Genomic DNA, 131,396 nt, shown 5'->3' with positions numbered 1-131,396 from the left:
AAAGTGGCAGGCTCACCACCCACAACATGCAGGTTTTCAACAAAACTCAAGAAGAAACATCACTCACACTGCTCGCTGCCCTCACAGGCTTCTCAGAGCACCTGGGAAAACCCAGCAGAGCAGCAATGCAGCTATTTTGATCAAAAAACTCCACAATTTGGCCTCCTAAAAGAAAAATTTTAATTATTTCTCTTTGGATCTGACAAAGTCTAGTGTTTGCATGAATGTGATAGAAGTTCTATACTTTCACTGGCGTTTATGTAAAGCATTTCTTCACCTCCCTGCCTCACTCTCTGGTGTATTAATCTCTGTGAATCACTATCTCAGCTGCATCTACTATTCAATAGTCTTCAAACTGCCCAGCACCAAAAATACAGGTTTTTCTCCACAATCAACACTTCTTAAAATACCAGGAAGGCCACACTAGGGAGAACTTATCATGAAATAATTATGCCCTTTTGGGATATGAACACATGGCTGTGATTTATGGATTACAGCAACATCACACACGAATTACAGCAGAACATCTCCTGTTGTGCTTTTCTCTTAAAGACAGGAGGTTTCCTGACCTCCCCCCTCCCATATTTTAGAAGGTAGTTCAGGCACCTTATCTAAAATATGTCCATAAGAATTATAAGAGAATAAACAGCTGTGACTTTCTTACTCTACAGCCATCTGTGTTCATGTATTTTTAATGAATAATTTTGGCTATTTATTCACACAAAAGTTGTACCTGATTTGGTATTTGTAGTGTATCATCAGATAACCCTTTCACTGCTGAGAGAGAAGCTAACATGACAAAAGGTTTACTACATCAGGTTTGAACTGCATGTCACAGGTGAAGAAAAGCACCAGGACCATCTCCTGTAGGAAGAGGGACAAGCCTCCCACAGCTGCATTGTCCTTAAGGTCTCACCATTTCTTTTCACAGAGGCAAGTAATTCAAACTCCCAAGAGACTATCAAAATAGACTCAGAGACATTGTCAGCTGTATGTGACAAAGTAACATTCCAAATCCTCATCACTTGCACATGTCTTTACCCTATTAATCATTTCTAGGAGTACACATACACAATAATGCTTTATATATCTTATGTGTGCATATACAATTTAGTGCACCATTTATTGTTCATAATAAATCAAGGCTAGATACTATAGCACTTAAAGTACCATAGGAAAACTTACCTAAAGATTAGAAATGCTATACATTATTTAAAGATATTAAAACAGTCTCAGAGACAAGAGCTGTAAGGGTACTACTGTACGTTTTCAATGGTACAATGAAAGAGTCTGGGTGAGACAGGGTCAGATTTAGGGACTGAGGCCAATTCAAACTGGAGATTCAGTCACCAGTGCTGACACCCCTTGTCTGTGGGGAAGAGCAGCAAGACCACAGCTAATACTGAAGCACAGAAATTAAAGCCTTTCTCTCGGGGCCTGCTTTCTTAACACATACCCAGGGAGCTTCAACTGGGTGGCAGGAAGTCACCCCACCTCCAGAGAGAGCCACGAGGAAAAGGCTCCCACTGCAAAGGGCTGCCTGCTGGCTGTCTCAGTCCCTTCTCAGGAGGTCCCACTCAAAGTGCTGAGCTGTGGCGGAGCTGGGTACACCGACAAGCCCCCACGCAGCTCATCCCAGCCAGCTGAGGTCACCTACACCAGTCTCTGCACTTCAGTGCCAATAATACCACAAAGGATGTGACTCTTTCAAGGTTGGGTTTTTTTCCCCCCAATCAAAATGAGAAAAGGTTGCAGTGTCTGTAAGATTTTGGACACCCTCCCAAAATAACAGTCATCACCTGGTTTGGAAAACAGCCTAAACTGCAATACTGGGGACTTATTTACACATAAAGAGATAAATAAATTCAGGACAGAACCCACACCCATTGAACGAAGCAGACTAGCAGACACGGATGGACGAGGGACAGAGGGACGAGGGACACTTCAGTCCGCATGCCAGATAGAGGCTTTTGTGTGTCACAAATGCTCACTTTGGATCATTTTACACATGAGTAGGGTCCTAAAGGAGTGGTAAGCACAGACTGGAGACTGAAAGAGTGAAAGACCGAAAACAGGAGAAGACTGAAACACAGTAGGAGACCCACACCAGACTGAAGGATGAAAACACATGCAAACCAGAAGAGCAGGAAGGAAACCAAATGAAAAGGGGTGGGAGGCAAAGAGAGGAGTTGAGGCTGAAAAGGGCTGGGAAGCCAAAAAAAGGGGCAGGAGCTCAGAAAAAAGCGGGGCAGAAGTTAAAGCAGGGAGTTGAGACTTAAAATAGGTAGAAGGCTGGAAAAGGATGGTAGACCAAAAAAGCGTGCAAGGCCAAAAAGGTGGTGGGAGGCTGGAAACTAGCGAGTCAAAAGGAGGAGTTCAGGATGAAATGGGCCTGAAAGTGTTGGGAGGGGAAAAATGAGGGGACTTGAGGCCAAAAAAGGATGGAAGACCAAAAAATTAAGAGGCATACAAGGCATCCGAGGCCAAAATGGGAGTGGGAGGTCCAGGGAGAAGCTGAGGTCAGAATAAGGTGGTAGTGATTGAAGAGAGACTGAAAAGGGAACTGAATTGTGGTGGGAAGCCAAAGAAGAGGGAGTAGAGGGCAAAAAAGGAGTGGGAGGCAAAGGGATGAGTTGACACTGAAATAGGGCACAAACCCCAGGGGGAAGTTGAGGCCAAAATAGGCTGGGGGGCCAAGAAAGCGTGCAAAGCCCATGGTAAAGGGAGGCCAAATAAGGGGTAGCAGACCAAAGAGCCAGTCAAGGCAGAGAAAGGATGTGACGCTGAAATGGGGCAGGGTGCTGAAAAGGGTTGAAGTGAGGTCAAAAGCATGGGGAGGCAGAAGCAGGGTGGGAGATGAAACCAAAACATGATAGGAGACAAAAGGGGAAGCCAAGGATGAAAAATAAGGTGCTAGACCTAGGGGAGAGTTGAGACTGAAAGAAGAGTGGGAGATTGAAAAAGAGAGAAGCTACGGACAAGGTAGGGTTAGAAGGCCCAGTGGAGAGTTCAGGCCAAAAGAGGGGAAGGAAGCTGACACAGGAATGAGACCTGATTCGAGATTTGAGATTAGAGACCAAAACAGGGATGGCGGGCATAGAAAAGAGTTGAAGCTGAAAGGGGGGGAAGCCGGGGATGGGCAGACACACAGGAGGTGACATCAACACATGGAAAGACACAACAAAGGACAGGGAGGGAGGCTGGACATGACACCCAGGACGGAGTGGAGGCTGAAAACAAAAGGACAATCATACCTGCTTTAATCAAGCCAGCTTTTGTAGTCTACTATGAATTTTAAGTTTATGAACAACCCCCCATCTTAATCATGACTTCTGCTAAGAAAGGAGAGAAGAAAATGACAAATGCATCAATATGATATAACAAAACTTATCTTTGCTAGTGATATAACAGCCATGGGTTTATGAACCATTGGATAAAACAACCGGCAGAAAAATTAGATCATTTGGCTGTGGCTACTGGAATGTAATAGATGGCTCTTCGGCTGGGATAACTGAGCACATACTGCAGTGATTAATGTGAAAAACCGGGTGGTATATAAACTGTTTAACAGAAGAGAGCAATATGGCATGCAAACCAAACTAAAACAACCATAAATAATTTAGGCACCCTTGAAAAGATTTACAAAGATTTATTTCACATATAAATCCTCTTTGGTGTAATATCAGAAAGACAATGAGCATTTCTATGCTTATTTATATGGAAGAGAATGGAAATATCACTTCAGAGAGAAGAATGTTCCACTTCTTCTCCCCCCCCAAGACATAATCTAGCAGCATCTTGGCTAAAGGTCTCCTGAAAAATTCGACAGTAAAATCATGTTCATCAGCACTACATAATTATGTAGCAAATATTTATTTACAGAGTTGAAATTAATACAATAGTGGAGGATGAAGAACACAAAACTGGGTGTCACTCATCACTTCTCAGGGCAGTATTCTCTGGACACCGTCAACACCTAAAACCATGCCTACATTGCAGGTTAGCATGGGTTCACGTGTGCCAAGCCCTGAGCAGTACAAGGATTCTCACAGTCAAAAGAACACAGTCTAGCACATACAAGAGATGAATACAGAGACTTCCATGTCCCAACAAGCCCAATTTCAGGAACAGTCTTTGGTCAAGCAAGGAATTGTTATTTCTTCATTATTCAGACTGTATGCCAGAGCAGAACTTGTTTTGGGGTGTCTTTCACTAACATGACAATACCTGCTGTGGGCTATTCCCATCTAGTAACCAAATGGCACAGCTAAATGGGGAAGCACTGGGCCAAATCTTCCTGTCAATACTCCAGTGATTAAATCAAAGGCTGTGGAAATTCATCTAGCAGTTAAACACAATTGGATTTATCTTTCCAGCCTTACGTACCACTGCCAAACACCACGTATTCCTTAATGCGAGCTCAAATTGCAGTCTTCGGAATCCTAACATACACAAATCATTCCATGAGATCAAAAGCAGCAAGCATGTCATTGTTTTCCCTGGGTGCTCTGAGGTTGCTCTGTAAAAGTCAGGCCAAGTCTAAAATGAATCATCACAAAACAGAATGACTGGAGCTGAACCTTATGCCACCACATCTCCTGCAACACAGGGAGCCTACAGCTCTGGTGTAAGCAGGGGAATTGGGATGCTGTACATCACAAGATACAAAGCACAGCCCTCTCCCAGTTTAGTTGCACACTGAGGGCACATCCTCTGCACTGGGTTATACAAAAGCACTGGCGGCTCTAGACAAAGACATGTTCTTTAGCTGCTGCACATCAGAGTGCTGTAGTTAAAAACCACAAAGCAGCATTAAGACCATAGTTGGCCAGTGTCATAAGAGTTTGGAAGACAGATTAATATTTTTTTTTGATGTAATGATTTTAGACATTTGCCTCTATTCATCCACGTTGGGCATGTTCTGTATGGAGCTCATCAGAAACAGATAATCCCTTCAGCCTGAAGGCAGTGGTGTCCCAACGCTTACATATATTTATAAGACTTCCCAGTTGCTTCTGAAAAGCAGGAGATGCCCAAGTCTCATTTGAAGTCTGAAGGGTTGGTTCACAAGCAGAACAAAGCCTCAGGATCCTATCCTTTTTATTGCTTCAAATGCCAAGAAAAGTTTAAAATTAATAGCAACCAGCATAAAGTGGAATAAGAAATAAAAGAAACATTTACTGCCTTAGATACAAGGCCTGTGCCCCTGACATTTCCATATCAGGGCAGTATTCTCCCTGCTTTAGCAGCAGGCAAGCATAAAACTTGCTCTTACTGCAAACACCATGAATTTTTCCACCCTTTTAAACTTAGCTGTGGAAGGCTGCATACTATAAAAATAGAGAAAGAGAACGGAAGACTTTCATTGTACATAAGGCAATTACCAGGGCTGTCAGCAACAGCAAGATTTACTACATGGAAAGGGTAAAGAGAAAGGAATGTGCCAAGCAGTTCAGAAAAAATTAAAAGAGACATTTTGCCAATTTTTCAGAAAAAAATTGAAAGAGACAAGATATTTTGCCAATGCCAAATCTGGTGGAGGCCATATACCTGTAGAGCAACCTCCAAAACCCCAAATACCCCACAGGTCTTTATCTGTACAGGTGATCCAATCAAAAACAGAACAGCTACCTGTGGGGTGAGCAGCTCTTTAGAGGCTGCTTCTCTAACAAAAGAGACATGGGACCACAAAACCAGATTCCTGTGCAGTTTGGAGGTTATCCCAAATACTCTTCTGCAAAACTGTAAGCTATGATGGGAAGCTTTGCCAAGAAACACTTGACTTCTCAGTAAATTGTATTAACCCTCTAGATTTCCAGGAGATGAACCACAAGTTTCATGCAGCTGCTGCCACCACTGGAAGCTTTACCAGACGGTCCAGGCAAAGCAGATCATGAGCAGGAGGGAGGCCACTGCTCAAACTCAGCCTGAGCATCCTTGGGTTTGGGTGGTTGGAAAGAGTCTGCAACATCACAGCTCTACGATCTTAAAATAACCATTGACTACAATTGGTCAGTAACATTACTTACAAGCTAAGCTCTTTCTCTAAATACACGTTACTCTGCATCACAGGTCTCCATTTTTACCAGAGCGCTACTTAACCATCATCTCACCGAAATCTTGTTGTACTTGAAAACTCAGGTACTGGTAATAGTGATATGAAATAATGGTCATAGTCTGAAATATTCTTTATGCTTGTCAGACACATGGCTGGAGAAGGCATCTTCAACGGAGCTCCTTTGTTGGGTTACAGTGAGATAACCATACTGGAGAACAGCTGAGGTTCTATGCAATTAATAGTCTTTGACAACGTAAGACTCTCTAAGGATTGATTGCTGCCATTTTCTTCAAAATGGCAAGAGATTAAAAAAAAAAGATTTTTTTTCTAAAAAAATACTGGAACCGTACTACAGTTTTGACAGAAAAAGACACCAAACCAGCATTACAACTTGGAGAATGTGATACAAACTAAAGAATAAGCACAGAAACCTTTGCCAAACTCCCAAAGAAAGTAAATGTATTGTAAGTCTCAGCCAAACAAACTTCTCACTGGATTAAAAAAGGGAATAGCAAGGGATTTATTCCACATAGCATGTGTTGGTGGTTTTCACTGGCCGCCCCACCCCCCGAGGATCCTCACTCAGCCACAGTCAGGAGATACTGCGATGATTAAAGCTGTAAGACATTTTAACACTGAATTGTTAGTTATTGCTGTGTTTGCTGGTATCCATAACTGGATTCTCAGCTGACTACTGTCCCCTGTAGACACATTTCATCCTTAGCACAAAACATACCTGGTACCCATAAAGCCAAGTAAGAAAAGCAACCTTCTGAAGTGCAGTCAGAGAAAAGAGATAAGCTGAAATAACTTTTAAATTGCTAAGCCATTGTTATGAATGATTGTGCATAAATATTAACACCACTACTAAGCACTTGTATTTCATACTCCTGCTTGAAGCAAGTTTTTATTGCTGAGTTGTAACTGCCTGAAATTAACACCTTTTCCTGAAAAATGCTGACATATTCATTGTAGTAGTGCTACAAGGCACAGAACACAGCTATAACACTAATACCAGTCTATTTAAACCAGAAAGTAAAGCAAAATAGAGCTCGGGATGTTAACATTAGCCATCCAGCCCTAGAGCAACCCATCCTGCCTTCACAGCCCTGCAAACCTTCCCAGGAGGACCAGCTGCCAGTGGTTGAAAAATACCTGCCATGGCTTGGTATTGTTCCTTGGTGCCTGACCTGAAACACTGATCATGATGCTGGAGAAGGAGGGACAGTAGAAGGCCAGTATTCAACGGGATGCCAGAGATGAATCCATCTGCCAAGGACAATCTCACTTTGACTGTTTTTGTTTTTCAGGAAAGATATCAACATGAAGTGACAAGATCATCCTGACCTAGCACTGACTGATTAATTTGTAGGTGTTAATTTCTTTCTCGTTGATTTCATTCCACAAAAGCAGTCGACATAAGGCATCTCCCACCCCAAAATAAATGGAAGAATTGAAGGAGCTAAGGGAAAGAGATGATATTGGATGCTGAAGCAGTTTCACTCTCCTTATATCTTTCACCTTCCCTTTCTACAAAAGCACACTTGCAAGGAAATATTTACTACTTCTAATTTCAAAACTTTATAACATTTCTTTTCAAAAAATATGATAGCAGAAATGCTTGAAAAAACTGCAACTCCAAACACTACTTTGTATATATAAAACAATATACTTTAATATTTATTTTTCCCCACAAGACATTTCAAGCAAACAACTTTGTTGAAGTTACAGACACAGCTTTTACTTCCTCTGCAGCAAAATAACCCCAAAGCAATCCAAACCTTTCATATTGATCCCAAGTGAAACCCTCCTGCTGGTACACTGTTGCCAACCCCAAATTAAGTTAAGATTTGTGCATAAGAACCCTGGCCACACTTTTGACAAACTATGTTTATGTCTCACTTTAGCCCGTTTGGATGTGGCCCAAGCTGCAGTCCCAGGAGGATAACCCTTCTGCTCCATCCTTGACACCTCCCAGGCAGAGTTCCAACAGCTTTCACCTCACTGATCAGCGGGGAAAGAAGCTCACTCTTTCTCCTCATTTGCAGCAACAAAAGCAGCTCATAAAGCAGTTGGCTGCCTGATTCCTTGCCATGAACAACTCAACCTCACAGAAAACCACGACAGTGCACAGTGCTGCAGTGGTTTCCCCTGTTATAATATTGCTGGAGTTTCATTCTGTACTCCCAAGCTGACATTGGTTATTCGCTTCATTTTGGGGCTTAGAAGAGTCAGAATATAGGATGAAGCCCAGCTTTTCCACAATTTCTGGCCTTCTTTCCTTCAGCAGGTAAATTAGTCAAAAGGCCTGATAGCATATTTGCTCTGCTGCTTCCAGAGTCAGTTAAAATAACTTGCAAGTTACCTTGAAAACTTTGATGCATGCCTGAACTGGAACATTTTGTCTGCTCTGATGACTGAAGAGAATCTACCATCTCTTCTCATCAATGCTATCCCTTTACACATTATTGTGCCATACATTTCCAAGTAACCTGCCTCTCATACAGCACAATTCTTCTCTTTTCACGGGTTGGATAGAGACATGAAGAGTCCAGCAGCAAGGTTTTCAAAAGCCACTTAGCTTTGGCCTAACCCCAACCCCTTTCCATTTCAGCAGGAGCAGAGTTAAGTCAGTGCTGCGAGCTACTCTGATAATCGAGGCCTAAATTAACTCAGCAAGTAGTGGCAAACTCAGAAGGGTCTTTAATTCCATTAACCTGTGCAGCTTCTTTTAGTCACAAAGTATTAGCATGCAGAAGAGCTCTTTTATTCTGCACAGGTCATTCTGTATCAGATTTTGGAAAATGCTTGGATTACCCGTCCTCAGTTGCTCTAGTCTAATTGCATCCCAAAACACTGGGTCTTTATGTAACAAACAATCCTCTGTACACACTCATTTGTTTTACAAAGAACAGATTTCCTTATCAGCAATCAAAGTTGAATTTGTAGTTTTAACATAGTCCTTTGTAAAACACCTGAAGGAAAGAAGGAAAAAAAAAAAAAAAAAAGAGGGAAAAAAAAGCACATTGCTGAGCTGAGGTAGAGATTTTCAGCCTTACACTTCAAGATTTTAGTTTTAGGATTCACCTGATCTTTCCAGCTTCTGAAAGAAGAGAAGGGAGGAAGAGCTTAAAATTTCAATGAAATACATAATCCATCCTTTGCCTAAAATCCTCCAAGTCACAGCATGCTCACCACCTGCTTTACTTTTATGCATGCAGCCTGGGCTCAGCAGGGAACAGTCTGTTGCAGTGAGGATTTCAATACAATTGCAAGGGCAAATGCTACAACTCAATTTTAAAGTGAAGAGGGAGAATTATAAACAGAAATCTACTGAGAGTCAGGCTTGCAACAATTAACAGTGTGTTGCTTGTACATGTACCTATGCACTTAGACAGCAAGAGCACAGGGACTTGCCTTGTGACACTGGTTATAACAGAGGGGAACAAGCCTACTAGACACTGACACTTCAGCATATTTCTGCAACCAAAGTTAAAGAAGATTAAATATAATATATATATTATCAGAGAATACTCATTAGAGAGCTCAGAATAGCCTTTATCACAAAGGCTCAAATATATGGATAAATTATCCATTTATGCAGCTCAGCAATTTTGTGTATTTAGAAAATCCAAACAAAAAAACCACCTTTCCCTCCCTTCAAAGTTAAGAAGGTTTTTCTTTGCCTACTCATCTCCTAAACTGCCTTGCTGTTAGAGGTATGCAACACTGCCAAGCTGCCCAACATTTTGATAATATCCTGATGAAAAACTGTGTAATCACAAAACCAAAAAAGTAATCCATGAGGATCTGCAAAAGCCATTATTTACAGAGGAAAGGCTTGCCAGATGATGACCTTCCCTTGTGTTCTTTCCTAACCCAATGGCAGATAATCCACACTGTAGTTATTAACAAAGACAGTCCTATGAGTCTGATACAGTTAAATGATTTAGCACCTTCAGGTAAAACTTTCATACTGCATCTTAATTTACTACCCACCAGCGACTCTTCTTTTTTATCAGTCAGAACAGGATAGATTAGATCTTCCATGTAGATTTTATGTTTTGTCATCTAGGAGATTTACGATCTTAGTTGCACCTACTGCATTCAATGAGGCAAAGCTATGTAATAGTTGTCCCCTTGCAACGCATGGAACTGTAGAGCATTACATTTCTGAAAAGCATCAGCCAGGATACAGTTCAGGTTTGTACAAATTCAAAAGTCAAACCAGAGGCACATTGCAACAGGAAGGCTACCACACACCCTACCACTACCCTGAGAAGAGCTGGTCAGGAATTTTACCCAAAAATGTGCTGTGCTGGACAAGCAGAGAGTAAAAGGACAGTCTGCTTCCTAATAGCTTCTAGTTTATGTCTGAGTGACAGCACAATTGCAGATGCGTCTGAGATACGGAAACTGCAATGTAGAATTGCCTAGAACTAGAAAAATTATTTTCTTGCCACGTGACAGTTTCTGCAGCTTAGCTGGGAATAGTGGAAATAGGGTTTGGTTTTTCTGTTTGAGTTTTACTTTGGGTGGCGGTTTGTTTTTGTTGGTTTTTTTTTAATGTGGGTGGTATTTTTGTTTGTCTGTTTTTTTTAAAAAATAGTAATAAAAACCTCATGACACCCAACTATTACTGCTAGTTTGAGGCGAAGATTGAACCTGTTTCCTATGTCAGATAACTGCCTTAACCATAAGGCATACTTTCTCTTTACCAGTCACTTTTGCTGAAGCTGGTTTTGTACGCGCAAATAATCAGCTTGGTCACTGCAGAATGGTCTTAGCAGAGCTCCCCATACTCCTGTTCGGGTTTACCTACCCAGACACATACACACAAGACCTATATAGCACACACAGAACAATTGAGACACGCTGCCCAGGACCTGCAGGCATCTGCAAGAATACTGACAGAGCTTACAGATATCCACAAATCCCAGTCCATATAAAAATACAAATTTTCCAATTCCATCCAGAGAAAACTTCTAGATAGAGAAAGAGGATGCATCTGAGGAAGACTTGGTGTATTAGCTTTAGTCATAGTGCTTGTTTGGAAGAAAACACCTTATTAAGAATGGTCTTTGTGTTTCAAGCTGGCATGACTCAAAACATCTTTCAGTAAGAAAAAAAAAGTAATTTTGAGTTTAAATACCATTTGTATAAAAATCAATCATAGTACTCAGCCTTTCAACTGCAACAGGAACATTAGGTGCTGAAGTACCTCACATGTTTTGGTCCACAACAGCACTGGAAATGAAATGATGCAGAAACATTCTACTTGCAGGGACAAACCCCCAGATTTGTATATGAAAACCTCTATTGCCAACAATAAAAATAGTTGGGTTAAGGGGATACACTATGTGATTTTAAGTAGAAAATTGGAAAAAACACCACCAAAAAAACCCCCAACAAACCCAAAAACAGACTAATACAGACAATGATCTATTTCTATATAGTGACCATAACAACTTTATTAAACAATAAAGGACAAACCACATTAACTGTAATTTCCAGAGGTAAGTTACACACGCAAATGTATTATTTCCTCTGCGGCCTTATGTTCATGAAAATTTCCAGAGCTTAGTAGATCAGCTAGCTAGCACACCTTCCCCAAAAGGGTTAATGAAAGCACTAGAGCATGTGGGGGAGTGGGGAGTGTGGGGTGTCTGCATTGCAGTGCCAACATTTTCTCCATAAGGGATGAAAAACATGACAGCAGACAGTTGTAATGGGATGGACAGGTGTCTGATTACAGATAATACCCTCATTGTTTACTAAGTCACATCTGAGCTTCCTACAAAGAGGTAAAGAAAACAGCTAAGCAAGTTTAATTCATAAACACAGAACTTTGCTTAATGAGAAATCTTGACTCCACATTTCATCAAAATGAACTAGATTATGAGTAGGGCACTCTAGTATGGAATATGTGATATACATCAAATAAGTTCTGGGAAGTTACTACTTAAAAAAAAAGAAACAACCCAAAAATCATTATTCACCAGCATGTGTATCAGAAATTTAACCAAAATAAAGAGCAAGTATGTAGCTTAGAAATGTGTTACATGAAACATTAAGGTTAAGTACAGTATCTGAAGCATCAGCTATTGTATCATATTTTATGTATGTGTATATTAACAGCACATCTGTCAAGGACATAGATATGATATATCAAAGTGAAATTTTACACCTGCAAAGCAAAGGTAAATGAAACAAACCTCTTCTCTCACCCAGGTAAAACTGAGAGTACCTGAAGAGTCACCTCACTTACTACACAATTACTTTAAATCAGAAGCATAGCATTTCTATTTTATTTGGAAGTCCAGTACCATTCTAAGCAGGACCTCGTCATAATCTGATTTTAGAGATCTACTCTTGTTTTGATGGATATACTTCTTGAAATCATTATCAGCACCCCCAAATGCTGTAGAGAAGTAATGATTTTTACTTGGTTTCAGTCAGAAGTGAGACTTGTGTGTATAATTCCCCTGACTAGACAGAAATAAATTAACCTATTACAGTACTTGGGAGTCCATAAAACTAGCTTCTGTAAAACTGCTGATTCCTGATATAAACATTGGGTACGTCTATCCCAAAGAAAAGTGCATTATGGAAGCACCTGAGTCAGCTAGCTCTGCAACTAGCAGCAGTGCAATCGCATCAAAAAGTGCTGAAGCCAGAGGGGAGCACACAAAATGCAGATGTGCTGCTGCCAAGACTGTGCCACTCCAAGTCCAGCCTTGGGCTTCTTGGATCATCATTGCCAGTCCCTGCAGCCCACTCCAACCCACAGTACTGACAACACTCACCTCTCCATCAGTATCTCACACACGAGAGCTACAGTCACAGTCAAAAAAATTAATTGTTCTTAACTCATTATAAATACTGCTGCTTTGTGGCTGTTTTGTTTTATTGTGTCTTTTAAGTTAAATTTGCTTGTTCAAAAGCAAGTATCTTCATACCTCACCATCTCAAATCACTTTAAACCTTCAACCTGTAGCCTCAGACCATAGAATTTCTGCAGAAACCGATTCTCTGAGGAGGGAGAGGAGCTCTAACTCTAGAAGCATGAATTTCTTTGAAAAACAGAGGCCCTGGAAGACCTACATTTTCAAAATTCCACCTTATTAAACTGCTTCCTCTGCTTTAATCCTGCAACTGATCAAAACTCCCTTTATCCTCAGTTTTCATACAAGCTCTTGACTGCCAAGGAACCTTCTTGGTTCTTTCCACATAACTGAGGACTTGGGCTGTTAATGTGGACTAGAGCACATGCATCATCTTATCCATACAATTCCTCAGATAAGGCTAACTGTAATTCCCATTGACGGAAGACACACACATATATATATATATGTAGATGCAGACATAACTGCTAACAGTACTGCTCAAACCAGTGTCTTGTTATAACTGAGGGATCATTTTCAATAATGGTTCTAAGTCATAAAAACAGAAGCCTATCATATGAATTAAGTACAACCCTTGGAATCTATCCACCCCCTTTTGCTGTTTTCCATGATATTATCATAGTATAACACTGTACCTCACCACAAGCAACAGGTAGCAAACTATCCCTCAATAGTATCCCCAGTTACTCTAGCCTAGCTTTATTCTATTATTACATAGCTACCTGCTTATTAAAACCTAGTTCTGAAGAGAACTTAGTGATTGAATAAGATAAGCACCTTTTAAAAATTGAAATCCTTACAGCAATTCTGTATCTGTGCAATTGTAGTAACACATAAGATGCCAGTGGACGCACATCATCCTGTGGCACCTACCTGCTGAACCAGAAGGGCCGTGTCTGAAGTGTGAGAAACAGCTTAATATATCTTCATCGATTTTTTTGGCCTCCTCACAGAGACTCTCAACTCTGATGCTAGAGGTTATGCTGCTTTTTCTTCCATGATTATCTATTAAGGACCAAACTAAAGTCATTGGTTTATTGTATAAATATCATGGCAATGGTGCATTTTGGTTATTATTCACAAGGATCAGATCTCAAGTGAGGGAAAAAGCTCTAAATTTCTTTGCCAATTGCCAGAGATATCAAGGACCCTTTTCACACATTGATTTTTTGGTGTTATTTACTTTAGAGTAGTAGAAATATCCCTTTGCATGTTCCAGATATAAAAAAGCTAAAGAAGTAATCTATATGAGTGTAAGATAGGATATTGAACTAGATTCCCTGAAGCGGAAGTCACTGGCATAGAGGTAATATTTCAGAAGGATAGAATTGATTTCTAACCCAGTACTTCAGCATCCTGCATTCATGAAAGCTCATATTGGATGAAAACAAGTCGATACAAGAGGCATATGAGATTTAAAAGGCTATGAAGTACAGTAGGATAACAATGGTTAATTTACACATGATGCTTAATAAGCAACTGCAGAAAAGCTAGCCTTTTTTTTTTTTTTTTTTGCCTATGCCTAGTGTAATTTTTCTTTTTCTTTACAGTTACAAAGCAAACTTTATAGGCTGATCTTGTTAAACCTAAGCCAGGCCAGTAGCTCGTATTCATGCAAACCCTTCTGGTTTTAATGTGACAGTAGGCTACGCAGCAGGACAGTATTTCTTCTTGCAAGTGCATCTGATGAGCCAGTAACAGTAGCAACTAACAGGTACCCAAGTGAAAATTTGTAAAGCTTGCTTTTGCCCATTCACGCAGCACGGGTTAGTCTGACAGCTTCTTTCTCTGGGAGGAGCTGTATGTCCTTCGTTTGAAACAATCCCATTTACAGAGCGGACAACTTCCCCCTTGCTCAGCTGGAAAAATGGTTGGGATGCTCTGCACCGAGCTGATGTTTTCTTGAACTGAACAATGTGTTTTAGCATTAAAGAATACACACTGAAAAGGAACGTTGCTATAAGACCATTTTGTTACTTTCTGTGGTACTCAAGCCTGCTTCTATTTCTGGTTCTCCCTCAGTAAATCTTGATCAGTGGCAATCTTTTAAATTTTATCTCAGTCTCTCAGGATTTATATCAAAGGAAGGGAGCAGAATTTGGCCTTGCTCCAGTTTGTCAAAATAATCAAAATGTCTTTTCTCTCATAAAAATCTAAGTAATAGGGATGTTCTGAATAACTTTACTTAATATTCAGCACTAAAAGATTACTAGAAATCAAATACCCAGTCTTACATAAGAAAACCTTCTTTTTACCTCTTTAAGTAAACCTATATACTAACAATGCCAAGTATTGTCAGGTTAAAATATGAGACAAATTAACCCTCATTAACAAAATGCACCTGCAACACAGCCTACCAACTGTGAAAAAGCAACTGTTCACTAGATTTGCATTTGTATTGTCTTCATCCCTCATTAAACAGCCCTGCTGAATTTTGCTGATCAGTCACTGGCTGTTGTATGTTCAGCAAGAGGCGTCTCTTTAGAATTATGACAATTTTACAAAATCAAATTATTTACTCAAAAAGAAGTTAACAACCCTCTTAAAAATCATCACTCCTTCCCCACTCCCCCCAAAAAAAGAAAGCCTTGTAAGAAGTCTTGTTAGCTACAATGAATATTTTAAAGTTATAAGAATATCTCTTTAGATTTTTGTTAGGGTTTATTTTTGAGTCAGGAGAACTGAAAATACATAAGGTACTAGATGAAAGTACAATTATTACTTGACAGAAAGGGCTGTAAAAGTAAACAAGTCCAAAACCCCAAGACTTAATCCCAACAGAAGTATTTTCAAGCAACTTTCAAAGACCAATACCAAAGTTTTTGTTGAATTAAACATTGCTCTGTACAGCATTCATTTTCATCAGTTCCTAAAGGCACGAAAGTACAAATAAATTTTAAAAACCAAAAGGTGAAATAGTCTAGGCTTTGCTTCTTATTTAAACTGTGCAGTGAGCAGCATAACTAAGAGGATATTAGACCATTTAAATAACTATATAATATAAATGATATTAAGTTACCTGTAATACATTTAAACAAAACTAACTTGAAAAGATGTTGTATTTGGGTTTACTACATTTTTTGTAAATGTGGACCACTAAGTTTTAACTAACAGTTCAATAAACATAGAATCAGGACCAGACCTAGTAACCAACAAAAGGTATAAGATAACATGGCAACAGGAACCAAGATAAATTAGTTTAAAAAGTTCTATCAGCTTGTGACGCACCGTTCCTTTTACAGGGGCTTTTCCCACAGAAAAATAAATAAATATTTATGTCACAAAAGAGTCTCATCTTATTACATAAAGCTCTGGTCACACAGACGTACATGTTGCATGGTCAACTTGAAGCACAGGGCAGTTCCACAGACTTCAGTGAAGGTAGAAACAAAAAAAAGCATTTCACTTGGCTGTTCTTGGTTTCTGCAGTTTAGTTTTTCAACTTGTATTTAATTCAGAACTTTTAAACCACCATTTTTTGTGCATTCCTTCTCACCCCCAGCATGCTTTTCAACATGTGCTTCCAACTAAAATGTTTTCATCTGTTGAAGGGACTTCCCTGCATTACTCTTAAGTTTACACTCTTACAGCACAAAAAATGCTATTTGTTGAACAAATGGTCACCAATATTTGAAACACCAACAAAATCTTGCAGCTAGGCCTGGAGTTCTGAAGCCACACAGAGAATCCGTTTCAGAACAGGTGAAAGAGATGAGAGGAAGTAAATGGAAGCTTAGCTATGATGACCACTCCTCCAACAACCCCGTCTAAGTCAAAAAACTGGCACACAAAGTTCTGCAGATGGACAGCTATGCAGACCTGGCTCATAGCACTTCCATTCCATCTTTGCCAAATACTCGACCAAAAAATCAGCATCCTTCAGCCAAATTCACGCAGAGCGCACTGTCCAGTTGTACTAATTCTTCACAAGAGGCTCATCACATAAATCAAATCCATCTCAGGCTCATCACATAAATCAAAGCCATCCCGCTTAGCATATCAACCAAATCAGAGTCACTCAGCTTTTGTTTTTCTGGTCTTCTGTGTAACTGGCATTAGGCTATTAGCTGGAATGATTCTGGCACAGACCCTTAAAGAGGCATGGCTTGTAATCATCTCCATCACGTTCTTTGTTGGCTGCCCATCACAGAGGTTGCAGCTTCATATAACCCTGACTTCTGAAGCCACCTCTGGATCTAGCACCTCTCCTAACATTTGGAAGGTCTTCACTCAATCACAAGATTAGACCTTAGACAATGTTTGATTTAGGAAGAACAGAAGATTATCAGTTTTACAGAAGACAACAACAGTGTGTCAGGCAAGAATCCATTGAGACCAATGCCCTCTCTATCCATTAACAGACATTGAGGAAAATTAAAAATGTATGTCTGTGCAGTAACATTTCTGTTTGCCACTCACAGCTCAGATACACCTCACTCAAACTCTTTGTACTTCACAGCCTACAACAGATTATTATTCTATCCTTTCTACACATTATATGAAACACAAAGCTGGCTTTTATACAGACTGCTAAACATCTACACTCACTACGTGCATCTTCAACAGACACAACATAGGAGCCTCCTTCACTGACTACTACAGGAAAAATAATGCTGCACAGACCTCATCTGTTTTCTTTGTGTGCATCTTCCCCCCTCAACTCATAACATAATTGAACTGAAAGATTTAATACTCATGGATCATTGTTTAGAAGCTGGGCGCACGCACACATATGTGCATGCATAGAAATCATTGCTCTTTGATTTTCAACATACTCAACAACCCTGCTCACCATAAGTTCATCCATCAATTGAATGGTTAAGTCATATATTATCCAAGACAAAGGAAAATTCTTATGTAATTCTCCTTCAAGACGTGCTATGTCTCCTGTAGTCTTTAGGTATATCATTTACATACATCTCATACAGCAGAGCCACAAAGATAATGTACCAGCATGAAAAATATATCACTACATCTATGGTATACCCGTGCTGGAATCAGACGTGAACTGCTTTTATTTAAACACAGCATACTATACATAAATGCTTTATACCTCTCTAACTATATTGAGGTATTACATTCACATGGCCAAAACCCAATAGAACTGCTGTTGCCACGTGTTAGTCCACTCCAAAGATCTTCCAGCTGATCAACAGAACATAGTTTGGAAAAACTTCAGTCTTGATCTAAAAGCAACCACATCACCCCATTGTTTCAGTGTTTTAATTATCTGCGCTAGTATAAACATATGTTTCCCCACTACTGACCATTTGACAAACATACCAGTACGGACTAAAGAGAAGCCACCACATTTTTCCCAAAAGAAATGCACTCTTTTGGGTGAGATGCAAATGCATTTTCATGCTTCTAGGAGGCTGTAATTCACGTCATACATGCTTGCAGCTCTGTACTTTGCATTGCCAAGACACTGCCCTTTTTAGACCAGCAATCATCATATAATTTGCTCTCCACTTTGCTGTGGAACAGATATTTGCAAAATCAGGTGCCACCATGAATCTTAGCAGCTTGCACTTCAGACATGAGGTGAACTACCTTGGTACTTCTTACAACAGAAATACAGACTAGACCATACCTATGAAAGAGAAGAATGAGACTCATACTTTGCTTTAGTTCAGCCAGCTGTGCCACTCACCTTTATCAGTTCTCCTTAGACAAGGTCACATACTAATTCTACAAATACATTGATGTTGCTCATGTTACTTCAGGGCCTACCTGAGTCCCTTTGATCACTGTGCCTCCAGGGATAGCATCAGACTATGTCTATCTATCTAAGCTGTATGAATCTAAAGATTGTAAAAATAAAAATAATGTGCCAAAGAACAGAGTAACCTGTTTCCTTGAATTTGAGGCTGGATGTTTTTCTAAAATGTTGGGTTGTTTTTTTTCTTCAGAACCCAAACAGAAGTTATTGGCTTGATGTAAAGATTAACAGGCAAGGGTCCATTGGCTGTATTGCATAGGAAGCCAGAATAAGTGATTAGCAGTTCTTTCTAGTCTTCATAAAAACTCTGATTGAGGTATACCATTAAGACCTCACTGTTATATGAGGCAGAGAGGCTGTGGATAGCATGTGCCATCCATGCTAAGAATGCTGCAGTTAAAAAGCTATTATTTATAAAAAAAAAACAAAACAACACCACAAACTTTCCCTACCAATCCATGAAGAAAAACTAACAGCAGAAGTCATACATATAGTTCTCTGCCAAAATTAAGGTCCTGTGGAGGCTCCTAAAGAGCAAAAAGGTAAGAAACAAGACATTCAAAGACAGTGACAAAGACATGATCAGGTAAATGCATAGATCTGTGAACCGACACAAAAAGGCATCTATACAAGTTCTTAAAAAAAATAAATAAATAAATAAATTGAACTATCAAGAAAGCTAAATCAAAGGTCAACCAAGTACCTTGGTACAGAGAAATCTACAGCTAATGGAGGATAAGTACTGTGATGTTATGTCTCAAAGGACATCGATTAGTTGAAGTCTGACTTCTGTACAAGATCCTGAGGAGCTGTGTAAGCAGCGAAACACCAGCTAAAGCTAGGTACCTGCTGACGGGCAAGTAGACATGTCTCACTCCACACATTCTCTTTACAAAATGCTGTACTGAACATTTCATCTTTACTCTGTTTGGCAGCATCTTTGGCGAGCAGCGCAGCAAAAAGCGAGAAAGAACCGGGGAAAAAGTATTAACATAACAGAAAAACAGAACTATAAAACCATTCATCTCATTCTCCCAACTGATGTGGTGACCTGCGCTGCACAGTTTGCATGTTTCCATTTCCCAACTGGAAAACCCCAACAGAGAAAAGCTGTTCTTTTGCAGGAGCCCAAGTGTCTGGTGTAGTTTCTGTTGATTCTGAAACTAACATCCATGTTTGTTTTTCTAGTTGCTCTCCTTCTCCAGAGCTCCATGTGAACTTTTTTGCAATTCCACCTTTCTGGAACATCTCTGGATGCCATAAATTGAATAATTGTATTGTGTGATGCATGATCCCACAGAATTGGATTCACAGCACAAAACTATTCCGTAAGGAACACAAATTCTCCATTCTCCTGTTGAGATCGCAGATCAGCAGTTCACCTTGCATTTTCAGTAGTGCCAGAAATGGAACAGTATGCAGGTACCTAGTATGAAACCCAGTTCCAGAGCTGCCTACAGAAGCCAGCTGTTCCAGCCTCTCATGTACTGCTAGAACCCTAATTCCTGATAAATATCACCCTTTCATCTACTAAGCCTAACACAACTAGAAGGTTTCTCACTGTAACCTCAATCCAAATTATGTGGAGCATACTTCAGCACTCTTCAGTCCATGCACGGTCCTTTGAAGGAAGAGGATGAAGGTCTGCCAGTGCCATTTTAAGCAAGCAGAATCTTTGCTTGGTTTTCTTTTTCTTCATTTCACTTTTAAAGTTGCCACAGATTTCATTGTTTCTTTATTTTTGTTGACACAGTATGGGTCATTCTCTTATTCATTATTCTTATTTCTTTTTCTACATTTTTCATATCATAACAATTTTGATAGAGAGAAAAATGCAAATTACTTTTTTACACAGCTCTTTGTTTTGGCCCATCACAGCCTTTTCTAAACTAATCCACTGTTTATGTTGACTAAGAGTTTAAAAATCCTGTTACAAAATACAGCACTGCCAAAGGAATGATAGAACTTATCATTTTACCACTGCCAAGAACTAACCCTACTTGAGATTATATCGACAGTCTGGGAAGCTGTGCAAACACTGCAGTTTAAAAGTTAATAGCTTTTACATATGAAATGCATGCACGTGTGATCATCTGGACACAAATTTAGCATCAAATAATTTGTTTCCCCACACAAACTGTTCCTTCCTGACATCCAAGAAAGATTCATAGGTTGGGGGTTTGGTTTTTTTGGTTTATTTTAAGGTCTAGTTTCTTTTCTCTGAAGTGCTCCATCAGGCAAGAATCCTCCCCTAGAACCACAACCTAAATAGTCACCTCCCTGGTGCTGTGATCCACAAGGCCTCATCACAGCACTGTAATGAGCACTGCTAGGGGTGACCTAATAAGGCCATAATTATGAGTGCGTTGCACCTACAGACAAACCAGGTTTTAGATACCACCTATTCCAGAAATTAAGGCCATCAGTAGAACCACAATATGAATTTTTGTGATGCCTCAATTTTTGCACCTCTCAGAAAGACACCGACAATAATTTGTACATGAAGTTCTCAACATCTTGCCCCCACCCACCTTTGAATTTCACACTTCCAAAATTATTTTTTGATGGAGGAAATTACTTCAAATGTCATTGTATTTGTACATAGTGTAATTAGTGGGGCAAATGATGAAGAACTGGTTTGTTGAGCGATCTGTCTGAATGAATGTGTAACCTCAGAACAGATTGTGGCTAGAATCTGGAAAATCAACAAAAAGATTAAGTGTTTATTTCTTCTTTTTAACTTTAAAAAGTAAAACTATGAAGAGGAGAGCTGGATAGCGTAGTTCATGCTATCATTCCCAAAGAAAACACCCAAACATTACAATTTCTTTCTGTACACAGGCACAGAAGCTCCGCTGAGCTTGGTGTGAAGGTGCAGAGTTAGATGTTAGTGCCTTTTGGACCTTTGTGCCGTTTGAGGTACTGCCAACAAAGCAATCATCCATGGCATTCATCCTATAGCAACCACATCCAAAATAATAGACAAAGAGTTGATGCAGTTGTGAGAGACTTCCCAAGCTTTACCGATTAGCTTTTTGCAGAGAGCACAACAGAATTCTTCATTTCAAAGAGAAGCCACAATGATGAAATAAAGCTTGTAGGTTATAAGAGCTCTGAAGCAACTGTAGAGTCAGATTATTATTTAAGAAATGTAACATTGGAGATGCTTAATTACATTGGCTTCATTCCTACAGCCTACATTGCCAAAAGGCGAGTAAGTCACCTGAAAGGTATAAAACCACTATTAAAGACACAGAACCACTACTCCATAACTGAAACACAGACTTTTTTTTTAATCTCACCTCATTGTCAGTGACATTTCTACAAACAGGGACAATGTGACTAACTGAGGCAGTTTCTTCCACACCAATGTGTACTCAATGTGGCTGAATTTGTTAAATAACAACTGTGTTATCAATAGCATCACAGTAATTAGCTATAGATCATGTTTTCCCCAATACCTTACTGCTTACAGTACCCCTGAAATACAGTAGAGTGGAGATTTGATTATCTCAAGCACTTTTGAGAATATCAGTCTTCCTTCTGCCTGTATTCTTAACATGAACACAGAAGGGAAGAGATCTTCCCTGACAACGCTGTCCAGATTTCAAGTGTTCTACAGTATTTAATGAAGAGGTTTGAGTTTACATTCTTAAAATAACAAAATTACTTCAAAAATCTTCTCAGTAGCTTGGGAGTTTAAACTTTTTTTCAGAAGTTATTTGGCAATTAAAAGCCTAAATCTAATCAGTATAATGTAAGCACTATTGAATATTTCTTCCATAGGGTGGTAACATCCAAGTTTGTATTTGGAATGCAGTGAACTTTAGCTTTATACATGAAGACTTAAGATATTTAATAAGTAGATCTTCACTCAATACATTACTGAAATTAACAAAAATATACTGAAACATGGATTTAGATAAGGTGATCAGAAATAAAACTGGGCAAGTCTACAGGCACTATCCCAAAATAAAATTTCAGCATTCACATGAGCTTGTGCATTGCTCGTATGCTAATTGCCCTAGATCTCAGTATAAAGATTGCTTATAGTAATAGACGCTTTTAGCAAATTCCAAGGTACAATTTGCAGGAGTAATTGCATGACAGTAAATTGATAACAAAGAACAAATTAAGTAAAACATGCTAATAAGAAGTCTCTTGCAGAGTAAAGCTCTCCCCAGCATTAAATAATAGCAGCAAGAACTGTTATCACAAATGCCTGTAGGACGCCTTTATGTGTAATTACACATTCAGCAGCAGCGTGGCCAACAGAAAGCAGACCCTCAAAGCCTGCAAGTGCTACACAAAGTGTAGATGAAGCATTACCAATCTGCGTAAGCCTGCCACATATGACAGTCTGTCTCCCCCTATTTCCTCCTTTTTTTGTTCTTTTGTTTGGTTGGTTTTACCCACGACTAGTATTATGGCTCCCTATCATGCCTGACAGACCCTTAACAAACTCTCTTTATCTGATCTTAAGGAACGATTAACAGAATAATCATAAGAACGTAAAGCACTAAAAGAGTAGCAAATGCAGCCAGTGACAGCAACAGCAAAAAGGACAAGTACAGCCTGCTAGATGCAGACATGCTGTCACATCTGTGCATTTAGGGGTTGGCAGAGCAAAGCTACATGGCAAGGAATGCTCTCTGACTTTTGCTGTGATGGATTTTTTTTGTTGTTGTTCCTTCTTGCCCAAACCATTACACTGCTGCTCTAGCAGCCTTTGATGATAATAATTGACACAAATATCCAAATCTGTTTTCTCCTAGTTCCTACCCTTAGCATTACTTCGGTGCACAGGAGGTCTTTGTTCTGACCCAGGGTTTTCACTAAGCACAACCCCACATACGAAAGGCAGCAGAGAACCGCTGTGCATACCCTGCAAAACCCACGTCGTTTAAAGTGCAAGTTAGGAGTCAACACACGCTCAGGGGATACAGTCTGTCACAGAAACCCACAGCCCGGTAACACTAAATCTGACCGCAGTTTTCTGAACCTATTATCTGTACAGTGAATGGCAAGTATGCTTGCAGCATGAATGAGCATACCCGAGCTAGGCAGCTAGCTCACAGGCTGACAAACCCAGCACGGGTGCAGGCTCCAGCTGATCAAGTGTCCAGGGTGCTGAAAAGGCTTGTGAGGGGAAAGGAGAGACATTATCAGTGGCTCTGTAGAATGTTAAGTGAAATAAATCTAGAAAGAAAATATTTTTAATTGTGAATGAAAATTCGGATTGCATCACTTATGATTTTCTGTCAGTACTTTCCACTCCTCTTGGATACCCTTCCTCAACTATGATTTTATAGGTAAAAGCACAAGAAGAATCAAATACAACTGCTCTTTAGAAGCAGGAATAACACCACCAACATAAATGAAAAAAAATATTGAAGGTAGAACTCTATGTAAATAACCATTAAACTAAAACTGGGGAAGCTTCTAAACGGAGGAAAAATTTGTTTCAAGTTACGAAAATTTCTTCTTAGCAACATCATTACCATTTTCTTTACAGACTCAGATAAGAGTTTTCCAGCTAAACAGTTTCTGGTGTTTGGCCAGAAAAACACAGTTTGGCTGAGACATTTCTACTGAAAGCCTAATGATTTCAGTGGCACAAATCTTATCAGAAACACGATGAAACTTCTGATGCAAGGGTCATGCAAATGTGTGAGAAATTTTCATTAGTCCAGGGAGACTAACTTCAGATATAGAATACTTCAGTGGTTAACCAACAGCCAAATGACTATTCTTTTATGTCCCACTCAAACACTTCAAGGTTTCTCCCTCCTCAGCCCTGTTTTCTGAAAACTCATATTAAATACTAATCCGAGTAGGGACATGGAATTGGGGTCTTTCACTTAGTATGCAAGTGCTGTAATTCCTAGGCAAGTGCCTGTTAAGACCTGTCCTCTAGTTATCACTCTTCCATTCCAACACTAGAAGCCCACAATCATGCCATAGCAATGTGGTTATTAAAATCTCAAAGTTTACAGTTGCAAAGTAATACTTTCCTACTCACTGCAACCTGTAAAGGAGAAGTGAAAGTACTAAATTCTCTTTGCTTCCTGACAGACAGCTCCACAGATAGCTGGAAATTTCACATTCCAGCTTCCTCATAACAAGATCAAACGCTGGGCTCATCAGCACCTCCTAAGGCACACATTGCCAAGCAGCAGCAGACGCTCCAGAACCTCAGGCACTGCCACTGTTAGCTTTGCCAGGTACATCATTACACAGAATGGCACGTGAAATTCTCCACAGGTTTCTAGAGCATTAGAATAATTCAAATGGGTATTCTGTGGTACAATTTATATTATTATAGCTCCAACTGGATGCAGAATATTATTTGTTCTGGTAATTCACAACCCAAGTGTAGCAATTATGTCATTTAAGGGGGGAGGGGGGGGGCGCGGAAATAAACTATTCACACACCAGTTTATTCTAGCTTGCAGCAAAGCAGGTGGGTTTTGTTTTAATGTTTCCACAAAACTGCAACCTCTTCAGAAAACTCTTAAAAGCAGTTTATTTATTTATCTACTCTACTCAAGCAGTATCAGTGCTCAAGGTAGAGCTGAAATTTTTAGGACAACTATGCCTGATGTGGATTACAGAGTGCCATACAGACTACAGGGCTACACAGGTGCCACATACACTCCTTATAAAAAGGGCCCTATAAGTAAAGTTAACAATATGAAAGTATCCAAATACACATCAAGATAAATATTAACACTAGTGAAAGAACTGTGGGGATATTGAATAATTGCTAGTGTTAAGTAGCTCTTAACAGAAATAACCATAATCAATTTTGCAATTGTGATGCCTTTTTTTTTTTTTTTTGCAAGTTCACACTTGTGCACAAGCTTAAACTCATTGCTTCTTGGCAAAGCATTTAAATATTAAGCAGAGCTTGATGCGGCTTGTTATCCAAGTTGTCTCAACAGATAATTAACATTCTGGAATCTCGTTCACAACCCTGTCCCAATTCCACAAAATTTTTCAAAGTCCAGATTAATTTTCTAAGTCATCCCTATTTTAACTTACTGCCATTCAGAGAAAGAGATACAGTATACTATATAGTATATATTCATGTCCAAATGACAAGTACTTCCACTCATTGTATGTTTTTCAAAACCAGAGATCCAGCATAATCTCCCTACAAAAGAATCCAAATAACTGTATTTATGTACCTTAGGGGGAAAAAAAAAAACAAACCAAAACCAAAAAAAACCACACCACAGTTTGAGCTTCATTAGAAAAGGACTACAGCAATTTTATCTGCAAATCCCTGCCCTTCTTCGGGCAGTCTCCATTCTTCCCTTCCAAAATACAGCATTTAGTCAGCAATTTAATTAACATCAGATAAGGCTGATAAAAGAATCTAGTGTCTACCTAATACTGTAACCAAGAAAAATAATCCTACCATTAAGAAAAAATGGAAAAAAAAAAAAAAAGACCCTTTGGAAAATGACATGACATCATGAGATTGGCATTCTCTGTCTCGGGGGAGTTCAGGCAGACCATCCTGATGCATCTAGTCTTTATTTACTCCTGCCAGCAGTGCATTTGGGAACATCGAGATGCTACCTGCCCATTTGCCCAGTGGAAGGCTATGTACTGCCGAAGCAGTTGCTATGGGACAGAACTGGTTTCCACTACAGGAGCGTGGGGGAAAGGAAGGTCTGGGCAATGGGTGAAATGCTTCCTACCAGATCTGCTACAGTTCATTTGCAACTTTCTGTATCAAGAGTTTGAAGAGTGGTTAAGAGGCACCTCAGTTTTTGCAGGTGGTATTGAAGAAGCACCCATCCTACTTCTCTTGTTCTTCAATAGCTTCTTTAGAAGACCCAGTTGCTCTCCTTTTGCCATTTTTAAGGAAAGTCTGTCACGTACAAGGCTGTCACAAGAGGTGTGTGGATTTTGTAACTTGGTGGGGAAAAAAACTCCCAGGGCAAGATTTAAGAGATGTTGCAACGTGACGTGGTGGCTGCTGGACATTACAAAAGTGAACCTATGTTCTTTTGTATCCAATGAAACATACAGGTTATTTTCATTGTTTTACACGCAGGGAAATAAGTGTCATCCATTGTTTACTTTCAAAAACAAACATTTTTAGACTTTGGAATGGGTGAAACAACAGTGTTTTCTTTAGACTTAAGTTATTGCTCTTTAAAAAGAAATTCAATACAAGCACAGATACCCAATTACTTGTGAATCAGTCCTATATAAGTATTAGAACATAAATTAGACTGTTTGAAAGTAATTTCTCTGCTTCCTGAGGTCTACTGAAAAATAAATTATAATAAAATAGCACTGTGCCACAGCATAAAAACCTTCATATTTTACCAGAGCTGAGATAATGAAAGATTCAAATGCTTTAAATTCTCCTTGAGATTCAAAATCTTGGGAAATCCATATATAGACCCACATATAAAACTCCTTTATGTACTGGTAACAGTCCTGCTGCCTTCAGAGCACTATTTCACTGAGCTGAGTTTAGTACTCAAACGTTCCTAGAAGAGAACAGACCCTTATTCCCCAACTACTATTATTTTCAGGTGGATCCTAAACTTAGAAGCCAGAAGAGTTTTGATAAGTTCTTAAATGGTCAGAATAGATCCAGGCCCCTATTCTTTCAGATGCATCACTTAAGTGCTGAAGCATCAGTGACAGATGGAACAAGCTGCATCAAGAGAGTAGCAACTGAACTGCCAGTCTCCAGAGGGATATTTAGCTGCAGACAGGCACATATGTAGCAGAAGACTTCAAGTACCATTTGCACCACAGCATGAATCTTCGTCTTGTAATGGATCTTAACAGAACTGACACTTGGCATCATACCGTTCTCCAAAGACCTAGCTGTTCTCTCACACAAAGTGCTATAAATCTCCAGTAAGGAAAAGAACATACTTAATAATTAATCTCCACCGGGATTTTAACATTGGCCACTAGCAAACTCTGCAAAGCATTAGAGATTGATCAACGAAGCGCCTTGTTGACAGGTGGATTTGCCCTAGCGATAGCTCAAGTAAAGATGCCTGTGTAATTTGGCCTAAGATTCTTTAACAGCGAAACTTACTTCAGGCTTGGATGAGTTCTGCAGTGGTAACGGTCAAAAATACGCAGTTGCGCCTTTACCTCACCACCACTATCAATTAAACTGAAACAGATTGTTTCATTCCTTGTCCAGCACATATATGCAACTGTTCTGCCTTTCTTAAATGTAACCAGTACTTCATAGATACATCTATCACGTGTAGCGAGACCAAATGATGACTCGGCTCTGACCTCCAATATTGTCAAACGTTTCTCCGTAGCCTGGCACAAAGTGATACGACATTCTAAATAAAGCTCCTTCAGGGACAGCTTCTATGGCACTCATGACATCCAGCTGGTAGAAAGGTGCAAGTCTAGTCGCTACTGAACTTGTATATCCAGTATTCATACTGTTCGCATATGCTCATATCCTGAGTTTCCTTATAAGCACTGGGCAAGACCAGATGTTGAATCATCTGTGATGATCTGTAACTTATAACACAGATCAATATGTAGGATTATCCCCCCCATCAACTGTGCAGAGCTCCACTCATCTCAAATGCATTTCCTTTCTCTACACAAGAAAATAATCCTGTTCAAAGTTTAAAGATTCCTATGATGTCTTCTAACACCTTCATGAATATAAGGGGTGATCATCCTTCTTTAATTATACCTGAAAACTGCATACTTAAGTTATACTGATACTGAATTTGATCTAACAGTGTCCTGATAAAAGAACTAAAGGTTGAGAAGGTAGTTAAAATCACCCCTTTATAGCTCCTCATCAAACCACTGCCAGTTACTTTAATCACAGTTAATGATGTCTGATATCAGGAAATATTTTTTATAGCATGCTGTCACCAAGATTAGAAGTGTAGCAGCAATTTTATGTTCTTGTTTAGGCTATAGGGCAGAACAATATGAAAAAAAATTGTTAAAAAGGCCAGTTCAAATAATACCCAGCTTCAGAGAAAAGCATATCCATAACAAATACCCAAGAAAATTACTTTGTCCATCTCAATGAAAAATACCATTTCTAAATTAATTTAAATGTGTTCAGTACAAACAGCCTGGATGCTTCAATCCAATCACCTTGTTTTGGTATCATGGACATAACAGTTAGTCAGATGCAGCAGCATCTGTGTGCCTGCATTCTTAGTAAAACCATTGTCTTAGAGGAGAGAGAAGCTTTAATGCATTTTAGTACTTCATCTACATATTCTTAAAAAAACCTGCAGGCTGATGCATGTGAGAATTCCTGTATATTAAAAAGCTAAATATTCTCCCCATTATTATTTTTTTTTTTAAAAAGACCCCTTCCACCAGGCTACTGTTAGAAAACTACTGAATTGCCAATCAAGATTCCCCGGCAATAATCACTTCCACTGTGTTACCAAGTGCCAGTCACATCCTGCCATGCCACATTGAGACTAAAACTCAAAGCGATTAGGATACCTAGATGTGAAGGGAATACAGAGCATAACTTCTCAGATTCTGCTGTGACAAGGTACGTTATATGCTAACAACTGAACACGTTTACTAATAATCTGCCTTGCTTAAACAGCAGCAGCATTGGCCTTACAGCAACACCACCATGGCACTGAAGTACTCTTCAATCTGCTTGGTTCATGATTATGTTGAAATTGTATTTTATGACAATCTCACTAATTTTGAGCAAAATTACTCTCATTAATGAAGGTGAGAAGATGCAGGTATTTGCAGAATCTGGACAGTAGACTAAACTGATTTTTTTTAATTAAGTGTATGAACAGTGCAATGAAACCTCAATTAAGATCTCTAGAGGTTACAAACATCCAAGTAATAAAGTCACAATGGTGATGTAGCTTGCCATGTGCAGTTGGCACATCAGATCCCAGCACACCACTTAATAATTTTGATTTACAAGAATACACATGCTCACTATTACGAAGGGTCTTCAACTGCTCTTACTGCATGAATGCTAGTCTGTGCACTCTACAGACTGTGGCAATGTTCAAATCAAACTTCAGGTGAATTATCATACAGTAGCATTTTGGTTTGTTGTCCCCACCCCACCTTCTTCCACACTATTCTCCATTTACGAGAAGTTAACAAAGCTCTGTCTCTGGAGCAGACCTCTACTGTTCAAGCCTGAAATATGACCAGGCAAAATTTGCAATAAATTCTAGACAAGCATAATACATTTTCAATAGTCACAAACCTCACACACAAGCCATAATCTCTCTGGCTTACGAATTTTTGAGTAAACTATGGTCAAGTATCAAAGAAACCCAGATTAAAGCTGTCCTGAAATTGCAGTGCTAGGTAAGACTTCCAAGTGTTTTGGGTAGAAGGCACAGATCTAAACTGGAAACCATGCACTTTTTTGATCTAGCAATTTTCAGCAAGTTTTTGTTCATATAAAATCTTAAACCCAAAAATGGAAGTCTAGAACTATCTCACTGAAACCACAGATCATGCAGACATCTGACAACCCGCTTCCACAAAGCCCCATTAACCATATTAGGGTAGAAAATAACAGACCCTCACTGGGTAAATTGCTGCTGACAGTTGGAGCTTTTTCCAATGAAAATGTCTTATAAGCAACAGGGACATCTCAAATGAGAAGGATATTGGAAATCCTGCTCTGAAACAGCTGCTATTTCTCATGTTATCACCCCCTTGGGAACTCATGTCCTTGCACAAAACAGATTTTGCATGAGTAAGCCATGTAGCTGGGTCTGGAGCACTCAGAACTGCTTAAAGTGGCTCACAATCTAGGCTCAGATGTGCCCCATTTGGCTCCCCCCAGAAGAACTCATGCCAGCCAAGGCTTTGGCATAAAACTGCCTACAGCCTGGCATCAAATACATGGTAATGATTTATGATGAACCTGTAAAGGCCTAAGTTCCTCTGTTCCATCCCTCACTGTTGCTTTTGTGCACAATGGAATCACTAACAGGACAAATCACAGCAGCCTTCAGGAAGCAGACAGGATTTTATCCTTCCTCCGGAAGTAATCACTATGAATACTGGCATGTTCTTACTTCCATCATCCTGTAACCAGCTTTCCAACTGAAGTATGAAGTTTCCTCTAGCTGCTTGCATATTTTATATTTCGTCCTTTCTGTGACTGAGGTACTTTTTTCTCCTGCTTTCCTGGGTTAGTGGCCTAGGAAGCTGTATATTTGGCTTTTCTTATTACAGAGGCACAACAGAATGGAAGTCTCAATTCTGTTTCCCTCTCACCCACAGCTTAAACACAATTAACTTTTCATTTGATGCATTCTTCCTGTCTGCACTCATAATGCTCCCCCAGGAAACGAGAGCCAATAAGTCCCACACAAGAGTAGAAGAGCAGGGTACTGACCAAATATTGTATAAAGCTATATTATAGGCCTATGGGAAAAAAAGTTAATTAAAGACCACAGATATCCTTTGGGAAAATGTTTAATATATTAGCTCTTGCAGTAGAGCAACACAATATAAACAAACACCTCCTCTTTGGAAACTGAATATATCACACATTTGGGGGGAAAAAAACCCCAGCAAAATCCAACATTGTTTTTATTGGTCATTGGCTACAAATATATCTAATCAGGTACACAAAGAACACACTTAAAGAATATTAACTTCAACGAATGTGATCTCTGCTGTGGCCTATATATCACCTTCCTGAATTGGGAAAGACCTTTGTCTAGTTCAGGCACTGTCACAAGTTTTATAACAGCAATAACAATTGATAAGCATTTCTACATAGTTCCCAATGCTCAGCAAGCACCAGAAAAGGCTTAAAGACAGACCAAGGCTTCTGAACTCTCCCAGAGTAAGAGCCTTGGAAGCCTGAACAGTTGTATCCAGAGACTAATTTCAGAGGGTCTCTCTCTCTGCCTAAATCTCTCCAAAGGGATGTACAAGATTAATATTCTGCAAGGTATTAATCCAGAAGGTCAAAACCGAAATGCTCCAATAGCCACACATTTTATGCAGAAGAAAAGTGGAAGTTTATTGAATAGCTTACTCATTTGCATACATTTTCAAAGGAACCAACCCAGTCTCTAAGGTAATATTAAGCAAGCCTCCTGGCTAGTTTTACTTTACTTGTGTTAACAATTCCAGTGGAGCAGATACCAAATTTAAGCACCTGCAACAAGTTTACAAAATGCTAGCATATGCATTTGAGTAGGATGTTTGTTTATGCATTTTCTCTCTAACAAGCTCCAACAAAAGCCAAACTAAACTAATCCCATCTCTCAACTTCCACTGTCTTTGATGAGGCATAGGCACATTTGTATCCAGTCTCCTTGGATCTGTCCTACTACCATCAGCAGGAAGATGTGTTCAGGATTGCTCAGGAAGAGCCTGTGCTTGCTTTGCTCTGAACTGATTGATCACATGAGAGGAAGTCCCTAAGAATGTAGGCTGTGGCCAGCATATTTGATGACACAAGGGAAATTACTTAACCCAAACCACAAAACAAGGATAACATGATTTGCAGCAGGGTCTGAGACTCTGCCTAATGAGATGCCATCCCTCACTTGTCTCTGGAACCCTGCACAGTTCCAGAGAATCCCAGGTATCACTGCCCACTGGGCCGGTGGCTACGTCCAACACAGAGGCCCCAGTCTGAGGGGGGCAGAGGGGGGGGAAGATGCCTACACAATCAGAAGCTGGCAGCACAGCAGAGACCTGCAAGACTGGGATCTACAGCTACATGCTTATGTTCCTAGCCTTGAGAAGGCCATATGACACATATAAGAGTTCACAGTGTTTGCGTTTCACCTTAGCTTTCCAAATTCAAGGCAGAAACATTGATCTGGAAGCTGAACCCTGAAGCTGTTGTGTTCAGTGTAAGTGAAGAACGAGTACAGTCGGAAAATGGCTACGTATACACAGCTGAACCATAGGCTTTATTTTCAATTGACACTAACATTTTATATCTATTAACATGCAGCTTGCTGTTGTTCTTGCTTAACTAGGACACTGGCACATCTTGGGTCTTGCCATAAAAGTTATGTGTACAGCTTCCCACTCCACCCACCCACTCCCATGCTTGTTTTTATGAATATATCTTATAATACTTTATTTGTATAGGTATTCTAGAGGAGGAAGAAGGATGACATGGCCCATCAGGCTACTCCCAAAGCTGTCACGCCTGTCTAAATCTTAACTCTAGACTGTATCCTGCAGGTAATGTTGCCAGCCGCAACAAAGAGGTCAGCACTCTGAATGAGATACTCACGGGATTAACAGCAGCAATAGCCAGGTCAGCTCAAAGGAACGTCCTCCCTGCTGTTTTGGGACTTCTTTTAAAAAGCAAAACTACTCACACACAAATTCTTTATCATACATATGTTCTTTTTCTGCTTCTTAAAAAAAGTATACAACTGCAACCAGGCCACCCACAAACTGGAACAAGAGGCATTTGTCTAGCAGGGTTTCTTGATGGAATATGCAACAGGAAAAATACAGCCTCTGTGCTAAAAGTAAGTGTGCATGTTCACTATGTTTAAAATTTTAACTATAGGCTCCTCTCTGAATAGAGCTATTGTACCTATGATTTATCAGGTAACAAACAGCTATTTACTTTTGTAATTACAAGCACCTTTTCCAACAACACTTAAGTTATTGTTTTTTAAAAAATAACCTCACATGAAAGGAGTAATAAACACAAAATGATGTTTCATTAAGACCAAGAATTTTTATTAGCTGTTCCATCAGATTTAAGTAGCATCTTTAGTATATGCATGTGCATATGTATAATCTGTCAGATTCGTCAGTTTTTGATGGATGTTTTCACTCTCACTGTTATTATTACTCTTATATAGTAATGGTGGCAACAGGGACCTAGTTTATTATACCTTATGTTGCATCTGCCACAATGCCCCGAGGCTAGAGTATAGTCATCTATTCCAAACACTATTCCTTGCAATTACACTTGATTGTTAACTGTATATGTTCAGTACCACTTACATTTAACTGTTGTTGTTCCAAGGTTTTCTTCTGATCGGCCATGCTTGAGCTCCCAGTTAGTTAGTGGGGTTATATGCATCATTAGAACTGAAACACAAAGTAAAAATTACACTAATATAGCTAATAGTGGACTAAAATATCAGTCATAACTGAAAACAGTATGGCTTTGAAATCTTTTGGTCATATATTTTACAAGCAGCAGGTTAAAAATGAATTGGTACTGAAGATAGGGTCATAGAATCATTTAGATTGGAAGAGACCTTTAAGATCATCAAGTCTAACTGTAAACGTAACACTGCCAAGTCCCTGGCAGTCTGTTTCAATGCCTGACAACCCTTTTGGTGAAGAAATTTTTCCTAATGCCCAATCTAACCCTTCCCCAGTGCAACCTAAGGTCATTTCCTCTTGTTCTATCACTTGTTACCTGGGACAAGAGACTGACAGCCACCGCTCTGCAACCTCCTTTCAGTTGTAGAGAGCAGTAACGTCTCTCCTGAACCTCCTTTTCTCCAGGATAAACAGTCCCAGTTGCCTCAGCTGCTCCTCATAAGACTCATTTTTCATGTGCCAATACCACCCCAGTATGGTACTGCCAGACTAGCAGTCAAGCCACCCTCTGCCATCCAGCTCCTTAGTGCATTCAGGCTGCACATACTACACCATCCTTCCTGCAGCCAGAAGCATCCCCCTTCACCCTAAAAATTATCAAGTACCAGAGAAAAGCCTAATGAAACAAAGCCTGAGGTTTCCAGTAACATCACACATGGTGAATGCACATATGCTGAAATGCATGCACTTGATGAGCACAAACTGAAAAAGGAGGGAAGGGATCACATCTGCCATTCACCCCTGAAGTGACAAACCTCCAAGAGCATACCAGCTAAGAAAGAATACGTTGACTTTCTTGGCTGCTGCATCACTGTTTGAGCATATAAACGATAAAACCAACTTCTTCCAAGAGGAAACTTACGTGAGGTGTCCTTGGGACTCAAGAACAAGGAGCACAAAACTAGCTAAACATCAGCACAAGGCACAGCATGAAAGCTACACACCGACTGGTCCCACCAGAAATAAAGCAAGGCAAGAGCACCCACAGCTCCACAGAGCAGTTAACTTCAAACTGCAGCGTAAAGGTAACGGCCAAGAAGGGAAGTCAGCCCATCTGCAGTGTTTGAATGGAGGCTGCTAGGCTGCTTTGCAGCAGCAGTCAGAATGTGCCCACTCATCACCAAAGCTGGCAGCTCAGCCTGAAAGGGTGAGAGTAAGAACAGAGCTTTATATGAAAACCACTACTCTGAAATACTATGTATGTTTCTTTTACTTGCAGCAAAGTTCCTGCAAACTAAATGGCAAGAACAAGGAGGAGTGGAACTAAATTACAATATTTGCTTTCATCATGTCAAAAAGCTCTTCACCGTAAGCTAGGTAAGCCTATACCTCAGGTACAGCCATCAGCATAAGCCAGAGACATGAAAACAAGCATCTGCCACTATCAAATTATTTTGTCAAGTTATGCTTGAGGGTTGATTGATGCGCTTTTAACATCAAATAACATTAAGCTTGGAAGCTCCGAAATACAGCCATTCATCAGTCAAACTTAAAATTTCAAATCAACCAGTGTAAGATTAATTAATATAGAAGCTGTCAAGATGTCTTTATGTAATTATTGTTCTGCAGTGATTAGGAAGTAAGTTTATGTTATTTGCTAAAAGACAGACAATTGCTAAGCTTGTTACCAATAATAAATCAATTTCCCTCTTTAACTAATTGTTAATCTTTAATTGACACTAGCACAGACATTTTTATTCACATTTCTTTGAATATGCTTGTCTTATTGAACACAATGAGTTTCTATATATTGAACACAATGAGTTTGAGTTACTTCATACTCAGAAAAACAAAAAATGTACTTTGTAGTAGTATCAGAAGGATCACAGTGGCCTCCTAAAATAAATAGAATAATTAAATAATCATACCAACAGACAAGCAAAGATGGTCTAAAAAATATCAAGAGACTGAATTCATAAATCATGATTACAACCCATATAATCTTTGACCTACACACAAGCTACAAGGTTCAAAGGTGGCATTGCATTATGTATTTATTGCTTGCCTAAGCCATTATTCACTAGTCTTCCTTTTAAGAGGTAGGTATGATGGCAGCCTTGTACAGGGAAGAATACATCATAAAATCTTCCATGTGAAGGATGGTACAGCTAATTTATCTTGTGTTGCCTTCTTCTCAATTTATGGCATGGCAGCTTTCCACTAAATGAAGATTCACAACGCATTGCAAGAACAGAACAAAGTGCAACCATTCCCAGAGCAGCCCCTGCATGCTCCATAGTCCTCAGAAGATCTGCTCATCCTATTGACAAATGAAGTGAGACACACTATACCTTGAAGACTGCAGAGACATGAGCAACAAAGCACAACGCTATTCCAGTGCCAGTACGACACCATAAACTGGCATCTACAGTGTCATTAATACAAGACTGGAGCAACCAGCCTGCCCCTTTGGACATCAGGATCAGGTTGCCTACCACTGCCATTAGCACCTGCTGCTACATCAGAGAAAATACACCCCGAAACCACATCCCAGTTTTTAACCACAAGCATCTGCTTTATTTTGCCTTTTTTTTTTGCCTTTTTCTATTTATATTTAAATATAAATATTTATATTGCCTTTCCCCTGTGCATTTCTGACAGTACCCTGCTTTCAGTGAACAGAGACTCCAGCAAGGTTGATATTTCCTATATATTGACAGGGAATCCATCAGTACTACAGTGATTTTGACAGCCCTGTACTGGTTTTACTGTTTTTTCTACAGCTCCAAAGTTCTCAAAGACCTGTATAGGCCATCTCTGGGCCATGATGGAGAGGATACACCTTTGGAAGGCATAGGGAGCGCAATGCGAGGCCAAGAGTAGTTCACCGCACACATACAGACCTAGAAATACAGGAACTCTATTAGATCAAATGGACTCCAATAGGGAATCCTATTCTTGATTCATTTAAAAGAAGTAAATCCCTAATCAAAGGGTCACATTTGCTAAATGAAACTTGTCATGATGTTCCCCAAACAGAATTGCTTGCATTCTTGGAAACCAACAGCAGCGTGATGTTCAGCGCTTGCTAACTCATTGCAACGGCTAGCATCTTGGCTGGTGACACACTCACCCAGCCAAGAAGGGGTACAGTGTCTTAAGGAGCCTCTGAAATGCAAAGGCCAACTTTCCTCTTCTCTATTGATTACAAGAAACTTAAAAGCTGCTTCATATAGGAAGAACAAGGCAACTTGTTGGATTTTTTTTTTTTTTTTTACTATATCCCATGGAACACAGGGTTGGTTTAGCTGCCTAAAGCCAAGGAGTTGTGTATAACTAGGAAAAACTGGATCTTAACCCACTCCTTTGCCAATATTCAGCTCTTTCCAGTAACACAAGAAAACTCTATACCAGACACCTTATTGCAAAATGTTCACAAAGAGCGTAAAAAGATATTGCAACTTATGCACAGATGTGCATTTTGTTTCTTCTGCGTTCAAGTACAGAGGAAGCAATTTCTGTAAAAATGAGTTTTGCTGCATGGTTCCTGGCATAGTTATCTAACACGCCCTCAGGCGGTTATTTGTAGTATTTACATTTTTTACCAACTTACCAAGAGAAAATCCAATTGTTCCTTAATGACAGTCACACTGTGTGTCTCCCATTCTCATACATATAAGGAAGTGTTTATTACCCATTTGTAGTAATTAAGGCACTGATGTTATATGGATCCATAAACCAAACTTCATTAGGCCAACAAAAGCTTTTTCTTTTTCCCCTCCAAATTTACAACTGCAAAAATATTTACAAAAAAGCTTGGTTAGGACACATAGTATAGTTTGAAGAACAAAGCACTACAGACAAATCTAAAATATTCTTGGGGGGGGGGGGGGGGGGGGGGCGCATAAAACCACAGTCTGAAAACTACTTATTTTTCCAGCATTAGCTGGAAAGAAGCAAATTAATTACCTAGCTGTAAACATCCCAGAGACAGTGTTGGACAACACCTATCTTTATTTCAGCTCTTATAAAATAGTTCAGCAAACTGCTTTTTACAAGTTTGAGACCAAATATTACTTGGGGAGGAGAATCTTCCATACCCTCCCTTTCAAAGACTTCACATCATTTGTTTCTGATACATGAAACACAACATTGGACAACTGACCAGGAGCTGCTACCAAACACCACTGCTTTTACCAGGGACCTACTGAACAGTAATTCTATTGAACAAGCATCAGGTTAGCAACCAAATGACTCAACCAAGTTAAGCAATTTCTTTTAAAACCAGTAGAGAAACACACTAAACCAAAAAACCTGATGTGAAATACACGTGGGCTAGGTTTCATTACTGAGCTTCCAGTTTCTTTACCTCCAAAAAAAGAAATTCCATTGGTCATACAGCAATACATATTTCATGACGATTCTTGAACAATTTTGCTGTGCTTATACAACACTGCCTGTTGTTTTATTTTGGGACATGCAATGCTCTAGGAGCCTCATCAGCAAAATTTTTCACCAGTTCAGCCTATGGCAACAGAGCTCCAGTTGTCGTCCTCTCTAATTACAGCACTAGGCAAATTATCAGATTAAGGTGGAGAACAAGAACTAGGATGGGAATCAAGTACCTGCATAATTAAATCCACTGCAGCCAGCAAGACCAATTGAAAGCCAACATAGACACATCTAAGTTAACTATCAAGTCAGGAACTTAAACCCCCACAAATGGGATACACACATCTGCCACAACACGTCTGTCAGTACTTCAGAGGACTAACAGGATTCTAGCACATTATCATCACAAGATCCCCAGAGAGGCTAGGCAAAAATCCCAAAGCCAGCAAAGTCGATGGGAACACTTGCATTAAACTTTGGGTTCATTCTACATCTTCCTGATTCTCTGTAGAAGTACTGCACAACCACAGAACATGCAAGCATCAACTCCTGTGGAGGACCTCCAAAAGAAACACCGCTCTTCATTCCCTGAAATGCTATCTTGCTTTACGTCAAGTCCTACTGTCTTTTCTCTCTTGGCAGTGCTAGTTATCCACTGCAACACATGTGAAATCAGGGCTGAAATACTTTACAAGCCATGCAGTAAAACGAACTTTGTTCCCCTGCAAATCTCTCCTGTACGTGCACATACAGTTCCAAACACAGCGGTCACATTGATTTATTTTTTTTCCTGAAGAGCTGGAGAAAGGGGGAGATCAAGTCTTCTCTCAGTTTAATTGAGATGTTTGAAAGAGCTGGACCTGTACAAAGCTTTTGTTAAGGTGACCAAACCCTAGCAAGTTCGGATTTCAGTTAATATGTAAAACTTGGACTGCGTTTTCTGAAGTTTGCAAGCCTTGCAGGCAGGTTTGGGCTTTAGTTCAAACAGATCTGGACTGATTTATATTTTGTTTGAAATTATGCCCAGAACTACAATTAAGTAAGGCTTTCTCAAAAACTCTACTTTCAATTTAACTCAATGAAGTGGTCTCATTTTTTCTCGCAAGCAAGTCCTAATGCATTCGCTCTACAACAAGCGGCAGGCGTGAAGACTGCCTCTTCACAGTATGTTGAGATAACCAAAAAAACAGGGGATCCAAAAACAATGAAGTACAACACAGCACTCAAACCAAGTGTCAAGAAGTGACACAGTAGAACAGCTTTGCATACATTTCTCCTGATTAATATTCCAATTTAAGAGCAGCTCAAACTTCATCCTTCACATTTAAGCAAAGTACAGCAGGAGAAAGAAGTCTGGTACTGGGGAAGGCAATTTCACAGAAACATTCCTATTTTATTTTTCCCCTTTGGCATTTGAGGGTGCGAGGCACAGAAAACCAGGTGCTCAGCTGGAACAAGTCAATACAGCACTGAAGTGAACACTAACCTAACCCAACAAAGAACTATTGGGCAGGGGTTTACTCCTACTACAGAGGTGGTCTTGCATCTTATAATAGACTCCTAAGCCCTCAGTTAATGCCAGTCAATCAAACCTTAAGGAAAAGGAATATTGACGTTTCCATGTGAGGAATGTAAACAGTCTGGGACCCTGCAGGCTGAAAGGAACAGGGTAAGCATTACCATCTCCTGTGCAGATATTACTTTAGCAGCTTTGTAATACCTTATCTGTTAACCCCACCTTCAGCCTCATGAATCCAGATATCACATGGTACAGGGACAGAAATAAGTGTCATCCTGTTTTCATGTTTGAATTCGGCATGCAAGTTACAGCTGATCACATGTAAGAGCCTTCCAGCATATATATCAAAAGAGTTTGTTAAGACCAGGCAGTAAACTTTAGGAGTGATGGTATATATAACTTAGTTTTTAGGACTCACTCCAATCTTTATTAAAAAAAATTCTTCAGTATGAATGGGACTTTATGTTTTGGACTTGCCGTTTCTTCACTGTACTGCTTCATAATATGCTGCCTAAAGTCGTAGTCCGCAAGTGGTTTTTAAAATTCAAAATCTATTTAGCACTTTAAATTCATAATGCATGTTACACAGCAGAAGTTGAATTACTAACTATTTAATGTATATAACATTTTACTTCTATGAGAAAGGTTATTTGCATATATATCAAATACAATTTACACTTAAAATTGCATTAGAAGTTCTGTATTAACATTCTCTAACAAAGTTGAATTTTATATTTTCAATACATTGTGGAAAAAGAACCAAACCTAAGTTTCTGCAATAACTAAAATAACAGGCTCTTCAATCCTGACTGAAGTTGTAAATATATTAAATGCAGGTGAAATACAGTCACAAGACATTATTACTGTATTTCAGCTTCATATTTTCAAGTACTATGTCACATTAAGACTCTGCAGTAGACTAGGGATTAATTAGTTTAAGGCTTGTTCACAGAAGACAATCACTCCAAAGCAAGATGGACTATACAGAGGACAACTCTGTACTGACTCCCATTATGAATAATCAGACTCAATGTACATAACCATCAAACACCTGTAGGCATTGTACCAATAAGGCATACATCACTTCCCCAAGCACAGACAAATGACATTCATTACTCTCACACAAGAAACTAGGGAAGTTAGCCTCAGCAACCAAACCGACAGACAACAATGCACTTAAATACTCATGTAATCCATTTGATCCTGGACAAAGAGATGCACGTGCAGGAGACAGCCACACAGTGCAGAACTGCAACGAGATCAGCCTCCACAAAAAGTTTCTACATTCCTCTCTCTACAATATAAGGACTAAACCCATGGGGTACATGCTAGGAACTAAGTACCCAACAAAGTCATTTTCTGGATAGGAAGGTGGCTCAAGACTAACACCACCTCTAATTGCATCTCAAATTCAATACTAGAAGGAGTTGCAATTCCAGACAAGAATTTCTGCAGCACTTAGAATCATAAAATTTGGTCCCTCAGAAACACTCAGCATCTCTGCAGGTAAGCAAGGCTTACAGTACAAAATGGAACATGTCAGAACCAATATATTATCAAAGTCGTCTTGCTTCTACCCCCTCACATTTCTCAGCATGGACATCCCCCTTTGCAAAAGCCTTAAAAGTTAGCATTCATATTAACAGCATACTACCTCATAGTTATTACCTGTACCACCCACCTTGCTGACACCCTGGGCTGGGTGCACAGACCTGCTTCTCACAGGAAGAGAGAGGAGCTTCATATGTCACATTCTTTCTCCCTTTACAAACAGGCAGGTGATTTTTATTTTTTTTTTTTTTTAAAATCAACCTTCACTTGTATTTATGTACTGGGTCCTGATCAAGCCACATATTTAAGAATAAGAGTGTTTCTTTCCCTATTTATAAACCAAAGATAAAAATGACACCTGCTTTGCCTCAGATGCTTAGCACAGTATCACCAGTAACAGTACTTAGGAACTTAACTGCTCAAATTATTTGCTGTAATGGGGCCACACTATAGTTCCCGGTGGAATTGGAATTGCTGAATGCTACAGTCTCCACAAGGAAGGAAATGCTAGCGTGGTGCTTATGTGAAAATTCACTAGGTTTCTGCTCTCAAGGGAATAGTTTCCTCCTGTGATAATGCTAAACATAAAACACACTGAGTTTTAAGGCTGATGAAAATAAAATTGCTGTGAATAAATGATTATTTATATAAAAATGCACAGTCAGGGCATCTACTACATATGGAAGACCATAAAATTTAACTATCACACTTTGTTGCTATAGCATACTCATGAAAGCTATTGTCCATTTGTGGTCACACATATTTGTCCTAATCATCTACAAGGATCACTGCCTGAGCAGTGTATTTCATTATTTAATGGAAAATGAGATAGAACTACTTTAGGAGTAAGCTGTCACTTGTACTGCATGCAGCAAGAAGATCCACTTAGTTCATAGGAATGCTGTTTGTTTTCCCTTTGCATCTGAAGACTAAGTTTCCCAGTCATCATTTGCACTGTTACCAAGAATTTAGAACAAAGGAAACACGCTCTACCAGAAAAGGGCTTTAGCTTAGTTTGCACTGAGCAGCCTCCCATGCAAGTCATTGCCCCTCCTCTTCCTCACAATTGCTGCTCTAGCTGGAAATTCTTCAGAGGTAACAGTCATGCTAGAGATGATACAGATGTTATGAGGCAATCTACTTTGGAGACACAAGGTGATGCTTTTATAAGCATGCTAATGACACAAGCTGTTGCATTGATGTGATACAAGGGCTTAATATTTTTAATAAAGGTTCTGGTTTCTCATTATTTTCTAGGAAAACAGTATCAATTTAAAAGGCAGAACTGTAAAAACTAGTATGGCTTAACTTGTAGTCTACAACCGAAATACATTATAAGATCTTCCTTCAAATTGAGTCACTATTAGAAAAATATACTTTACACGGAAGTTTCTGGAAGGCTTAAGATTAGCATGACAGTTGCACGGATAGAGGTAAAATGCCTCTGACAAGTTTCTCTGCTAGAACTTGATTCAGCAAAGCACTTCAGCATATGCTCATGAGCTTTGCTGAATCAGAGCCCAGAAGTGACACCCCTTTTGACAGCTTCCTTATAACTGTTAGAAGTTAACCTTCCTGTGGGGACCTCCCCCCTCCCTCAGCCACTCACACATGTGATGGAACAGACATATGGCATGACGTACCCCTGCAGTGCTGTGGGACTGGCATCTTACTGGAGGGCAGCATCCATTTGCAAATGGCACAGAGCAGCAGATGCACACAGCTCTTCCCCTGTATTTCAAACAGCACATTCTGATCCAGCACAAACAGCTGAAAACTAACACAACTGTTACTGCTAAACAAGGACTATGGAGCTACTGTTAAAAAAAAAAACACTAAACAACTGCCTTGGAAGTAAAAGCTGTCTAATTCTTTCTTGATGGCATTTCAGTAACGCCATTATTGATGTGCCTATTCCACTGCACGCTGGCAGAACTAGTTATTTTGACAAGCATAAAGAGACACTTCAGCTAGCTGTGTAGTGGGTGCAAGTTATTTGTATTCTCCATTGTGTTATCTACTGCAAGTATAAACTGAAAGAGTTCATCTGGTGGAAGACTCCCAAGAATTTGTGGTGTACCACAGCCTTCAAATGAATCAGCCCTAGTATTGGAACTTTTCATTTAAAAAAAATCCGTTATTGAGACAAACGTTGCCTGTGAACCCTGTGCTGCTCATGCATGTAGAAAGAATGAAACTTTTCCCCATCTCTCCCCCCTCACTTCCGCCATCCCAATAGTGAACTCACCCCAGTAGGTTACTACCACAAAGGAAAACGGTTTGGTGCAACAAACACTCGCCTACAACACCCTGCTGTGCGCACAAGATGCAGTTCTTTGCTCCAAGCTGCATGCCACCCTCCTTCTTTCAGCTCAGCAGACTGGAAGGAAGACAGGGCCAGTTCAGTAGCTGATGTTCAGGTCAATAACATACACGTGACTGCTGACAGCTGCTTTGATCCTAGGCACCCAGCTCCACAAACATCCCATAACTGAATTTGCAGTTGTCCTGAAGGTATATCAAACAATATGCCCCAGATCAGCTACTCTACCTTTCAGCCAGGAGTTCACAGCTCCTCTGTACGAGCTTCCATCCCCAACAGACCCAGAGTCAGTGTGTATGACCAAATCACTGCTGCTCTGCACCCTTCCATGCAAGACACCCAATGTTCCCCGCCACGGCCCTGTTAAGGCTGTAGCAGCTTGGCTCCCAGCACCCTTCACCTGCAGTCATGATCCTAGGGTTGGGAATTTTTAGTCTAGACTCATTCAGCATTTCTAAGTCACAGAATTTATCTTAGAATCTGCTTCCTACAGAGAAAAAAATAAGGCTGTTGGAAGACGTTCTTTACAGTCCCCAAAGCAAGATTTAAAAAAAAAAAAAAACCTATTGATCAATAGTTAACCATCAAGTAATACATTTTACTGTCTAAAGGGGTGATTTATACAGAGATCTACAGAAACCATAAGAGGAAATAATACTATGACCTATTGTTTAACATTGGCAAGTCAACACACATAATACTTGTTTAAAGCCCCGTCTCATTCGATTCATGACAGTAGCCCTTATTGAGGGGCTGAAGCCCTCATGCACAGACCGGAGTCTCATTCCCCACCACTATCCCTTAATACCTGTCCAGATATAGCACTCTTTTTGTACTATCATTTTAATTGAATACTAAAAAATAATAGTTCACTGAATGCAAGATTTACTACAACACATAAAAATAAAATGACAATAAAGTCATACACATAAATTAAGCAAGAAGCCCTGTTATCTAGTCTGTATCAATGCTGTATTTTCTCTTATGTCAATGTTTCATTCTTCACCTTCTTTGAAGTACAATAAGTTACCATTATTGGTAAATATTTATATTCAGTTCTGCAGTGTCAAGATACTGATAGTTAATATAAGTCTTCCAAAAAATGTTCCCGTCTTTCCAAGACAACACAAATATTTATTATATATGTCCTTCTCAAGGCTTATGCCTTTTGGGGAATGAGTTTTAGGATTATCTTTATTCTTGTCTCAGCAACTTTTAGCTAAGAAAACTAGAACAAATTAGGACTCTGGTAGCCACATACACACTAGCTAAAATCAATAGCTTTAATTTTCACATTTAAACCTACAATTTTCATCTGACAGGCTCAGCAGGTTTTAATGCACACAACAATTTACTTTTACTGTTTTAATTGTTTTTAGTCAATCACTTTTATTGCTTCTCTGCATCTGACTAAACAAATTAATAGACCTATGTTCATAAATGATTACTTTGTGAAATGGCTTGATACATACATTTGCCAGTTTCACCTTCAATTACTGCCAGCATTAGTAATATTTATACCAAAAGGTACGTTTATCCAGCTTTTATAATTAAGTGAGCAACAGGAACAGAAATAGAACAAGGGGGAAAAAGAAAACAAACCACCCACAAACTTATTTCATGAGCACCATAGCATCAAGTATCATCTTTCTAACAGCGTTCTCCCTAGGCCAAATGGAAACCAGCAAGACCTGCCTGCATAGTTGGCTGAAAAAAACCTTTCTAGATCACAGAAAGACAGCCTATTCCTGCCTAGGTTCTTACACAGTCTTTTGGTTGAGGAAAAAACATACAAAAAATATAACTAAATTGTCAGAATGACATTGTCACAGGGCATGAGATACTGGGATCAAATTTCTTGTTTTGCCCCTTAGACAAGGGCAGTGAGAGGGTGAGAGTCCAAACTCCAGAAGAGACTTCAGGCTCCCTCCTTGTCCCCACACAACTCTGCTTCTTGGCCAGGTCAGAGGTGGCTGAGGTACAGGAATTCTAGCTTGGACACAATAGCAGCACCTGTTCCCTTCAGCAGAGGTATACATGGCTGGAGTTGGAAAGTATACTGATTTACCAATCAAAACACGATATAGTCACCACAGAACTGGAAATACCAGGAAAACTGACCTCTGTGAAAGCCATTAAGGGTCAGCCTTCACTGACACAGCCTTTCCCATGTTACGCACAGATCCCAGGATCCAAAATAAGAGATTATGAGCTTTTGTGATAGTTACTTCAGCTGTTGCTAAATCTAAACATAGGAATGCAGCTCTGCAGTTTGGCTTTTCCCCAGTTAAGGCATCAGGTAAGCTAAGACTACTGTGGAAATAGAATTAATTATGAGCAGAAGTTGCCTTCAGATACTGTTTCCACATACATCATTTAGGAGGCTTGACCTAAGAAGCGTTTTCCAAACAAACCAGACACATAACAGCAAGGCTCTTCTGCACAACATGAAGTGCACGTACTCACCGACATAAGAAATCCCAATTCACTGAGTGAAACTCAGGGTTAATCCGATGGATCTTCAGCTCTTCTGTCCAAATTACTAAAAAGAACACAGACTTTCCACACACAGGACACAAGTTGCCCTAGATACTTAGCTACAAGGACCTTTGCCGAAGGTGCTCCAAACCCTGGACTCTAGATCTTCTTCTTACATTCCTATTTTATCCTTTTATCTAATGGGAGAAAACACCATAAAAACAGAAGCCAAAATCAAAGCCTCTGTCATTACAGGCTTCAGAGTCAAGCTCCCTCTGGCAAGAAACACTTGAGCCTGCCACTTAAAACACACTGGAAAAAAGCATTCAAGACTATCACAGAGAAAGGCCTCCAACCAGTGCTCAAGTCTTTCACTAGCATTAAGACCAGTGTTTGGACACCTTTACAGCCGAGAAGAGAATTTTTCTTCTACTTTCTGGACATCTTAATTAATCTAACCATTAGAATAGCTCAAGTCTCACATGAGAAACACCCTCCCTAGAAAGGGGGAGGCTTTGCTTTTGATCCAGTCAGGCAGAGGAAGCCCATACCCAGTTCTTCCACCTCCTGGATAGAACCATCATTTTCACTCTTTCCTTCTCCCATTACAGAGTCACATTAAAGATCTCCCTCCTTCCACTGCACCGTGCTATAAGATATTTGACAACAAAGAGGAACAAGGTGCCCACCTTGGAGTAAGATGCTAGGCCACCAACACCAAGTGGTAGAGGATGCTTTCTCCTTCCTGAGTGCAAGACCTAGGGAAGAGGGGTACCATAGACTCCCTGGCCTCCATGTGGGTTATGTCACAACAGGGTGCTGCAGGGGCCACCACATTCAGCCTAATTCAACGTGCTTGGCTCTCCAGCCATACCCAGACACAATCCTCCAGTAGATCAGTAAGTGCTTCATCAACAGCTCCACCATGTTAGCATGCCAATGCTTCTTCCTACACCCCACCTATTTTATGTTTCATACATTATATTTCAAACATTATGTTTCTTAAATATCTTGCCTTGCAAGTGAGTAAATAGCTCTCCTCCTCCCCACCTTTACAGAGCATGTTCTTTTTTTCCAAGTAGTCACCGGAGTACTAAACCAGCTGCTGCTTTTGTACAAAAGCTAAAAATGATTCTATGCTCGTCAAAACTGCTGACATCAAACTAGTTTTTCATTTGAAATTCCTACATAATATCACTCACATTTGATTTAAACCTTCATTGAACACACACACTCAGATGCAGTCTGGGTCTTAAGCTGTTAGAAACTGATAAACTGCATAATGTGGTAGAAGGGCTTTTTACTATTCTTTTAGAAACCTGCATAATATCTTATATGAAAGAGTCTTGATCTCTGGCTGAAGCTGCTAGGTACTTCATGAATATAGACTGAATATATTAATCCTTTTGGTCCTTAAGCTACCTAGGCTACACTCTACTGCAACAAGAAAAATCATGAAAAGCTTGTATTAAAAAAAAAAAAGTGTCTTACTACATATGTAAACTACAAAGCCAAATCTGTTTACTTCCTGCAGTTCATCTAAAAATATAATTTGAAACTTTTTTATTATTTCCATATTCCTTGAATCAGTTCCCTAGTCTAAATACATATCATTTGTATTTTCAGTCACTTGGTATTAAACAGATACTTGATCCACCAGCAGTTCTCACAAAACAACCCCTTGCTCCCCTCCCTGGGGTGAGGGAACCCAGCTGTTCAATAATCCTCTTTTTATCTTCAGGCAGGACAGCACTCACCGACATGTCAAACTGAGAACAGCCACCTTGCTTGGATGACATACCCCAGAGCATGCCTGTTGTTCAGGACTCTTCAATGAAGAGCTAAATCTAAAAAAAAATTAAAAAAATATTTTTAAAAAAGGCTAAATCAACAAATTATCTATCACAGATTACCCGAGTTGCTGTTACTCAGGGCAGAGATTAGCAGGAAGAACAGTTGAAGCCAGAGGTGGCAACAGCATCCCCACCCACCAATACATTCATTTCAATCAAACAAAGCCAGTCCCCTCCCACCACTATCTTGAAACAGAGAGAAGCCATCAACCAAACTACAGTCACAACAAAGCCTGGCCACATCTGTATTCCAGTGGAAAAGGACTATAAAGATCATTTTAGCTCTTCGCCCTGTGGCAGCTCAGCAAGGCAGCAGCCTCAGCTCATTCTTGAACTTGCCTTGAAATGGTAACAAGCTGCAAACAAAGTCGTTTTCCTGCAGGCCAACACCCTGGGATGCTGGCGCACAGAACCCTTTGCAGAGTGATTAAAATGGCATCCAAGAATGACCGTGAATTACTTTGTACAAGACATACACGTATTGTTGAACCAACTCAGAATCTTTCACGTGGCCCAGCTACAGTGTATTTCATATTTCTATCAACTACTGACATAATCTCATGAACACTGGTGAAGAATTAGTGGTACAGTACCATCTGAAAGGCCAATTTGCAAATATGGGCAAGACAGCCCTTACTGGATTGAAATAGACAACATGAGACAGCTGATCAAGACAAGCTGGAAGTATTAAGTGACAGTATTTTGCTACACACACCCCAGAACATGCTGCTCTTAACTTTTGGAAAAGGTCTTTTACAAATCGGATTCCGCTTCATACGTACAGATAAGACCTGTTGAAAGACTGTACAAGATCACTTGTTCTACAATATCCAAAGAACACAAAGTCGAGGTGTTATTGTGTGAGCCACACCATGCAGAAAAAGCCAGTAGGTCCCAGTCTAAACAAACAGGACAAGCAGGAAGTGGGCAAATGAAAAAAAAAAACCAAACCCACGCCAAACAAACCAGCTTGCCCCAGGTCACGTAGAAAGTCTGCATCAGAACCAAGAAGCACACATAGCTCTCTTGATTCCCAGCATCTCACCTTCAAGACCATGCTTTTTCACTAAAAAAAACCCCAAACAAACCACACACAAAAATAAACAGACACAAACATCAAAACAAAACCTTAAAAAAGCACAAGGCATCAGCCTACAGCATTACTATCAAGAGTTATTCTACTTGTCCTTTCAGGAAGTAGAACTACACCAAGGATCAACCTGACCCATGTGCTTAAGGTGAGGCCAGAAATCAACACTAGAACTTAGTGAAGTTTATGAGAAGTTCACCATTTGACAAGATCCTTCCTTCCATCTCATCGGCCTAGAATGGAAAAGACTCAATACCAGCAGCATGCCGAGAGACCATGCCACCACAAACATTCGTAACACTTTTACAGAGATGCTACAGGGTGTATTCCCAACACATACATTAAAAAAAAATGTTAGGAACACACTGTTTAATTCCCTTCACTGAACTCTCTAGCATCACAACACATACGCATCACACAGTTCACTTTATAGCAGCCAAAAACAGATGAAAGAATCGCATCCAAGCTATAAATCGTATCAACCCATTGCAATTAAACACATTCAAATTCTAAATCCCAGAAAACAGACTTCATAATGATACAACTGCTGACTCATCTACCACATACTCTATTGCTGCCCTTCAAATGTACTTCCCATTTACAAGCACACAGAAGCTACTTTAGTGCCAGTTCCTCCACTGATGGCACATTTTATTGACAAAATACAACTGAGCCACCCAAAGCAAGTTCAGCTACAGAATAACCTTTCACACAAGAAGTTAACCAGCTCCTCCATCCATTTGCAGTAGATTTAGATTAGCAAACACCACACAGACACATTCAGATCCTCTGAACAGCCTTCACGCCAGTTGACAGCCAAGGACAGGGTAATGTTACAGCAGCATTTCATGCTTTGAGTTAGAAGCAAAGCCTTCCTTACTCAGGAGAGGTCTGGATTCCCACTCTGCCACACTCTGATCTACCTATACCTTTTCTCCCCCATCTTCAGTTTCTCCTTTCCCTTGTCCCACCCCTCTCCTGCATTACAATTAAATTACAAAAAAAAGATTGTCTCAGTTTAAATAATGCTGTTTGAAAAAAAATAGCTGCCCAGTCTTCCCACAAACTTAAGTGCCACCATATGCATACAAATCTATCTAGAGTGCAACCGCTGGCTCTGAAGTGGCCACTTGTAACAACCAGGCAGCCAAAGGAAGGATGTGCAGCCGCAATCCGACAAGTTCACCATCGAATACATACTTCCATTTGTAAAAACAGAAAACTCCAACATAAAATTACACTTCTTTTTTAAATGCAGATGTAAAAAACCTTTACTCTGTATTTCTTATGGAAGAAATCACAATCATAAAACATGCCAAGATTTGGAACTCCCCATTAAAGAAACTTGCTAGGAATAGAAAGTTTTATAAACTACTGTTATTGTCAGGCTTAATTCCGCAATTCTGTATTCCTGACAAGTTTGCCTGATCAAAGATCTTACAGTTGACCCCTCAGATTTTGTCCACAGATGTTTCAAAGTGCTAGTTTACTACCAGATGCTCCACACATCTGTCCAGCGCTAGCTGTCATACTCTCCAGTTTAGTCTGTCCTAAACTGTTCCAGGCACGGGTAGGAAAGAGGGAGAACATTCTCCCACAGACTCACATATAAAGCACACACCGTATCAGGCAGTCTGATGGAAGACGATAAATTCACCAACCTATCTGTACCATTGTAAGTCCCAGGCAGAGACTACTACAGCCAAAGTGCAGCCAAGTAGTGTTTGGAGTCAGACTGCAAGTTTCCAGAGAAACATTAGGCATCCACAAGTGCAAATACCTACCACATGAAAACAGACAAGGCTTTGCATTATCAGATCACACGGTTCAGCTCCATTCTCAGACTGAGAGCACGCACAGAAGAGGAGTGCCAGACACCACAGCCACTAATTGCAGAAGAACGACACAGCTGCAACAGAGATTTATCCCTGCAGAAGGTGCTACATAGGGAAATTGTTTTAGCCATGGGAGGTTGGCTGACTTTTCTCAGACTTTTTAATTAACCCCATGCATAAGAATTCAGCACTCCCATCTAAGACCCTTTTACGGTTCATAGATCAAATCCACTTTGTCAGGGTGCACACACAAGTTGAAGCTACTACCACCCCAGATGAACTTTTTCTACAGCTCAGTTGGAAAGATCAAAATCTGGTCATTTATTCCTGCAGGCTAGGAACTGACCAGAGTTGCAGTTAAAAAGAGCACTCAAAAGAAATCAAAGCCAGATACCACATTAAAAAGTAAGAATGAATACACCACTTTCCCTGGCCAGAAAACCACGAAGCAAGAGAGGTCCCTGGGCTTCCAGGGTAGCCGGCACCATCACAGCTGATAGCTGTGAGGCTTGTTCCCCCTCACCATGCAGCTGTCCTAGTTCACTTACAGCAAGCTCCGTTATTCCTTGCACTGCTGGTTTGGAAAGCACAGATAGGTCAGATGGCCTGGAAAAGAACTCATCTGTCCATCCCACCTATGACTTTTAGTTCACCTGCACAAAATCAAATTTTGGAGGGATTTTTTTACACTCTGTGGTAGCCATATGGTTTATACTTTTTTTTTTTTTTGTGCTTCACCTCCTCAACAAGATCACCTAATTAACAGCACAGTTCTGTGTTAGACCTGAGAAACCACTACAAAACTGCTTGCTAGTGTCTCATGAGAAAAAGATACTTCTGTTGGAAGAAGAGCGTATTATTAGTTGCTTTGCTCATCAACAAAAGATGATCAAAGCCATACTGATCCCTGAAGATACTGTACTCTATAAGCTACTACAGCTTTCTAAAAGATAAGGACTTCAGTCCAAACAGCTAATGCACAACAGACACCACAGGGCAGGGGAGTGTGGTCAGCCTCTGATCAGCCCAGAATTACTTAGCTCAAATTTAGCTGGATTCATTTTGGAGCTGAACTTCCTACCTCCTTCCCCTTTAAAGGATACACTCCCTCCACCACTACGGAGTGAACGCTCTTTGTTACACAGCGCTTCCATTCCCCCAGGGCACCACAATGCCAAAGACAGGTGGCCTAGGTTAAAAGTACCTGCATGCACACAGACACACACACAAAAAAAAGCCTCTTTCCTTCCAACGCTACATCTTTCATGTGATGGGTCGGTGCTCCAGCCATTTTATTAACACATCAGATCTCACCACATTACATAGCTTTCCTTCTGGTTAAAACAAACTTCATTGAATGAAAACCAGTTGCTTCAATTCTACTAAGAAAGATAGAGTCAAAGTTATCAGCCATCACCATCCTTACCTGCAGAAAAACAACAAAAGAACTAGCACCCACCAACCAAACCTGCAAGAAGCCCAGCCCCTTTTTAACCTACCCTGCTACTGTTAGACTGATGAGTTTGTATTGCTACCAGCTGACAGACATACTGCCGGCTGAAATAAATTAGATGTTAATAGCAAAGATCCCTCTGGCATACTCATGTGAAACACTGTTTTCTAAGTCCTCAATTTTTCATTGAGGAGCTGTTTTCCAGCTTTGAATTTTATTTGTTACTATAGAAAACTATGACTAGCCTATTTTATAAATATCTGAGAGTTTATTGCTATTCTGACACTCTTATGAAGATTTCTTACAAAAATGCAAAGATTTGGTTAACGTTTTTCATTAAGTTCCTAAACAGGAAATTTACTTTATTATTTAAAAATTATTTAAGGATATATACAGGTGAAATTCCCCCTACAAACATTTTAAATGGTTGGGAAGAAAATATTTATGTTTAACAGATGGTTATTTAGCAACTGCAGAGTAACTTGGCTCTAAAAGATCGTACCTCTCCATGTTCATATACAAGATATGTGCCTATAGAGAGTATTCACCCTGACTGAGAAAGCCTGCCTAAGTGTTCTGTGAACCAACAGAGTTCTGCAACAATGCCTTGGTATCCTGTGTTCAGAGAACAACCCCCTTTAAGATGATACAATCAAGACTTCTGTATCCTGTGGAGTATTTAGCAGCAGTACTGCCAGATCTCTCACCAGTGGCTCTGCACCTAGTTCTAGTCTTTGCCACACACAGGCCCCTTTGAAAACATATATTTAAACGAGATAGTCAAGACCTGCAGTCAGAAAGAGAGATCTGAAGAGGAAGGCCTTTGGTGCATGGAGCACAGCTCTGTGACTGAGTTGAAAGTCAAAGAGAATGCAGAAAGGAATAAATAATCAAAAGAACCAAAGCAGAAAGAAGCTGGTATGACTCCAAGAGGCAGGCACCTATTCTGATATTCCTAGAGCATCAAGAAAACCAGCCATTTATTTTGTTGTTTAAAGTAGATTTTGTTCTAAATTACACTTTTACATAGAAAGAAGTGCCTCATAATAACAGAAGTTTTTTATTGTGCCTGTGACTTTGATTTATCCCTTGTACAAGAGAAGAGTCAAAGTTGTATGGGTCCAGAGGAAAAAAACACCACAAAAACAGAGCAAGTTTGGGCATCACCTGATAGCTCAGTAATCAGAACAGTCACCTGGGCATGGAAAAGCATGTGTCAACATCCTGCCCCCAGGGCTGTTCAGGAATTTACATTAATCCCTCCCCCAATAAAATGTGGAGTGCAGACAGTCATTGACCAGAGACTGTTGTATAAGGATGTCCCAGCATCCTAACGTCCAAAGGCAAGATCCTGGGTGCAATAACTGCATGGAGAGAGGCCTGAGTAAACAGGGACAGTCACTCCTTGCTAAGATTCCCAGAGAGGTAAGTGATGCCAATGGAAAGTAAAAGTCTCTCTTTATCTCACATGTAAACAGTCTTTACCTGATGGACAACCCAGCATGTCTCCTTAGCTTCTTTACAAGTTGTTAATAAAATGCCACACAGGCCCAGGAGTTCAGAAAGGAGCACCTGAAGTCACAGGGACTCATTTGTAGGTAAAGATAAAGACTAAATATGAAATGCTCCAGAGGAGTGGCCCCAAAGGGAAAGGCTTGGCACTCAAAACTAAATGTATGATAGAAGAATTAGGATATCTTTTAAGTATATCTTGGGGAAAGGGGATGGAATAAAGAAAGTGTATGAGGAATATCAGGGAAAAAAAAAAACCCAATCCTGAAAAGCAAGTGCACTGGAGAGTAGAATTATCTTCAACACCTTAGGCAACTAAGCTTTGTCACATCTTTTCTGAAACTAGACTGTAAAAGTCTTTAGGTACTGAAAATAAGAAATAAAAAAGAAACTACCTGGAGAAGGAAAGAGAATACCAATTAATCTCTCTCATTTGCCATGTAATTCCTTGCAGGCAGCATCCTCGGCTTCCCAGATACTGCATCTGAGCCTCAGATCTGAGGTTCTGAATTTGATGTATTTTGTTTCCAAGGGCAGGGCAAATGGATAATTGCACACTTTTCTGCCACCAATGGGACTGAAACGGTTCAGTGAAACTTTAGCCCAATAAAACAGGAACCTTCCAGAAATGTTGAATTATAAGGAGGAAGGGATGAGATTAGAGGCAGAAATTGTCTGAAGAAGTCATCTAGTCCACCCCAAGCCATAGGGCTGGGCTCCATCAGAGGGAAGAAGGTGGGGAGGAGGGCTTTGAGAAAGCCGGGTGAGCTATTCCAGTGCATCGCTTACCTCTACAGCTACCCCAACACCTGGCCTCTTTCCCAATGGTCATCTAAATCCATGACTCCTTTTCCTAAGCACTAAGAGCGAAGAGAACAGTCATGCCTCTCCTCAGCACAGCACCTAGTGCCAGAAAGCTTTCTGTTACTCACACTGATTTCATGAGATCTCTTCCACTTCCACCACCTTGCTGCAATGGTTTGTGAGATCTGGGGGACTGCAGCGAGGAAGATCACGGTGGGGTTAGAGCCTGGGAAATCAGGCAGTGTGGTGCCCTGCATCCCTCCCCTCCACTCCCTGACAAGCTGGGCTAGCAGCACACTTGCCATGGAATCTGTGACAGGATCAGTCCTGCTCAAGGGAACAGGTATTTGACTTTCAGCCTGTTGTAACCTGCCGATACCATAACTTTGTTATTGTACTTTCCAACTCTGGACAGGGAAGGAGCAATAATTTTTGCAAGACTCATCTCTTAGGCTAATACTCTTAGGGCATCTCCCGAGCCCGTTTTACTGTATTGTAGCAATTGTTTGTTCTAAAGCTCCATCTCCTGGAGCCATGAAACTGACACAGAAAGGACCCGGCTTTCACTTGAAATACGGGTGCAAGTTAAGAGGAAAGTTTGCAAACATGTGAATCTTAAAGGGGCAAGATTTAAAATTATTAAAGCGTCCCTGATTTGTTAGTTTAAAAAAAGAAATATGCTTTAATGTGGAAGGTCATCTCCTGATCTAAGGGAAGCCAATTTAATGTCTCAGTACTGAAAAGCAGGGTTTTTGACGGGGTTGCTGCAGCACCGCTGTTTAATGTCTCATCAAAGCCCACTGAAGTGAAGATTTAGGGCTACTTCCCATGCAAATACAGAAACGCAATTAGGACAGTTTTCCCCCCTGTAACTCATCTCGCCTTTTCACGGCTTTGACCTTCCCACCACCGGCGCTTCACAGCGCACCTCAGCGCGTCCGCAGCGGTGCCCCGCTGGCTCCCCGCCGGCCAGCCCCCCACCGGGGGGGTACTCTCCTTCTCCTCCTTCCTCTCCTCCTTCCTCTCCTCCTCCTCCTCCTCCTCACGGGGCGGAGCTGCCGACCGCCGCTGCCCCACCCGGGCGCCCGCGCACCCACCGCCTCCGCCCGCCCTCAAAATGGCGCCGGCGCTGTCGCCGCGCGTTACCGAGGCTGGAGCGCCCCCTGCCGCCCGCGCCTCGCGCCCGCCCCCGTTCTCGCCGCCGCGCGGGAGCGGCCCGTTCCCCCCGGCGGGGCAGGGCCCGGCCCGGCGGCCCGCGGGGCGCAGCACCCACCCACCCACCCACGCACACGCACACCCACGCACACACACACCCGCGGCCCCCTCCGCGCCGGGAACGCCCGCCGGGGACTCCCGGGCTCGCTCCTCGCTGTGGCCGCGCCGCTCGGGAGGAGCGCGGAGCGCCCGCCAGGCCCCCGGCACTGCGCGGGGGGCGCTGCCGCCGCCACTGGCACCCCCGCAGCTGGCCGGCCGGGGTGCGCTGCTGCCGGGTGCCGAGCCGCCTGCCCAGCGCCTGCCGAGGGCCACACTCTGCCCGGGGCTTCGCCCCGTGTTCCAGCTCCGCCGCCCGCAGGTTTCTCCCTGTGGGAACCAGCCCGCACCGAGTGCTCTCTCTCTCCCGTGGCAGGACCCCGTCCCCCCGCCGCCGAGCCGAAGCGGGGCCGGGGTGAGGTGGGAGGCGGTGCAGGCTGGGCCGGGGTCCCCAGCGCAGGCGGCCCCCCGGCGCCTGGCGGAGACCCGCTCGCCCCTCAGCCCGCCTCTATGCACCTGATTTTGCCTCCCACCAGATTATAAAGCAGCTTGCAGAAGGGCAGCCTGCCAGCCCGCAGCAGAAAATGAGTTGCTCAGCTGCGCCGACAAACGCTCAGGGAAAGGCCTGTGCCCTGTCCTGCTGGGGAGCTCCGCTGCCTCCGTCCGCCTGTGACCTGTTCAGAGGGGTACGAACGCTGGGGAGTGGACCAGGAAGACCCTTTGGGACAGCCATGGAGCCCACGGCAAGACAGGCAGCTACTGAGAGCCGGGCGGCTTTCCCAGTTCATTTCCCAGCTCTGTCACCGGTGCATTGCGAAGGCCGGTTTCACAGGCGTTCACAGAGCTCCTGCAAGACAGCCCAGGGCGTCCGTCTACCGGATTATTGCAAGAGACTGTAGTGACAGTGAGAGGTGAATGGTGCTGAACCTGTCTGAGAACACGAGTATCACAGGGAGGGATGGGAGCAGGCTCAGCAGCAGGAGCTGAGCAGCTGCGGTTTGGAGCTGTTGCCTGCTACGTGTCACGAGAAACCCACAACGACGAGCTGTTTCTGTTACACTGGTACCAACATCCCTCGCTGAAGGCCCTAACACACGGCTATTGCACTTTTTGAGTAAATACAAACTAACAAAGCAAAGCTAGAACTGCATTGTCTTAAAGGTTGGGCCTTCTGCTTTCACTGGCCCAGCTCACTGTCCTCGTCCCCAGCACAGTTTAAGATCAGTTTAAACCCCACAAGTATCTGCTCTGGGTCCGGTTCTGTTCCAGACTGTTATTAACAAGACAGCACTGCAACATAAAGTGCCCCTGAGAGTGCCGGCAGAGCACAGCAAAGGGAGAAGCGCTTTTAAAGGCCTTATGAAACAAGATGAACATTCAAAGAAATCTAAAGAAAAAAACCCAGTATGGGTACAAAAGCTTGTGCGACATAGCTGGAAGGAGACAAGAGTGGAGCAGTACACTTCAGGCAAAATTAAATATATGCCACAGGACATCATGGTTCAGAAACAACTTGGGCAGAAAACGACTTGGAGATTACGGTGGACCACAAATTGGATGCAGTCAAACATCACTTTGAGACACACACACAGCACAGGGGAGGCATTACTCACCCTGTTCGGGAGGCCCCAGCTGGCATGCCGAGTCCTGATTTGGATACAGCAATTTGGGGGTGAGGGACACAAACGGGAGCAGAGCGATGGCTCAGAGCAACACACGCTGTTGGGGAAGGTTGGGAGAACGGGGTTTATTAAGTTTTGCAGGCAGAAAACTGGAGTGGCAGGAGAAACAAACTGGGTTTCCAACGCACTAGAGCATTGCTAGTGGGAAGTCAAGTCACCAGGCACGTTCTTGATAGGATGGAAGGGGAGAAGGTCAAGATGAGGAATGACAGCTTAATTTGCTGCTAAGATGATTAATCTTAAATATTTGGTGACACCCTCACCGACCTGTAGTCTGTCCCAGCCGTGGTCTCCCTGCGGGGCTGCAGGGGGCCTGTCGGTAGGAGCGTGTCCCCAGAGCCAGTGGGTGAGGGCAGGCAGCGCTCCTCCCGCGGCCCAGCCTCCCCGCGGGGACCCCCCCGCCGCCTCCCCCCGTTCTCTCCCTCGGTGAACTCCTCGTTTCCCACCCGCGGGGCTCGGGCACGGCCCCGCACGGGGGCTCGGGGCGCCCTCCCACAGGTGCCGCTGCCGGCCGCCAGGTGGCGCCATGGTGCCGGCGGGCGCAGCCCCGCGCCGCAGCCGAGCCGAGCGGGCACTGCCGGGACGCGGCCCCGTTACCGGGGGCACCGATCGCTCCGCAGCGGGGCTGAAGAGGCGGCCGGTGTTTACGCTGCTTCTCTGGCAAGCTGCAGCGAGCCGCCGGCGGGAACGCGGGTTAAGGGCCATTAAACACGCGAAGTTCCCTGTTGTACCGCCGCGGCCGAAAACGCGGACATCCCCTGCATCAAGTACTGCTCGCCCGAGCAGCTCTTACATTTGCGGTGTTCAGAACCCCGCAAAATTTCTCATCTCTTCACATGGTGACACGATCCAGCAATTACAAACTGGACCACAGAACGAGACAAGCCAGTCGGGAGTCGCTTACTCACGGTAACAATTTCCAAAGGCCAGAAGTAGTTCACAGTCTGTCTATGGTTTATCGCAATAAACGTGGATGGAGGAAATCAGCTTGCCCGAGTGACCACGAGGACAGAGGATCAACTTACAAATGAAAGGATGCAACAGCTTGCAGCAAACCTTGCAGATGAGTTGGTAAATAACATCCCGAAACTTGGGGAATGACTGCAAGTGCCTTTTTTACAGGCATCAAAAGATCATTCAGAACCTAAACATAATTGCCATTTCTCTCCACAGAACACAGAACGTTCCCTTTCAGCTAAAAAACAGGATTATTTCTTAACCTAAAATTTTAAGTCTGCAGGAGATCAGTTGTTGGCATGAATATTTTTTGACAGGCTCCAGGAATGCTGGAAATAAGGTGCCATGTGTCCCAGAAGCTGTTTACAAATACAGCAACCAAGACAAATACACCATAAACTCGTGATAACCATCAGTCTGTGGGAGAGGCCCTGCGGCAGAATGATTCACTGTACAGAGGCACAGAGCACAAATCCATGGGCATGTGGTACAGCCTATATATGCAAATTTCAGAGCTAACCCCTTTCAATTAAACCATGCAGAGACTAAAAGAATATTATACACAAAGAATTTGCTGATGTGAATGTCCTTGAGGCAAACGAGGATGAAGACTTGCTCTGATTTACAGCTTACTAGTTACAGGAGAGTGTGTCTCTCATTGGAAATGGCAGGGCTATAACTGGGATGCCTCTGGTAACCCTGACCTCTTACACACTTGTCTGACTGAAAAACATCAACCTCAGACACACTGAGATGCAAGTAAACTTTAAACTCTTCCTAGAAATGCACTATATGAATAAAAAAATGCCAACGGATTGCAGAAGGGTGCTTTATACAATTGTAGTCAATAGAAGGCATTCATTTGAGGGGAAAAAAAAAAAGTTTTTAATTGATCACTGAGTTGCCATTTAATGATTACAACGGAAAACTCATATAACTAAGATTCTATCAGGCTTCAGCTCTGTTGGTTTTTTTCTCCCACATACAATTAACAAAGAAGCTAAAAATAAAAGCTTAATTCTTTTGTACCAGACTCAGGACAATCTTGCTGGAGTTGTGATACAGCTTTTCAGTGAACTGGAGTAAAGAACAAGACACATACAAAATTTCTCACAGACTGAAGCAGCAGCAAAAGTATTTTTCAGCCCATTTCTCCATCCCCTAGGCTAAGCATAAACTGAAATGCAATTCCAATTTACTTCTCCAGGCACGAGTATTTCCTGCTGAATTTTTTTTTTTTAAAAAAAAAAAAGCAATACTCAGTGCTGCAGCCAGAGGTGCCTTAGCCATGAAAACCCTCAGAGGATGATTTAAAAAAAAAAAAAAGTTTACTTTGTTCAAGCCAGTAATAGATCCAAGAAGATTTTTTAAAAGAAATCAGTTTGTTCTGGACCTGTTTAGCAATAAAAAAAGAAGTGATGATCCTTGGCCCAGAACTTCATGCAGTCTCAGACAACTGTAGCAAGGGCACAAAGGAGAGGAGGTGTTACAGGGAGGTGGCTTTTGCTTGTTCTGAGCTCCGTTTGCGAGACAAGGGGACGCACACCTTTCCTACAGCGTGCCCCTTGCACTGGGAGCTCAGCCAAAGCTCCTCCGCGGTCACTGGGCAGCACCCAGCCAAAGCCTCCATAACCCCAAGTACACGCCATGCTGGAAGGGCACCCCTGCAGCAAGCATTAAAGTAGTTCCAAAGGTTTAAAAAAAAAAAAAAAAAAAAAAAAAAATCAAGGCTGACAAAGCATCTCAGATCCTACAAGGGAAGCAACTTTTCTAACTATTTTTTCAAGTACCAAGAGCACAATTAAGGGCTGACCTTCACCTTGTGCTCTGGAAGGTGAATGCCATTACATTTTCTATTTATATTCTGGCCCCACGTTAACAGCATTTTTTAATAGGAAATACACCCAGGAGCACTACAAAGCACGTGCTGCAGGTTTCCCGGGGTTTAACCACCCCCTTCCTTCGTGGATCCAAGCAAAACAACCGATTCTGTCTGAGCGGCTCTATGCAGAAATGTGCTCTGGGGTGTAAGTCACAGAATTTCAAGCATCCAGATTTAGAAAAGTACGAGGACAGATTCAACACTACACCTCCAGGCACTCAGAAAAGCAGCTGCCTGTGTCTCTGGGGGTGTGCAGGGCCACCAACAGGACACAGCTGCTTAGAAATGCAGTACTTTGGGTTTGCTCTTTTTAATTCACCTTAAAAAAAACACAGGATGGGGGATCTTCTCTCATTTAAAGTAAACGCAATCTTTAAATGTAGGCACGTTTAGTATTATGACACTCACTGTGACGTTAAAGCATGATTTCAATTTCCATTAGCCATTTCAAAAAAAAAAATAGTGCAGATATATAAATGAATCCATACCTCAAAGTTCTTCTGCAAGTCCTTGCAACAGTAGCACTACCGCTGCCAAAACAAACATATCCAAAGGTCACAGGTGCTTAAAGAACAAGTTTATTGACAATATCTTCACAAATAAACAGTCTAAAGAAAATTTCAGAAATCTCTAAACTTAGAAATTTTAAAATTTTCTCATTGGCAAAACATTTTAAAAAAACCCAAGAAGTGTTAAGATGTCACTATATTTTTAAGCTTTCCTAATTTCAACATTTTGCTTCAGTTCTTTAATTTCATAATACATATCCAACCCTCAAGCACAATGAAAATGAGTCAAGGTACAATTTTCCTTCTGCAAGGGGATCTCTATCAATAAGATTATTTTTTTTGGCAAGCATCTCCCTGAATCCTGTCTGCTTAGAACTTGGTAAGTAACATGAGCAAGTAGTAACTTTATAAATACTCCAACTGAGCCAAATTATTCTGGTATTAATCAAAACCTAGATTTCCCCAAAACAATATGAAGCATACCATGTAGTACGAGAAACTATTAGCATGCATTTTAGAGGTCAGTTTTGTACTTCAGGTATGAGAACTTAAAACCGAAGAGGGACAATTCTGATAAAAATGTACTCCGATATTTCATAATATTAATATTTATTGCTTTATATGAATACTGTATTGAAAGCCCAAGCATTCAGTTTACACACAGAAATTATACAATTATATACCGTTTCACAATGGCAGTGAGCACTCATTACAATCTACAAAAATCTACTTTACAGAAATTTAAAAATTCTAAATATCAAAAAGGTACAGTTGAAGAAACAGGTATAAATTTGGCAGCCAGTAATTGTGACTGGGAGGTTGCAGCTTGCATGTCTTTAAATATGGGAACTGGAAAATATCAAGAGTTTAAAGCAGTAGTTTGTGCTTTGAGCTGGTTTGAAAAAATGTAACACTGGCTGTCAAAGTAGCATGTTCAAAAATATTTAGTTCACTTCCAAAATGTTATACAAATCATGATGATTTCTATGCACCCCTAAACCTTTCAGGTGTTTAGCTCGGGTACATAACTACGGTCATGTAGTAATTCTTCCAATACAGTGGTGTGATCATACCGATGCCATCTGCATACCTTAGAATAAATTTGAGACTTCTCTACAATATTCACAATGCTCCAAGAAGCACTCAAAAAGGCAAAGTACCTGCTCATTTCTTCCAAGATATTTTCTTATCTCATTTTCAAACATTTCCTCTACAAAAGTTTAAGCTAATGTTTTGATTACAACGTTCTCAACATAAAGCACATTTTCTCATAAATAAATGAAATCCTTTCACTCAGGCACCTCAGAGGTATACAAAAGAGTTGTAATCCGAACAGTTCTCTTGGAATGTGTTTACTCTGGTGTTTTCAACAATGTTACTATTTCCAGGGTTTCATATGGGCCAGATTTCATTTGCTTTGTTTTCCAAAACAAAGTGCCTTGAGAGGTGAACTCAGTCTTTTCCTATAGAAAAAAGTATTTGCTGCATTTGTCTTTTATAGAAACAGAAAAATTTACCATTTCCCCCTTAGAACAGTGAGGGTACACATACGTGTGCATGCGTACATATATGTGTGTGTGTGAAATGTAACACATTTTAAACACACAACATAAGGTTTCATAGTGTGTATTCAAATAAAAATCTGGAAAACAGCATGAAACCCCATTATTTCACATGTCAAATGTTGAAACTGTAACCAAAATATGAAGTAACTGCTATAGCCGTCAGAAAAAGACAAGACAAAAAGCTTTCTTGCTTACATACAACTAGGTGTGGTAATCTCCAAAAAAGTTGTCAAAATTATAATTACCTTCCAGTTTAAAAACTTTTATTCTAAATAAAAAAAACTATACACAAACCACTGATTTGACCAAACGAAAGTTCAGCGGTAAGCAGGACCTGAAGGAGCTGGTATTCACAGTTCTTATCATGTACAACTCTTTCAAGGTTCAATCCATGGAGAAGTTTATTTTACAACCTGCTTCTTTTTGTAAAACTAAAGGTCCACTTTATTACATAAAATTATTTATACAGTGTAAAACCAGAGCCTTATGGAAAATACTGCATCTAAGTATTTAAATTAGTCTTGCTCCATAGGTTCATCTGCAACTTCTGTGGCTTCGTCACTGTTTTCCATAGGGGTCTCTGATGAAATTTCTGGAGTTTCACTAGCATAGGACCCTAACTCTTCAGTTTCACTGCAGTCGGCTCCACTACTGGCAGATCCACTAATTTCACTGTCATCCGAGTGTAAATCCTTCTCTGCTTGTGACTGATCAGACTCCTCCATCTGATTGTTCTCCTCAGAGGTCTCTTCATTCACAGTTGAGGATTCAGTGTCTTTTTCTTGATCTTTTCTGTCTGGACCAACATTTCTGGGAGACATGAAGGACTCTAGAAACAGTGAAAGCACAGTATTACTAAGACTTTTTTAAACATATCTTAATCCTGCTATCAATTCCCAGCTCTGCTGAGCCATACTTCCCAACACAGCCAAAAACAGGAAAAACTGACAACCCTCGATTTTATTAGAAGATGGCCCAACTCATAAATCATTTATTAGCCAGCTCCATCAGGACAGCCAAACTACCCTAATATACCACAAAGTCCAGTATTTTTATTAAATAGGTAGCTTCACTTAATTAAGCTTCAGTGGATAAAGACACAGTCTAAAAAGTAACTTTTCCTTGCTTCCTCACATGCCTTCATTTGCCTTCAGGACCAGTCTTTTGGAAATGTTGCAAACATTACTGTTTCAAGTATACATCCACCATCATCTGGAGGAACATTTTACAAATACCCAAGCCACTAAAAAATTGGTATTAAAAGGCAACTTTGGAGAATACGTAAAAAATAACTGCAGTTAAGAGACTGATCTATTTTTTTTTTTTTAATTAGGTACAGGGCCTGCCTTGGAGAGAGGCAATTTTCACTGTTCTAATAGGATCTAGAGAGACTGTTGTTCAGCCTCAGTGGAAGAACATAACTATATCCACATTTCAGTAATTTATATTATTAACAAAGACAGTCAAATGTAGATATGACATATCCACCTTCTGGAGAAGAGACAAGAACATCTGGTGATACCCTAAAGCTGGGATTCTCAAACTCTTGATACATCATTACCACCCCTGCATAATTTACAGTCTAGGAAGAATTTAAGTACCAGTTTATGTTTTTTTGAATAGCAATGTAGGACTAAAAAGAAGAAAGCAATAACAGAATTGCTAAATTACGCAAAACCCAAGTATGAACAAGCAGCTCATCTTTAAGTACAACTGGAGACATTCAATAATCCCAACAGCATTGGCCTCCGGCAAAGTAAATCTTAACTCCTTGGAAAAGGCACAGAGCAAAGAGAGTAAAATCTGAAATACCTTCCTCCTCTTCCTCTGTACAGTGCTGTCTGGCACAAGTAGCATCTTTTTCTTTATCCTGAGGTGCAGAGGATGTTTCTGACTCTTCCCCCATGCCTAAAGAAACTTCACTGGAGGCAGTTTGGTTAGATGCATCTCTGGCTTCCCCTTCCTTGTCAAATTTAAGTCTTTTTACCTCATGTCCTTCTGCCTCTGCAGGATCATCTTCAGAATGCTTATTTTTTACTGGGCTGCTCTGAGCACCTTCCGATTCAGATGCTGGTGATTCACTATAAACAACAAAAGCAGCTGTAGTTTTTATTGAAGAAAAACATTCTGTATCTTGACACACTTAAAGTAGCAGCTACTTGAAGTTAAATGCTCTACCAGACGAGATGTAACAGTAGAACTCGCTTATTACATAACAAAACATCAAAGCCATCACTCCTGATTGTCAGTGAAAACAACATGGTCAGGCTACTCTGGTGGGTCCAAATTACAGACAGGTCCTACTGTCAGAAGTGGTGGCAAATGTTTATGAAATATCTTATCTGGTTATAGCTTAACATCCTGACACAAATATGGCAACTATGGATTTCTGAACTCCTTTGCTGGCTCTTCATTTTTACTGTACATCCCCTACGCTTACAAGATGTGTTACTGCAACTGTGGAAACTTGAGCTAAGAAGTTAGCTAGACAGCCCAAACAGTAGTAAATACACCTATCAAATCCTGCTGCAGATATTCGTACGTTAAGACTTAATTTTGCACACCTTAGTCATTATGTTTTAAAAATATCTGTAAAGGGAAAAAACTGAGAATAATAAAACCTCAAAATACATCACTCCTCACAAACCTGTGTTTTTTGTCTTCTGTTTGCTGCAAGCTTGATTCTTTATGTTCCGTGCTGTCTGGCAAACCGTTTGTTGTCATAGGAGTTGACAAAGAAACCTTCGGTCGATTTACTGATCTGGGAGTTCCAGGACCATTTACATTAGATCTTTAAAAATAACAATAAAAAGTTAACCCACCGTTTTAGTAAAGCAATTTGTTACTAATAGGCAGAAAAAGGCTACAACCTTGTTCTACAAGGTAACAGAACAAGAAGATCAGGTAATTTGCTGTTTCATATTGAATAAAAAAATCCTTGCCTACATGTTTGTAGCATGCAAACTATGATAAAAACCTGAATTAAAAAAATCCTGAACAATGAGGTTACAAAAAGATCAAAAAACCCCAGAGTACATAGTGCATATATTTGTGCCTCCTCTACCTTCCTTCCCCAATATCCCATGTCACACACCATTTTTAAGGCTACCCATTTAGTACCAGGATAGGTAATGATACACGATCTGAAGCAGCTATTTTCAGAGCTACCTTGCTTTTATCCAGAAAAAGTTAACTCCCGAAACTCAACTTACCTGTCAGAGTACCCTGGTGAATTTCCTGGGAACATAACACCATTCATCCGATTTAAACTATTGGAATTATTTTTCCTAACAAAAAAACAATGTTATGAATAAAGGAACTTTACTGTAAGCTTGTTTACACAGAATCCCTCCCCGCAACTTAAATAGGCCCCCAGTGCCTGTCCTCGAGGAGTGACATATATTACACTAGGGAAACAGGCTACAATATGAATTTACAGCACACCTGTTATCGAGGGGTATCCATTTTTTTCCACCAGCAGCTATGGTACAAAGTAACGGCTTAGCGTTCAGAGATAATACTCAACTGTACCACATATCTGATTCCAAAGCAGTGTGTTCATTTCCAAACTGTTACCTGTAACACTTGCAGACTACCACTAGTATTGACCTAGCTATTGATAAGGGAAACCTGAACTCTGCAGGAATAACAGACACACACGCACACAATCTCCCCTCTACTAACAGAAATGTGAAGTTTCAAGAAAACAAAGGTGATACTTACTCTGAAGATGGATATACACAGCTGACAACCATGACATTCTGTAATAAACAACATATTAAGAGCTCAGAAACAGAAGCTTCAGCTCTTGACAAAATCCCAAAAATTAGAATTACAGGATTGTGGTTGTATCTGTTAAAGTATCTCTACAGAAAATTGGGTGGAACACTACAAACGCATGACAGATAGAGAAGAAGTATCTCTGCTCCCTCTTTACAAAGTCAGGCCATTAATTATAACAAAATATCAGTATTTTCTTAAGTGGGTTACTGTCATGACAAGACCAGCACATTAAGCCTCAGGCCCAAATGTTTCTGATTTCTAACCAAAATATCTCTGGAAAGCAAAGTACTCAGAAATGCTGAAAAACTTCTCAAATGCTTAAGAAAGCTCTATTTGTACACGAGCCCTGCAACTGAAAGTGTACAAGCATTATTAAACATTTTTGGCACAGCTGTATTTCAAATATTAAATTATTTTTGACCCACATGAACAAGGGGCAGAAACATTAATTAATTCAGCACATTTTGCTTAGCTACCTCTCCCTCTTCAATCCCATAGCAAACTACATCAGTTTTAACAACTAGAAACCTAGCTTAAAAATTCAGTTTCTCTCTTCAAATCAATACTCAGCCCAATTATACAGGGGGGCTTTTAACAGAGTGCCAGCTCAATTAACCCAGATGAACTTGAGGGAGGGCTCTCCATAAAACCTGAGCTGTGGTTTCACAGGTCTCATTGTTGGCTAAGAAATGGCATTGTGAAATCCCTCTGTCCATTTTATTCCTACCTTAATTTGCAAGAATACACCTGACTGCATCTGCTACAGCAGTGAAAACCAATCTGTTTACAAGTTAACCTTTCTTCCACCAAACTGTCTAAATAGGAACCTCCAGCCAATTTTGCCATCAAGAAAATCCTACGTGGAACTACATCTTGATAGTCTTATCTGTTTTTGAAAGATCCCATATTCTGACATAAGCTGTAAAATATCATTAAATGACATTTGTATGCTTTTACAAAAGCACAGTCCTCTACCCAGAATTATTCAAATACTGAAATAAAAGACACTGGCGGGGGTGGGGGGGGGTGGGGCCGGGGGAAGGGCCCTCCCTTCACCTACGGGATCTTATCTGAAGCCAAACATGGAATGACATACCTGGCTAAAAAAAATCAAATTATTTCAACTGATTATTTACTTCTAGCTTGGATTCAATCTACATAGTGACATTAGACCATCCACAAACTACAGTTTCAGTACTGCACAGTAATTAGGAAACACAACAGTTACAGCCCTGAGATTTATTCTTGTGTCTTAGGTTATTTTAAAATTGCTTTTTGATATTAAAAGGCATGAAACAAATTCATATGCTTAGAGTAGCTATTAGCTATACTATGGCTATGAGCCACAACGAAACCATCAGACCTCTGGGAGTAATTCAGAGGTTATTTAAGTGGTAGTTGTGACTGTTTAGCCATGTTCTCGCTCGGAAAAATACATACCTTTTCCACACCTCTTAGAAATTTGTCTGTTCCTGTGTAATTCCTCCTAGGATCTGTCAGCAACTCACAGAGTCGCTGAATAGTGAAGGGGATGCTGCAATGAAATAGATATATGACAATTTAATTTTATTTTAATTGGTATGACTGTTAGGAAGCAACAACTTTATTGGTTTCTCCCCCTTATCGAGAAGGCAGAAAGAAAACAGTACTGAAATTTGTTATCATCAGCAATATAGGGTAGTAACTCAAGCCCTTATTTTCCCCCACATCTCATACACTGAAGTAACAAAATCACTATCTTTTGTGCTCACCGCCACAAAATACTTGAAGTAGAATCCTAAATACATCATCTCACAACTCAAACAATTAAAACAATAAATAGGAAATCAGATCAACAGCAAAATAGTTTAGTAATGTATTTATTATTCAAATAACATAGAACAGAGATGGTAAGTGATTTAGAGCAAGTCTGAGTCATACACACTACAGCTAAAAAAAATTCAACTTGCGGTTTATTTCCCGTTTTACAAAATACATTTACAGAAAAAGCATTAAATGTTGGAAATAGTAGAGCCATTACATTTCAGGTGTTACAAATACTCTATTTTGCCACAACTGGACAGTATACTTAGCTATCAAGGAACAGCTCAGTAAAAATAATTAAAATTCAGAGGAAGATACATGAATCCATAAGCACCACATTCACACATTGTTTTCTGACAATTCTACACTCAGTTTCATCCCTGCTTAAATGAGAAACTGACCTTTCAGACAAGCAATGCTTTACATACATTTACCAGTTACCTGAGATGTCACACTTTCGTTGCAAATTCAGTGACACATTTTAACAAACTTCTGACAAAACAGTAAAATACTGCAAAAGTCACTTCAAAAAGGTAATAAAGAATCATGCATTTTTAAAGTTAACTATTTGAAGTTGAAACCACATAAACACATCAAAAATTCATCCAAGAAGAGTATTTGATACAATACTTAAGGCCATTTCTTGACTGGAAATACAACTGATAAACCAAAATCATATCATAAAATCATAGAATGGCTTGGGCTGAAAGGGATCTTCCACAGCGACATCAATACACACTTACATGCATGTGTGTGTGCCCATATGCCTATACTGTAAATCTTGATAAAAATTCAACTTCTATTATTTTCTGAGGAACTCTGTACACAGTATCATCAGCCTATTTCAGCAGTTAATACAGTATCTATCTCAAGCTCAGTTCATTGCTAAAAAGCCACATCTTAAAGATGCACAGATCTGCCACTGTTTCAGTGCGCAGGTCAGCATAGCTATGATGACTCATACTACATGACACTTCAACTAAAAGCAAGCAGTAATCAGAAAGAGTGACCAAGCAGAAACAATTTAATTACATTTTTCAGAACTGACTGTATATTATGTTATAGAGGAAGTTATAATCCTCAACTGGAGAACTGCACAGAGGTAGGCCACAATGCAGCCACCCTTGGCCCTAGTTCCAACACAGCTACCTTATAAAAAAAAAAAAAAAAACCACACACAGATTTATCACATTTACCCTGCTAGTTAATGCCTTCCCTTGCTATTCACCCTGAATTACACCACTCCAACTTATATTTACTTGACTTCTAAGAACAAAAAGATTGTGAAGTTGATCTCCATCAATCAGCTGTGCAGAGTTATAATACAGCTGATGAAGTATTTAATATATTAAACACTTGCAAAAAGTAACACTTTAAGATGATGGTATTTCTAAGAGATTTGTTTTCACATGTTATTGCTCAAAAGCAAGTAAAACGGCAGGGAGAGAGTGACTCAGTATCCAGGCAAAATACATTTCACCTCCCTATTTTGACCCAGAAGCATCTCCTCCCCCATCCCCAAAATTTGCTAAGTACAAACCAGCACAAACCAGGAACAAGTTTTCCTTAAAATTCTTTTTATTACACATAGAGTCTTAATAATGATGGCACCACTGTCCAGCTTAATTTCCCTAAAGCTTCCTTCATATCAATCACATAGTGCTGCTATTCAGCAGGTTTTGGTCAATCTGTAATCTTTCATGACACCCAAATTCTTCATGATGTTCAGCTCCTGTGTAGTGCCCTCTTTTAATGAGATTTCCAGCCCTAACTCACAAAGAATTTACTTGACCCATTAACTTTTCCACATAGGTACAGTACTAATTGTACCTGCTGTTTCCCCCATTGATGGCCATTTTGGTTTTGGGTTGAAAAGTGCATAATTAAAGAGACTTTGTAATTTTTTAATAGACTGTACATTCAAAACCAATTTATTTCTCAGAAACAAAAACAGGCAGAATGTAAATTATTTTTCATCAGCCAGATCTGTAAAACGTGCTGGAGAATCACTGTCTGGCTACTTTGTATTCAGCTGTACCTAACTGCACACCTGGAATACTAATACATGAAGTACTTTGTGAACATCAACACTGTTCTAGTTACTTGGGAAATCAGTACACTCAAAGTGTGTAGCCTGCAACTAGCTCCAGAAGTACAAGCTGTCTTCCTATTTGACTTTCAGCTATGAGGCTCAAACAAAAAGCAAACCTAGCCCATTTCCCTCCAAAATTTTCCACAGTAAACTACATTTACTGAGCAGCAGATGGCACCAAGTGTCACACTATCACCCTTTGCATGTAATCCGTTCAACATTTGCAAGTGTTTTTACTTGACAAAACCCGAAGTTCACTGCACCCTACAAATTCCTTTCCATAAAACTATTATTTTAAAATAGTCTAACAATGCGATTTTAAAATCGAAGTACTTTGAATTGGTGTAAATCTATACATGAACACCAATGTAAAACTTTGTGAGCAGTATGAGAATAGATCTTATATGCTTAGAAATTTAATTAGTTCAGTACATGAGCTGCATGAATAGTCCTAATCTGCCTACTTAACCTAACCACTTAAAATTCTATACAAACACACTCAAAACTGCACTTCCTAGCACTACAGTTCAGAAAGAATTACAAACTAAAAATTCATCATATGGACAGGATTCAAGAAGGATATGGGAAAGTTGCATATAAAAGCTATATTACATTATGGCAAAACAATACGCATGAATGGAAATCTGGATGATGATTATGTTTAGTTTATTCATGCTGTCAAGACTCCTGTCATCAGACATTCCCAGTAACTTACCTTGGAACTTTCTGCTTCACTAGCAAAGTATAAAGAAAATAGAAAGTCTTTTAGAAAGTCCCTACTCCAAAGCAATTCTAGACTACAGCATGAGAATCTGGCTCTGCAACGTGAAGTAAGATACAATAACATTAAAACAGCCAGTTTGTGCTTTCATTAAAAGGCACATCATCTATACAGATCCCAGAACAGAGGTCATTCTTAATTCGTTACTTTGACTTTTAAGTTTAAAAAAATGAGCTAGTTTTCATGAACTCTTTCCCTCACTCTTTTGAGCAAACACCAGTAAAAACATCCTATTAATGAAGTCACACTGACATCTACAACTCTAAATAAGAAGCCTTAATATACCCAATTGCACGAAATAAAACCTGCTGTTGTTACTTTTTGGACCACCTCCACACGTTTCAGCTTTCACAACCGTATCATCTCTGTAGGGATTGTAGGATGTATTAAATAAACTCTTCTACAGTCCTAGATTCTGAAACATCCTGATGTATTACTTTAAGGTAACTAACGCATGCAGTTTGCTTCCTCAAAAACTGGGTGGTTCACTTGGAAGTATGAGGAAGTTGAGCACTCTGAAGTGTTACAGCAATAGATGAAAATAGCCTGGCCACAGAGTAACCTCCCAACTTGGGTCACCCATGGGTTTGTTCAGTACACTTCGGTACAACAGAAGGTAACAGCAGCCCATTCATGAGCTGTCTCTGTGTGAGCAAGTTACAAATTTTGTGGGCAGTGAAGCATTAACAAAAAGCTGGGGGAGGCAGGAGACAGGCAGACTTGGGCATAAAGGATAGGTTTGTTTTTAAACTCCCTTAGTGAAGTAGCCCAATATAAATACTGGGAAGCTGAGAACAAGCTGAATTTCACATTCTTAGAAGTATCCTACATAAGAGGAATTGTGGCGAGTGGGGGAGGAAGTGAAACCTGACTTATGAGAGAGATTTAAACTGCAAATAGATTAAGCAGTATGGAACAATGACAATAAAAATTATTAATCTAGCATCAAAATATGATACTAAGAATGTGTTAGTAGCACCTGTAAATCTGAAAAAAACAAGGAGGTAAGCTTTGCAGTATGCCCATTTATTGACAAACTGAGAAAAATGCTGAAAGTCTCTCAAGCAAGCATTGAGACCCACAGGCAGGATGACTCAGCTTACGGTATGTAATCTAGTTTAAAAACAAGAAAAATACTATATGAGCTAATAAGAAAGGCACACCCAACGGAAGACCAACAAAAGTGTCAGGAGCTTTATTTTAAAGGAAACAAAACTTCCACAATTACAAATCCAGCAAAGGGCATACACTTTAGTCTAAGACACTGTCAGCAACAGATCGAATACCCCAAGTCTCAATTAGTAATTAACACTGGAACTATGAACTTGAATCCGGCCCAATTTAACAATTCAAACCCAGGAACACCTTGCCTCCTAGTCACACCATGTTTATCACGGCATTACTTCCCAAAAAGCTACTGAACTGCCCCCAAAGCAATTAAGAACTAAACACCAAAAGACTTCTTTCAGTTAGGCATTTCAAAATACACCAAAAGAAATCTGACTTTACTATTTCACCTGCTAAATGCAGATTGTAATGCCATGCTTCATTGAACTGTATTACTTAAAAACTAAATACATATTGAAAAAACTGAAGTGCCTGACATGTCACAGGATGTCATAATTCTCATTCAAAGACAGAATAATGAAGTTAAAGTTCTGAAACTACTGTAGAGAGTATTTCCAAGGTATGCATTTGCTTCTGCTTTTCTATTTCAGGAAGCAAAATGAACAGTCACAGATAGAGAGGACAAAATACTAAGTTAAAATTTGAGAAAGTATTTTTGTTATCCTGATTTCAGAGAAAAAACAATACATACCCATTAAATCCAGTGACAATTTTCAGGATTCTTTCTTTCATCTCTTCAAAGGGAATATATTCCACATTTGGATTGGGGGGCCCTCTTGGTTCAGGAGCTGAGGTTCTGAAATCATCCATTACTTTCTCCAGTTTGAAAATAAAATAGCCTTTAAACTGAGACCACTGAACCCTGCATAAAACACAAGAATGAAGACATATGCAAGTCAGCCCTAAAACCATAGAAAAACAGCATAACTTCGTGTTTGCGAAACAACATTCATGCTGGCTTGCCAGCCCTAAGATAAATGAGGCAAGTAATGCAGTATTTTTTCTTCCTGAACTTAAAACATGGCAATAATTTAAAAAAATTACAGTAAAACAGTATTACACAAGTCAATTGCCATTAACAACAGGGTAAGCCATTTCCTTAATTACAATTCTAACCTAAATGCGAAACATGCACGCATTCTATACAATTTACCAGGGAGCCTACACGCCACCTGAACTTTTCACTGAGCTCACAAGAGAAGCAGGGAAAAAATAAAAAGAAGAAAATGTGTTTCAAGTCTGGAAATCATACAGCAATTGTACACAGCATTACCTGTTTCCATTACAAAAAGCATTTCAGTAAGACTTTGAAACTAACTGCTCAGTATCCACACACCTTAAAAGCATTTAATAATACCTCTTTTTCTCAGAAAAACAAATACATTTTGTATCACTGATAAAACCCAATGATGAGTATTTGAGCAAAACAACTTTGACTCCTGAAAAATATTCCCACAACAGTAAGTAATGTGTTAAGATCTTTTCAAACAACCTTCTTGCCTTACAACTTAAAAGCTTTATCATTTATGGAATTCTTCATACTGATGCTTTCAAGAAAACAGGTCTTTCACTGCATACAACACACAAGGTGGGAAACTGCTGAGAAAGCCCTTTTACACCAATCACCCCAGGCAGCAGTCACAGTAGTAGCTCTGCGCCTCCCCTGGCTAGTGCATTTCTTAGCAGAATAAGGAGCCACTTGAAAGCAATCGATTTAGTTCAGTTACTATCAATTTTATTCTATTAACGTTGGCACAGGAGCTTTCACAGCTACAAGATGGAGATGCTAGCAAATAAAAAGAAGAAACAGGAAGAATAACAAACCAGCAATAGAGAAAATTATCTTTGACATTTATCTATAACATAGGTAATCTGGAATTAACTGGCTCAAATCAAACAAACATAAAATCGAAACCCCTGGACAGCCCTTCAGCTCCTGCTGAATGAAATGCTATTTAGCCACAAGTTGTATTTCTGCAGGCTGTGCTTGGTAGCAGTGCTAGTTTGAACAGCCCCTGACTATTTTCAACCCCATGTAACACCTGACCTTCTGTCAGGCTGATACAAACGTCATCTGGGGAGTCACTGCAGGTAGCTCACAGCAGCAGGAGTTGTATCCCACATGCTATTCCTGAGCACCAATACTACCAAATATGAAACCACAAGCCAACGAAGCCATATGAGCCCGCTTCCACCAGAAACACAGTGCCATGTTATCTTTGCCTTAGTTTTGTCCTTGGTGTTAAGAAAATAATTACAAGATGTAAAAGGGGAAAACCAGCTCAAGCTTATTTATAGAAATTCAAATACAAAACCCCATCTTATTAGGAGTGATAAATTGGCAAGAATGGGGGGAAATCCAAAGAGGAAAGCAAACCTCCCTTCTCCTTCACAGGAAAGCATTAGGCTCCTCACAACAGAGCAGAATGCAGGACTTGGTGAATAATAATAACAAAACCAGAAACAAAAATAGAAAGAAAGAAGAAACAAGGTTCCAAAAGGGAATGGCATAGATAGACTGAACAGTGTCATTGAGTCTTCACTGGATTATTGCTCCAATTAGCATTATACAGCCAAAGCAGAACACTATAATGTTTCAAATGTACAATGTTAGGCATTACTACTATAAAAGTTAAATTAAAAAGCTATCCAACTCTGCAGCGCTACCACCATGAGACCAAAGCTTTCAGAACAGGTCACAGATTTAACACATAAGCACATCACAAGACACAAACAGAAAAGACCCAGTAAATAGCCCCATGCCAGAATAGGATTACTCCCTACAGAGCATCCCAAGAGCTTTCCTTGCCTCATGACAGGGGATTCCACTATTATTCTAAACATTCTTTGACAACCCCATTTAATATTTTCCACACTTTAGAACTTGAGCTGTTCTTTTGTTTTCATTGTTATTTACTTCTTGCTAAATATTAACACTTATCTTTTCGTAGACTATTAAACCAGTGCTGTGTTGCTGAAATAAAGCAACATACAAAGTTTAAAATGGCAATATACTGCCTGAAAGCAGTACCTACCAGCTCCTCTTTACAATGCTGAAGCTACAGAAAACAATGTAACATTTGGCCCCTATATAGAAGTCCAGAAAACTGACACTTAAACCATATTATTTTTCGTTAGTATTTCTTCTGTTATAAAAAGGCTAGGAACTTGCATCTGCAATACACTGCACTACTGACATAAAAAGCATCTTTCACCCTGTATTTCAAAACACTTGATAAATGACTGCCAAGCAGGTGACACAGTCCAGCCTACAAACAGAAGCAGAGTTTAAGGGTAAACACAAGCCTGACTACAGATAACACAGATACAGCAACACCAGCACCAAATAAACTAAACAAGCTGTTGCTAAAAGCAGTGTAACCACAGCAGCAGGAGCTCAGGACAGGCTTGCCATTTAGGCATTTTTTCTGTTTCTCAAGTAGGTTTTTTTCAACATTGCAAAATTCTCTGCTGCTGTGGCTGCAGTACTAGCAGCATGAAAGCTAACAGGTTGAAAGCAAGTTAAAAACAACTTTGCTTCTGCAACTAGATGTAACTGCAGTATCTACCGTAAACAACTGCTTCGAAGTCAGAGATGTCTTGTGCCTCTCAAACATTATCTCCTGATCTCAGTGTTGTAATTTAAACATTAAAACATGCTACCATTTAGACAATGGTCTTTAAGCACTTGCAATCTATGTAACTGGTTTCTGATAAACAGTTTCATCCTGCTACCAGTAAGTTACACGGGAACTCCAGCCACTCAACAGCAAATATTTTTTTTTTTGCACCACAAAAGACTGAGTCAGTTCCCAACTCTTCAACTGTGTAAGCAAAATTCAGTCCTGCAGTAGCACCACAGTGGATTCCTGGAAGGCAGGAAGGAGGAGGAAGGTTTCTGGCAGCTACAACTCACGTCACTTGTTTCTTTTAGGCCCGACGCTTCTATCATTACCCCAAGATGAAGAATTCTAGCTTCTGCAGACCATCCATCCTTCAGTTACCTTCTTCCTGCTCTTCCTACCAACCTCATAAGCAGCAGTCCCTCTTCCCCTCTTTCTTACTTCATCTACTTACATCCTGTGCCTACCAGGATGCTAGGAAGGGAGCAGACCTACACACTATTCCTATAGGAGAAGGAAAATGCTTCAAAAGCAAGGGGGAGAGCTCTGGAATGCTAGTTTCTGCTCTTTCTGCTTTCATCCAGAACTGCAGTTGCCTCCTTTTCCCTCAAAGCCAGTCTCTTCAGCAGCAGCATCCACCACCCTGTAATCAGACGCTGACAGTCTACCTCCTAGCCAGCTGTGTACTATGCCTCCAGTTTAAGCTACTTCTGAACAAGTCCTCTGAAACCAAAAATAATACACAAGGTGGACTAATAAAGGATTTATATAAAAATAATTTTACTTCTAGCAACCTTAATTATGTGTATTTGTTAGAGAAACTTCTCTACATGTGTGAAAATATACTGCAAATTCTGAACACTTTTTAAACTGTTTATAAAAGATTGCACTCAAAGCAATCTACAAAACTGAAAATATTCTGGCTGTGTATTTCAAAGAAGAAATCATTAATATAATGAACTCACTTCTGCCAAAAAAAAAAAAAAATTCTTTCCTGCAAGGACAGTAAGATTTTCTTAGTTTTCATTAACTTCAGTGGAAGTGATCAAAAGTGAGTGTCAAAAGAGGAAAGTTACCTTTCCTGTTTTACCAGTCTATGAAAATGACATGTAGAAAGAAGTCTGTATCAGCTTCAAACTCACTTGCAAATCTATAGAGAAAACCAATTAGTTCATAAACAGATTAAAAATGGCATTTTCTCCTAATTATCAAAGCAAACAATATCCACCGTTCAGAAATTTTAAGTTACCAACATGCACTGAAAGAATGGTCGCTTCAAAAGCCAAACAGTAGTAGTGAGAAGAGATAAACAAATGGCAAATACCTGTTTTCCAGAAATGAAAACATGTATCTACATGTATCACAAGCTCCCCAAGAACAAACTAGCATTAGGATGCAAGCCCTTTATTAGCTGCTTAGTTACAAAATGGGAGATAGTGAAAAAGAGCGAAGTTTAGTCAATACCTTCTGTAGTTAAGCCAAGAGCCTAAATGAAGCAAAAGAAAACTCTTCTACACAGCTTTATGTACAAGCTCATTAAGTTTTTACACACTAGATAATAACTGACAAACACTTTAAGCTCTGCAAAGAAACTAAATTGAAGAAATTCCATGGAGAAAATACTATTCATGCTTTCTTCTGAGCAGGCCTGTTTATAAATACTTGCTCTTCCCACTCCACATTGTACATGATCAGCCTTTTCTAAATGCATGTTATGTCCTCCAAACATGCTTTTCCTGGCCGCTACACTAACTTGTGAATTTGTACCAGCAACTTTGAGCGCTCTTTAATAGCCACTCAAAGAAAAAAAATTCCTGCAAACATAGTACAATCTATAAAAATATCTTCAAAAAGAGTACTTCAAAACATTAGCTAATCCTAAAATGTTTTGGTTCAGCGTACTTTTTGTTCTAGAGAATGACAACTCCAAAATTATATACATTTTATATATATCTAAAGCATGTCTCACTACAGTATCCGGGTCAACCTGTGTAAATATACCTGTACAGAGACAGCTCCCCTGCGCTAATGAGCCTGTAGTTTAACAGATACTCCAAACCATCATCAGCTGGCCTTTTTGCCCTCTACTTCCACCAGCTCATCCACCATGTTTCAATTATATCAGCCTAAAAGGTTTTGCTCTAATATACAGAAAATTAGACAAAGAAACTGATTTAGGGGCAGGGGAAAGCAGCCAGCAAGGGAAAACTCAGAGGCAGTAATGACTGGCTAAAAAGGAGCAACCATAGCATGCTTCAGCACTACAGCTTGTAAAGATACATATGTCATAGCAGAACCACACACCTCAACCTCTCCCAGTACCAATGTGTATGTTAACAGTTTAACAATTTACTTTAAAAAAAAAAAAACAAAAAACCTTTGACAGATGAAAGCATGGAAGCCAACAGGGTCAAACAGTTCAGTCTTTGTACATTACTTTGTATCATGTACTTATATCCTAGATTTAATATATGCTGATAATTGTGCTTTAAGGTATAGAAAGATGTTTAACAGCATAATATTGTACCAGAATGCTGTCCCTGACCTTGAATTAGAAATGTAACAGAGAAACATGGATGGAAGAGACCTCAGTGTTTGAAAATACTCAGTTGTGTTTTACAGAGTTAAACAGAAAAGCAGACAGCACCTGACCAAACAGCCAGTAACATGAGAAACGTAAGCAAGTTTTGAGAATATTTACATCTAATTAGAGAGGCAGCATGAGAAAAGGCTAAAAAAAAAAAAAAAAGGTGGGGGAAAGACATAAGACACAGAATGAGCAAGCAGAGACTAAGTAACAGGCTAAGCAAGAAAACACCAATAAAAAAAATTAATCCCCCATACAAATACACAAAACCCCAGGACAGGGTCAGAATTACTAAGTGAAAACAAGAAAGCCCTATGAAGAAAGATACAAAGGCGAGCAAGAAAACTCTACAGTCACAACAGTACTACAACAATGTACTTATTCACTCAAAGTTGATGAGGCAGCAAAAATCTCCATTGCACAGGGAAGGAAGAATTAAAACAAAGATTAATTGAGACAAGGGACATAACCTAGCATTACCAGAGCTGAAACAAGGAAGAACACAATCTTCAGTAACTTTGTTCTCTAACAGAAGTAAACTAATTCACACCTGTACTTGAACTACATGATTTTCTGTTGGAACTAATCCGTTACTACAGATCAAAGTTTGCCAAGCAACATTAACCAAGTTTAGCAATCCACCAATTCTAGTTGATAAACAGCACTCTTCAACACAGGACAGAGGTCACCTTAGAAAGCAGTTCAAGTAATCTGATGCTACGCTTTGATTTAAAATAATTACTACCACAAAGTTGCTTGCAAGCTACGACTGCTTCTCTCCTAATACAATTGGCACAGAACTCATCTTTCCCAACACGCACATCAAAAACAAAATTGCATTCTATATGGAAACAATCTAATCCTATCACTCCCAGAGTACAAAAGACTTCCCCCCATTCCCTTACCTCCTGCTTACTCAAAATGTTTGTACTGACAAATGTGAGAAAGCAACTTTCTCCCTTACCACACTGCTTATTGTAAGAGAGAACCTTCTGTCAATAGCTTGCACTATCAAGATGGTTTCTGAATGTCAGAGAACTAACTGGCATTTTCTTCCAACCACTGGACAAGGTTTTGTATAGAGTCTTTTGCCACCCGGTATATTCACTTTGGGAGACCCAAAATTTCACCAAAAAAAAAAGAGAAACGCTAGAAACGTTTAACAAAGTTGTTTGGGCAAGATTTGACAAACATTAAAAAACAGAATTAAAAGTAACAGAATAATGAAAGGCAACTCAAGAACCTGAAATGAAGAGGGAAGTCTTGCAATCTGGAGAACAGAAAAACATTAACTGTCAGAGAACTAGAACAAGGCAAGGAGAAAATTTGTAATACCAATATTCCGACCTCCTTCATACACACACCGTGCTTCCCCTACTATTTTTAAGAAAAATGATCCATGTTGAATATGTGATACAATTCTCTCTCACATATTTAGTACTACACTGGAAGCCTTTACTACAACACAGGGATCCCCAACATTATTACTACCCAACCTGGACATCAAATGTCAACTGGACCACAAGTCTCCACAGGTGAAAAAGACAATTAATTAGGGCAAGTTATCTAGCTCCTTTTTAGCAACTGTATTAAAATATGAAACTTAACACTTAACTATACAGTTTAGACAAACTCTACAGGATTTTAAGTCTCAAACTTCAATAAAAGACATGGAAGGTAAGCAGGACAAAACCTAAAATTAACTGAAGAACAAGAGAAAGTATTCAGAGTGCCCAAAATAAGGCTACCTCCTGAAATTAAGGTACTGCAATTATTTCTTAAATCTTTCTGGAATTGCTTCACAGATTACAGGTTTAATTAAGAAAAACATTATATTGCAGGGATGTTAAGCTTCTCAAGACCTAGCTATGTACTTAAAACATGAAGAGTCCCAGGAGTCCTAGCGGGATGTCTGTCTTCAGATTTCACAGTGTTTAAGTTCATTACAAAATTACTTGGTTTAAATTTTAAGAGGATGCCATCTGTTTTGGAGAGATGCTCTATACCACAGAGAACATAAAATGAAAAGGAAAACAGAGTAGATCTATTGATTCAGTTCACTGAACAGGCCATAAAAGAAGCATCAGAACTTGGTGAAAAAAACGGACCGCTTCCCTCTCCACTCTTCTCTACTCTGACAAGCAAAAACAAACAAAAAAAAAAAAGTACAAAATAGCATGTTTAGGATGCAAGCACCTAACATTCCGCTAAACCAATTTTAGGGCAAAGTCCTCAGAACACAGGAGTACAGAACCAGAGGACAATCTCCGAGGGATTCGATTAAGGTGTAACAAGAGACAGAATCGCTTATATTAGCTCCCCCTTTCCCCCAATTATTGTTGGCTTAGATTACACTCCCACAGAGACTTCCTAGTAGGGAACAGGTGTTTTAAAGTGAAACAAGTTGCCAACTTTAATAACCATTTCTTCTCTTTTATGCCTTGCTCTAGCACTCGTGGAGATACACTCTTAGACACAGTAATTTCCCCAGGCTGTCAGAAGCAACATGGATTCATTCATAACAAGTTAATTCCTTTTCTATTCTGGTCTATCAATGGGATCCCCAGAACTACCTGAAAAGTCAAAAGGCACAGAAAACGAAGTGTGCCCAGCAATCAAATGCCCAATTCAAAGCCCCGTGCAAGGCGGCAAACTTTCCATCATGCTCTTCTGCAGCCTTGATGCGAGATGCACACCCAAACAGGCATATTGTGGACTAGACAGAACACGCCACTTCTCAAACCAAAGGCCCACCTCTGCCACGAGAATGCACAGCACTTGTCCCTAGGTACAAGAAGCCCCAGGGCAGTTCCATTCCCCCAGGCTACGGAAAGGGCAGCACCTGGGAGCCTGTGTCAGAAGCCTGCCCAGGACTGAGGGCCCCACTGCGACAGCAGCACAGCAACCAGAGCATGCATCGAAGAGGTCCTCTCCAGCAGAATCGACAGCTAAGGCTGTGCAGAGGAATAGATGGATTGCAGTCCTCTGGAGGGAAAGAGAGCAAGGCCACCCTTTTCTTCTCACTCATCTCCTTCCTCAGTTATCCCTGTGCTTTGGGATGGAAAGGCAGTAAATAGAGTCTACAAAATTTTTTTGGTTGTTGTTTGGTTTTGGGTTTTTTTTTTAATCTTCACCCTACTTAGCGCATTCCAATTTCAGACGCATTGATTGGGCATAAACAAGGATACCTGGCAGTACAGTCACATAAAAGGGGTTGTACAAGGTAAAAAACTTGTTAAGAACCACCTGTAAAACAGTCAACAGCATTTCTGTACAAAAAAAAAACCAAACCCATTGCCATTTGACATTTTCGGTTTTGTACAGGACTCACCATTTCGTTATTTATTATACAAATAATAAAGACTGCTTCCTAATGAGGAGTGCTCAATGGTAGAGAAATGGCTTTCGTTTTTTTCTGAGAAACTCTGGGGCTGAACGCTGGCAACACTGAACTCTCATTAACGGGGAAATGAGCTATGCTGTAGCTCAGCAGGGATTTCATCACAGTGCAGAGGAGGAGGGTGCTGTCCCACCAGGTGCTTCACCTTGTACCTGGTCTACACCAAAAGAGGCAAGCCTGCTCTGCTGCTCCCACACACCCCTGTGATCCCACACACAGGGAGGTGAAGCAGATAACTAATATAACCACAAAATTAATGCTCCAGATAAGGAAGAATAAGATGTATGATGTGACTAGTAGAAAGCAGAGCCATCCCTTTAAGCAGCTGTGCTCTGTACCAGAAAAAAGAACATACCTTACTTCATTCCACCCTTGCTTCAAATATTCTTGAAATTTTAAGCCTATTTCTACTTCCTGTGCTTTATTTTAATACTCACTATTTTCAATGCAATTAGTGTCCTCATTTTGCACACTTGTTACTTTCAACATCCACGCGCTGCAGATTACAAAGGGAAATTTCAAACAATGACAACATTTACACAGTAAAATCCCCCATGCATCAAAGCAGACTAGTTTCTTAAATGCTTCTGGCAAGCAGACAAACCCTTCAACTTCACATTAAATTAAAACCATAAGCAAGTGCTAGATTCTTTATCGGTGTTTCTGAATGAGCAATAAATTTTAAACTTTAGGCAACACAGCACAGCAAATTTACTGGAACAGTGTGTTTTGCTGTATACTCCTGTTAGGAAAACATGCTGGCAAGTGCTCTTCCTGGGGGAGCATCCTGTTCACTTTCACCTGATAACTCATGTAAAATTAAAAAGCTCTCACATTTTATCTTCAGTAGGATTTGACCTCATGTTACCTTTCACTTTAATTAAAAATATATTGAAGAGCTCAAAAGAGGAGAAACTGGTATTTCCCACAAGCACAGAAGGTATTTTTCCATTTTCACTCGCTGATTCTTGTCAGCCTAAATTAAGTCTTTGCCCGCCTTCTTGTGAGCGTGAGGAGCTCATTCCAGAACCACAGAAACTGTAATACATTAGAAGTAAATCTACTTCAGTAGTAGAAGTGTTCACCTCTCTACTACTTGCAAATTACTGCTGCTGTTGCCAGGAACAACAAAGATTAAGACTTAGTTATAGAAACAGACAGCTGATGAAGACATTAAAGTAGTATCTGTAATCATCAAGGGACTAATTCTGATCTCTGCTGATAAATACACAGCTGACCCCAACAGAATACAGCTGTTCTGTGGAACAGAAAAAAAAAAATCTGTACTAGGACTCAGAACTTTTCAAGAAAGTCCATTTTTTAATACAGCTATCTAAAAAACTCAAGTACATTTATTTTTCTTTTAAAGGCAAAAAATGACCACAGACAAAAAAAAAAAAGTAGAAGATTACAACAGGTTCTTCATCCAAGAATTAAATTCCTTACAACAAAGTGAAAAGCAATACGCACAAAGTAACTGAAAGCCTTCAACACTTCCACAAACTACCAGCAGTGGCTTATCTACAAAGGCAGAAGTAAAAGTAGATGGTATTTTTATTGAATTTCCCTATCCCCCTTGAAAATTCACCTGAAATTCCCTTTGGCTGATAAAAAGTAAACTGGTGTATTCACCGAACTATTCCACTTACTGTGCTGCTTCTACACGGTGTGCCAATACATAAATTCTTACCTTACTCTGATTTCTTATTCTTCACATAATTTCATTTATGCACATATTCAAATAACATGTCCTATAAATTTCAAGCTTTATTACAAGTAGAACGATCACACAAGATACTGACTTTCCTGTAAAGTGCACACCAACTACAATGGTCTCCAAGCCTTAACAACACTCTTAGATATGCATCAAATATCAACTAAGCCCACCCATCTGAGCAATATCAACTATACTTGTTTACAGTTTAGTTACCTTTCTTTTATCGTTATTCCTATGCAGAAAAATCACTAGTTCAGGGAACCACACTAAACTTATGCTACAATGTATGCAGACCTAGTATCCTCCTGCTGTCATATTATACGGGATACTTATTTCTCTAGTTACAGATGATTTTTTTTAACAATGTTCTGTGTAATTATTAATTTACCTTCATTAAAAAGTTAGCACCCTTTTTACTAGATTATCTTAAAATCACTTGAGTTTTGTGCACTTTTTAATCTGATTGACAATCTGTATTTCCTGCATAACTTAATTATAAACACACAGAATTGTTCAGAACTCTCAGTAACCACTTTGTGTACAGCAACTGTTTTCTCAGCCCACATTTGCCTCATCTCTGTAGAACGTATTTTCAAGACAAGGAGTAGATTACTACACATTTCTACAACGCTTAATGCAAAACTTTGATCCAGTTATTACTACATCAAACTATACTGGGAATAATTATTTGAAAGAGGCACAATTTCAGTGACTATATTCTTTAAATTTCATTTTTAGTCTTTAAACATCAGTTAAAAGACATTCCCATTAACCTCAGAATTATAAACAGTATCACTTAAGTAACCAGCACACAAAGTTCAGGAGTGAGGAAGGTATCAGACTTCTCTCACAAGTTACAATCACACCAGCCCTAGGAACATTTACATTACTCTGCTCTCCCAAAGATAAATGCAGCTGCATTTGAACTAGCCACACAGATCAATAGTAGACAGGCATTATCTTGCCAAAATACCTCCCAAAAACCACTTACACAGTTCAGATGTGCCTTCAACATGATTGGACATTTTGTTGAAATTTAGACAACCATGTTAATTTCAACTCTAAGAATCCTGTGGATTATTCTTAGATTTTACTTATTTCCAATGCAGATACAAATCTGACTGAACAGATCAGCGTTCACTAGGGCACGTTTCAAGAGTGCTACTGTGCACCCTTGTTACAGAGATTCTGCAGGAATTTCATAGCACAATTCAGAGTGCATCCCATTCAGTAGATACTGCACAGAAAAATAATAATTCTATAGTACTCTCGAGCTGATGCAGGCAGAATACAGAAACATCAAAGAGATGACACTTTCTCAATGAACCTGTATAGCAGAAGCCCAGGAGTCAAAATTTAAGAAAAACATTACACCATTCAAAAGTCTTCCTGGACTTGCAGGAAGTTAAAATTACTATCTCTATAGTAACTACCTATAGAAAAAAATCACTCTGAGTGATATAAAACTAATGTTTAGATAATTGCATATATAAATACATCACTTCCATATGCAAACTAAATTACACCTATCTATTAATACAGGACACTGAAGCAGTTTCAATTATCACCAGTTTGCACAGAATAACTAAATAAACAAAAGAAATTATGTAACTTACCTGGTAAGTGGAGTTATCACTGTTAAATGACAAGTGCACAGATACCCACTAGTTACCTCAGAAGAGCAGCAGACCATACTGAGATAATACTATTAAAACTTTACTATATTAAGCAATAAAGCTGGGAAACCAGATTAAGGAAAATGCACCCTGTGCAAGTACTTCTGGATCTGCATTTACTTTGCACTGTACTGTCACGCTTGCCAGGATTCATGCATTATCCCACAAACACACAGGCTGCACTCAGGTCTGAAAGCAGTACTACTAGGGTCAGGTAAATCACACCTCTATTACTAACTCCTTCCAAAACCAGAAACAAAAGCCACCCAGTTGGCTTCTACACAAGGCAGTTAAGCTGACATACACTAAGCTTGGGCTGACAAGGTGTACCCTGCCTCAGCAACCTAATACACAGGCATTAGGTGCTCCAGTGTCATTGCAGTTTCTGAGCAAAGCCTCATCAGATGTAGCCATCACGGAAGTATTGTAACTGTCTTCAAGTAGTATGATTTCCATAACTGAGACCTGGCAGAGACATACCAGCTTGGCAGAAAAGCAGCAGCATCTGGTTTATTCACAAACTGGATAAACCACTGCTCCCCAAGACAACCAGACTGCTTTGTAACCTCCCTTCCACATGCACCACTGCCTTGTTCCTTCCCCCCAAAACATGTGTCATCAAGCATGAACCTTCCCAAAACCTGTGGGCACAAAAAAGGAGCGAGGCTCACCAATTACTAGGTCAAAACAGAAAAACATCCTTGCTACTGTGAAGTGTAATATTGAGCAGAACAACACCCAAATGTCTGGGAAAGTACTTCAAATGAAATAGTAACAATCAAGAGGCCACCACAGAACAGGAGACTTGACATCCACTGGAAAAGAGAAGAAGTAATACTGAGGCAGCCACTGCAGTCATGAAGAAACATTACGAAGAGGTAAAGGTAAGAACTGACAGAAGCTGAAGATGAGAACAAATCCCATTAAACAGTGCAGGAGAAGGGAGCTCAGAGAGTAGAAGGATGCCAACAGATTACTGCTGAAGGTGATCATCAGAAGCACCCACAACTGTATCAACTGCTACAGAATAAATAGTCAGGTGGTTGTCTGGGGAAAGTAAATGACCTGTCTACATGACGACTATCAGGGAGCATGCTTACAAGAACAGACTGTATACAGCAACAGGGAAGAAAAATGCACTTACAGATCAAAGTCCACACACAGTTACATTTGCAGTTAAAATAGTCCAATTACTGAAAAATCAGCATGACTGTGAGGAGCTTGACTTTCGTCTTCCCTTACATGCGTATTGTAGAGAGACTCAAGTTTATTAGGATCAGTTCCTCATGCACATTTTATAATGGCAGTTAAAAGTTTGACCTTTACACCATAAATCCCACTCCCAACAGATACTAAGTGGCACCATTTAAACTAACATACTACAAAAGCATGCAATTCCTGCAGGAGCAAGTAATTTCAGAGGAATCAACTGTGATACAGATGAAGAACTATAACTGTACATTTAATACATACATAATTTTTTATAATACAGGTAAAAGACCAAGGAAGCTAAACTATCTTTGACAAAAATAAATCAGCAGGCTTTTCAACCAAGATTCCTGTCCTTCGGAGGCGTGCAGGGATTACGAGACAGAAAACAGCGTCAGTGGAATGGGAATTAGTGGGGAATAATTCCAGCCACTTAACTGGAATGGAGTTAGTGAAGAATAATAGTAGGAAACAACGCAAGGAAGTTTACTCACATCTCTTGCTTCACTATGAGCATGGAAATGGAAGAGGCCTATACAAACAAACACGCGCACACACTTCTTCCAGAAAGTATTTTTCTATTTATCATGGCGGCAACTTGAGAATTGTTTTATGATTATTTAATTAAATAAATTACATTCCCCCAATAATTCTCAAGATATTCAGATAAATATTCGCCTCCAAATCAGAACAAAATTTTCAAGCTAGTCAAAAAATACTAGCATACAGCTGTCAAGCAGCAAAACTCCTAGTTGAATAAAACCAGAGAACACACTTTATAGAAAGAGGTAGACTTAAATTTAAGCATGTGAAATAATATAAAGGACATAGGGCTACAAAAATATACATATCTGTAACATAAGAAAAGTAATTACTATACAAGAGTTCAGAATACATCATTAAAACACTGAAACTGGGAAGGGGAACTTACTCTTAGACATGTTCACTGCTACTGTATCTCCACTCACATCTTTTCTACAGCTGACAAACTGTTTTATTGCTGTAACAAAATAATATAAAAGCTAAAGTGCTCCAAAAAAGTGTTTGAAAAACATATTAAGAAAAAAGTTTCCTGCTACACAGAAAACACAAAACAGTATCAAAGGGTCAAAAATACTTTTTGTCATTATCTTTGGTAGAATTACAGTTATGTAACTTACATTTACAGTTATGTAATTTACCAACAGCACATCATCTCTGCGCTACCTGACCGTCAATGAGGGATGATCAGCGGGCACTGTTAATTCAGCCTCAGCAAGACTCACAGCAGTCTCCCACAGCACCTCTGTGGCTAAGCCAGATAGCTACAGACTCAGCGGACCATCAGGCCTACCCAGTTAGTGGTTGTGATTAGCAGGGTCCAAAGTCTATCCGCAACCAGTTACAAATGATGTTGCTCAGTCAATACTGGCACTAATACCTGTGCTAGTAGACGGAGCTGAACGCCTGCCAGCCTGCCCTTGCTGTGGCAAAGGCCGACTGCAAACTGGGTTATATCAGCAATATCACAGAAAGTGATTACACCCCTCTCCCTGGCACTTGTGACTCCACAACCACAATACTGTGTCCTGTTTGGGGACATGCTAGACTGAAGAGAGCAGAGAGTGCGAGATGACCAGAAGGCTACCAAGCTGGTTAAAGAGCTGCAGCGCACAACCTAGGCAGGCAGGTAGGGCAGCGTATCTTCCGAAAAAAAAAAAAAAAAAAGAAAAAAAAAAAAGACAGCTATGGTGGCAGAATCCAAGTGCTGCCTTTCACCACAGAAGGGGTAGCAAGACAGAAACAGATTCCCTTCAGGGGTGCACAAATGAGGGGCAAGTCAGAGGTCCCAGGTTGTTCCATGGGTAACTCCAAGTTGCTGCAAGGGGAACATTCTCCCCAGTGCACATGGTTAAGCAGTGAAATGGAGACAGAGGCTGTGGAATTGCCATCACCGGAGACTTTCAGAAATGCTGCACAATGCCCTACGCAACCTAAACTATTTTTGGAATTAGCTCCCTTTGAGTACAGGATCTGACTGGATGACCTCCAGAAGTCCCTTCCAACTTAGGCTATGCTATGATGATACTACAGATGCTCCTATTTGCTCTACAACCATAGGTTTTAAACTTGACTTGAGAAACTTTGCAGAAAAGCATTTTTGTTGGTCCTCAAGGTACGGGGGGTGGTGGTGGTGCGGTGGGGAAGAGGTTCTGTCTTCAGGCTTAGATGAGGTGCAAATTACTATTTCAGATCTTGCAGGGAAACTCTAAGGAAAGAACATGACTACACAAAGAAATAAAAACAGAACGTATTTTAATGGCTGTTTATACTGCATTCAGGGCAAGAACTGGTATAACTACATTACATCCTGGCCAAGCCAGTGTTCTCTGCTTAAGCCTAGAACTATTTTACAGTTAATCACTTCTGCCTAAATACCGTATTTCTCTGGATTTTGGTACTTCACTACTTATTTCTGGATTCCTTCATAGTCAGTAAACATCTGTATTATACTTTCCACTATAGTAAGCCATTAAAACTGCACTTTATAGGTTGCTTGCCCCAGGGCAGGATCAGGGGAAATGCAGAGAAAACTGACATGAAGTTTTTGACTGCTTTTGGTTTTTTATGTTTTACTTCACCCTTTAGAACAAAAAAAGCCTCTAGTTTTCCTTTCCAGTCTGACAAATTGGGATTTTCTTGTTGAAGTACCTAAATAAATGGTTTAGAAACATTTTTGCTATTGAAGGGGCAGAGTGATTTTTAAATCCAAGCAAATTTCCTAAGTAGTAAGAGAAAACATGTTTTAAATACAAGACACAAGATCACAATTGATAAATGATCTTTCTATCTACTCTCAAAGAATCCTTCAGGAGACAAAAACCATTTAACTTCTAATATTGCAGTGCTGTGATTTTTGTACCATCTCTTAAAGCCATTTCTACTTCAGGAAAAATAGGCAAGTGGATTATTTAAGCAAAAGACAAGCACAAAAACATAACCTGTTTTTAATGAGGTCTTTCAGATAAAAAATTTATCTTATACTTTATTGTATCTCTTCACTTTACTCCATGTTCACAAACTAGAAGAGGAGGTTATAATTATCTTTCCTGACTATACTTGGTCTCACTAAGTAAATCCCACGTTACTAACTTAGTAAAAAGTCAAGTCAATAAGGAGTACATCACTCCTCTGGAAAAATGGGGGGTGGGGTGAGTGGCTGAGGCTGGGGAGAGTCCTAAGACTCAACACAAGATAAAGAAAGGTTGAACCATAAACTTCCTATTTCACATAAGGATAAGTCTTACCATAGCAACCATTACAAAACAAAAATATTTCAAAGTAGCCAAACAAACTTGCTTCTGTTCACCTATAATAAAGGAAGTTTAGACTGGCTTTTGTAAATGCACGCCATAATCTTGCAAACAACGAAGTGAATGGTTAACTTTGCACAAGAAGATAGCTTAAACTTCAAATAGATGAAGTTAACACACATGATTGCATGATCAGGCTTTTACTGCAAGGTACTGATAACACAACTACATTCTAAGCTAGTAACACAACCAAATTTAGCAACATTTTTATTCCAGACCTTCCATGTAAATAAAAAAGGCGCTGAATTACAGTAAAGACACACTCTGAGGAGCCTTATCATAGTTGCACTGCTGGCTTATACAACTCTCACCCTTTGTTCTTCCCCATACCACCACCTCTGCAGTTGTACTGGAATTTGACATACCAGTTAACAGGGACAAAACCTGGATCAACAAACTGAACCTTGTTAGAAACAATGCTCCCAAAAAGAAAGGTAGTTACAACTGCGAGCAGTTTTCTGCTCTAGGATACCATGCAGCTACGTAAACAGTTGAACAAGCACACAAGCACAAGTGAAACAGTACCATGAGGGCTGCGTTAGCCCAGGTTACTGCCAAGAGAAATAGTAGTAAAATTACAGCCTAACATAAACCTGCACCTACCTGTTCATAATTCACCCAGATGAACAAGCACATTGAAACAAACAGGGGCAGGGAGATACCCGACAGCCTTACATAAGCCCATGTTTTCAATCTGTTAAGCAAGCTACGGATGACACCACCAGGCTTTGATGAGAACCTTAAAAGTCATTTTAACTTACTGCATTAGCACCCTTTCAAACTAAGTTTACTAATTGGTTACAAGATCTGCTGCAACCATGTCCTGAAGAGGTATTGGGTGTGGGCAGTGAGAACACCCTACATTTAACCCAGGATGTAGACTGCAGTGTATCATCTGAAAAATCAGCATTCATCACAGAGTAAGTTAAAAAGCTGAGAGAATCCCCATGAACACTATATAACGCTCCTACAAACAACAATAACTGAAGGCAAAGATACTTCACATTTCACTTATCCTTATTTGCCTTGGTCCTCACTTACATGGTTACTTCTTGTTTGTTACTTTAGGAACAGGCTGTGACTGAGTAAGATCCATTGTTTTTCAATAATTGTCTGCAAACCATTTGTGTGATTACCCTGACTTAACCATTTTTTTTTTTTGAACTGAGCTTCCAAACTTAAAAAAAAATCTTAATAAATGTCACTACAAGCTATTATTTTAGATTTCATCATCTCATTCCCAGGCAATCTATTTATTACTGCTTTGGATTTCTATTAAATAAAGCTACTTGTGTGTAACTGGAAATAAGAGAAGATTCAGCTCACTTTGAATTAACATGTATTTGGTAGGTTTGTGTATTCCAAAACACTTTTACAGTGGTAAAGCTGTGCTAGCTTAAAAATACATTAAGTTCTTATAATGCATATTACCAATCTTTACAAGAATGTTTACCATGAGATTTTAATTTTGGCTATTTCTTCCCTTTACTTTAATATATAACACATCAGTAAAAATAGAAGTATACCCGATGAAGAAATACAGACTTCAGTAGATAATGGGAAGCAAATTAGACATTATGGAACAGTATTTTTATGTCTGTCTCCAGATTGTATTAGATATCTCAGATGTTCACATCAGAAGTTTTAAAAAAAAAAAAAAAAGAAAAAGTAATGCAACAGAAAGGTTCAAGAATGCTGAAGAGAGCTACAGATCCAAAAAAGCCTGAGAAAACCCTGGAAAAATAAAAGGCTGCATGAAGTTCCAGATGATAGATTTAAGCAATAGTTTGTAATAATCGAGTAATAATTTAAAAAAAAATCTAGAATTCCCAAATGGAAATAAAAGTCAGGAGTTTATTCATTCTCCAAGTTTCAGATAGGAAAGAATTTTCCCAAGAGTTTGCCCCTATACAATCACTCTTTAAAGTTACTTTGGAATATATATAATAGTGTCAGAAACAATAAAAACAGCCTGAAGAAATATTTCATAACAGGGAAAATATTTTAAACATATCGCTACAGCTGTGTATTTCTGCTAAGCCAAAGCCTCCTATTCAAGGAGCAAATTACATTTCAGAACTTGTTTTTCTTTCAAAATGATTAATTCAAGCAGTACTAGCAAGCTACCAAAAAAAGAAAAACCCGAACAAAACACACAAACATGAAAACCTCCAAACCCTTTACAAGTCAGAGGGATTCTAGAAATCCTAACAAAGCCCCTGCGATCACTGCTTGCTGACAAAACACTGGTAAAAGGACCTATCTCTTGCTGAAGCCTGTAGTCTGGCACTAGGCCTCAAAAACAAGGAGACAGCCCGGGAGCCAGAAAGTGAGCAAGTCTATAGCAACGCACCCAGGGAAGCCTTTCCCCTTCCTGCCAAATAGTGATCCAGCAAGGAAGTCACCCAGCACAGCACCAGCGCTCATCCTTGACGAGGAGCGCGTAGCTCGGCTCCTTCCAGCTACATCCCCCGTTCGGATGGAGACCCGCGACGGGGAGCTGTGGAAGGGAGCCCAGGAAAAGCGAAACTCCTGCGCGAGCTGAAAAACAAGCGACTACAGAAATTCAGAGTAGTTCCCATACGTCTCCTCTGCAGAAAGCACCTACTGTTCCCATACGTCTCCTCTGCAGAAAGCACCTACCGATTCTCCCCTCTCCATCAAAAGCACTTAGCCGCAATCAGCACACAGCACCGTATACAAAGCCTAGAAAAAAACCCCTCTGAGCCATTCATCTCTTTATGTGAATAATACTATCAGATACTGTGTACAACAGACACTACAGCACTATACAACAGACATTACAACAGTGAGCTAAACTTTCCATTTAACAAAAATGAATGTCACGGGAAATGTAGAAAGAGCAACAGGTTTACTGTACTGAGCAGGAACAGCGAGACACGACAGATAGCCCTGAGGAAACCCTATCTAAGTCTCCCCATTAGATAAAACTAATGAGCAACAAACAAAACTTAACGCATCCAAAATTAAATGGGAGGCAAGGGAAGCTTATTTAGCTCACAGAAGCAATCTACAGAGTAAGATAGAGCCAGGTAGCACCTCATTAACTTAAAATGCAGAAATGTCTTAAGCCACAACTGCAGATCACCAAAAAAGTCCCACTTACATCGTCTCTCCAGTCTTAGCAACATGACAAAGAAACTGATCCAGTATTGGACACACTTCCTTCTTCCCTCTCTTCTCAAAATCTGTTGGTACGAGAATGACACAGAAAAAATGGTAAAAGAAGATAGGACAGAACAAAAATTCATAATAATTAGCTATCTGTTTGCTTTAACGATCAGCACAGCTCCCACAAAAACATATTCACGCTTCCACAATGCTTCAGCTGTTCCCAAGAGCTCCACCAGCTTCCCAGCCCTGTAAAACACTTAATATTTTCGTGCGGAGAAACTACACGCATCCGAGTAACAAAAGTTGATTTGCAACTTCTTCTGAGCAGCTGCTACAGCAGAGGCGGCGGCAGATCTCTGGGCTGCGGCCGGCCAGGCAGGGCAGCACCGCGGCGGGCCGGGCCGGGGGCAGGGGGCGCGGGGAGCCCCGGCCTGCGGGAGAAGGGGAGCCGGGGGGGGGCACCAGCCTTCCCCCCCGCCCCCCCCCCCCCGCTCCGCCTCACGCTGCTCGCCGCCAGCCGAGGGTGGCCGGGGCGGCGGGGACTCGAGGCTCACCCTGCCCCGTGGGGAGCCCCCGGGCCTCTGCCCCCTCGGCGGGACCCCCCCTCCCCACCCACGCGGGCAGCCCCGTCCCCGCAGCGCGGCCCCCCGACCCTCGTCCCCGGCGGAGGGAGCCGCTGCCCTCAGCCAAGGACGCTCCCCCCCCTCGGGAGGGTCTCGGCTGCGGGGGACACCCCTGTCTCCCCCTCAGCGCGGGGACACGGCTGCCCCCACCCCACCGCTCCCCGCCGCAAGCCCCGGCACCACCTTTCAGAGCCTCCTGCAGCCTCTCGACATCCATGATCCGCCTGGGCGTCGCCCCCCCCCCCCGCTGCGCGCTGCTCCCCTCCTCCAGCCCCCCCGCCCCGCGCAGGAAACGGGCTGCAGCCGCCGCGCACACACGGAGACCCCGGGCTCAGCAACCCTCCAACATGGCGCCCGGGCCGTCCCCGTGCGCGGCCCCGACAGCCCGCCCTCCTCCTCCTCCCCCCTCCCGCCGGGGGGCGGTGGCGCGCGGGGGGCGGGGCGGCGCAGCCCTGAGGGAGGCGGCGGGCGGGGCGGCGAGGGGCGGCGGGCAGGGCTGTGAGGGGCGCTCCCCGCTCCCGCCGGGCCGGGCCGGGCGCTGCCGCCGTCCTCGCCACGCAGAGCCTCGGGGGAGGGAAGCGGGCGGCTCACAGGATCGTCCAGGTCGGAAACGACCTATAAGATCAGAGGTGGGAACGCCGAACTCCCGCCTGACTGGCGGGGCCTGCCCGCCCCGCAGGGGGCCTGTGCGCCTTCCTCCCTTAGGCTGAGGCCGCTGCTCGTCCCCCGCCCTCAGCCTGATAGCTGTGCCCGCGGAGATACGCCCGTCTCCCTTTTATTCTCGAGAAGATGCTATCTTCTCTCCTTTTTATTCTCCAGAAGGAGCTGTCTTGTCTCCCTTTTGCACTCTGTCCACCTCTCACACTCTCCTGTGTGGGCCTTCGTGCCCAGCGGTGGCCCTCACCCCCGCACGCAGCAGACACTCCCTGCCTTCCTGGGGATGATGCCTTTGCTCCCACCCTGCGCTGTGGCTGCAGCTCTGACAAGAGGAGGTGAAGTGCAGGCAGCCCCTCGTCACTCCTTCCCGGACAAAGTCCCTGGGTGCGGCGGGAGGGGAGCCTGGCACAGGGCAGGTGAGCCCGGAGCAGAGGCTGGGGCTCCAGCCCCACAGCCAGCACGTACAAGCTCACCCGCCCCAACACCTCGGTAGGACTGAGGGACATGCAGTGGCTGTTCCTGGAAGTCAAATGCTAATTTCACACACACACAAGTTGTAAATAAAGCATTTAAAGATTGATGTCGACTGTTATTCTAGGCCAGAGTGGCACATCTGCAGTTGTTTACTATTAGGTAAAATCCTGATACAGACCCGGATCGCATCCCAGTCTCCTCCTGAGGCCTGTACTTGTGGGCAGCTATGTGCCCAGAGGTGTCCATCCTCCCCTGCCAGCCCATCCCTGGCTGCTCTCATGGCCAGGGCTGGCCCGGCACAGCACGAGACTGATGGCAAGTAACTGATCAGCTGTCTACAGAGGAAACACAGACTCTGCAGTACCATTTTGGAGTCCCTAAATAGAACGTAATGCCAGTGGCTGTCCTAGCTTATCCACTCTCCCAGATGCCAGCCTGACAACAAAAAAAGTCTCTGGCATGGCTACATTTCTTAGAAATGCTGCTTGATGTCACAGCAAAGTGACACGTTTTGTGGACCATCACAAACAGCTAAGAGATGAACTTGGCACCCACAGCAAGCGTTCCCATGCTGCAAGCTGTCTTCTCTGACCCCTTGTGTTGATTTTCTCATGCAGGAAACGATCCACAGGGTGTACAAATAATGGTCTCTGCTAGCAACTGCATCATACAGAAACCCCAACTTTTATTTAAAAAAAATAAATAAATCGCTTATAAAGTCAAAAGCCTTTCAAGCCTTTCTCTGTTGGAGGACTACACGATACTAGTAGGGATATTCAAAGTTTCACACTTCCAGATGTGGCGTACGAAATCCTTGTTTCACTAAGCAGACCTGAGAAATTTCTGGGTTTTTGTGAAGGCTGTGGTCAGGCAGAGGGGAGCTAATGAACCTCTGTGAGCCTCTCCACCTAGTCAACAGAAGGAAGAAAAAGTGGCAGCATGACTTAACAAACTGACCTTACGGGACAGGCCTTGCTGTTCAAGGCACCTGGCAGTGCCAAACACCGATTTTAACGGTCGGAATCCTGCAACTCGCATGTGGGACGGGGGGGGCTGAGTCACCTCGCTAGCCTGCGCGGAGAGCTGAGCCGTGGTTGTGGCTATGAGCATGAGGAGAGCGGAGCTGCTGCACTCCTATGCCATGGCATGACAGGGAGCTTGGGAAAAGAATCTCTTACAAACTGCAAAAATGGTTTAGAGCAGGTAAAGATACCTCAAGATTTAATATTTTGGGACTCTTGCTGACCAAATAAGAGTAGCTGGAAGCTTTCTTAAGTGCAGCTTTAAAGTGCTGCTGCTTCTGAGTGTTTTACAGGGGAATTGTCTGAGTTTTGTGCCACCAACTGATTCTCAGCTTCTTAAAAGGAAAATGGTATTCCCCACTGGATATCAGTTACACAAAAAATCTCAACAATACCTAGGACTGGGCACTTCTTTACATGTCTCCTGCATTACATGTTCCCTTGCAGCCAGCCAGCATCATTAACCAAACAAATGACCAGAGAGACAAAACAGAGCTTGCCCAAACCTCTAAGGAAAAAAAAAATAAATAAATCAAACCCAACAAACCCCAATGCATGAGATTGCATTAAAGCCATGGTGAATTTACCTCTTCATTTTCTTCTGACCACTTTGTTCATCATGAAGACAGGAACACCGCTAACAATTTTCATTACTGGCCATCTTGCCCTTGCAGCTCTGCTGCCACAACCCTCCCTGCCTGAAGACCCCTGTAGCACGTGCACCTTCCTAGCACTAGACGTCTCTATCAACCGAAACTGTTAGTTTGCTTTTATAATTAGACAATAACACACTTTCTACAGCATTCATGATATCCTCCCCCAAAACATCAGTGGGAATTCCACACAGGGAGCAAGTGAAGAATCTCTGCAACACAGGAAGAACTGTGTTGTGAAAAGAGCTGGCAGAGGACAGGGGAAAGTCTCAAAGCAAGCGGTGGCTGCTGGGCTGAAGCCAGCCCCAGCAAAGCCTGCACGCAGACTCACCAATAATAGAAAAGGGCAACACAATTCAGACTACAGACTAACCTACGTCCTTTTCTTCAAGGGTCACTTTATGATTTCAAAAGAGGTATCAAAGTCCAGTTAAAGTTACAAAAATACTAACTTACCTTCAGCAAAACAGGGAAGTGGAGACCAGACCTTACCTAGAGCATAGCTTCTCTTTAACTTCTATACCCCAGATGATTGCGTTTCCCCTCCAGATACCCCATTAGCTCACATCCCCAGCACAGCTTGCTCTTTGTAGTAATTCTCAGAGCTGGTCAGATGCTCTCAATTTTCAGCTTTTCCTGAGGATTTCAGCATTTCCCAGCATGATTGCTCTTAAAGAATCCCACCAGCCAAAACAAGCCTAGAAGGTCTAAACATGCATATTGAAGTCTAGCGCAGCTACACGACCTACTTTAAAAACCCTAGGAGGGCAAATTCAATCATCTTAACATCCCGTTCCCTTTACAGGTATCACCAAACCCAGCAAAATAAAGCCCATAATTGCTGATTTGAAAAGCTGAGATGCTAACCTGTTCTTTTAAAACTGAAAAAAAAAAAAAAGTTATTCTTAAAATACCTAGAATTACTATTCAAAACTGGGAGAACAGAGCTTTTCTTCACTAAAAAAGCAAGTTGCAGGAAAAAAAATTGCTTTTTGTAAATTCTTGGACTAGATTCTGTACCGAAATATAAACTAGCAGTTTGTTGTAGACTAAAACAAATTCAGCCATTTTATTAAGCACTTTAACGCCACTTCTTTGCACTCAGAAAGCAACAGGTGAGGTTTGATTGCAATGCTGCATGATGCAGTTGGTGAGCCTGCAGCCCTGCAACCTTCTGCCCCTTTGCTATTTGCAAGTTACAAGTTTCTTTGGCACTGCTCAGTAACACAGACCCTGCTCTGAGGATGGGTGAAGCCACTGGGGCCGCTGCTTTCATGTCTTGCCTCTAAAAGTGTGATACAAGCTAAGAGGATAGTTTCTGCAGGATTTACCTGATAGGGAAAACAGCCTCTGGTTTCATACTGATCCTTGTCTTTCTTATTTTGAAAAAAGGTGGTATTTTATTTTCTGAAGTGTAGCATTTATCACATACCTGCAGCACGTTGGGGATGACACTGAAGGAAGATCTTTGTTTCATATTGTAGAATCCACAAGTGAACCAGCTGTATGTTAACATTGAATTTTCACTGTTGAACAGCTTTTCTAATTCTTTCCATTTGGTCAGACTAGATGGCAATTCTGTTCTAAATCTAAAAAATGACAGCACTGTGTAGTTTACACAGGTATATAGGTGGTGCATGACAAACAGCACAATGGTGTTAAGTCTGCCACTTAGCCAGTAAGGCATCCAGTGAGCCTAATGGGGTCACTGCCCTTGGTGGGCTCATGCCTGCTTCCCTATCCTTAGCCAGACAAAGCCAAAATGTTGGGAAGAGAGACAGAATGTTTTCAGAATGAGACAGAATGCTGGGTACAAATATCTTTGCACTGAAAGAGGTTTTAATTCAAATGACAAAATACAGACAATCATAGAAAACAAGACAATATGACTCTGTTTTGAAGACGGTAGTAGACTGTGGATGCTTATGATCTGGAAAAACTCACATCTAATTCATGGAGAAGTTTCAGTGTTACAGTTTGGTGTGTCTTCAAATCCCGGCATGCCCTGCCACACCTGAAATTGTCTAACTTCTTTCTCTTTCTTGAAGTCCTTTTTTTGATACCGTTCATTGATAAAGAATGTGTACATAAATCTACCAGCCCAACTATAAAAACTCTCTATGTGCACTGAAAAAGTCTTTCAGAGAGACAGAAATCTTTAATTTTTCAAGATGTCATCCCCCAGCTTACAAGAAATAAATAATAAAGTCACATTCCCTCTCTTTCCTCCTCCTCCTGCCCTCCTACCACAGGAGGAGTGGTAAGAGAAAACGCTTCCCATTTTTCAGCCCCCACCTCTCTCTCCCTCCCCCTGTAAGAGGAAAAAAGACCAGACTTTCAACTAATGTACTCCCAAAACCTTTTGGGTTTCTACAGGAAAGATATTTTAAATTGAATTAGTGGGGCGGGGGGACACACAAACATTGAACATCAAGAGGTCCTGGAAATTCAATGACATGTAGGTGTAATGAAAACTCGTGTTGTGTTTTGGTTTGGTTTGGTTTGGTTTGTTTAAGGGAGAATGTTTAAAGATATGCAAATAATATCTACCTGTTTCTGAGGCAACTAGAACCATATCCCCTGGAACAGGAATAAAATAAAAACCACAATTATTTCTATGGAAATAAAGCAAAGAAAGTGCACAAATGACTTGTATGTTTGTGTGGTAACAAAGATTATTTCAAATCTACCTTTAGGATGAAGCTCAGTGTTGGGGAGGTTTGCATATTTTGAAACCCACATCCCCTCAACTAACTGAAAAATATTTCAATTCACAGCAAATTCTATTTTCCTTTCATTTTCAAAGAAGAAACATTTAAATATAAGCCTAGAATACAAAAAAGCCTGTAGGCAGTTTCATCATTGATTTGTTGTGCGATGCCAAGCAAATGAGTTAGGCTGTCATACCTGCGTTTCTTCATTAATGAAACAAATTATAATTAGTCTTCTTTGTAAGGTGTTTGGCACACCTTGTAATACGAACATACAGAGTGAGTATGATTTCATTTTGTGTCATTTCCCAATGCTGCTTGTAGAGTATTTACCGAGAATCAACAATGAAAAAAAATCACCTTGTTAGGAAAGGAGACGTGGTGGTTTTAAAAATTTAACTAAGGAATTATGAGAAATTGTTTTACAATCCAGGTTGTTTGTTTCTTGCACTAAACTTACACAAAGCTTTGTTCAGATTGGCATTTTAGGTTTCTTTTAGGCTTCTGCAAATCATATTTTTTGAGTTTCCAAAGAGAGCAAACCAGGTCCTGCCTACAATCTGAGTCCAGTTCGGCATGATGCAATTGGACAAATCTCTATTTTCCTACTTGATCTTATACTTGAGGAACTCAGATCAAGCACTGTTTGGATAAGACTTAGGCTCACATTCGTCAGTACTGAAGGAAGATACAGAAGTAACATCTAGGTTGCATGGCATAATTATGTACTTCCACATTCTCCTGTTCCTGAAATACCAACAGAAATTAGAACAAACTAGAAACCAAGTGACAGCACCGTAATCATGTCACATTCTTCGCAAAAAAAACCCCACAAAACAAACCAAAAAAGAGGGCAGAAAATACATTGCTGATTCTGATGGCTCTTTAAGAGATTGATGTGCGCTATCCCAAAAAATGCAGTTCTGCGTTTCCTGGCTATTATTTTTGTAAAGGTAGTTCTCAACACCATCAGTGGCTCTCCTGCGACAGCACGGCCAGGACAGCTAATGCCAGGCAAAAAGCAGCAGCACATGGGGAAAGCAGAGGAACAGAGGGTGCCTGTCTCGGCCAGCGGCGGGGGCTCAGCTGGGCGAGTTAATCTCACTGCCCTGGGAGGTCTTTAACTCCACAACAAACTACCAAACCTGATTCTCGAGGTTTAGGACCGTAAGACTTGTGGAAGTTTCTGCAGAATTATAGACTGCCCAACACCCGGGCACGGATCAATAGGCCCAATGCTGATTAAAATGATGTAGGGCCTAGGAGCAGCTTTCAGTAATGAAGCTTAGATTAGGTATCTAGAGATCCCTGACCTAACCTGACTTAATTTCATTCATTGATGTGTGACAGCAATTCAGTTTGAACCAAAATTGATTAGCGTGCTTTGAAAGAATCTACAATATCAAGCAAGAGAAGAGAGATGCAGCAGAATCTGAACAGTGAGAACAATAAGAAAATAAGAACAATCCTGTGTTTCAAGACCCACTTAGGTCTTCATATAACATTGTACATCGATACACATGGAAGGATTTACAAAAGGAGGTTAGGGCTTTTCTGTGTGTGGTTTGTTTTTTAGTTTATTGCTGCAGAAACTCAAGTATGGTACAATAAAACAAAGCTAAAAATGTGTGTCCCTGAACCGTTCGGAAAGGAAGGTTTTTGTTTTTTCTTTGAAGCATGTCATAGCCACTTGGACACAAATTCTCTCCCTCCTCTGAGAGAATGACTAAAAATCTTTAATAGGCTTTTAATAGATCTGGGAGACTTGGGCATAACAAAAGATCAGAATAGCTCTCGTGTGGTGCCTTAAATCCAGAAAAGGCTTGAAAACAGAAAGATGGGAGTTGGTTTTTATTTTGAAAAAGTACTCACACTGAGATTTAAAAAAAAAAAAAAAAAGAAGAATGCTTAGATGTGATAAATATTCTAGGCTTTACCTAGGTTAGCCACTAACCCCTACTCTGACACACATCACATCCCCACATATTTTCTCATATTAACCCAAGAGCCCACGGCAAACCAGTGCCGGTGCAGTTTTCTTTCCAAGCTGCTTTCTCACACCTTCCTCCCGGTATATTCCTAGGACAGAAAGCTTCTTGTAGACTGCCCTACAAACTACAAAATCATTCAGATTAAAACCAGACTTGTTTTTCACCCGGAGCCTCAGGTGTGAGGAAGGCAGTATTCAAAACAAGTTGCCCTTTAGAAGCACTGAGCAGAAGAAGAAGGAGACATTTCTGCAAAGGTGTGTGCCCTGAGAAGGCACCTGCTTTGCACAGTTCTGATCACCACAGCAGGGAATAACCGGTTTCAGAAGGATTCAGGAAAGACGTTTCTGCCAGAACAGGTCAACTGATGCCACTTTTTTCTTTAAAATAAGAGGCATGTCATTTCAGCATCATTATTTCAGTGTGACGAAAATGTTTTAGTTCTAAGACACTGTTATACTTTTTGGGGCTATACTGTAGTTTTTGCAAAATGACATGAGCAGTTATGGCACGTTTATAGAAATGGAAAAGTCAAACCAAAATATTTTACCTTAAAAGAAAACATTAACAAAGCGCTTTGTTATTCTTAAATGCCGATACTCATTTTGGTGTTTTGTCTCAATTTTCATTTCAAAGGAAGTGTTGACAGATTGTTTTTAATTTTGATCTAAAATGAAAGCAAAATTTCCAAATGTTGCTATTCCTTTTGAAGCACAAATAGCAACTCCTTATCTCGTGCCAGCAGGAGGCTGCAGCCTGCATGGATCCTGGCGTCGATAGCCCTTGCCTTGAGAGCACAGTGGGGGCATGTGTCCAGCCTCTGTGGGAGACAACCCACGTACCTGTGCCATCCCCTCTCTGGGTGGGTACTTAGTGTCTCTTTAGTAGCATCGTATTTGACTATATCTGATGGAGCAAAACATTCTCTGAAAGGTGGCCCCTTTATGGTTACAGGTACCTGATTTTTAGGAGAGGAATCTATTCTTGAAGCAGTGGGAAGGAAATAATTTGAAGTTAAATCACAGAATCCAAGAATCGTGTGGGTTGGAAAGAACCTTCAAAATCCTCTAGTTCCATCCCCCTGCCGTGGGCAGGGACACCTTCCACCAGCCCAGACTGCTCCCAGCCCCGTCCAGCCTGGCCTTGGACACTGCCGGGGATGGGGCACCCACAGCTGCTCCGGGCAGCCTGGGACAGCGCCTCGCCACCCTCACAGGGAATTTCTTCCTAGTCTCCAATCTAAGTCCACCCTCTTCCAGTATAAAGCCATTCCCCCTTGTCCTGTCACTATCTGCCCTCATAAAAAGTCCCCCTCCAGCCTTCTTGTGCCCCCTTTAGGTACCGGTTAATCATCAACAGTTCGTGCTAAAGTTGATAATGTGTCAAGATTTATCCTGGTATTAGTGTCACTTTTTTCTTTTCAATTAGTTGTTCTTAATTCCCAGCTCTAGATGTCACAGAACAGGCAGAGAAGTTGGCTCTACTAGGAGCGTACGTATGAGGACGAGAGAGAAACGATAGCTGAGCTCCAGTGAGACAGTGCTCCATGACAGCCCCCGCAGCCCGAGCCCTGGGTACCGATGTGCGCGCAGCGGGGAGGGCAGGGGAGCGCGAGGCCACTGCAGTACCCCGGCCCCTCAGCTGCGGGTAACCGAGTGCCAAGGCCTCGCTTCAGTCAACCGACAGTTTATTTTTCCCAAACAGGAGAGCTGCAGCTGAGACTCAGACAGATGTCACGGGTCCAGCAGCAGGGACATGGGAAATGAAGATCAAGTCCCTTCCTGTGATTCACCAGCAAGTGGTAAATGCCCACCAGTGCCCGTTCCATCTGCTATTGTGCCCGCATTACCTCTGCCTACCCTGCACCTTGGGAAAAACAGTGTCTTCTCCCCACAGCAATACTGACCAAAGCCGCGTTTGGGAGTGAAAAATCTTGGATCAGGACATTGCCAACCAGTTTGATTATGGAGCACGTAACCGAACACCACACAGGCCAGAGCTGAAGCAGCGCCGTACAGAGCACTATTGTTTTACAACTGGCCATACTTTTTCTCATGAATATCAATGGGAGTTTTATTCTTGACTTCAAAGAGAGCGTGACTGAGCCCAACATACCATACAGTTGAGCAAGCGAGAAAACAATTTCATCACCAGGCAGACAACTGGTTTGGCTGAACAGACGACTCACAAGCTTCTGTCACACAGGGATGTCACAGCACAACCAAGGATGTTGCAGCAGCAACTGTACAAGAGTGTCAATAAAATAAAATTAAATACAAGAAGGAAAAGGAAATTATGCTAAATGACCAAATCCTCTAAGGAGCAAAAGATAACGGAGAAACACAAGTAAGAGTAGAAGTTCAGTTTCCTTAGTTGACAGTTCTGATAGTTCTGATCTATGGTCACTGTAACACAGCTGGGGTTGCTCCATAACATGGGAGCACTTTGAGTAAAGTTAAATACATGTATTTGTCCCTTTCAGAAACATATCCCATATAATACTGTCCACTACGGTGCACGTAAAATTGTTAAAGAGGGACATTTTTCTCTGCTTGATGCAGAGATACATGTATACATACACTGTAACATCACTAACACAAAACTCCATCCCAGCCAGATCCAGTACACACACACAGAATCTTGTATTTAAAAGAAATCTATCATAACACAGAGCGTGCTTAAAACTTCATTTATTTGTACTGTAAGCCAAAGGATCTTAACACAGAAATGCACTGCTAGGCCTCCTTGGGAGCTATAAACAATTGGTGCACTTGTCAAGTAAAAATACACAAGCAATTAAATGACTGAGAAAAGGTACAGAATTCTTTACACACACGCGCTCATGTTGTGTACACACACACACACAGACGCACAGAGCAGTTTCCAGTTTCCACCTGTAAGCAAAATGATAGCAGGGCTATCTAAGCCTGCTTTGTAATAGGCAGGCAAATAGCCTAGAAAAACTCTCACATTATATAAATGATGCAACAAAATGCTTCCCACTCGGGCAGTTCTTTGTTGTACAACGCGCACTGGTAGCCTGACACTTTATTAAATGGCTTTGGGCTAAATGGAGGTGCTCAGCAGCTCTTAATATAAAGCCCCTATTTATCTATCTTTAGCAAGTTCAAGTATAATGTAGCAAATTTAAAACCCGAATATTTGACGCTGATACAGCAAGGACTTGGTTACATGCTGAACTTTATGCATTGCATAGAAGCTTACTGACTACACAGGCAAAATTCAGAGTATCAAACGTTTGCTGGGTTAGGGCTTGTGTTCAGACAACCCCCACGCAGTTGTCTGGGCCATACCCTGCTGTTCCTTTCTCAGTGTGAAAGGTGATTCTTTCCCTTTGTTATCCATACATTCCGCATGCTGGAGCTTCTGTTCATTTAAAGAAAACTATTTTCGTTTCCCCCCTGTGTTGTGCTGCTGCTGCTCAAGGTGTTACATTAGCAAAGGTGTTTTGGTTACATAATACCATTGGAAGTAACTAAAATACATGACAGGAAGGGGAAATGAGGGTATAAAGTCTATATAAATATTTACACATCCCATTATTAAAATAAATGAAGGCTAATTAGCAAGGAATTAGCCACAAGTATAAAATACAAAATGAATTAAAACTGATTCCTAAATAAGACTAATATTAGAATCAACTACTGTTAAAACCAAAATATAACATGGTTTTAGAAGCTGGAATATAAATTAATAATTCTAACAGCAACAACAAAAAAAAGAAGTTACATAATTGTTTTAAAACACTTTGGAGTACTTACATTATAGCTTTTTTCCTCAGAAAAAAAAGCACAGCAGGGGGGAACCTCCCCCATTCTTCCTGCAAGTTGATATCGCGTTAACAAAAATGTTCATGTTAAAGCATATACTTCATATATTTTAACAGCTGTTGAGAACATAACACAGTTCTTTCTAAGCATAATTTAGCACCTCTTGTAAACATAAAAAGCACTGTTTTAATCTCTAATCATTTTATATGCAGTAATGCCTTTGTTTTCTAATGAATTCCATTCCTTCATTTTAATGTGCCCATAGTTGCAGGGTTCTGCTGAATCATAGCTTACACAATCGCAGCCTCCTAAACTTCAGAGACTCAGCAGAGTTGCAGAGTTGCAACTGTCTGGGCAACAAGACTTTTGCTCTGCAACTCTGTGTGGCTTGTAGATACCACAGAAATGAGGAATTTGAGTGCCCAGCATGCATCTCATTGAGCCTCATTTGACCTACAATCAAGCTTCACCCTGATATTTGAAAATACAGACCAAAAGCAAGCTAATATTTTTTCTAAGTTCTCAGCATTGCTAGTCTAAAAGGTCTACCTATCACATGTTAGGCTTACATTATCTTAATCTTTTTAAAAGAACATGCTTAATTTTCCTTCATTGCCTTCTGAAGTCTTCAATGTTCATTTGGGTTACATTTTCAAACTTTTCTCTGTAGCTAGAAGCATACTGTTCTTTTTAAGTGGCAACTAAAACTTCAGCTGAAATAGAAAATACTTAGGCAAGTTGGAGAGGCAGCAAGATCTACACTGAAGTTTAAATGCCTTTCTGGGTCTTGGGCTTTCAATCAAAATAAACACAGAGCTGCCTCTATCCTTTGCATGTCAATTTATGCTTATGTGGCAAACACTGTCAGATAACCGAGCTGAGTCACAAACACGAACGAATTAGAATTTGCAGCACGCAGAGGCGCAAACAACAGACATTTCTGTCTGTCCTGCCTGTGAGGACTAGCACAGACCAGCAGTGAAGTTGCTAGGACCAGGATGACATGGCCTGTGTTCCAAGCCTCTATCTCTTCACACCTCCTCTGCTCAGATGACTCTGTAGCAATGCTGTTTGCCATGCTGTGTCGTTCACCCAGCATGCTTACGGATGTGTCACAGACATTTTCACACTTCAGTGTTTGGGAAAAGTTTGTCAGCACCTCATCCTCTGTACAGGCTGTTTATCTGGCAGCCTGAGACGCCAGCAAGACCTGCGTTTTCCCTCCTCTCATGAGCTGCCACACAAGGAGAGAGGAAAGTTCAAGCTAAAAGGACTTCCTTTTGGAGTCTGTTTTCTTATGAAGCTGCGTACCGGTCCTGACTGGAGAGGGTAGAAACCCCCAAAACTGCAATTCTTCAGAAATCCTACTTTTTAACTTAGGAAATACATGCTTTCCCTCATCCACACACCCCAAATATTTCTCTCTCATAAACGTACAGGATATATGATCTGTATCGGTTTTCCTTCCATTAATCATGTATCTCACCCTTCGCACCCCTCTCCTACTTTGCCTATTAAATGTAAAAGTGATTAGTTCCAAGTAATGGCTGATTTTTTTTGCTGAACAGACTTGAAATGCAAGATCATTCTCTCTGCTGTTTTCTTCAAGTGCTTACCTACACACACCCCTCAGGCTCACACTTAGAAAATGCCCTCTGGGAGTCCGCTCAGGTATCACTGCTCTTTAAGAGGGTCCTCACCTTCAGTTCCCCAGTGACTTGTCCCAAGACCTTTCAGCTTCTGCAAGTTTTAATAAGCTCTTGTCTGTGCATATCATAAGATGATCATCATACTTGCGAAATCTAAACTAAATGAAGTATTTTAAATAAACATCAAAGCCATCTTGTATCCTCTTTCACTTTGAGGTTATTCATTATGATCCTAGCATAAAACTCAGCTTCCAGGAACAAAAGAGCCAGGCAGAAATAGATTTCTGTGCCGCCAGCTTCTGGTGAAGCAGAAAAGAGGAGTCAGAGGCAGCATTTGCAGTCTCCCAACACAGGGATGGAAGAATGGTTGTCAGTGGCATATCACTGTTACTGTGGTGTAAATAGCAATTAAAGAGACTTAATTAAAGAGGAAAACAGATCAACAGTACCTGTTTTCGTACTCTTCATTCACAACCTTCTTGGACTGTGTCTGATGTAATTAGCATTACCAAGATAGGGAATACTTTCTTAAAACTGTAAGAGACTGGAGGGGAAGACCACAACTGTATTCCATGGAAGAAAGGAGCCTCTTGCTCCATTAGCTGTGCAGGTGCCACAGCTTCCACTGCATCCCCCTCCCATTACTTGTACATAGTTTTGCTATTTATGCTGTAATTGTTTTCCTTCTAATTCCTGCATGAGAAGCCCTCATAAAACTACTGAGGAGCAAACGGGAAAAATGACAGTCACTAGGCAGAAAGTGCTGTAAAATACAAAGTGAAGAGGCACTTCTAATCCCCTAATCTTTTTAAGTAAGAGAAATCTTCGGTCCTACATGTGAAGAATAGCAGGAAATAAACCTTCAGACAGAAGTGCAAGTTTAAGGAAGTCCTTTCCCTTTACTGTAGTAGATTTTAACTCATCCTATCGTGAGTGATCTTTTCTGTAATTCAGTATTCTCATGGTAGTCAAGAATTTATGCCCTACCATCTCAAGTTACATACCCTACATTACGTAGCTCAAACCGTAACTTCTCTGTCAAGCCTAAGGTCAGTACAAGCTTTTGCAGAACTTCAAAAATAGTTACAGTGAATACAGCTGTACTTAAAGAAATAAACTAAACTCATCAAAGTGAGACTCATCACCTCTCCCTGCTGCAACTAAGAGTAAACAAACACAGGAAGAGAACAGAAGACCTAATAAAGGACAGTTCAGGTAGACTTTGAGAATTTCCTCTGGTTTGGTAATTTCAGGGGTTATTAGGAAATCAGATAAGGAAAATACTTTAATTCTGAGTTTCAGTAAAGAAGTTCATACTCTTCCTTTATATGCTTCACAAGATGGGATGCAAGAATTAAAAACTCTGTAAAAATATAGCTACATTTAGTATCTGTGGTTGGCCCCCAAGTAGACAATGACACGATTTTCATACACCTTCTTCATAGTTTTCTCAATTTGCTTCAAAAATACTTGTGGAATTCTCCCACATAAAGTGTGCACTGTATCCAGAAATTTAGACTGCAGAGGGTAGTACAAAGACTGGAAGAGATTGTCTTCAAATGGGAACTAAAGAAAAGAAAAAAAAAAAGATTAGTTTTCACTAGCTATAAAATGGCATTTCAAAAGTTTCTGTAAGATAAAACCTTATATAGGTTGGCAATGACTTGGCCCTCACCTTCCCAAAGCATCATCAAAGCCTATCAACTTAAAACACTGGTCTGCTTGACAGTGCTTGCTTTCAGAAAAGTGTGTCAGAGTGTATTACCCAAAACAGCCAACCTCTCAGAAACCGTACTTCTAGAGTCTGTATTTAAAGAAAGTTTACTAACACAGGGGTACTGTTATGAAACGGATATTATTAGAGCGTGGACTTGTACACGTACAACATTCAAAGTGGATATATGGATTGTGCCTGTACACAGGCTTCTGCCTTCCACATGCCCAGAGGCTCCAGGTGCTCAGGGAGGACAAGCTTTCATTGGGTATTTATGGACCAGAGTTGCAGTACCACCAGGAAGAACTCCATTCAGACACTTTTCTTCTGCCTCCAGTACCACAGAAAAGCAATTTATCAGCCTTTTTGATTAGAAGTTTACTATAAAGTGAAGGAAGATCATTTAAACTACCTCAAATACACGCATGCAGTCAAACAGGAGAGGTGAAAGCAACCTTGTCATTTTGTGTCTGATGGATATACATAAAGCGCAACTATGCTCAGCCTGATCTGCTGGAAGAGCAATCTGAGTGACCCAGTTAAAGTGGTAATCTACATTGAAATAAAACAATTGCCTCTGTTGAGCTAGAAGACTTACATCACGTATCACTTCATAGAGTGCCTTGAATGTAGGCTGTTTGTCATCGTGGTAGACACCTCTATTGCCATGCAGAATAGAGACACCTTCTTCTTCTGCACCTTTACAGTTGCTTCCGTACATACAGTGATCAGGCCGGTAGTTCCACTGACATGGGAACACATAGAGACACTCTGACAATGTCAGTCAGGGGAGAGAAAAAAAAGACACATCAAACAAGAGTTACAACAAATTAAACTGTGTTTCTATAAAAAAGCTGGGACTGATGATCAGAAACAATTCAGTTACTTCTTTTGCAAATATCCCAGCTAGATGGAGAAACTTCTTTTCCTCAGAGGATGACTATACAAAGCTCGGCACTGACCTGAACTAACAGAAAGAGAGGGCAACACAACTGGGTTCAAACATAAACCAAGCAAGGATTTTACAAAGCTAAAAATGCCAGAATTAAACCCAGAGAGTATGCACCAGGTGGCACTATCTAGGGTCCTCTGCCCTAGCAAGAAGTTTCTGGAGCTACAGAAATGAGAAGGGAAGCACACATAGCGGTGAGGGTTATGCAAAATCCTGAATCCTGCTGGAGACAGCATGGGAAAATTTGCAAAGCGTACACAGTGCTTGCTGCTGGAGCTTTCACTGAGGTTATGATAATCTGTTATACTGACAGCAGAGCATAAGAGGTTGTGTATTTTATCCACAGTCCTTCTAAGGGTTGTCATCCATTAATTTCACAGGTCTACGTTATTTAAAGATGAGCCTAATTTCTCAAATGGGCTTGTAACTTCCTGTCTCCTACTGATATTTTTTTTTAAACTTTCTCTGTGCACCCACAGCATTTGCAATATGCTTAAAATAAATCATGCCAGTCCCTGTGACCTTTTTGCTTCAGAAATGGAGTACAGTGTATCATTGCACGGTGCTGGCAGGTCACATCAGGAGCACCGAAGATTGAATTCTTCACTTGGCCTTTCCTAGCTTCCCAGGAAGTCTGCAGCTGGTCCTGTGTGGTTCTTGAAGAAGTAGGAGAAAAAGTTTCTGAAATGTTTCCTCCCTTAAGGCCTCTCTATCAGGAGACTTCTCCAGAAAGGGTAGATTTTAAGGGGTTTCCATTCAGTCTGACCTGTCACACACCTGGAATTGCTCCCCAGTGTTGCTAAAACGACAGGAAGAACAGTAATGCCTGATCCAAACCCTGTTACAGTTAATGAGGATCCTTTCAGTAACCCTGAATAGATGTTTGCAAGTACAGCTCGTCAGCAGGTCACTGTGGGGCGAGGATGTCATCAGGTGCTTACTGGGTTTCATACATGTCACCTGAGTATTCTTGGTTGTCTCCCCACTGTGATGTTTCTGTGCATTTTTGCTGTCACAGCTGGAGTCAAACCCTAGCTGCTCTGTGAGCCTTCAGATCCATTAATCATCAGAACAGTCTTCGGAGATGGGAGGAAAGGGGGCCTCTCTTGAGGCCCCAGGTAACACAGTTCCATGTATTTTTAAGCCAACACACTGCATCTATAAAAAGCCACCTGCAGCAGTCTTGACTGATTCCTTCCCAGGCCAGTCTCAACAACCCAGCAGTTTAAAACCTCGGGAAAGACTAGTTTTGTGTTTTAATTGTATCCAGTTCTTTTGTTGCCTTTTCTTGTGCAGTCTGATGTTACTTAATTTGTAAACAATTATTTACCAGTTACAAGCAAGAGACAGACTATGGTGCAGAAAGAAAGTCTCAACATGTGGATTTCAGAGAGAATACTCTCATCACAGAATTAAATTATTTTTGCAATCTTTGGGTTTTTTCCTCTGCACTGAAGTTAGCAGCTTGAGTTTGACTTCACAACTGATCTGATTTCATCATTTTCTTCCTTTGGTAGACCCTATTCCCATAATATTAATTTTGTTTTGGAAATTAATTTATCATTTCATAATGAAGATTTCTTCCACTTTATTTTCCCTAGGCTCGAGGGCAATAACATGGTGTACCAGGGACACTGATGTCTGACATCTGTCTGCAGTAAACAGATGTTAGCTTATTGCTTTGCTTTTGCTCTCTCCTTTCATTTGCCTGGATTTGGGTATATCCAATTACATACCCTATGACTCCTTAGAGAAAAAGAAAAGGGAACAGAATAAATAAAGATAAATCTAAACTTATTCCGTTAAGATCACTTGAGGGAATACAAGGTCACATAGGAAACAAAGTAAAGCAAATAAGAATGAATACTTAACATCCATTTAGAAGCACGAATAAGGTTCTCAACTTCTTTGGGAAGCACATACTATGCTACAACTTTGAAATCCTCACATTTCTCAGATGTTACTGTTTTCAGAAGTGCCTGAAGTCATTTCTGTGTGATCAGTGCAAAATACTTACAAGGGGCTGAATTTCCAGAAACTGTCTCAGCACTTGTGGAAAAAGGCACACCCTTCTAAAATAAAGATACCTAAACTTGCCAGTTCCTTGGAAGCACACACTTATGTGAATACAACTCCAATTCAAGAGGAAACAAAGGACAAGTCAAGAATATTACACGTTGTTTACAGAGACATTGTGCAAGAGTGATAGACAAGAATCAAATACGATGTTTTGCTGGGCTGACAAGGACGTACAACATTGGTCATAACCTGGTCCACACTAGGATGGGTGGGTTATGCCATCTCTTCCTTGAGAACAAGGTTTTGAGAGACTTGAAGTCCTCCACAGCTCCTCACACAGAATACAGAAGAGTAGAAAACACACAAATCTAAGCAGCAGAATAGATGACATTATCCTATTGCCTGCTGAGGCTGGATCATTCAGCTGAGAGGCTGGATCGTTCAGCTGAGAGGCTGGATGCATCCTTCTCAAAAAGTAACATTGAGTAAAGGAGAAAAAGTAGGAAGGGAAACAGTTTTAGCAGAGAGATTCCAATGGCTATGTCTATTTTCTGTTTATATTAGCTTTGTTACTCATTTGCATCAATTCAGCTGGATTTCCGAAAAATAGAGCACAGCTTTTCAGAAAGTTTTCCAATTTCACATTCCTATAAATACCTGAAACAAAAACATTTTTTCAGCTAGGCCGTGGTGCAGTGGCACTCTTAAGCACGCACACACCTTAAACTTCATTCCTGCATTTCATCATTGATGTTATACTGCCTTATTTTCTAAGAATCTCCAGAAAAAAGATTTACTTATTCCATGGAACCAAGTCTGAGTTCCACTACCTGCACCATTTTCAGAAGTATTTTCATAGGTTGTAAATCCTAGGTGTACTTACATTAATATCATGCCAGAGTACATTATGCATATTATAAATAACAAATAGCACTTTTAAAAAATTTCAAGTTCAAGAGATTTTCTTAACACAGATAATCATGACTCAAGAATCATTACTTACCTGGGTTAAAGTAAAAAATTATATTTAGTAAATCCTGGTCTCCCCATGTAATATAGTTTTTGTACTTTTGATATAATGGATATAACATTTCCTCCCAAGTCAAACCACTTGGTATCATGCTGTTCTGCAGAGCAGAAAAACAGAAGCAATGGGTTAATACTGTGAACAGTGATGTCATAAAAGACTCAGAGTGCGACACCCACATATTAGGAAGTCTGCTAAGCTATGTCAGATACCTAAGTGAAAAATGAAAAACTTCCAGGAAATGTTAGACCTGGACAGGGCTGGAACAGCAGAGCTGACTGTGCTCCTGTTTATCTAAACAGGAAAGGACGGTCTCCTGGGTCTAGCTCTGATGTCAGCTCCTGCTATTCACAATCTTCCTATTCTGAGCAACAGGAGGGAGAAAAACTGGTAAAGTGGAAAAATGCAGTGACAAGGTGAAAACTGAGATACAGAAGTGAGGAAAAAAGCAGACTAAAAATTACCTTCCGTGTGAATTATGATATTAAGAGCAAGGGCTTTTGTTACTCAAACCATTCCTATAGCAATATAGGAAACCCCTGGCCTTGACTAAGAAACAAGACCACTTGGGGTAAATGAAGTTTTTAAAGAGATTAGAGAATATGTGCTTAATGAAACAAATAAAGATTTTACAAGTCATGCCTTTCACAAAAGAGGGGAGATGTCAGATGTCAATGAAAATGTTTCCTTCTGATTTATATCAATTCATGGAATCACTTGATCTGCAGCAGGATACAAATTTCTCTAGTTAATTAAATCAAGCTTTCCAATTTTAAAAACAACACAGTGACTGCACCGAAGATCCCCGAGTTTATTCTTTCATGTATCTTTCAAGGGAAGATGAAATGTGGAAAAAGCCATTTTCATTACTGCTAACAGACTGCTTCATCTGGCAAGTTCTCAGTCCTCCAGCCTCCTGAGGAAGTTTTACTTGTTTTAATAATAATTTTCACTGTAATTGCATTTAGTACCCAATTACATACATCTTAAATTTTTCATATTCTTTATATTACAAACTTTATGTAATTTTATACTAAGATGTGAAAAACACATAAAACATTAGTTTCTGCAACAGCTGTATTTCTTCTCACCTTGAACTGAGTGTTGCGTATCCGTGTTAAATTCATTAGCATCACTCCAGAATTGACTCCTGTTGTCCCATAATAAGGGTGACGCGCAAATCGACTATACCAGCCAATCTTTGGTATTTCGTGTTCTGGGGCCATAGCAGCTAGCTGTGTTGAGTTGAACTCTTTCAGGATGTGCCAGATGTCATCGATGGGCCTCAGAAAGAGAACATCAGTGTCCACATAAAGGAGAGAATCCACATCCTTTAAAATGACCTTTTGGGTTTGCACAGTAAGAAAAGAAAGAGATGAAAAAGAAATAACAAACAGGAAGATTATTGGCAAAATTTTAAACTGGTAGATTGAAAGAGGTTATTGATTTATCAGCTAAATGTAATTACACATAAGAACAACAGTTATCAGGTTATTGGCTTGTTGTTTGTTTTGTTTGGGTTGGTTTGTTGTTGTTGTTTGGTTATTGTTTGGGTTTTTTCCAAACTACACAGCAAAACAGCTACCAAATTACAGAAGCTGGATTCTAAACTTCATACAACAGTAATCCACTGAGCTCTCAAAAATACCTGCAAGGACTATTCAGTATCAGTTCAGAAATAGAATGCAAAGAATATATATTTACATAGCTTTGTCAGTTCTTTTCAAGATGCCTAAGTGGTGAAACATATAGCTTCTTCCATAGTCAGCAAGCGTAAGTTAGTATAACAGAATACTTTTCATCTCCATTTAGTATCATGTTTCCTTATAAGTTTCTAATGACTGTTTTTCCTACTACAACCTTGTGGTCCTAGGAGACTTATATTCAGTATTAATATATACAAATATTTCACATTAATTAAGAAAACTATTGATCACAAAAACGTATATGCATCCTGCTGAAGACCAAAATTTACTTGGTAAATACAAATGTCGTATTAAAACTTATCAGGTCAGATTCTGATCTCTGCTGTCAGACTCTGTATCAAGAATAACCACAGTAAAGCTAGTCAAGTCAGAAGGGTGTAAACTGTAAGTTAGATCCAAGATATTTAATCTGTTCTTGTGGACAATGTTCCCCCTTGTGGCTATCCAAATCCTTACATGCTCATTCATTAATTTTTGTACGGCAAATCATATATATTTTATCAACAGTCCAAGAAAACTCCCTTGATGTTTGCACCAGCTATTTCTAAGGCTGTTTTTTAAGGAATAAATATCATTAGCTAAAGCTGACCATCAGTTTCAACTGTGGTTTTATTGCTGCTCTTCATTATTTCCTAGAACTGTCCAAAAATTCCTGATGGACTAGAATTTTCTTACTTTGGTCTCAGCCAAAAGCCCTATTTCTCTCCTTTCTCTGAAAAGCAAATCCAAAAGGCTACTGATTTTCACCATGTTACAGAACAGAACAATCACTCTGTTATCCATTTGCAATGATACTAATGACAAACTCTCCTATTTATGCGGGTAACAACAAATTCCAATAAAGAACTTGAATTTTACATAAATTGAAATGTATTGTGACTGAAGATTACCTATGAAATAGATTGAACAACATTAAGATTTTGAACAAGGTGGTGGTAGTGAAATTACATTTAAGCACGTTCAACAGGCAACACAGAGATGCTAAACCCATGAGTACTGACCTAAATGAGATTTTTCACCTGAATGAACACTTTGGGATTCAGACTGACATTTAACCAAGTTTAACAAATCCCTGAGCTATATTTCTGACATGATAATTACATGTTCTTCCTAACAGCAATACAAGCAGGAGAAGGCAAGTGCCTCTATATTTTAAACAAAAGTTCTGTTTACAAGAAACTAAGTAAACAAGTCCAACACAATCCAGATCACGCTGCTGGATGGAAGGTTATAACAATACCTCATTTTTCCACAAAAAGTACAAAACAGCATGTGGAGATATCAATAAATCAGTGATACAAATAATTCAATAACACATAAAGAGCTCAGAGGTAAATATTTGCACATATTAGATATCCTAGAGTCCACTACTTAAAAACAAACAAACAACAAACCAACCACAAAAAAAACACAACCAAGTAAAAAAGACAGCTACTTTAAGAGTAAAACAGCAGAAGACAGAGAGCTGAAAAGAAGAAAGGGGCTTTCAGCTTAAGGATATCCTGGATATTGTATATTATTCTGCAGCACCTAGGAGCCCTAATTCATACAGGCCTACTATATGACATCATATAAAATCAAAATATATTGGGAGGGAGAAAATATTCACCCCAAAATTTAGTTGGAGACAGGAGATGACACATGACTACAAAGAGAGCAGAAGCTGCTAGACTTTGCCCGAGGCATCCACAGCACACTGTACACCACGTAATATTTTTTCTAAGGCTGCCCTGTTCAGGCGTTTGCCAATAGAGAGTTAAGGGGGAGGTTTAATGGGCTCATACAGGCACTCCTCCCAAGCGTAAGTGACAGCCTGGGCACTGCTTCTTCCAGCAGAAAACTGTTCTTTCAGCAAACTTAAATATACACAATTTACTGTAACGTTATTTTTGCATTTTTATTTTAATTGTAATCCACTTACAATGGACTGTAATAATTTCCCTATATATAACAGGATTCAGGCAGGTATTTCAGTTCTTTGTGAAGTGGGTGCCTACCAGCATTTGACCCCACGCTTTCCATCTTGTATTCCTCCACTCAGGCTTCACACGCTCTTCCTTTCTCGTTTGTCGTAAGATTCTCCCCTCTCCTGTGTCTGAGGTGTTGCCCCACAGTGACACTTAACAGGCTAAAAGAAAAGCTGTGGTACTTGCTTTAAGCCCTTTCACATGTGAAGAGTTAAGACTTATTTTAAGCCTACACAGGCCAGTTTGAATTGATCACATCCCCTTCTGGCAATGCATTTAACTTCACCTTGGGTAGGAGAATTTAATTTCAGAAACTGTGTCTGCAAGAGTTCTGTGCATAACTCCCAGGATTTCAATGGAGTTACACACTGGGGATAAACTTCATTTAAATAACTCCGGCATTCCCAGTGTCCCATAGCTTTCAGGTAGCTCTGTTCCTAAACTAAATAAAAGTTTTCAAAATAATACATTTGACTTTACGCAGCCCTTAAAACAATATTTAGCTTTTACTTATTCAAAAGCATACAAGAAGAGACAATGAATTTTTGACTCTGCTGATTTTCAATGTCAAAACCAGGTGAGCATGGGCGCAAGGCAAGCTTGTGGTCCAAGGGACCTTGCTCCAGCTTGCTCTGCCTGAACCAGATGCTGCACAGCTCATTCTGGGAGTGCACCGAGCCCGCCAGCAGGGCTAACCATAGGGACATGACTGCCGGTTAAAAATGACATGCATCTGACCTGGAGCATAAGCAATGCAAGACTGTGTCTGGTAGTCCGAGTTCATGCTTACTAGCACAAACCATGTAGACATACCTGACAGACTGTGATTTTTTAAAAGAATGGTCAGGAATATGGCTTGTCTGTACTTGTGTTCCTCCTCCCTCGACAGGCGCTTACAGCTAGAAGTGTGATCTTTTTTTTGCAGCTACATAAAGTATTCTTAGCAAATCTGTCAAAAAGTTCTGCACAGAACTGACTATATTTAGCCTGACACTTCACTTAAATACTCAATTATCTATAATTTGATTTCACAACTTCTGTCTCCATAGATTCTCCCTGTGTTAGCAAGGTTGGCAAGTAATAACACACTATTGTGTAAACACATATTGGTGTATTGTGAAGCTGTGCTACCTAATGGTTTGTAACGGCTAGCGTGGCAGTTTATCAGAGCTTTATCCAAAATCAGTGACAAATCACAAATCTTGATGCTAACGTAGCAGTACCAAGAAGTCAAATTACTAAAGTCAATTGTAGCAAGCAATTAACTCAATTTACAACAGAGATGGAGACTTTTATCTAGATAAGGTCCTGGCATCTATTCCCAGTGCTGCCACTGATCCACTGGGTTGGATACTTCAGTGTACTCCAGAGGACAGCTATAATACAGGGATATTGCTAATCTACCTTAAAAGCTCTTCAGTAGATTAAGTGTTTTGAGAAGGGCTCTATATGTTAGTTACTATTAGAACTAAAATAATCCAAAAATCCCTTAAGCATTTCATATAGCTCCAAAACAGCAATATAGAGACAGCTGCAAGCCAGCTCTCTGGTATGCAACATTCGTGAGAACAGAAGAGTTTTTCACCTGGTGTCTTAACAACCATGTTAGTGTTACAGAACAGTTTCAAGGGATTGCTGAGAGCATTACCTTCCTACTTTATTTTTAAAGTTTCATTTTGTGCTCATGTTGAGATCCACATCTCTCTTATTATGTCTTTGCAAATCCCATTGATGGTTTTATCATAGTAGACTGCAGCAAGAGGTTTAGACTTGTGAGATTACATGGAGGCTCAATGTACTTTCCCTGCATATAAGTGGCAAACACGATCAGATGTCACTGAATGCCTCTACAAAATGCAGGATGCCACATGATCTGTCCTTAATATTTTAGCAACCCAAATAGATTGATCAAACTGGGAATGTGTACATCAACCTGTTACCCAGGACAAAACAGAACCCTACTACAAGCTGCAGGATCACATCCCAGAGCTAAGCTTTATCAGTGAGTAAAACCATCAAAAGATTCTTCAGTTTTCCCTTAACACATTCCTCATACCCTCCTGTCCACTTTCACATGCCTGCTGGTGCTGCAGAAGACAGATTTCTTTGGCAGGAGAGGCACTTGTGAATCAAAGACTCGCATTCCACTCAGGCTTAGCATTATCAGGAGCAAGACAATTTGCACAACTGAGAGCTAAACAGCTGATAAACTCAACTACTGCTCTCCTGGGGTCCTCCCCATATCCAGTCACACTTTATGCCACGGTAAGGGAAAATGCTTAGTACAGGGAAGGATAAGAAAAAAAGGATAGATATCCTGCTGGTATTTATTTAAAATAAAAGTCAAAATAGTTCTCTAAACAGTTAACACTAGAAATCCTCTGCTCCCACTGTGTGTGGACCAGATTTCTACAGCATTGTCTCGTTCAAATGGGATATCAAATCCTAGTTATTAAGCACTGAGAAAAATAATGGTGGCTGAAATCACCCAGAAACAGCCCATGGTTCTGTCAGCCTTCAAACTTGAGTACCAAAGTCCAACTGGACACTTGCCACTTCAGCCATTACTACAACTTGTTTACTTATCCACATCACATTAGTGTCAGCTGCAACTGCTCTCAGACAACCACTCCTACTCGAAGCCATAAACCTCAGCCTGACCACACACAACATTTTGCAACTGCCCCAAGAGAAACAAACATTTACAGTTCAGGCTGCCTCCTAGTTTTGCTAAGACAACATGCAGCAGTCTAATATTCTTTACAAGAAGTAACTGGAGAACTGTCATGGCAACGTGCAAGTGACAAAAAAGGAAGCAAAAAAGCACTGCCCAGCCTAAAGGAATCAGCATGAATACATAACCATTTTCTGTCATCAGAAGGGTGCTGACAAATAAAAGTGAAACTGTTTCTGTGAATGACAGTCTACCAAAATGACAAAAAATACTACCGAAATACGAACAGAGAATTGTGTTTACCCAGTGAAAACAAGCCCATCTGAGTACATACTTACAAACAATCTGTACTGAACAAGCTAATGCTTAGAGATTATTTTCCAGGTGATACAAATATTTACTCAGGGAAGAGAGGGTCCCTGCTGAAGCTGGAGTTACTTTCAGCCCATCTGGCCTCTGTGCATTTGATAGTCTAACCCTAAAAGGCAGATAAACAGAACTGCTGACAGCACATATTTTCTCACATATGTATTCATAGTCTACGTATCTGGATGTGCAGCTGTCTCCTGATTGTTTCCATCTGAGAAAGTAAAGATTTCTTTGTGTGTCCCCCCATTTCTCATAAGACAGCAATGAAGAAATCTGGATCATGTGAAGAGCATGTCACTTTATTGGAGCCACCCCCAATCAACAGCAACACACAAGATATTTTTGATAGATGATCTCAATTCCACAGAAATCGCTTTATGCAAAAGTTCATTCAATTTCTGATATTTCTGCATATGCAACATTGTTATCAACACCTTCCTTCTCTCCAGCAACCTTAAATATCTTCCAAGTTTATGACACTAAGTATTATACAGCAAAGAATACAACTTTTCAGTGAATCTGAAGATCCCATCACACACGGGGCTCTTGTATGAAATCTGACTTGGAGCACATTGGAATTCTCACCTTAAGGGCAAATCTGACAGTGTTGGAGAAAGAAATAAAACTCAAGGAAAAGGGACTGCTGAAAGCATCAGTCTAAGGGCTAACATATGGAAAGGGAGATACCAGGTACAGACAATATGATGACTGCACACCGAGAGGAATGTTATTTATGGAAGGCATGCAGCATCTACCCTGAAAAGAGTTCTCGCACCGACTCTTAGGAGTCCAAGAGGCTAATGGAACTAGAGACAAATAAGAAACACACATCCTTTGTTAGCAGGAGAAAAAAGCAAGGCTGGATTTCTGTTTTTGTTTGGTTGGGGTTTTTTTAAGTGGCTAAAGCACAGACTAAATTATCTTTAAGCAGATGTTTCAGCCTGAAAATAGTTTTAATGTTATACCAGTAAAGTTTCCTTTCTGTGGAATTAACCTTTTCTTGAAGCAACGTACTCAGAAATCCAGGTGCCTTACCGGAAGAAAAAGGCGCTGGGCAGCACATGGTTTGAATAACTTTTTCCATTCCTGAGCATTTCCTACAGAGAAGGTTATTGGGTAAATGTTGTGTTGAAACTTCTTTGTATATGAGGAAGGCCATTCCTTTAACTGAAAGACATGGGGGAAGGAATTAGACACTACATGTTATATAGCTTTTTCTAGGGAAAAAAAACATGCATAGGGAATTTACAAACAATGTGCAGCAGAAAAAGTGCTTAAGTTGCTACTTGTTGACATCAATGTAATTTTTCTCAGAGATTTGTGACTTACAACTCATTCATTTAGCAAATGACAATGAAACTCACCTTCTTCTCAAATTCAGGCTTAAGGGAGTCCTCAGAAAAAATGTGAAAACAGAGCCTCCTGTTGCTAAAGAGAACTGCTGATTTCAGCATGATTAGCGTCTCTTCCAGCCGGTCCCCACATGCCACCACTGCCAGATGCATGCATTGCAAAGATGAAGGCTCTTTTGAATGTTTCTGGTCTCCAGGCTTCCTGAAAATTCATCAACAGGCATATAAAAAATACTGAGGTAGACATTAAGAGAATCCTGCATTAGCAGATTCCATGGCTTTTTTCTTCCCCTTCATTTTCTAAGGGTTCAAAAGTTTTTTTCTGACTAGGTATCCACAGAACATGCAAGTGGCATGCCAATTTTTGTCAATGATACAAATCAGGAGCGTTAAAATTACAACACAATGAAATATGCCATTTTCAGAAGTTTTCTGGTTACTCCTATGTTTTTGGATTTGCATAAATCACTGCACTACATACACAGATGAAACTAATTCAATAGCACCTCAAACCAGACAGCAGCTTTCTCTGTGCAAATGACAAGCTTTTTTTTCCAGCTTAGAGGTTATGAAGCCAGAACGGACTTATTACAACCTAGCCAACTTTCTAACACAATGCAGATCACAGAACTACATCCAGTAACTTCATTACTAGGCTCCTAATGGTTAGGCGGGAAGAAGACATCCATACCTTAAAAAAAATATCTATTCCATCCATATGTAAATTATTCTAACAGTTAATTAATTTTGCTATTAAAAGTGCATGCCTTAATCCTGGCCTGAAGGTGTTGGCATAGTTTCAAAGGACTGCTCTCCATTTCACTTGATGGAATCCCTGAGATTTTCCTAAAACAGAGATTTTTAAAACCAAACATATTCACATGTCCCAGACGGATCAGACTGGCCCTTGTCTGCTTGTGGAATATAAACTCTAACTTTTTCACTTAGCACCCATCTGTGCGGGCTTTAAATAAATTCCAGCTAGACTACAAGGGAATCTGCATGTAAAAGGCACACTGAAGCTACTTGCTTGCCAGAAAAATCAGGGTTCTCTTGGGGAGTTGAAAACATTTTGAAAATATGGCCTTTTGGGTTTGTGTGTGTGTCCCCATCAGTATGGGGGTAAAAATCACAACCTCCAGGAATGCTTCCTCCGTATTGCATTGACATTCCAACACAAATAACATTTCTACTCCATTACATGGATGTGTGCTGTCAAAGCAACTAAAAGTACAAGCATCATAATCAGTATTGGAGAGTTCAAAGGGCTAATCATAGATCACTACCAGTTCTTGACATATCACTGAACAGAGGACATCAATCCTTGCCTCTTCTCAATTCACAGTGCACACAATTACACACATACAATTACTCAGTAAAGTTAATACTAGAAACAAAAGTTCTAAATAGAGAGAAAAATGAGTTATAAAGCTGCCATCTTTTTTCCAGACATTAAAATGCTGCTCTGTGTAACAGCAGCATTCTATACTACGGAGTAACCCACCTCTGTATTAAGGAATACCAGCCAATGATACTTTACTAACTATAAAACGCAACATGTTTCATTAAGGGTTTAAAGTCTTAGGCTTTAGCCTTAATTAAACTCCAATTTCATCGGTGTATAAATAATGGAATACTACATCTATGTGAAATGGTATTTACTTTCCAACCTATTAGTGTAAAAACCACTGAATTATTGAAGTGAATAATTAGCTGCTCACACAGATCCCCTTTCCCCCCTTCTCCCTATCTGTTTAATGTTTCCTCTTAATTGAGTCTCTAAATCAAGCCATATGCAGGATGAGAACTGCTTTGATACAGCTTGTGGCAATGGAATTCACTGGGAGAGGGACTAAACTCTAAGCTTTTATTGAAACACTTCAAAACTCAACACCAAAGCACTAAGCTTTTCTTTGCAATTTTAGCTACAGTGAACTCTCCATTATGCAGCTATTTTGTAGTGAAAAATCCAGTATATGCAGACAACCACTACCAACGAACAGCCTTAGCGGAAGCAAATGTCCATGAAAGCAGAATGCCCTGCAAGCCCATGACAGCTACAGATGAACAAGAGACATGCTGTCTGCCAACACAGACACACACACCCCCAGCCCCAGAGTGTGGAGGAGAAAGCTGAGCCTTGGAGATAAAGAATTATGAGTTGTGAAGGCCTAGGCTGAAACGAGTTCAGGAGCCTGCAATGCCCTAAGTAGGAATAAGAAATTCTGAGGAAAGGAGCATGAGGTGTATTTGAACTACCTCAGTAGTAGTCCAGGACACTGAAGGCAAGTTAGTGAGGGAAGCAGCAATGAGGTACAGAAGAATGTTGGGACACAATATTTGGCATTTTTTTTTAAGTAGGAAAACTAAAGGGCTGTGAAAACAAAGGCAAGCTGGAAAGGGAGATAAAAGTGTGCCACAGCAGGATACATTTCACAGCTATTTCAGTTAGCTTTTACAAGATCACTACTATTATCCAGAAGTCTGAAAAGTGGTAGGTGTAAAGGCAACGGCAAACTGCTAGGAAGGCAAACGAGCAGATTACAGCAAAGAACATCACAACTCCCCTTCCCTCCTCTGCTAATACATGCTGGTACATACAGTGCAAAGAAGAATGGAAGGGACTGGGAGAAATAACATTGGGATGAAAGGTTATTCCTTAAAGATCTGCAGCATCCAACCAAAACAGTTCCAATTTGACCAACACCATCTAGGATGCTTCACCCTCACACAGAATACATGGCTATGCTGGCTTATCCGGATCCCCTCTTGAAAATAAGAGGGCCTCCACCACGTGTCATCAGAGACAAAGTGGAGGTTAGAACTTGGCTTATACCTGTGAAGCAGCTACTTCATTTCTACTGGAGTAGGTCGGGCTGGGCACCAGGACCCTTCTCATTCAAACAAACTTGCAGCTAATGAAAGGCCTTCTTTAACCTGAGGTTTCAGATAAAGTTAAGGTACACACTGAACTATGCATCGATACAATGTATCTCCTCTAATAGTAAACGTTTGTTTATCCTGCCGTTACCAGTGGCTGAGCAAGCATACTGGGAAACTAGGACTTCTCTGAAACACTGCCTGCTCAGATGTTCCTAGACAATACAAAAGGAAGATGAAAGGTGTGTACTTTGTTTTTAAAGGTTCATACTTTGTTTTAAAGGCTGGAGTACATTAATAACTGGTAAACTGTACAAAGGATACAATTTGTAACATAGAATAAAAAACAGCTGGCAAGCAAGAAAGAAGATACTGCTAGGTTATCAACCTAAAATATCGATAGGCTTTTGACATAGAAAAGATTTCAGGCAGTAGTTGAAAGGCGGGTGAGCACCATTTTTGGCTCTATTTCAGCAAGTCAGCCCCTGAAAAGCTTTGGGTGAGTCAGTAATTCTTTATGCTTTAGTTGTCCTACCTGTAAAATGGAAACAGCTGTTACAGTAGTAATAGTTACCTACCTCAAGAGACTTCCAAGCACATTAAAAAGTACATAGGTCCACACAGTGTACTACAATCATTAATAGTAACCTGTTCTTGCTAACATTCATATGTGCATGCACTCATTTATAGTTCAACTTATTGGTTATGGATCGAGTCTATAATTGGATTTCATAACCTAAATTAAATGTTCAAATGCATGTAAAACAATAGTGACCTGGGCTTTAAAGTTTAATGTGTTTGACAAGAACAAATAAAGAAACTATATACACAAGGTCTTTGTTGCCTTGTTATCCGTCTTCTAATTTCAGTACAGAAATGTAGCTTGTTGGTATATTATACATCTATCTTACATAACATGTCCAACTCTGTGCTCTGTTCCCTGTTTTACCTATTTGTGCAGAGAAAATTGCTTCCTGCTGTCCCTTACCTGCTGTTGTTCTATTATTATGTGTCTTTAAAATTAAGCACTGTTGCCTAAGATTAAGAGCTACAGAAAGCATCAGGAAATCCTTGCAGAATACATCCTTATGAAACAGCTGAAGGCAGACTTGATAATACGTAGCACATTAAAATGTTTATAGCAAAGGCCTTCCAACAATACAGACCAACTCCCACCCAGTTGCCCAATGGTATTTTGTTTACTCCATACGCTTTTTTCCTGACAGGCATGGGTATTGACACAGCAGAAGAAGCCTGAGTGCTCAAGCACAATAGTGTACATTTCTAGGTCTTAAAGTTTAGATTACATGCAATTTTCTTATTAGTCACAGCCAAAGTGTCTCAAACGTAATTAACCCAAAACCTGTCTACATCAATCTGGATCCATTCAAAATAATGCATTCCCATCTCATTACAGAGCCTGCTAATCTATTCAAGTGTTCAAATTTATTCCTGAGAGAAAGGTAATGCATGCAGATTCTTACAAAATGCAATATAGTTGTTAGTTTTTAAAACCTTCTTCATATTATGATCTCATTTACTCTTGCAGCCTAAACAAGGTTAGATTTAGACATTGTATCAGAACTGGTGATTCACTAAATAGACTCCTTTCCCGACAGTCAACACTGAGTCAATGTCCCAACAGTCACTCAATTATATGAAACACATTATCTCACACACTTTAAAATATAAATTACATGTTTCTAAACAAAGTTTTCTCACTTCAATGCAGTTGCACAAAACTGACTGTGGCTGCTGACCATCAAAAACTTGAAGTTTCAGCCTCCTTCTACTGCTCAGTGAAAAGGGAGAAAACCACTGAAAACTAGAATGAATGTTTCTATCTTTTCCTTTTATCAAGTGAGTTCTTTGTTAGACAAGTTATGAGCTCTTCAGGCCTTCAGCATGTTATTATAGGCCATCAAACTCAATCCAAACTCATGTGCACACAGGCTGCAAAGAAAGAAGTATCTTGACAGGTTGCCATATAAGACATGTTTTGCTTTGGAAAAGTTACTTCCAGGGAACTAAATGTGCTGGCAATGGTTCACTTCCCGAGCCTCGCCACGCTGGTTTAATAGAAAGTGTGGCCACATCTGCCCTTCAAATGTAAAATAACCCTTTTGCTTTTTGATACTCTGTACACATTGGTTCGGCATGTACTTAGAATTCTTCATATTAAAAAAATCTTACTGAAGGCATAGGACTCGCCACTTCCAAGAGGAAGGATCAGTAAAACCACCGTCAAAAATCAGTTTTCACTGCTAACCAGAAACTCAAATGCAATGCTCATCTATGTTTGTCAAAATTATCTAATGACCAAAGCAGGACACATGAATGTATTTACTAATAATTGCTAGGTACCAGCCAGCTGAATTGCAACTAAATTAAGGTTTTATCATGTATTAATACTCACATTAAAAGAAACCTGCACTTCTTAAAACTTAAAAACTAATGTCTTCTATCATTATCATGTGACTACAAAAAGTGGTATTGCAAAATCCCACTTAAAATACCATTCACCGTGCCTCCAACATGACTAATTCTTATAAAGCGAATACATATCCTAGATAATGCTTCTGATTACTTCTGAGTTCAGCCCAAAGTCTGCATCCTTCTGACAAAACTACACAAATCAACTTGGCAAAACTGAAAACTTTTTACATTCACATAGAGAAAACTTCACTGAGGTTATCTGAATCAATTGTGCAGTCTACATATAAGTACATATACCACGATCAGTTCAGAAGTTCTTACACAGTCATAATCAGATTTTTTATTATCCTGAAGGAATATGAAGAGATCATATATGATCTCTCACATCAAATAAAGAAAATAATCTTCCTTTGCTCATGAGGAGTAACTAAAATAATCATTATTTGTATTATAGGAATGAATAGGCAGTAACAACCCTGATTCAGCATGTTACACATTGGATGTGCTTTACTGTGAGCATATGCATACACAAAGCCTATCAAATCAATGGGAACACTCACTCCTTGAGTTAATAACTTGTTAAATCATTGTTTCTTCCACTCCAGATTCCAGCCCCACAGAAACAGCCTCACACTGCTTTCAGTGTATCTTGGATTAGGCTTTTTAAGCAGATTCCACCACCTGATGCCTTCACTGTGCAAGTGTGGATGCAATTCATTCCAGAATGGCACACGTTGGTGGGTATTTCTGCCCTTCCAAGAAGACTGGCATCTGCTTGACTTTGACCACATTATGTCACACTGCCACCCCCCCACTCCCCCCCAATTTTTTTTTATGGATGCCCTCACCTACATAGATTTTATTTTACTAGAATCTTTCAGCAAGGGACAGAACTGGACCCACAGAATCGTGCTTCTCAGTTATACTAACTCCTGCTAGTGCCAACAGTGTGGGATCATGCCGTGCCAGCAGATGTGAGGGGGGGAAAAAAAACCAACCACCAAACCTCACAAAAACAAACGAAAAAAAATTGAAGAAAAGGCATGGTTTAAATACAGCATTCCTCTCTTTTGGGTTTTTTGTTGTTGTTGTTGTTGTGTTGTAGACCTTGTAAAAAGTACTTGCAAAGTCAACAAATAATAGAAAAGTTAGATAACGTCAAATTTTGGACCATGAAGATGCTCATTGAAATGGAACAGTTGTTTACACTCTCTAGCAATTTCATACTTTCTGGGCTCCTTCCTTCAGTGTTCTTCTTGATTTCCATGATAATCGCAGAGATATGCCTTAAAGAAAAATGACTTCAGGAGGTACAGTTGCTAGTGGAAATAATCCTGCTTTAATACATGCATTTGAATTCTGTCCATGATCCATTCTCAGCCACAGTAAACATCTCTTGCATTCAGTAGGGTAACAATGCTCATAAGAAACCAACTGCTTTAATAAGTTAAGGAATAAGAGCTCAAAACCCAGGAATAGTCTTTCATTCAGAACATCTCTGTGAAATCATGAACCAAAGACACAAAGACATACCAAGTTAATTAGATATATGAGGTCACACTGACCATAATATAGTTGGAATGCAAAGGGGAAAACAGCCCTCCACCCACCAAAAGCACCCTGCCCTATCTTTTTCTGAAGCAATTAGTTTTCAAAAAATATTCTGCCCGTAAGGCACTGAAAGAGGAAACACACCACACCACGATTTTAAACTCTTTTTTTAAAGTTCTGCTAAATTAATTTACATATAAAAAGCATTCAAAACAAAAAGATCAAGAGCTTTAAATCCACTGGTGCCTTGCAGTTCGGAACATGGTAGTTCCGCACAGAAATAGCCAGGCACCTTCCCTGCAACATTAACGAAAAATTCGCAGAAGCACAGCTTCCGAGGCTGACAGCAGCTCCTCACGGACTCCAGCCAGCGAGTACCACACTCCCCACGTCAGCCTCCAAAACAAGGCCAAAACTAATGGAAATGCAGCTATTTCAGAGGCCGCCCTCACACAGGCACGCAGAGGAGGTATCATCCTGCTCGGACGTGGGGACCAGAAGCGGAGGTAAGACCTCCACGCACTTTCATGGCATCTCTGGCAACCATGCTCCAAGTGAAAACACACAGGAAAGTTTGTCCTTCTCAAGCCAGAGCAGTTTGCACGAGGGTTTCTGATCACCAGCCACACGCGGAGACGAGGGGAAGGAGATCTGGGAAAGGGAAGGACGAGGTGGCAAAGGGACACCGGGGAGCGGCCACAGCCGAGGGGACCCACGGGGCGGGAGAGCCCGGGCACGCGTGGGGCTGGGGCACGCCTGACAGCGGGCAGGCTCCAGCGGCCGGGCCGGAGGTTGGCAGGAGGGACCCGTCGGGCTCCCCCGCCGAGGGCAAAGACCGGGGGGGCGGTCGCGCGTGGGGCGCCGGCCGGTCACGCGTGGGCCGGGCGAACTTCCGCGTCCCGCAGCCGGCACCGTTACCTGGCGCTGGCGAGTTTCCCCCGGGCAGGGCTCCTCCGCGGCGGGCTGCGGCTGGGCCGCGGCTGGCGGCGGGCGAGCGGCGCGGCGGGGCGGGCGGGCGCGGAGGGCGCGGGCGGCGGGCGCGGGGGCGCGGCGGCGCTGCCCGCCAGCAGATAGAGCAGCAGCAGGCTGCCGAGGCACAGCAGCGCCGCCGCCACCTTGCAGGAGAGCCGCATAGTGCGGGAGGTCAGGGCGCGGGGCGCGCCGCCCGCCCGCCGCTCAGCCCGCCCGCCGCCGACATCGCCCGCGGCCCGGCGCGGGGACGTGGCCGCCGAGCCCCGGCCCGGCTCCCGGCAGCGGGGGCGGGGCGCGCCCTACCGTACTCTCTGGACTAGCGGCCCCCGCCAGGGGGGGCCAGCCTGCCGCCGCACGGGCCCGGGGCGCCGCGCCGGGACGCCCAGCTCGCCGCAGCGCTCGCCCGCTGGCCGCAGAACCTCTGGGAGACGGCCCGCAGGCAGAGGTTACGGGGCCGCGGAGGCTCAGAACGAGTCTCGCTGCTAAATAACGCCGGTCAAACAGCGTTTCCGCGTTGCAGGAAGGAACGCTGCCGGCAGGCTGCGCGACTCACGGGTACCCTCCCTTTCCGCGCCCCGCGGAGACCCCGGCCTGATGCGATGTGCGGGGCTGGGAGAGCGCGAGTGTGTGCGGAGGGGTGCTCAGGGAGCGGTGAGCCAAGAGGCTGGTCTCCGCAGCGTGTTTCACCTGACGGGGCCACAGGCACACGGCTGTGCATCCCCCCACCTCGCAGCCTCTGGCCATCACCTGCCTACACACCAGCCCGGTCACACCTGCTACTGCACCGCGGTAAAGAGCATCACCTGTAAGAGCAGTGAGGGAACAGAGCCGCTCACTTACCTTGGGGGGCTTTGAACTTGTCCTCAAATGACTGGCCTTAGCCTGTCTTCTGTGCCTCATCAACAGAGACTGCAACGCTGTGAATTTCACAGAAATAAGTCCTGCTTAGATCCATAACCTGATTTATGACCTTTAAACGTACAGCATGACAGAAATACAAGCCATATTGCTGCTCCATGGAGCTGGAGCAGAAACGGTGAGAAGAATGGAGACACCAACCTGGGAACTGGGAAAGCAGAGCCCCCCACGTCCCTCATGGTGTCAGTACTGGAAGCGAGCTAGACTGCGTGGCGGTCTCAGCCCCAAGGACTGCCCTGCAGAGCGGTGACCTCACACTGCTGACCCACACTGGAGAAAGGCCATGGAGCTGAGATGCCCAGCGTAGCTCTCAGCATGTCCCTCACCTCTGTGGAAGTGTGCTCTCCGCAGGGCTATTTCATCTGTTTTAAACAAATAAATGCTCAGTTCTGCAACTGTCCTGTGAAGGCTGAAGTCACAGTGCTGAGAGAAAGTGTTACATTTCAGACAAGTAACTACACAGGCTGCGAGGACAAAGTCTCCTGAACAAGAGATCGACATACTGACGTGTGGAATCGAACTCTACAACTCGAGGAGAGTCATAATGTGGGTATGTTTGTTTATTACGGCGCCGCGTGCAAGGGGGATCGCTCCTCCTAACTTGCACACCGTTTCAACAAGCAGTCCGATATTTATTACACAAACTCATGCATATACATAAGGTTTCCGAACAGTCAGCATCTCCTCCGTCTGACGCCTCTACAAGATGTACTTTTCATCTCCTTGGTCAGTTACCTGAAGTTTTTATCTTTGCACACATTAGCAGTCTTTGTTGTTTAGTTTCTGTTATCTCAAAACATCTGCTAACTAACGATTAGTCCTTCCTTATTGTCCACTCTAAACAGTCAAGCTAATACATGCCCACTGGGCTGTTTTTTATCTGTATCAGCATGATCCCCAGGCGGGGGGATCCATCTTCATTGGGGTGGGGGCCTTTTGAGTAGGAAGTTGCTGATCTCCTACTACCTCCATTATTTTACCTTGTTTTATTTTCTTTTAGCAGTTAGCACGTCCTTGTCAGAAGGCTCCTTATTGACATTCTTGTTAAGCTCATCTACATCGGTACTAATTGTCCCTTCTCGAAATGCGAAGTGCTAAGCTTCGCTCTTTCTCGGGTGTTAATGTTTCTGTTATCTATGTAGCTTCAGTCTGCAGCAGAGTTCTAGGTTTTTCACTATATCAATACTGTAAATGATGGATGTCCTGCAAAAGGGGTGAACCTCCAGCTGCACAGCTTACTCTGTAAGGGCAGGTTTACTTTTAGGATAAATCTTCCTAGAGCTGGTCCTTTGCTACTTAAATGGCATTCACTTGGCAGTGAAACTATGCAGCCTGGCCATTTTATGCTGCTGTCACCACATGCCTTCACTAGTGGTGTCCCAAAAAGTCCTTTGCCTTAGTATCAGTGAAAATGCAATGAATGATTACTGTTTCAGGATTTCATCCAACTCAGATTCTGAGCAGATGCAAAATATAAATTACTTCATGGTATGAGAAAATAGCAATACCAAATGAGAAACTACAGAAAAACCACAATGCATGAACATATGCTCTTTTCTGAGAATATACATACTACAATAAAACCCTACCAAACATTAAAAAAAAGAGTACCAGTAGCAACCCCCTAAAATCCTCAACCTGTACAAATGTGTGATTTTATACTGTCAATAAAACCTATTTCATATGCAGGAGATGTGTCAGCAGTGTCTGCATAAAAATACTAAGGTAAACATTATGAAATCTGAAAAACATTCTAAGAGATTTTTAGAGACTTTTCCCCTTGTTTCTGTGACATGCTGTAGTATACTGCTTACCTGCCTCCTTGCGCCATTTTCTTTCAAACTGAGTTGTGCAAATATCCACTCTTCCATGCCACCAGCATGCACACTCACCCAGAATCAGTTCCACTGCTGGACTGAAACAGAATTCCATTGCACAGCTTCAGACCAGCATTGCTGAATACACTGTTCAACTTTGGCAGCAAAGCTGTGGACTGGCCACGATGTCAGTGTCTATACGTGATAGTGGCTACGGAGATATTCAGTTAAACTCGTGGCTTAGATCTAAAACAATAGTGACAACCAGCTTAAGTAAAACTTCACATATTTTAGACTTAAACAAATTTATCAATATCAAGTGTGTTTGGCATATTTTGTATTGCAAACACAGTAATGTGGCATTGTTGTTTGTATCAAAAGGCAAATCATTCAGAGGCCTGTACTATAATGTAACTCTGTAAGGAACTAATTTAAAGTATAGTTGTATTTTGAGAAAATCTTAAAAATGAAGCTTTCTTAGTAATTTTTTTTATGACAATTTCTAAGGTTGTGTCAGAGGTGCTATTTTCTGCAGCAGCCAAAGATTCAAGCATTAAAAGAGCCAGGTTCCTGGGAACAGGGCTGTAATGGAAGTACACTCTCTACAGATTAGACACAGTAAGAAAATTATACACATGCTATCTAGTGAGTAATAAATTTTAAAAATTCACTGTCCTACAGCTGATCTAAAAACCCAGATGAAGGTTTTTATATGCTACTTCTGGAGTGTAAATTGAACAACTCCAAGGGCTCTTAACCCCAGCAGATCCCTAGGAAGCTGTTCAAAAACCTGAAAGCAGCTTCAGCACA

At 40.8% G+C, this 131,396-nt stretch overlaps 2 protein-coding genes across 2 annotated transcripts; both read right to left on the bottom strand.

Annotated features, from left to right (window-relative positions):
• Positions 1-60,863: 60,863 nt before the first annotated feature.
• Positions 60,864-93,649, bottom strand: PPP4R2 (protein phosphatase 4 regulatory subunit 2). Its single transcript, XM_055708517.1, has 9 exons — positions 93,471-93,649; positions 92,657-92,738; positions 72,656-72,826; positions 67,601-67,694; positions 66,101-66,138; positions 65,590-65,664; positions 65,025-65,168; positions 64,190-64,458; positions 60,864-63,206 (listed from the first exon to the last, which is right to left on the bottom strand). Exons 1-9 carry the CDS (start codon positions 93,502-93,504, stop codon positions 62,893-62,895), a joined length of 1,221 nt encoding a protein of 406 aa, XP_055564492.1. The 5' UTR covers positions 93,505-93,649; the 3' UTR covers positions 60,864-62,892.
• Positions 93,650-103,467: 9,818 nt separating this feature from the next.
• On the bottom strand, positions 103,468-128,281 carry GXYLT2 (glucoside xylosyltransferase 2). Its single transcript, XM_055708848.1, has 7 exons — positions 127,798-128,281; positions 120,025-120,214; positions 119,696-119,827; positions 113,036-113,287; positions 111,921-112,044; positions 108,545-108,717; positions 103,468-107,798 (listed from the first exon to the last, which is right to left on the bottom strand). The coding sequence occupies exons 1-7, from the start codon at positions 128,010-128,012 to the stop codon at positions 107,616-107,618; spliced, it is 1,269 nt and encodes a 422-aa protein (XP_055564823.1). The 5' UTR covers positions 128,013-128,281; the 3' UTR covers positions 103,468-107,615.
• Positions 128,282-131,396: the final 3,115 nt, after the last annotated feature.

This window comes from Falco cherrug, chromosome 4 (genome assembly GCF_023634085.1).
Source record: "Falco cherrug isolate bFalChe1 chromosome 4, bFalChe1.pri, whole genome shotgun sequence".
In the NCBI taxonomy this organism is placed as follows: domain Eukaryota; kingdom Metazoa; phylum Chordata; class Aves; order Falconiformes; family Falconidae; genus Falco; species Falco cherrug.
Note: the sequence above shows the minus strand (reverse complement) of the source record. Positions and strands in the feature narration are given on the sequence as shown.

Bases quoted from the DNA above. Each gene is read 5' to 3' on its own strand.
- PPP4R2 (XM_055708517.1), bottom strand. From the start codon at position 93,504: ATGGATGTCGAGAGGCTGCAGGAGGCTCTGAAAG. The intron at 66,139-67,600 runs GTATGTATTTTT...TGTTTATTACAG, and splicing joins TTCTAAGAGGTGTGGAAAAG to AATGTCATGGTTGTCAGCTG. The intron at 63,207-64,189 runs GTATTTCAGATT...CACTGTTTCTAG, and splicing joins TACAGAGGAAGAGGAGGAAG to AGTCCTTCATGTCTCCCAGA.
- GXYLT2 (XM_055708848.1), bottom strand. From the start codon at position 128,012: ATGCGGCTCTCCTGCAAGGTGGCGGCGGCGCTGCTGTGCCTCGGCAGC. The intron at 112,045-113,035 runs GTGAGAAGAAAT...TCTGCTCTGCAG, and splicing joins TACGCAACACTCAGTTCAAG to AACAGCATGATACCAAGTGG. The intron at 108,718-111,920 runs GTAAGTAATGAT...TGACATTGTCAG, and splicing joins AATTTTTTACTTTAACCCAG to AGTGTCTCTATGTGTTCCCA.